The following is a 127,362-nucleotide window of genomic DNA, read 5'->3' as shown; positions in this document are numbered from 1 at the left end:
GGGTGTGGCAAACAAGTTGTTTGTATCTATAATGGCCTGTTGCATCGCGTTAAAGCGTGCATCCAACTGGGCTTCTACTCTTGTCGCTAGTGTAGATATGGCAGCAGTCACCGCCGCAGTAACTGCCGTGGTGATGTCAGCTTCGGCATGAAGGAATGCAGTGGATGTGGCAGCCTTGCGCTTGCCGGCGTTCTGTACTAGTCATGGTGGTGTTTCCGTCATTGACGCCGTATTGCTGGCTGCAGGGGAAGAGTGTACTTCTTGTGTTTGCGTAGGCGTTGGAGGTGTTGGAGGTGTCGGTGGGCATTTCAAACACCAAACCACACTACATAACCTGCGATCGCCAGCCACCGAGGTCATCCAATGCGCAAGTGGTTTTGTGAACATTGTAGCTGGTAAACTAAAAAAAAACGTTTTCTTACTGCACATGCAGAAGGATGAAGTAGAAGCCTTCAGAGAACGGAAGAAACAAGAATGAGAAAGTGTCAGGCGGGTGCAAGGAATTCAGACAGCCCACATGGGGAAGAACCTATAGCTGACCGAGTAGATTCCTTGTATACGTAGTGCGGCGCGCAAACGCAGAATGGAAGAAACTGCAGTGGCGCACAGACGGGGGGGGGGGGGCGTTGTCACCCCTCTGAGGCCGACTTAACCCCCCTTTTGATTAACCCTTTTTCTTTCCTTGCGCCTTTGAGTACTGCAACTAGATGTCAAACGCGCAATCGTCTGCACATTCGCGCAATTGCGCAAAAAGCGCATTTTTTGACAATTACCCGTGAAGAAATTGAAATTAGTGCTGTTTAGATGGTTTGACAAACTAAGGAAAACTGTCAACCCCTCCCTGGCAAAGATCCTGGGTGCGGTACTGAGAAGCTCTGAAACAGACGTTTGCAAATTGCTTGCCCGACTGATTATCACTGGTTATTGTATCCATAATCAGTGATAATCAGTAAATACACTGATTAAAACGAAAATAAACTCTTTCAGAAATTCTAAACCTGAAGCTGTGGTTCTCGCACTTTCACATGACTTCGATCCTCACGTTACGAATGATAAATTAGTCAACCTCTTTTAGCCTCGTGATAGCGTCTAGATAACCAGGTATTAAGATAATGCTCAGACTGCCTGTGCATTATTGCAATCAATTCCAGCCACCGTGAAATCAGTTGCCTTATAAACAAAATCAGGATAAGTGCGCGGTTGACCATGGTAATTTACCTACGCCATTGAACAGTGAAGCGGATCAAAATTTGGAGTCTCCATCGAATACTTTTATTAATAATATAGTAGAGCAACACATCTTTGTGGGCAGTTCATCAAGAGGTGGTCCCCATACTATTTTGTAAGTTGCGTACCACTTAACAAACAAAGAACCCAAAAAAAATTGCAGTTGAGTCCTTAATCCAAGGAGCCCTAAAAAACGTCCAAATATGCCTCTATCTTTTTTGCCTATTGTCGGGCGAAGATTAATTAAATTCAGCTTGTCTTAATTCCGCGTGAGAGGTGATAGATAGCTGTGAACCAAAAAGGCTTAACACAAAGCTGTGTTCTCTATACCACGAGCTTTTATAGGGACACTAAAGATGATGATGATGATGAGAAAAACTTTTATTGAATATAAGAAAGTAAACCTTCGGTTACGGGAAGATATGGTCAGGTCCCTAGTCCGGGACACCGTTGGCAAAAGCCGCTGCCCGTGCTCTTTCGATGAGGGCTCGTTGCTCCTCGAGGTCCGAGCTAGATAGGGCCGCCTCCCAGTCCTCCCACGTTGGCTGATTTATTATGGCAATACTGCTATTTTTCTGACAAGCCCATACCATATGGTATAAGTCTGCCTTTTGGCCACAAAATTTGCACTGCGCCGAAAAAGACTCGGGCTCTATGGCGTGAAGCCTAGAGGGGATTATTAAAAGACATAGTTTGTAGCCGACGGAGGTGACACTCTTCTGATTTATTGAGACCCCTAGCGGGCCCCGGCAGTGTCTGCCTCTCAAGGCGCAGATGCTGTAGTATCTCTGAGTATGTTGTTAACGGAGAGGGGGAGACAAAGTCAGCAAAGGAGGACGTAGAAGGATCCCGGGAAAGAAAAGCTCGGGCTGAAGCATGTGCACGCTCGTTTCCCTCAACCCCCTCGTGACCTGGTACCCATATCAGCTGCTTAGGTGCAGCGCGAGTCCTAGCTTGACTAAGAATTTTGCATGCCAGCGGCGTGATCCTACCACGCATATAGTTTCTATAAGCCGCCTGCGAATCTGCAGTAATGTATTCTGACGCGGAGTGTGTCGCGGCTAGGGCTATCGCCACTTCCTCCACAGCCAAGGTTTCCCTGTCAAGAACAGAAAGACCGTCTACAACCTGCATTTGGTGCACCACTGAGATTGTCGATATCCCCTTTACAGGGCCCGCAGCGTCCACGAAAAAGGCTCCTTCTGTTCTGGAATAGCACTTGTTCATCATCTTGCTCCTTGCCACTCTTCTGGCCTGATGATGCTCCGGGTGCATGTTTTTAGGAAGAGGAAGCGTGAGTAATTTGTTCCGCCACTCCCGAGGAATATCTTGTCGTCCAGCCACTTGTTGCGGAAAGCAGATGTTCAAATTCTCCAAGACCTTGCGGCCCGTCTTGGTTGTGGCTAATCGCATTACCTGGCTTGTAAGATGGGCGCTAATCAATTCATCAGCCGTATTGTGAACTCCAAGTTGTAGCAGACGCTCCGTGGATGTTTTCATGGGCAGACCGAGCGCCTTTTTATAAGCCGTTCGAATGATAACGTCCATGTGGTTTAGATCGCTTTTCCTTATCCGAAGGTACGGGGCCACGTACACTATTCGGCAGAGGATAAATACCTGCACTAGCCTAAGGGTGTCCTTTTCTTGCATACCCCTCTTCTTGGTTGTGATCCGAGATATCGTACGGATGACTTGCTCACACACCGTTCGGAGCTTAGTGATTGCGGCTGCGTTCACACCCTTGTTGTCAATGAGCAGTCCCAAAATACGTAGTGTCTCCACCTCGGGAATAGGTGTGTCGTGGACCGAGATTTCCAGCGATGCAGTATCCCCCTTCCGGCGCAAGACGAGGAGCTCCGACTTGTCCGGGGAACAGCGCAGTCCGCATTCTGCTGCATAGTTTTCAACTGTGGTGGCAGCCTCCTGGAGGGCCCCCTGTCCCAAGCTGCCCTCCGTTGTCCATGTGGTTATATCGTCCGCGTAAAGGGCGTGACGAATTCCCCTTTACGGCATTCAGTTTTTCCGGCAGGTGCATGAGGACAACGTTGAAGAGCAGTGGAGAAAGGACTGCTCCCTGAGGCGTACCCCTGGTGCCCATGAGTATCGGCTCGGACCTCGTGTCACCAATCTTGATGTGGGCTTGCCTATCTTGCAAGAAGTCCTTGATGTAATAAAAGGTACGCTTTCCGCAATGAGTACCCTGTAGATTTTCCAGAATCTTGGAGTGTTTCACGTTGTCGAAAGCCCCCTTAAGATCCAGCGCCAGTATGGCCCTACTGTTGCGCTCGCGCGGGGGATCGATCACTTCCATCTTCAGCTGTAGTAATACGTCCTGGGTTGACAAGTGTGCCCGAAACCCGAACATCGTGTGAGGCAGAAGGTCTTGGTCTTCTAGACACGTCGATAGGCGAAGTTGCGCCGCCTTCTCCATAAGCTTCCCTGCGCACGATGTAAGCGAGATTGGCCTCAGGTTATTGATGTTCACCTCCTTTCCAGGCTTGAGAATGAAGTTTACATCAGCCGTTTTCCACGCCCTGGGTAACTTTCCACTTCTCCAGCACTCGTTGATGTATTGCGTGAGATTTTCGAGCGTCTGCCGATTAAGATTGGCAAGCAATCCCACCGTCACATTGTCGTTCCCTGGTGCCGTGCTCCGCCTCATGGCCATAAGCGCCGCCTGTATTTCCTCGACCTCAAACTCCCGATCCAGGTCCGGATTCTCCATACCTTCATACTCCCGCACTGGCTCGTTGTCTTTCATCGTACAGATATATTTGCTGGTGAGGGCTGCAACCAGCTGCTCGTCCGTGCCCGCGAAGCCATGCAGGGCTCTCTTGAGGTTACGTTGCTGCTCCCCGCGGGACTTGGTGGGCTCTATCAAACATCTAAGACGACGCCACGCCGCCTTGGTGCCGAGGCTGCCTTTCAAGGAGTCACATTTTGCCAACCAATTGTTCTTGGCCAAGGTCCATGCATACTCTTCCGCTTGCGACGTTAATTCCGCGATCTTGATCTTGAGCTTGCGGTTATACTTTTGCCTCTTCCACCGCCGCGCTAGACCTCTTCTCGCCTCCCATATATGTAGCAGGTGGTTGTCGATAGCTGGAACTTCTTCTGAGGTCTGGAGCGTACGCGTAAAGCGATCCCTGACTCCCAGCAATGACTCGGCCCACTCCTCATACTTTTCAATGGGCGCGGTAAGCGTAGCATCTTCCGCCTTTCGGAACAACGACTAGTCCGTGAGCCTGGCCTGCCCTCTCGGTTTGCGATGCTTATTGTAGTCCATAGGGACACTAAAGAGAAAAATAATTTCCTCTCTATCCGTAGATTACCCTTCCACAATACCGAAAATTCCACTCTTACCGCGAGAAGCCGCTTGGTAAGCCAGAAAGAAACGAAAAATACAGGCGAGAGGCGACGCCACCTTGAAGTTCCCGCACCAGCTCACCATGACGTCATGGATTTTGACAGCGTCTTCTAGGTCCCAACTAATTCTTTAGTGGTGAAAAGTGACAAAATTGTGTTCTAAAGGAGCCCAAGAGTGAATATGGCAAGTTTTGGGAACTTTTAAGAGCCAACATAGCCCACATACGAAAAATTGCTTTAGAAGTCGTGACGTAACACGGAAATGCTGACGTAGGGGTTTCCGCGCAAAATTCAAAAAATAAAAAAAGGAATACGGGTATCAAAGTTGATTTATTGTTTTTCTTTAGTGTCCCTTTAAAGTTTTCAACGTCTTGCGACTCGATAACGATATTTTTTGCACCTTGTCTCAGCAACATTTCGTGTGTGTGAAAAAAAAAATCGTGTTGGAAAAGTAGTCGCAGTTCCGCTGTGTGGGAGGATTTTTTATACCGAATATAAACATTTCAGTGAAAATTGGCAGTCACTTAAGTATCCTTACGGGATATTTGAATGCGAAAGCATTATGACTTCTCTAATTAATTTGTTACGTCCATGATACGTGATGGCATACATTGCCACGTGGCCTTCACAACTCGACCTTAATCCACCTTGCTCTAATTTGTACCAACCTTAATCCATTTTAATTCACGCTCATGACGTCACGGATGATGATAATTTTTGGTAGAAATCATTGCCTACAACGCCGGTTTGTCTCCCTCATGGGACATGATTAGAGGCCGGATCTTTAGGCATTAAAAAAGCGCGTTTTAGGTGCCAAAAATAGGCAGGCAAAACTTTCGTTTTAGGCCTCCAACGTCGTAAATATAGGCACAATAAATTTTTACATAAATGCAAATAATTTTAAATAAAGACGTGCGCGGCCTATATCTACGAAAGGAAAACAAGAAATGTTATTGTCTATGATGTCACAAAGGCGCCGACAGTTGAACATAGCCGTGCAATTATTTCAAAAAACTGCTGTACTAATCCCAATCAATTGGCTTCATTCAATAAGCACGCTGCTCATATTCATGTTCAATGGCCACTGTACTCGAGCGTCGCATGTAATGAAACAGGCATGAAAAAGAATACTTGAAAGCTGGGAATACTGTTTAAAAAAAGGTATACTTAATGTCTGCCTGACGTAATTAAATCAAGACACAACAAAAACAGACAAATAACAAATGCAAGAGAGGCTACGATTTATTAAGAAATTAGCATGTTCCTACATGAGGACTGTTAGGTACAACTCTTAGCAATTTTCTCATATACAAAGACATTATCCGAATTGTACAGGCAAGAAGTCCCAACACTGCCAAATACACTTCCACCCATTTGAAGTGCACATGTTTGAAGAAATCCGTTTGGAGAGCACGCGGAACGTAATCTAATCACTGTGAAGATTGTGGAAACAATAGCAAACTACCACCATCTCCAGATTTTTGGATTCAAAATTGTGCCTCTTGTCACTGAGAATGATCTCGTACGCTGAGAAGGAACGCCCGACGGTGGAGAACACCTTAAAAAGTAAATTACAAACAAAACAAAAACCGCGTGCACATCACATTTTTCTTTTTTTGCTCTTCACTCTTCTTTCCCCTGACGGCTCTCCGCGGTTTCGCATTCGCCGACCGCTCGCGCAATGTCAGAGCGGCGGCGTATGCTAACCGGTGCGTCCCATTTCAATGCTGCTAGCAGTTGTTTTCCGGGAGTTGGTTGAACCCCATAAAGTTCCGAACAGTCAATGTTGCCCGGTAACATGAATAACGGTCTCTAACTGCACTCGAAAGTGAAACTTGAGGCTAAATAGTGCTCATATAGGCGCCGATATTGAAAGTATGCATTTATAGGCATTTAGGCACAAACGCCAAAATAGGCATTTATAGGCACTATAAAAACACTATAAAAGTCCTTCTTAGCCTCTAATTCATGCTCATGTATCAAAGTGGGGCAATAGGAGCGCAAGGAACAACAAAATGTCGCAGTTTCGCCCGAAAGGCGAAGCATCGATTGCGATAGCAAATTAGTAGAGAGCTATTCGAAGTAGGGATAGGGGTTTTATCGGCTGCATAAACTTGGACACATTCGCTTACTAACGGAATTAACAATCGTGGTGTCAGCGCGCACAAGCAAAGATGAATAGATCTCACTGAATGACCGCAGACAACGACTGTCAAAACGCCGCAGCGGGCGAAGGCTCGCGCGGTCTATCGCTTCAACGGAAACTGAGTGGCGAATGGACAGGGCAGGGCATACAAAGGTCAGAGCCGTGTGGAGATAAGAGACGGTGCGGGCGACCGCCAACGCAGGGCAAAGTACAGGGGTTGTGCCGAGGAGAAGTTGTTGGCAGAGGAAAAGCTGCCCCCCCTCTCCTTCCCGCACTGCCTTCCCGCTTTCTTGGTTTCGCGTGGGAGATTGAGTGGCAAGATACGCCTTTGGTGCCGGAGCACAGCGCCGCCCCGCCTCCCTCCCATACCCCCACGGCCTTTCGCGCGACGGTCGCGTTTGCTTTCCGCAGTGCGTTCGCTCTCCGTGATAGCGCGCGGGGGAGTTCGCCCTCCGTGATAGCGCACGTCCCCCGCGCGCTTTCGCTCGGGCATACGGCGCGCGGCGACGATTTTATCGCCCTTGGAATCTATACGGAACCTCACGGTGACGACGACGGCAGAAATCCGGTTAAGTGTCCATATAATTGCTACCGCAATAAAAGGCATTTGCCTAAAATCTGGTCTCTAGACATGATATAATGCTTTAGCATTAATCTGAAGAAAAAAAGTCCGAGGACACCTAAGCACTTATGCGTTGTGAATACGAAAGCATTCATGTCCAATTGAACACCGCTGAGCGGTCCTTCGAGTTATGAAGGCCTCGGGGGCAAGCGAGTGCTTTAAGTCGCTTGGCGCGTTTTGATTTGGCCTTACTGATGCGCAGTTAGAACGCCGGCGAGAGCTTGCGTGGACAAGGAACGCGCGGATAACACAAGCAAGCAGAGAACAACGTCTGTCTGCACGCGGCGTCGCGTCGCCGTATCTGCTCCGTCGAAGCACGATGGTTACGTGGCGTCGCGGTGATGCCCTCTTCCATCACGCAACACCTGGCGCGCTATCGGTACAGCAGGTGTTCCGATTTGTCCGCTCTGCTCCGTCGAGGCGCACTTGTCACGTGACGTCACACCTAATGGGAATTTATGTGCCGTTTCGCTGCTACAGACGCCGCCGGCTTTCTCACTCAGTAGTCTATTTGATGCTTTCGCATCAATATTCGGAACCCGTTTTGCGATTGTACTCCTCTGAACATGCCCAGCTTGCTCAACCACTGCAGTGGCGTCATGGCTCTTTCCCGCTAGGCTCGTGCATCATTCATGTGCACAGGGAACATTTCAGATAGTAGATGTAATTAGAGATCAATGCCTGAAATAGGTTCCCGCGACTAGTCTTAAACAGCTCACTGTACGAGCTCTCACGTGCTTGCTACCTCAACGTACCGTAGTAGGAAATAGGATGCAAGAGCCCTGAAAACTCAAGCTCAAATAATTTTATAGCTAAAAAGAGGCAAAAGTGGGACAATCTGATTCACTCACTTTTCATTATACAAAAAAAGGAATGAGTTGAATGTGAGTGTGACTTTATTTTATTATTAGAACGAGACCTGTTTAGATGACCGTGCGTGAGTCAAGATACGCTCAATTTTCTCATTTAAAATAAAATAATGCGACATGTTTTTGCAGTAATAGATTTAACAGTGCTGAATGGGTATTGTATGAAATTTTCATAAAAATCAGCCTTGGTCACTTACTTTAAAAAGTCTGTAAAATGTTTTCGCAATTTTCACTATGTTTGCAATTATGTCATTTTTGGGAGTTTATACCGAAATAAATACGTGGTGTAGTTGCGTACTTAATTTTTTAGTTTGCGAGAAACCTTTTGAAGATTTGTCAGAAATATTGTTCAGCTTAATTGCCTTAGCTAAAATGGCTAAGGAAAGAAACCCTAATTATTTAAGGGCCAGTCAGAGGCAGTTGCTCAAAAACCAAAGTTTGGAAATTTTTGAAAAACATACTTGGGTGACATAAATGTAACTTCTCGTGGGTCAATAATAACAGTAGTTTAGATGGTAAAAAAATATTGGCGGGGTGCAATGCATTAATTTTAGAGGGATAGGCCTTCGAATTTGTAAAACCTGCAAGTCGGTAAAACGCGTCGATTTCCCCCAGCAGGGAAGACATTTTAAAGGATTTTCTTTTTATCATTGAAGGCGGCACGTACTCAATGGCACATAACCAGTGACCCAAGTTGTCGTCAAAGAGGTTCATTTACGAGCGGCACATACCCATGTGCCACATATCCTTGACCCTTGGCGTCAAACAAGTTAATTGAACAGCGATACATACCCAGTGGTAGATACTCAGTGACTCAAGTTGAGAAGCAAGAAGTTAAGTAAAACGGCGGCGTAACCCACAGCGACTCAAGTTGTTCTGACGGATGGTTCCGAACCCGGTTTCCTCAGCACAGCTTCCATAAGCTCTACGCTTTGAAGTCGACCATAGACTTACTTAGGGACCCTAGTTTTCGGGAATTCTAAGAATGCTAATTACATTATTATATGCTTGCCGAAACTAGAGTGTACTAGAACCGAAACAAGCATCAGGTAGTAAGATGAGTGGGCATAAGCCAGCAGCAACTTGCATCTAGCGTAAAGTTATATCATTTCTCTAGAGTGGCTTCAAGCATGCTGAAGGTTCTTAGTGCATTCATCTCTCCACCACAACTGTACGCCGCGCAACGCCCCCCTCTCGGTTCCGTATGTGCGCGTTTGTGTCACGGTCACCGCCGCCGCCGCTTGGGTCGTGTGATCATGAGTGTGTGTCGTCGGTGGGCTCGGCGTTGTTTATCGTGGCGGCGTCGGGCTTTGTGAACGTGCGCGAGCTGGCGACAGCGACGCTCATGGCAGCAGCGACAGTGGCACCAGGAACAACCCGTCGTGGCGGCGAGCCGGCCGGAGACCGCTGAAGATCGCCGAGGCCGCTTCCTTAGGCTTACACTCGCGCACGCTGGGCTGGGCCGACGAGCCTCCTTTCGCCGCGCAGCATGGGGGACAGCGGCAAACCTACGGCGCGCACGCCGAGTGCTCGGCCCGTGCCCATGAAGCTGTTCGCCGCCTGGGAGGTGGACAAGACTACGCCCAACTGCATACCCAGGCATGTCGCTCTGCTTTCTCGACGACCCGCGCGAAGGGACTGGGATTCCCGGGCGCGGGTTTTACGTTGTTCTTGTTCCGCGACTGCACCCCCCCACCCTCGTGCGTGCGTTCATTCAGAGATCACCGGTTGCACAGCGCGCATACCAAAGCCCGTCCTTCGCGCCCGAGGCCTTCCCAATGCTTGCAAAAGCGACGCGTGTTTCAACGCGGGCGTGTTTGTGCAGTTTATGCTCCGCCCCCAGTGATCTCACGAAACTACTGCCCGCTGTTGCTGCTAGAATCCACGCGCGCGACGTCTTTCAGGACGTTTGCTGGTTTCGCGACACCACTGTGACGATTAGGGCCGCTGCCGAAATGTGCCATATCCGTTTGTTGCGCGGTTATCGTCGAGGAGAAGGGCGGTTATCGCGATCGGCCGCAATGCTTGAACAAAATGCATCGGAAGAGGTAGCACTGCGCAAGCACTATTTGCCGGTTGCGCATTCGTCTTCGCAACTTCGAGCACCCGTTTCCCGTGCAGCCATTCGCTGTTTGTTTAGCGACTGACGTGCAGTAGCAAATTGACGTTAATAACGAGCGTCGTGCGTCCGCCGCTGTGAACGTCCGGGCTCCGACGTCCTTCGTCAGACCACTTAGTTTGCTGCCGGGTGGTTGCGATCCTCTGTTATGAAGCGTATCCTCTAGGTTGATTTTGGTCGTTAATACCTTGAATCAGTAATCATGAAAGACATGCAGGCATCAGTGAGATGATTCGAAGTTTAATGTCGATTAGGAAATATCAGTAATCAGTTAGATGGAGAAATTGTTGCTTCTAATCTGAGATGACTACTTTGTGGGCGTGGAGAAGTAAGTCGTACCATTGTGTTACATTGTTTTTTTTGTGTGTGGTGTAGTGTAACGTTTGCATTACTGAGGCATTTTGAAGTATTTAACAATGTGTGCTGGAGATGGCGCCCCTGAGAGTAAATGGTGTTCATTGCACCATTGCGTTTTTGTGGTGAAATTGACTGACTACAGTCCACTGGAATAGCTCCAAATCATGGCACACTGTCTGTACTTTCATTTCAAACTAACTAGATCTTTTGGAGGCTGGCTGGTAGGTTATCGATCAAAGGTGCACATAGTGTTGCATGTTGGGTCTTCCAGTGGGTCCGTGTGATCCATTTATATGTACTGACTTGCATCTTCATTGTATCAACTTTAAGAAAAGTATTTCACATTTCCGCTGCTTTTCGAGTGCTCAAATTTCACAACCAGGTCACATTTTGTGACCTGCATTGTTCAGTGCAGCATTTGGCATTATGATTGCGGAGTTTGCCAATAAAAAGAAATTGGAAACCATGGTCCAACGTGCATCCTACCATCAAGGAAATCAAAACAAGGCAGTGTAGTACACAGTAAATGTGGAAAACAAAGTGACCAGCACCGATCGAACAAAAGATGTCGCTGGAGCCAACGTTTTGACAAGTGAACTTTTTGTCGGGGAGACAGGGTGCCAAGTTGCCTTGTCAACATGTTGGCTTCAGAGATATGGGCCATGTCACACAGTGCACTTTCTGTCGATTGGGATCGTGCTCAATCAGGATCAAATTTCTCACCCGTGATAGGCTCCATTCTGCACATTGCTCAGAGGAACCAATTGGGATAAAAAAATTCAATCTCGATAGGGCTCGATCCCGATTGAAAGAGCTTTGTGTGACACCCGCATTATTTAACCACTGTTGATTTGCATCAGAGAAGAAAGATGCTGCGGAGTTGTAAACTGGTTCCACCTCTTGCCTGCAACTAAAGAAAAAAAAATCATGATCATTTTGCAGCAGCAAATTGACACCATAGTTCTCCACAGTTGATCTGAAAATTTTGTTTTGTCTTCGCAGTTTAATTGAAACCACAAAAATAGTTCACTTAATTGAAACAAAGAAGTGCAACTTTATGTGGCTGTCCTATATATATATATATATATATGTTTGGATAAAATCGCAAGGCACTGGGTGGACTGCGGTTTCTGCACCATAAAAGAAATGCAAACATTTTCATCAAGCAAGTACTTCATTCTGAAGTAAATGTTTCAAAATCCATTGCATCTTTTACTTCATCGGATGATTGTTGTAGTAGACCTTCTGGGCTTTCTCATAGAAATGCCTTTTGTATGCTCTGTGTCGTCTTGAACATGCTGCTCATGGACATTCCTTTGCTCCTGCTGCAGTGGCTCATTGGTTGCGATGTTGTGAAGCTGAACATGGGGGGGGGGGGGGGGAAGGAAGTTGCGGCTTTGATTCTCGGCCACAGCGGCCACATTTAGATGGTGGCATACAAATATACCTGTCTACCAGGCTTTGGATACACGTTAAAGAACCCCAGGCAGTCAGAATTAATGTGCAGTCGTCCACTATGGCATCTGTCATAGCCCACTGTGCACCAGTTCCGAGATGTTTAACTACAAAATTTAATGTCATCATCTTTGCAGAGCTTGAACAACTTCCCCCTGTCTGACATGTCATCACATTCTGTATGTTTCTGTCACATTGCGCGTGAAAATCCCTAAAATAAATGCAGAAAATAACTTTTGTGGATTAGTTCCAGGCTGGTTCGCAAGGGAATATATTCCAGTGATGTATCTACTTCTCGTTTTGTAATATATGGATTTCCAGTAGTTCCTGAGAGAGTTTCAGAGGGCCCCCAAAAAGGTGGTTTAGAAGCAGAAAACTTAAATTTGTGGTGGTCTTAGGAAAGGAGATGAAGGGAAAGAGCAGCAGCAAAACATTTTCTGAACACACCACTTAACTGAAATAAGCCCCAATATTATTTTCTTCTTGACTTCAACCCGCAAACTTAAAAAGTTTGCCTGATGTGCATGGAGCACTGTTCGAATAGGCGTAATGTTCACCATTTTTTACTAGTGTTTCAATTACAGTTAACAGACTGGTCCTCTCTGTTAGCCTATTGTTAATGAATTGGTGTTAGTTTATTACTTGGTTTTTAAGTTCTGTGGGTGTGCAAATCACTATAGCCCCTTCAGGCGTGCATTGTTAAAGACTGTCTCTAAATGTGCCATAGTTGCACAGCTTCAATGCGTGGCGCTCAACCCTGCACTGCAGGAAAGACAAGTTGGTAGGATGGTGCATTTTTCTGATCCATTCGTCATAATTAGAGAGTAAATAATTATCTAATTATTGTGCAGTCAGTTCTGTCTCCGTTCATGCATTAAAAATTTAAGCACAGGGAAACATGCATGATTTCAATATTGACAGCTTATATTACAAGTAAGAAAAATTATTTTTCTGTATTGATGCAGGTACGCTGCATATTGAACGTCTCGTGAAACACTGTAGTACCTTCAGCAAAATGGTAACCTGTAACAGTATGCAGCAACTTGGAAGTGAAATGAAGAAACCTTCGGCATGCAGTGGGTTTGATTCACCTGAAGCTCAGTGTCCGCTGCTTTTTCTTGGCCGCCACTCGATAGAACTGGCAAAAACAAGTTGCGTCCACAAATGGGAACACGTCAGCCGAAGGGGACAAATGTCTTTAGGATTGGCTAGGGAATTTTCCATTAACTCAAGCCATGTTTAAATAATGTGAATTGCTGTTTCTTTTTTTTGTTTTTTCTCGTCAATTTTGATTCAAGCGGTAGTGTTGTTCATAATCGGAATGTTCTTGATTTGCCATTAAGGCCATAAGTATTTCACGAAAATGAATGCATTGATGAGTATCTTGTAGATAAAAAGAGTGAAATTCCTGGCGAGGTATTTTTGGCCGCTTTCTTGCATAAAGCCGCATTATTCCATTGCAGTAAGCAAAGGAACAAAATTGAAATGTGTAATATAAACTACAGGACACATAAAACTCTGAGAGAATGGCTACAAAAGAAAGAAAAGGCAGATATTTTTTTAACATGCTACAAATCGAGTAGGTATTATAGCAGGAAGGGCACAATTGTGAGCAATATACGAACGAATGTACATAATAAACACATTATACGAATTATACAGCTTTGATCTTTGTGTTGTAAGAGTACATATATGAGGAAGAATGAAAAAGAAACTGGCAGGTCATCAATATTACTATTTACAAATGATGAAAATGAAGTCAGAATTCATCATTGAAATGTGCATTAGTGTGCCTCGTACAAGCATGAGGAGGTATCTAACGAAGAATAGCTAGTTTGACCAATTTATTCTGATAAGTCTGTTCAAAATTCTGATCAAACATCGACCGAGTGTCACTAATATATTATGGACACTCGGTCACTTGCCGATCTGACAGGGCATCATCTTTGTAAGCAGTCTTGATCATAGTAACAGTTTCCGCAGTGGTCTTGCCAAGTTTCACGCAAAACTTGATCGCAAATCGTTGTTCTAACGAGTGCTGTATTTTCACTTGCACAAGAATAAAAAACAACTCTCATGAACAGGCCCGTCCTACACTCTCATATGCTCAGAGCACACTGAGCGATGGAGCGCTGCTTAGCTGGGTTCCCCCACTACCAGTTTCAGCCAGTTAGACTGTGCTTTGGTGTACAGTCGCGTCACAATAAATTAACTAACATTACTTTCAGGATAGACCCTGTATGCCACTATACAGGGGGTTCATTTTTAAAGGGTTCCTGAAACGGTTTGGACAAATTTTGTAGACGTGTAGGGTACAGCTACAGTAAAACATTCGCGTCACAATTTAAGAGAAGCGTCTCATATTAAGAGAGCTATGGACGATTACAAGTTGCCCTCCTCCCTAGCCATGCATTTCCTCCTCAACTCGTTCGCCGAATGATCGGGGCTAAGCTCTGCCTTCGCTGGCTCTACGTCATGTTGTGACGTACGATGTCGTCTACTTCCGGTTGTCTTGGAGCCAGCGTGCGAAGGCTCTCCAACCTCTCCGCTAGCCGCCCGGCTATGGTGGCTCATCATAGCCCGGTCGAGAGCGATCAAGCAGCGTGCGTTGCGAGCGTTCTGTCACAGTGCCGAGCGTGTCCGGTATTCCGGTAACCACAGGCGAGCTGGGTGTTTTTACGGATAGCCAGAGGCGTAAACTAAAGCCCCTCCATACCGCTGTGATGAAGGAGCTTCGTAAACGTACGTGAGCGGCCTGATCGGCATGCACGGTCCAGCCATTTAGTGCTGCAGAGCTTAAACAGCCAAATACATATCTAATATTCCTGTAACCAAAGGCGAGCTGGGTGTTTTGACGGATAGCCAGAGGCGTAAACTAAAGCCCCTCCATACCGCTGTGATAAAGGAGCTTTGTAAACGTACGTGAGCGGCCTGATCGGCATGCACGGTCCAGCCATTTAGTGCTGCAGAGCTTAAACAGCCAAATACATATCTAATATTCCTGTAACCAAAGGCGAGCTGGGTGTTTTGACGGATAGCCAGAGGCGTAAACTAAAGCCCCTCCATACCGCTGTGATGAAGGAGCTTCGTAAACGTACGTGAGCGGCCTGATCGGCATGCACGGTCCAGCCATTTAGTGCTGCAGAGCTTAAACAGCCAAATACATATCTAATATTCCTGTAACCAAAGGCGAGCTGGGTGTTTTGACGGATAGCCAGAGGCGTAAACTAAAGCCCCTCCATACCGCTGTGATGAAGGAGCTTCGTAAACGTACGTGAGCGGCCTGATCGGCATGCACGGTCCAGCCATCTATCTAGTGGCGCAGAGCTTAAACAGCCAAATACAGATCTACTATTCCTGTAACCACGCTGCAACCAAGTGTAAAAGATTTTAAACATATAAAAAGACGTGTTCAAGATTACGCTCCTGCCAAAAATTTGAGCCAGCAGCTAAGTAGAAACAACTTTGTTACTGCTATATTAGCTGTGTGTTTGGTTGAGCTTCGTGCCGCCAGGAGGGGCACCGTGCAAGCAGTTCACGTTTGCCCCTCCGTTCATCACGTAAAACGTGGTAAAACGGCCAGTACACTTACGCTTGCGTTCACCTGAATACCGGACAAGCTAAATTCTATCATGGCAATCCTTCGACGTGAAGTGACAGCCACAAACGCATAGATGCTGGTGCCGTTTGGATACTGTCAGTCTGATGCGCTGCAGCCACTCCGCTAGTCTGCTGCTTTGCAGCGGGGCACGATGTCGCAGCCTGACTTGTCGCCGATCGCTACGTTTGCAGCCCACAACGCAAGGGCGAACCATGGTGCTTGCGAAAAGAAAGAACAAGACCAACACTGACCGCGCAGCTCTCGTAAACACGGCACACGTTTTAACACAACTACACGACACTTGCTGTGGGCCCGAAGTGCTTTTAGTGTAGTGATACATGTCCTTGTGCATTCTCTTTCTGTTACATTCTTTTCATATAAACAAATTAACTAACATCTAAACTATTACGAACACCGTTTGTTCACCATAATGTTGGAAAAGTTATCGATGACGCGCCCTGGGCAGCCAATCGGATAGCTGGCCCAGTGACGTGTTATGGGCAGATTGCGTCATTTGGGCACAAAACTTAGCCGCTTGGCGTGCTGTGGTCGGTAACGATGTACCATTTTAAAATCTTATATTAAATCACGCGCTTTACGTGGAGTGCTTAGATGCGTAAATTAATGATTAGAAGGACCTACTCTAACGACTCAGTACGTTTGTACAAAATCATCAAAATTGTTTCAGGGTCCCTTTAAGCTTTATGGAATTTTTAGAAATTGCCTGTGGCAGGTAGCATAATTCTTATCATTGAGCTGGATTATTGATGGGGCAGGCATTAGTAGTACGAGAAATCGAAACACATGTTCAACTAATGAACAAAAATTTACTAAGTAACTTCTTAGTTAATTACTTTACGACACATATTGCAATTTAGGAATTGTAGCCGGTGAGCTTGTCAGGCATATCCACTTGGAATGCATTTCCAGAATGACACCACTTTGGAGATATGCGCCTTCAAACTCGCCCTAAAACAGCACTGTTGTTCGACTTACTTTTTTACCAAAGTGGTTGTTTTATACACTGAAGCACAAAAGTAACTGGAACGCCCATGTATTTGGTCCCACATTTTGGGAAATATCTCGAAACTGGTGTCATCCTGGAAATTCATTTCTAGTGGATGCGTCTTGCAAACTCACTGGCTACACTTCGTAAATTGCAATATGTGCCGTCAGTTAATTAACTAAGCAGTTCATTAGTCAATTTTTGTTAATTAGTTGAATATGTGTTTCGATTTCTCATGCTATTAATGTCCCCCTTATTGAACAAACCAGCTCATCGATAAGAATTCTGCTACCTGCCAGAGGCGATATTTAAAAATTCTGTAAAGCTTAATTTTGAACACCCAGTATAACAGCATTGTGAAAAACAGACGAAGTGAGGATGCTATAAATAGATCAAGCGAAGGTATGAAGTAACAGCGCGTAATGAACAAGGACGAGAAAGGAACGAAGACCACAGGACAAGCGCTGACTGCCAACTGAATGTTTATTGCAAGAAAACCAGCCTTTTTTATACATACTCAAAATACATGCGCACATCAAACACTCGCTAATCACAATGCCAATCTTTCTTTCAAGAAGTTTATTTCTTTCTCCGATAGTAGAAGAGAAGGCGAACTGACACAATTGTCACCTTCGATGCTGATGAAAAAGGCCTCTAAAATTTCTCTTTCCTTCTTAGATTTTCCTTTTCCTATAAATTTCGTTTTATTAAACATCGGAGCGCATGCATGTTTTTTACAATGGTCAGCTAAATGGCTACCATATCCGTTCTTTACATTGTTGCAGTGTTGTCGAGCACGATCATTGAAACATTGTCCGGTTTGACCTATGTAAACTTTTCCACAATTCAAGGGAATCTGATACACTACGTTACTTGTGCAATCAGACAAAAATCGGGTTTTGTGATTGACAGTGCAAGTGGGGGGCCTGTATCTTGGTTTCATGCGTGCACAAATCGAAGACAGCTTGCAAGGGGCGTTGAAAAGCAAGTTGACATTATGCCTGTTTGAAACTTTCTTAAGGTTGTGTGATAGCTTGTGCACGTACGGAACAACGTGCACTGGTCTCCTGTCTTGATTGTTGTCTTTATTGCCTGGTTCTGTTTTTGCTCTCTGCAAGATTGTCTCACACACAGATGTGATGACATGTTGGGGAAAGCCTGCATCTCTTAACCTTGCCAGCTGATTCATCAGGCTACGCTCACATTCGTGCACGCACGACTTATTTAATGCTGCCTTGATACACGTGGTGGCTATGCCCCTCTTAATTAGTTTTGTCTGTGCGCTGTCATATGGCAACAAGGTTTTCTTGGATCTAGGCTGATAGGTCCAGCATATATGCTTACTTGATGAAAAGTATAGGTTAATGTCAAGGAATTGAATTCTGTTATTGATCGGCAACTCGTGCGTGAACTTGAGTCCTCCCGAAGATTTGATGAAAATGTCTAGAATGTTATTAACTTGGTGCAGTGAACGGGTGCAATCGCTGTTCTTCATAACAACTAATTAATCGTCAATGTACCTGAACACTTGTGTTACAGGCGAAGGTGACAATTGTGTCAGTTCGCCTTCTCTTCTACTATCGGAGAAAGAAATAAACTTCTTGAAAGAAAGATTGGCATTGTGATTAGCGAGTGTTTGATGTGCGCATGTATTTTGAGTATGTATAAAAAAGGCTGGTTTTCTTGCAATAAACATTCAGTTGGCAGTCAGCGCTTGTCCTGTGGTCTTCGTTCCTTTCTCGTCCTTGTTCATTACGCGCTGTTACTTCATACCTTCGCTCAACTGTGAACCAACTAGACCTCATCAAGTTGTTACTAATAAATAGATCCTTTTATTTTTTTAAATGATACAGTGAACTTCGTTGTGCATACCCACAAAAGGAGAATTTTGTTAGTTATAGTGATTATTGCAATCGTTAACCATATATCATGTAAGGCTGTCAAAGTTGAAAGGCAGGCTAGCAGGTTGCTAAAGCTTCTGTTCAAATTGACATCGCAAAATTGGAAATAACACGCACACAAGGAAAGGAATAATATATATGGCAATGCAATGAAGCTCAGCTGATATCCGCTGCTGGTCTCGGCCATGTCGTTCCTTTGTTTCTGTATGTGCTTTGTGCTATTTTGCGCTGCCGATATCAAAGCAAGGCGATACAAGACTTTTCAGCCAGCATAAAAGATGAATCTACACTTTTTGTGACGTGTCATTTTGAGCAAGTGTCACTTGGTGTTAGTCATTTGAAAGCTGTCACACGGGAAAGTTTAATGAAACCGCAGTGTACCTGAGAGCGAAGCATGTTCAGTGAACTTGCACCTGCTAAGTGCATAGTCCAAACTATAGCACTGTTAAGAGTTAAAAAAAAAACTGCAAAAAATAAAGTATGATATTTTTGCATAGGTATTACTAAAGCTGTGTTCATTAATTCAAAATGAAGAACTGACCTGCACTTCCGTTGCTCTCTCAGCAGCTGTTGCTACCATGTCTGCCCTGCGGTTGTTCTATTTGTTATGTGTATCACAGTGAATTATAAGATTGCCCAGGACAAGTGCAATTGTGGTCAGGGTGACTTGTCGTGATGCCGTTCGAAATCTGCATTTCAAATACCGGCCAACTCTCCAAACCTTCCTGTAAATTTTACGAACTTCATCCTGTTTTAAAATCTTGTGACAATGGCATCAAGTTTTACGAAAAATAAATTCTGTTTGTGGTAGCATTTCTCTTGTCAGTCTCCGAACCTACCATTGGAAGTCTTCCGAGGCAGAAAGGATAACGATGGGTACTTGGCTTCGGACAAGTTTATACAGACGGGTTATTGGAACAGGCGAACTCCGGTACAGCATATTCGGTGAAAACGTCATTGTGGTCTAAAAACTGTGTTGCTCGTCACTCTATGCTGTTCCAAGTTTGCTGTGTCTTATGTGCTTTGTCTCAAACTATATCACTGTTAACAAAGTACATATGTATTCCACAAAAGGCACATGCTCAGGGCAAGCTCTTAAAAACAATTTGTGCTAGTCCCCTTCCCCCAGCCCCTCTCTCTGCAGTGTCTGCGAGTCTTTTGCTCATTTTAATGTTCATGGGTTGGCAGGCATGTTTTCGCAATCAAAGAGTAACATTAACAGCTCTTCACAAGAGCTAATGCTAATCAGGTGGCTTTTGTATCAGCAATTGTCACAGCCTTCAATTCTTAATGAACCTCTCTTTTGGGGTGTAGTGCTGAGCCGCTGAAATCGTGTTCAGTGAAGTGTGCTCGCTCAAAGTGGCCCTGAATTTGCCCCTCTGACCCACGGTGTTGCACGTGCAAGCACATTGCAAATCTATGTAAGTCAATGTGAGAAATGGGAAGCAGTGGCCCTTTGGTTGTGCTACTTTGCAGACACTTTGCTGCCAAGCGCGAGGTTGCATGTTCGATTGCTAGCCGTGGCGTCTGCATTTTTATGGGAGTGGAATGCAAAAGCGCTCGTGTACTTAGATTTAGGTCCACGTTCAATCTATTCTTATAGGAAGCAATTTATTGATGATTGCGCTTTTTATCGCGAAATAAGTGACAACTGTGGTATCCTGCAGTCAGACCTAAACAATGTCTAACTGGTTTAAGAAGTGGTTAATTACAACAAATACAAATGTAAGGGCATGAATTAGCCTGGTGTAGTAATTCCACATTATTTGCTTACAAGATTGACGGAACATTGCTTGAGCATGTATGTCACTTCCTGCAAATACCTTAGTGTGCTTTATGAACGAGTTGTCTTGGAACATATGCGTTAACTCCATTACTACAATCAAATTTTAGTTCGAGTATGCTTAAGTACTCAAGTATGCCTCAGCAGTCTGGCATCCGGGCCTTCGCTGTCTAGTTGATGCAATAGAATGAGTCCAAGATTGATCAATTCGCTTGATATTTTCAAACTAACCTCTTACTGGCAGTTTTTCAACTGTGGCGACCAACTTTGTACTCCAGAAATTACATAGGCAAGTCTCTTGTCTCTGCCTCTTGCCGAAAATATTCTTCCTTAACTCATCTCTTAAAACGGGAGCTTATTTCAAAGCCATCTTACCTGTCGCTCCGCATTGATCACCAACACAATGTTGCTCTTCCTATTTGTAATACTAATATGGTTATGACTCCCTTATACTTAAATCTTGTTCGGACTGGAACCGCGTTCCCCGCTTCATTGCCACCATGGATGATGCCGCACCATTCAAAGCAGCCATTATTGATAATTTTCTCGTAGTGACCTGCACATATTGTTTTTTTTTTGTGGTATTTGTATTGTCTTTTACATTCTTTTAGTAAACTTGCATTGTATTTCCAATACATTTTTGCATTCTTCTGTACTGTTTTTCTTCTTTTTAAGGAACCTATGTACCCACTCTCCTCCGTCATGACCTATTGGCCCTGAGGGTATTGCAACAAACAAAATAAACTCCACAATTCAATTTAGCAGTGCGAGTCATTGCGCAGCCAGGATCTTGATCGTACCAGCTTTGAGGTGGCATACGAGAATTTTATTGGTTGGTTGCCTGCGTCTGAGCTCATGTATTATGTGACGCCTGTCGTTGACAGTGTGCTCCACATCTGCCACCTGTCTGTGGCGCAGGAAAATTCTTTTAGGCTTAAATTTAGTGTGTGTGCACAAATGACCAAGATATTGAATACAGTGACAGCTGCCATAGTTAAATTAATGGAGCATTGCATTCATCAAGTGGATGTTGTAGCTTTGGCTCCCACCGCCTGCAAGTTGTCTTTCATCTCTTCTCTTTGTCTTTTACTTTCATCTCTCATTTCATTAATATTCTTATATTTGAGTTGCGAAAACACAGTACACTTGCTCTACTCTTTCCGTGGCTTCACTACTGTCTGTTGCCTCTAATTTCGTTTTTACAAACCTGCATGGATTTCAACATGTATTGACACCATTAACGTTTTTCCATGCAGGCAATGCTCATTCACGCTGACCCGCCTGCTGTTACTTCGGCCTCTAGGCGGCGAGGTTTCTGCGATCAGCATAGCTGTAAGGATGCAGGTAGGCCAAGTTAGCATACCATATGTGCAGATAAAAAAATTGCAAGTTTGCAATGTTGTGTCACTTCATTGTCGCCACAATCACCATCGGCTTACTTGGGTTTGTTGCAGGAAAAATGCATCTCCGAGTGATCTCCTGTAACCTCAGTCCAGCGGTGCTGCTTACTTAACGAGAAATTCACCAAATTTAGATTTTACTAACCTTAATGATGCCTTTACGTGTAGTTAACACTGTAGTCCAACATAATTTATGTAACTTGCAATACATTTCTTTTGTTTTCATGATAGTGTGATAGTGCAGTGCACCTTTGTGAACATAGGTGTATTGGAGCTCTTGTCCAATAGCGGGGGAGAATGATGCTTTCAATGTGGAGCATTAGGTAAAAATATTTGCCTCTTGTTTGTGTTTTATCAATGAGGACTAAGCTCTTCTGGTTCGCTTGAGCTGATGGCATCTGATGCTATGAATACTCGAACATGCGCTGCACCTATCACAATCATTCAGTGGCTATGGAATTCTGTTGCTGAGCTGTGGGACCAAATCCCATTGGTCGCATTCCAGCTTAGATTGGGGTGGGATGTGAAAATGCTCATGCACTTAAATGTAAGTGATCATTAAAAAGCCCTTGTCAAAATTGATCCAAAGCCCTCTGCCACGGTGTCCTTCATAGCCAACTATGTACCTTTTCCGTGTTACGTATCAGCAATGAACTCTGAACAGCGTTCAAACAAAGAACTAAGCAGAAGCATCGCTGCTCAATCAGAATGCACAGGGTGTGGCCTGCCATATGTGCTGGAGATTGTGTAGTGCACTTAATATACTGGGATGCTGCTGTAATGCCGGTTGTCTGTTAACGCGACTGGGGATGTTGACAGCAGTTTTTCGTGTGAGGGTGCGAGCTCGCTGGTTCTTGCACGATCGTATTAGCCTTTTCATAGTGTTGGTCGCAGCTATTACTCCTCGTGATTAATGAAGGTGATGGGAGAATGATGCTCATACCTCAATATAGCGACAGTTCATTTCACAACAAATGTGTTAGTGTGATGAGAGGAGCTCGAAAACATTACACACATTTTCCCCCAGTAATGCAACCATGGTAATCTTAAGAAAGAAAAATTAAGTACAAACATGTTGCAAAAGGAAAACAAGACACAAAGAAATAAGGAATAATAGCGACACAAATCAGATATCAATGAAAACGTTACTTGCTGTCACCTATAGTGCATGCCTGCACTCCCCTAAAATTTATAGCAGGAAGTCCTTTTTTGGGGACTGCAGGCATGCTGCAACATAGGCGATAGCAAGTTCATGTTTTTATTGGTATTTGATCTATGCTGCTCTTCTTGGCGTCTTCCTTTGTTGTTTGTTTTCATTTTGCAACATGCTTACATTTATAGTTTGTGAAAGAGGATTCTAATTTGAAAGTCAGCACTTTATCTGGTCTGTGGTGTAAGTCCTTGTCCGAAGTCGTGCTGTTATATTTGGAATCGCATCTCGCACCAAAGTTTCCCACCCTGCCCCTCCGACTGTGCAGAGCTCCAAGCGGACGCTGCGATCCAATGACATCCAGGTGCCGAGTAGTGGACTGCTGGACACGGAGCTCGACCTCTCCTTCTCCCTTCAGGTGGGCAGCACTTCTTGCTCCGCCGCCTCGTAGCTCTTCACTGGAGGGTGCGGTAATGAATGGCGGCGTTCGGTCGGCACTTGCATTTCAGTCATGTCACTATTTATACTGGCCTTTTATACATCTGTTACGGCCCTATTGCATACATGCCAACTCTCCAAATCTTTTGTAAAGTTTACAAATTCCGGCTAATTCTACGATATTAGAAATCTTTAGGCTTGCATGAATATTCAATTTTTTCGAATATTTGGCCGAATATTATGCTGTTTGATATTCGCTTCTGCTCGAATTTCAGTATTCGAAGTTTTGAACGTATTCAATACGAACAAATATATGTTGTTGCTTTTTCTCGCATATAAGCCGCACCCCTAATTACAGCACCCCGAAAAGAAACGAATCTGCGTGTGTAACCTGCAACAATAACTAAAAATTTATATTCGTACAAGCCTCAATCAAATTTTCGGAAAAATAAATTCTGCTTGCACAACATTGAGAGGAATGCATGCGTAAAGAGAATCATTATGGTATCTGTTCGGCCCTTTTGTCGCCACACTCAAGGGGTTCTTGCTTTAAATATGTTTGTTCAGACAAGTTCTTAAAGCAGGCGAAATTCACGACAGCAAAGTCGCTGAAAATGCCGCTGTTATCTGGAAACAATGTGTTGCGTCAGTCTCCGCTGTTCCAAGTTTGGTATTGTTTGCCTGCTGCAGCTGAATGTAAATCATTGCTAATAAAGTGCATATGTATCCCACAACATTTGCGTGCTAGGACTAAACTTTAAAACAATGCATGCTGCCTCCTCCCCCCCCCCCCCCCAATCCTTGTTGTAGCAGGATTTTTACGAACTTTATTTCACATAAACACAAGTGGTCGCATAAAACCACTTGTGTTTTTTGTGTCTCCCTTGTCTCTTTTTTAGCACTTACTGTTGCATTTCTGCTCTTTGTTAGGTGTGCTTGCAGTGTCGTCATGTAACAAAGGATATATAGCTCCTTCACTTCTTGAGCAGCTCTCCGGTTTCATGAGATTGCATGTGATGTCTGTAGTAAATTTTAGAATTCGTATTACTTTTGGTAGAATTAGCGTGCTCGGTAATAATCTATAAACGAGGCCCAGTTGTAAGACATGTCATTCAGTTTGACAGCCACCAACTGTGCTGTCTCTAACATCACTGCTGAGTTTAAAATTTTAATTGGAGGGCATATGTCTGCATAATAAAGAGCTCAAATTTCTTCAGCTCGTAGTCAATCGTCTGCATGTTGCATCTATCACATGTGACAGTAGTGGGTTGACATAAATAAAAGAGTCTGTTCTGCAAAGTTTGCCTATGACATTTTGCATAATTTGATTTGAGTAAGACATTTGCACGTTGTGTCCATCATATCTAAGTGACAGGTGACAGTAGTTGGTTGAATGAAACGCGTTAACACATGTGCGTGACCTCTGATGCATCGACCTTACAGTCCATTATCTTGTCTCAGTGCAGCTGCAAAAGACTGAGAATGTTGTGAAACAAGAACAGGCTTCAAATTGTAGTGGAAATGAAGATCATTGCTTTTTCGTTAGTATTGTAGATATGTGCCCCGCCAAACTGACCATGAGCAACTCTTCGTATAGAGGACACTTATAGTTATCGTCATTGGTGGACGACTCATCTTAGCTAACTGGGGGTGAGAGAGGGTGGAGGAAAATTAAGCACCGAGCATGAGTGAAGGTGGGTAAATTTTTACAACTGGAGGATGAAGGTGAGGGGAGGACAACGGTGAGGGAATTTGCCTACCTTTGATTGAAAGGTGCTCGAGAACAAGTTAAGGACAGCACAAAAAGCAATTTAACGAAAAATGTTAGGCCTAACATTAAGAGACAGGAAGAGAGCGGTGTGGATCAGAGAGCAAACGAGGATAGCCAATATTCTAATTAACATTAAGAGGAAAAAAATGGAACTGGGCTGGCCATGTAATGTGTCGGATGGATAACCGGTGGCCCACTTGTTACAGAATGGATACCGAGAGAAGGGAAGCGCAGTCGAGAACGGCAGAAAACTGGGTGCGGTGATGAAGTTGGGAAATTTGCAGGTGCAAGTTGAAATCAGCGAGTGCAAGACAGGGGTAATTGGAGATTGCAGGGAGAGGACTTCGTCCTGCAGTGGACATAAATATCAGCTGATGAAGATGATGATGATTGGGTAATTTCTTCGTTGGCATCACCTATTCTCCTCGCACGGGCGCGGTATGTCGGGCAGACTTTCTCGCACCTGCGGCGCTCGTGCTGTGTCAGTTATGTCAGACTATACCTTTCTCGCGCCTTACGGCGCTCTACCTTCAAAATAACATCACTGGTTTTCCTGGAGGAGCAGTAGGGGCCGTAGTAGAGGCCGGGCCTGCTCTCCTGGAGCAGTATCTTCACTCATGCCAGTCTTTTTCTTTGGTGCTCTCCGTGATGTTTCCAAAGCATTTTTAATGGTGCCCTTTAAGTTAAAACGTTTCAGGGCATTGTTAGCTTTTTTTCCGTTTTTTTTTTGTCAAGGTTCCTATAAAACCGGTGCAGGGGATAGTTACCGTGCACGCCTTGTTGGTCCGGTGAACACTGCAGATCGACGCAGTTCTAGCTTCACTGTATAGTTGGTCTCCTGGCGTCAGCCAAGAAAGGGTCTCTAGACAAGTAGTTGCTCTATTTCTCAACTTTAAGTGACATGAAGTGCTGTTAATCATCACCACACAAAGCCAGCAGGCAATGAAGTCAAGGAAAGCATAAAGGTAATTTGCTGGGGTTGAAATTGAAGGATAGAAAATAATGAAAAAAAAAGGGGGGGGGGGAATAAAAGTGGACGAAAATATAACTTGTTGGGTACGGACCGAACCCACAACCTTTGCATTACGCGTGCAGTGCACTACCAATGGTGCTATAGCAACGGCCATCAATCCATCTACTATCTTTGGTACTTATGTGTACTAGACATAGCCCTGGCAGGGTTAGGTAGCGCCGCTCATAGCCATGACAGTCAGATGTGGAACACCCGTCTTTTTATGGCCTGATGGCATCGCGTAACATACGAACTTAAGAGAGCAGGCATGTGGCTAATAAACTCTCGTGTGCTACCTAGTGCCATCACGGCTGCCAGATTCGAGACCCTCGCTATGAATGAATGAGAAGGGAAACAGAGGGGTCCATTTCTGTTAATCACTACCATAATCGAGTTGTTATGCCTTTTCACATTCTGGTCTTTGACTTGTTGCCACAAGAGGTACTAATTAAATCTGTGGTTAAAACGGTAATGAGGACATCTAGGAGAAATTTTAACACTAAAGCACAAGATTTTGAGCAATTCGTTATCATCATTAATGGAGTGCTTTGGGCTGCAATGTGGCAGCTTTTCCAAAAAACATTGATAAGAACACTGGCCAATATGTTGTGCTGCCACCAATTTCTTGCTTTTTTGACATTCCGAACTGCTGCTTACAATGCAAGCCGCAGATTTGTTCAATCGAGCAGTGTGATCTTTCGGTCCATCCTAGGTCTCTCGCTTTTCGTCATCACTCATCATAACCCTATGTTGTATTCACTGCTCAGGGAAGACCTTCCTCAGCAATGCCGCATTACCTCTGTCCTGCATCATCCAGTTTCAAGCTACGATGCCTGTGAATTTCTTAAGCTCGTCAATTTCCCTAATCTGCTGTCCTCAACAGCCTTTCCTTTTTCTTAACACCCATATGATTACTCTAATGGACCACTGGTTAGCTTCCCTCTGAATTTCAACATTTTTAGTACTAGCCGCAAACTCTACCTGGCTGTACAGACTGCTAGAAGCTTATGAGGGATGCTTGATTTATGCATACTGCGTTGCACAAGTGGGTATTGATGGATATGCCTATTCATTCTGTGCTAGAAGCACCAAGGAGGTGGCATTGTGTGAAACATTGAATCAACATTGAATCTTCTTCGATGTGATAATGTTGAATTTTTTTGGTACAAAGCTGAAATAGATAAATGTAGTGCATTCTTTGCCATGTAATTTAGCATTACTGTTTTGAGTTTTCGTATGTTCAACTTGTTTCACTGAAACTTTATGTAATTTGTGCTATTTATATCAACTTTTGTTTTTTGTGTCTTCACCCATGCTTGCCCCGCAACAGCCCACAGTATTAGCAAATAAATGAAAGATGACCTACCCAACTTGTCTTCTTCGTCTTAATCTCTGCTAGATTATCAGCTGTAATAACTCGCAGTGCTTCTGCAGCTATACCCGTGTTTGCTCTCTGCTTCTTACTGCCATTTTCCCGTCTCCTTGCATTATCAAATCAAATAGTCATTTTATGTGTTTCTTACCAACAGACTGGCTCTACCAAGAAATCTGTTCTTGGCAGCTTGACAATGCCTGTCATACTCCCTCAGAATCCTTGCAAAACCAGCAGTTCTTAAAATGGCAATTCCTGTACTCCTTTCAATGCAGTACCCACACCTGCTCAAAGGGGGTGGGGGCGGCGCCAACCAGTTGCTGGTGACGCTCCAGCGCCGCAAGCGATACAAGAACCGTGCCATGCTCGGCTACAAGACCATCGCCACAGGTGCCATCAACATGGCCGAGGTAAGGAGAACAGGGATGGAACCAATGCCTGTAATCGCAAAGCTACTCTTCTGTCAGTGCTGACTGCAATTGGCTATCTCCGCAGCAATTGCATTGTCATCGTGCCGGATGTCAACTTTAGTGGCAGGCGCCACAAGACCTGCCCATCAGGTATACTCTGATGTACGATAAGTTTCAAGAACACAGGCCCACTTCCTGGTGCAATTATACATACGGTCAAATTTAGAGCAATGGCAAATGCAAACATTGAATCAAGCATGAAGATAGATTACTTTTTAAAAAACTTCACAACTTCACCTTGTTCCAAGGGATGACTTACTCACAGAAGAAATCATGGCCAAGAGGCTCCACAATCCTTCAAAAATTAAACTCACTTCATCTAGTCCCATGAGCAAATTTTCTGACACTTTGAGCGAAGAACGACAACAAAACAAGTGTGTATGGAAATCGCACAAGCCTGTACGAATAGCAAACCGATTAGCCACCAGAAGGCACACTGAACGTATTGGATATGCATGTTAACGCATGTAGATTAACACATTCACACACACAGTTAGGAGTCTGAACTTCGTGTGTGAATGTGTGAATCGGGGCAGCTTTCTGTCCAGTGTGCACATGCAGTCATACAGACAAACTTGTGGTGAACAGTCGCCTTACATACTGTATTTCATCATGGGGCAACACATACCCCACACATCTGACATCCTTCATTCACTTTCAGAACCGGGTGGTCCGAATAATTACCCATAGTTCATACACCACATCAGCACCACCCATTTTTCGCACTCTTGAAATTCTACCATTAACTTGCGCATTTCAACTCAAACTAGGTCTTCTACTGTGTAGAAGTAGAAACTGTGACATTCCAACTGAGCTACTGCCCCCAATGCTACTTTACAACACAAATAACACACCGTTTTCTGAAGATAATAACCTCTTGCTTCCAAAAGTAAACACTAACTATGGTAAAATGACAACCTTCTTTTCTGCAATTTCTTTTTGAAATTCTCGGCCATCGAATATTAAATTATGCCCTTCGCTACATTGTTTCCGTCGGCTAATACAGTATAGACCACTTATAACGTAACCGCTTATAGTGCAGGACCGGATATAGTGCGGTCTTTTCAAACTCCCGTTAATTTTCCCATAGCACTCCATGTATACATGTATCGCTTATAGTCCAGTTGCGGGAAACGAAATACCGGTTACAGTGCGGCTGCCTGGGAGTACGGAAGTCAACGGAGACGGCGAACGCTCCCCTTAAACGGGCGCCCCAAGGAGTGCTCAAGGAAGAAAGAGAGATGAAGTGGAGGAGAAGGGCACTTGGTGCGAACGAACAGCCAGTGAGGCTGAAACCAGAATCTTGAGTGCGAGTCGTGAAATATCACGGCGCACATAGCAAGCGAGCGCCACGAAACTGCCAACGCCGGCCAACACTCGCTTCACGATAACGGCAGTAAACGAAACTTCAGGGAGCGGGCGGCGCCGGCACAGCGCGGCGAAGGGTGCACGCGGAGATCTTGGAATGTGAGGGAGGAGGGTGACAGGGAAGCGGATTTCGCCTCAGCAACTCCGCCGCTTCGGTGGCTCCCCTCGCCCTCCCTCATAGCTCCCTCACTTTCGTTTTGTCACCGTGCGCGCCCGCCGCCGCTCCAGCCGGCCCGGCGCCAACTCCCCGAAGTTTCGTTTTCTCCCCGAAGTTTCTGCCGCGTTTTTTAATCTTTGTTTCGTTCGCGCGCGACATTGAGGGGTCTCTCCTAAGCTTTTACTCTATGGCGGTGCCGGAGCAATGCCGGTCCGAGGCGCCGCCGCGTGATTTGGTTCGAATTAACAAGATTCGACTGTAAATTGAATGCACAAATTTTGCAGTCGAGGATTGCGGCCGTTCTAGCCGCATTCCTCGACTGTCACATACGTGTGGCGGCTCGGTGTACATGTTTTGCATATGTGCGGGCCTTGAAAATTGTTGCTTTGGTTGTAGTGCGGTACCGCTTACAGTGCGGATATTCGCGACTCCGGCGACTTACGTTATAAGCGGTCTACACTGTACTCCTATTCCATTATTATGTTTATACTTACATGTGTATTTCAATATAGAATTATTCTTACTCATTTCTGTGTAATCTTCAACTACCAGATGTTTGAGTACTCCTAATACGAGGTCTGTTAGAACAGTATTCGACCTTTTTTTTTTTTGCGAACACCTGATGAATATGAAACAAGCGCGCTTGCATCAGCTGACCTTGAACCTTTGTGCTGCCTGCCGATAGCGTCAGTCGCTGGGACGCAGCGTTTGAGTGAATTAGTGCACAGTGCTCTCGTCAGTTTTTTATTGCAAGGAAAATGGCGGAGCGACTGGAGCAGCACTACGGCATCAAATTTTGCCAGAAGCTGGGCGACAGCCAAGTGGAAATCATTTGGAAGATTCAGATTGCTTTCGGTGACGATGCTACGAGCAGCACACAGATTAAGGAGTGGTACAACCGGTTTAAAGACGGCCGCACATCGGTGGAGAGCGAGCCACGGTCCAGTCGGCCATCAACATGCCGAAATAACCAGGTCATTGCCGAAGTGAACGCTGTGGTGATGCGGGACCGTCATGTGACTATCTGAGAAATTGCGGAAGAGGTGAGCATCGGCACTTTTTCTGCACATTCCATTATGACCGAAGATTTGGCCCTGAAGAGAGTTGCGGTGAAATTCGTGCTGAAGCTGCTCACGGTGGAACAAAAGCAACTTCGTGTTGAAGTGTCACAGGACATGCTGGATTCCACAAACAGTGACCCCGACTTCGTGAACACAATAATCACTGGTGACGAGTCTTGGGTGTACGGGTACGACCCGGAAACCAAATCCCAGTTGTCACAGTGGAAGTATTCCACGTCATCGAGACCAAAGAAGGCCCGCCAAGTATGCAGCAACGTCAAAGTGATGCTGACTGCTTTCTTTGACTCCCGCGGTGTGGTACACCAGGAGTACGCACTACAGGGTCAAACAATCACCAAAGAGTACTACAGGGATGTACTCCGTTGCCTACGTGATGCTGTGCGGCGCAAAAGACCAGAGTTGTGGTCAACAAGAAATTGGCGCATCCATAACGACAATGCTCCTGCACATTCCTCGCACTTGATGCAAACTTTTTTGGCGAAAAACAAGACTCCTGTATTTCAACAGGCTCCTTACTCTCCAGATATGGCCCCCTGCGACTTCTGGCTGTTTCCCAAAATCAAGAGGTCATTGAAAGGAGCACGATTTCAGACAAGAGAGGACATTAAGGCTGTAACGACAGCTGAGCTGTCGTTACAGAACTCCATTCCGAAAGAGGGCCTTCTCGGAATGCTTCTACCAATGGCAGCACTGCTGGGAGAAGTGTGTGGAGTCCTAAGGAGACTACTTTGAGGGTGATTCGGTTTCCAACGCTCCAGTTATGCCAGTCTTTTTTTCTTCGGCCAAAGGTCGGATGCTTTTCTAACAGACCTCGTATGTTGATTTGCATTTTTCCATAATCGTAAGCCTTAGGTGATATGATGTCTTGTTTATTTAATTTTGTTATATTGGTTTTTATTTTCCCGCTATGTTTACCTTAGTTGCTAATTGTATGTTCTACATTTTTATGCATGTACTAACAGGAGGTCCCCCTGACAGTTCTTACTTTGGGTCCTCCTCCTGTATTGTAATTGTATTAATGTATAATAATAATAATAAATGAGTGATTGATTGATTGTACCCGGGCTCGTGGTGGTTGCCGGCTGGTGCCCGTGGACCCTAACAGCACTTCTACGGCCGTCAAACCCGTACTCGTAATCTGGGGACCAGTAGCGATAAGCCAACTGTATCAACATATTAGCGGAAAGCTTTCTGTGGTGGCTTGCAGCTTGATATCAAATTTGGCTTGCAGTGAATTTTCTATGTTTAGGCAGATAGGCCTAATCGGCTTTGCTTCATAGGGTGTCAGCAATTGAAGTTCGTTTGGTGCCGAATCAATGTCGATCTATTCACAGCGGTGGCACAGCACTCAAATAGTCGACAAACCACTTCGGAAACAAAAGCGAGTGTACGGAATGGCACCAATGGTGTCCCAAACTTTGCTGGTTTAATCTTTTCTTAATTGCCATAATTGGAGGCATGCTTCCTTTTTCTAGTTAGACCGTTACTGCATGAACCCTCCTTATAATGAAATTGTTTTACTTGAATTATCACTTTTTTTTTCAAAATTTCTCCCAGTCCTGACCCAAACGCATGCATTTTCAACCGGATCACTCGATGCATGCCGATAAACCGCTCTGCATAGAGCAAACTAGCAAGGGGCGTGTGCACACTCATGGCGATGCTTGGCACCTTTCACGCAGTGCGATAGAGCAGTTCTCTGCGTTGCCAGCTATCACCATGGCGGCACTTGTGCGCCCTTTCCTCTAGGCTGCACCTGCATGTTATCAGTGACAAGCGACGGCATCATGCCGCCTTGACAACTTGCAAGGAGCAGTTGCGCCACTCACGGTGGCGCTTGGCGCTTTTCACGCCGAGCGAGCGAGCAACCCTGTCGGTCGCCACCTATCACCATCGCGGTTTCTTTGCATCCTTTTCTCCATGCTGTGCCCGCACGTTATCAGGGGCAAGTGGCGGCACCTTGGCACCATGGCGTGGTGGTACTAGTGTGCAACGGAACAGGCAAACGTTACACCGCACTGCCTACCACGTGCCTGGTGTGCCCAAGGTCACCCAAACCAAGATTCACTACTTCCTCTGGGCTTGTGTGGGATCGATTTTTGTTATTGTCATCGAACCATGTGACACACCCATATCAGTGATTCCACTCCTGCGCCAAAGTGCGCCAATTGGGATTTACTGTGCCATCCTGATACAATCGACGAAAATTGCGCCTAACTGCGCCAAACAGTCTTGGATTTGACGGCGTCTATCGGCGCTATGACGATAGGGCGAGCCTTAGTTGCAACCTTAGCTGCAAACAGGAGACGAGAAAGCTCTAGCGCGTACGTCCCAATTAAGGTCACTGGAACCTGGAAAGTACCGCAGCCCTTTTCTCTTAGCCGCTGCGCCGCCGATTGGTCAGTTGCCGTCAAGCTGATCACTTTCCACTATAGATGGCGGATCTAAGCCGCGCCAAAGGAGATAAGCAGACAGACATCGCTCGCACACGCCGCGCGTACGAGTAATCAACGAGGTCAGATTTTGCATTTTGTATAATTTAGTGTATATGTAACTTTCGTAGACTTAAAACAAAACGAAAGGAAATGCCCGGGTGCTGCACGTTCGGGTGCAGCAACCGCCGGGAGTCCAGGAAAGCGCTTTTCGCGATACCAGTTAAGCGGAAAGAGCAACAGCAAGTGCTGTGCTATCTCTGGCTGCACCGGATAAAGAGCGACAAGTTCACTCCCACTTGGTGAACTTGTTGATATCGCCAAGCTGAGAAGCTCCTTGTGGTATATCGTCGAACTCCCTAAATGCCATAATGTGATGGAAAAGCTTCTTCGCGCATTTGCTTTGAAGACTGCGGTTTGCCTTGAGTAAACAAAGCGAGGAGATGCTCAGAAGTATGCAGAACGGAGCAAAATGTGCCTCGAAGAGCGACGGAATACGGGCGGCTGTGTAACCACTGCAATAAAGATCGATCGAGCTGTCAATGTTGAAAATTAAAATATAGATTTTCTCGTGTGTTGTTTAAAACAACACGAACATGACCTGGTTAATTCTGTTTTAGCATCCCTTTTCTTGTAGTGCAGTCAGAGACCGTTTATTTTCATAGAAATAGATCTGTATGAAAAATTTCGTGCGCAGTTAAATCAGTAGCCACGTTGGAAAGCGATGAAATCCACGCGTATAAACGATTTTGTGGCAGCGCTTGATACCTAGTCATCTGAAAAAAAAATCTTGTGTGACACACGAGCATCGGGATCGCTTTGCATTTAGAACGAGTGGCGCACAGTTGAATGCTTCACTTTCCGAGTGCAGTAGCCGACCGATTTTCCGGACTTCGCGGGGACTGAAAAATCGAGCAGTCCGAAAAACCGAACAGTCCGAAAAACTCGCCCCCCCCCCCCCCCCAGGAGAAAAAAAATTATGAGGCTTATAGCGGCTTAAGAAAAATGTCGCACTTTCGCCCAAAAGGCGGAGCATCGATTGTGATGGCCAATTAATAGACAGCGATACGAAGTAAGGATGTTAGTTTTATTGGCTGTATAAAGTTGTAAATATGCGCTTACTAACTAAATAAGCACGGTTTCACGCGCGCACAGGTTACATGAACACATCTCGCTCGATGACCGCGGGCATATTGACCTTCACACTGTCTATTTTTTCGCTTCGACGCGAACGTCTAAAAAAAAACGGCGCATATGAAGCTAGTGGCACTCGGCGCACGCCCTTTGTACCCATCGCAAATCGCGGGCGCACACTTCGGCCACATAGCAGATCACTTTCAAGATACGGTGCCCGCGCGGCAGCTCCGTCGGCAGCTGCAGAGCAGAATGCAACTCCCCACCGTCTCCGCCGCCTTCTCCCCGTGCCCCGCGAGCGAACGAAGTCCGCGCGCGCCTGGCTGACCCTCGCAAATTGCGGCTGCTGGCTGACCCTCGCAAGCTTTCACCCGCACACAGCATACGGACCGAAAAAAAAAAAGCAAGTGCAGCTTTTTAGAACGTTTTGTCGGCCAAGGAAGAGCGGGCATGGCCTCGGAGATGAGGGGATAGCGTGCGTCTGCTGTACTGATCTTGAAGGCTATACAGGGGGGCACTGGAAGCCAAGTCAGCGGAAAATCCAAAATGGCGGCCTCCAAAATCGGGTAGCTTGGCTCGGAGCGAGCGATTTAGTCCGGAAAATCGAACATTGGCTCCTAGATTCGTCCGAAAAATCGCTGGCGAAAATGCATTAACTCTATGGGAATCCTGCCGGTACATCTATAAAGTCCGGAATATCCAACAAGTCCGAATTTTTGGAGTCCGAAAACTCTGTCGGCTACTTACTTGTAATTTACAACTTATCTAGCTAAACGAAATGCGGTTTTGTTTGTGGATTTCACAGGGCCCACTGCGGCAGCCATCGTGCTGTTCTTCACTGTAGCAAGCTTAGAAAACCTGAGGAAGAGCTGTTCGTCTTTTCCGCGCAGTGTTGCCTGCGCTCGCTCCAGCGGTTGCGGTACTTTCAAAGTTCCAGGTTCCAGTGACTTTAGCAGTGCCACGCACGGCGCCGACGCGGCGTCTGTCTGCCTTGCAAGGCGGCTCGACGGCAAAGTGCGGTTTCTGCCGAGGCTCGCGGCTTCAAGGTTAATTGGCGATTCATCGGCGGACGTTATCTACTCCGGAAACGCAGCTAGTAGCTTGTTTAAAGCGCAGCATGACGTGGTTATAATAACTGCGTGCCGCCAATGTGTCCATCATTTCTGTTTCTGGATATTACCGATGACATCTGGGAAAACTAGCAATATACTAAATGATATCAATTTGTGTCTGTGTGTCGCATGCACACAAGTGCATTTTTTTCTCCACGAGATCTGCAATAGATGGAAATGTTTACGAAGCTTCTCGTGAGAACATAAGAATTATTCAGGTAATTGAATGTAAATTGCAACTTGCTTTTTCGATATACTTCAGGATGTGAAAAATCAGCTGCTCCAAGCTGCTCCAAAATGCCAAATTGCCTGCTCCAAAGTGCTCCAAAATGAAATTTCTGATGCTCCAAAAATTGCTCCAAATCATAAGTCCGCAGTAGCATCACTGATATGCTTCCACGGAGTTGTGCAATTTCAGCTCTAATTAGCTTTCATGGAGTAATCTGAACTCTGAAATATTGAACTTTTTTGCCATCCCGTTCACTGCGTTATAACGAGGGTTTACTGTACCTGCTTTATTTAGGACACTTGAGGACCACTTTAATACAAAAATAACAAATGTAACCTATGGTAGTTGTTCAGTTTCCTCTTAACGGATAGAAATATCCAGTTGCGTGTGGCCGAGCGCTGGATCCAATATTGTGCACAGCATGGTGGCGCCATCTGTCAAAACACATGCCAATCAGCAACCCCAAACAATTTCAAGATAAGAAAAAGAAAGTGTTTATCATGTGATGCTTGCACTTAAAGAAAGTAAAAAAGACTTATTAGTAATTGCAAACAGTCGTCTCGACGTTGGTCATTAAAGAAAGCCCCAAACTATGGTGAGGCTGTGGTGCTGCCATTACCTTTGTTTATCTGTGCCGTAGTGGTGGTTTCTGTGCGCTGCATAACTCGAACCTCGTTATGACTGAAGGGGAGCCGACATTACTTCGTTATATCCATTACTTTGTTACATTCATTATTGCTACCTTTTGATGGTCTTTCGCATACACTTTCTATATGGCTCGTTGTGGTCGAGCAGCACGAGGCACAAAACACAGCGCTCCACTGTGTGATCGAGGAGGCAAGCGAACTTTGCCATGCCAAGCCGGCGCGGCCGGTTTGTGGCCTCCGAGATTTCACCAATGCCAATGCGATCTCGGAGGCCACGTCCATCAGGCTGCCAGCTCGCGCAGCAAGCCAGAGAGAGGGGGAGAAGTGATTGCACAGATTAGGCATGACCCCCAAGATTGCACCGTGGAGATCTCTGAGGCCAGGCCCAGCTGCAGCTGCCTGCGTGGGGTGCTGTACAGAAAGAGAGAAATGAATGTACTAATCTTTCACACCGCCGTGCGTAGCCGCGCTGCATGGCGCGACTTGTACAGGCTTGTGTGTGACTGCCAGATTGCGCCGGGATCTTGGAGGCCACGCCCAGCTGCACCTGCCTATGCGGCGCGCATAGCCGCGCAACGTGGCATGGCTCACACGTCCAGGCACGCGTAAGAGAGAGTGGTCAGTGGAGAGGTGCGATAGTGAGCCACTGCAGTTGCGCAGCTATGCGCGGTGGTGAGGACCACTGTTGCTCGACGGAGTATTCGAAGTGGGGTTTTGAAGTGCTGCTGCGAACGACTGCTGAACCCCACGGAAAGCAATGTACCTAGCAGTGCAATGGTTGGGCAATTTTTGGGTTGCAGAGACAAATGTAGTTCGTTATATCCATTGGCAGGACAATATCACTTCGGCAAAATGACGGTTTAAATACATGGATCTCTGGGGAGATTTCAAGAGGAACTTAATTTACTTCGTTATAACCATTATTTTGTTACATGCCATTTCGTTATAACAAGGTTCGAGTGTAGTTGCTTTTTGAACTGCGCTGCAACGCTTCTTCACAAAGTGTGGCATGAGCGGCGCATGGGAAAATGATACATAACTCTGGCTCCCTACGGGAGCCTAATACAGTAATTCTGATTAATGGGTGTGCACAGGATGGTGTCCACTTAGCTCTAGTGTAGGAAAGTCCAGCAAAGTTGGCCAAACTACACTTTCTTTCATGTAGACGTGCATCGTAATAAAGCGTTAGCTACACTTTACTAGTCACAAATGAGATGCATTACATCATGGGAGCTGGCAGGCAGAGTATTTTCACAGCTGCGGGGCCAATCCTGTCGTATGTTTGCGACATGTTGAACGCAAGGCAGTGTTTTCAGACTCTGGTGCGTGTGTGGTGCAGGTGCTGCAGCGCCCGTTGGATCGGGAGCTGGAGCTGCTCGCCTCGGAGGACACGGGCGGTGGTGGAGGAGGCGGCGCTGCTCCAGCCGCTGTTGGCCGGGTCCAGCTGGACTCCTTGAGCAGCCAGCCGGTGGAGCAAGAGCTCAAGGCCACTGGGCAGCACGGTGAGGACAGGGCTCGGAGTGCCAGTCCGTAGATGACCGTAAAAGTAAACTGTGTGAGCACATGCCGAACTGCATATACACTTCTTCCACCAGCATTGCGGCTGCTGGTTAGAGAAGAGATTGGATGGTGCCCGCTCTGTGTCTTCTCGTGTGGCCCCTCTTTATCTCATTCGCACAGTAATAATTTACTACGATAAGCTGCATCATTTTTTTAATTGTAGGTGTGTGTATCCTTTTGCCACACATTGCAGTTTTGTACTTCAGTTGCCATTATGCAGATTGAACTTTGCTGGCTGGTACAATGCATTTCTGGCTTGGCAGTAGTGTTGGGAGAACAGAGTATTGCCAGTGCGCACTGCATAACGTAATGCAGTACACGCGCAGAACTGTTGTCGACGCCGTCGGTGTTTTGCCCGTGTTTGCACCTAACGCGCAGCAGCTTTGGTGACTGTTGCCGGTGCCTCTGAGGGCGGCTCGGAGGTTTTCGATGAGATCAAAACGAGATACTTCTCGAGCAGCGTCGGAAGTCTTTACCACCTTCTCTCCTTGCAACGTTTTTATATAATTACGCATGTTCCGCAGCTAAACGTCGCCTGCCCTCCCTCCCTCCCATCCCCCCACGGCCTTTCGCGCTACGGAAGAAGTCGCGTTTGCTCTATATATATATAGTGATTATGAAGGAGGAAAGAGACGCTTAATTCTGCAGCCCTTCAGGGAGCACGGCGCAGAACGCGCATTTGCTCTCCGCTGTGCGTTTGCTCCCCGTGAAAGCGCGCGTTTCACTTGCACATACAGCGTGCGGCGACGATTTCATCACCGCTGACGTCATACAGAACCTCACGACAACGCCAACGGCAGAAATCCTTTTTCAGTGTCCGTATAATTGCTATTGCAATAAAAGTGCTGTCCCCTGGAGCATTTTGTCAGCCAAGGAAGAGCAGGCATGGCCTTCGAGACGAGAGGATGGCACGCTCTCTATTGATAGCGTGTGCTCCCAATCTTGGAGGCTATAAAGCAGGCCACATGAAGCCAAATTAGCGGAAAATCCAACATGGTGGCCCCCAGGATCGGGTAGTGTCACTTGGTACGAGCGATTTTGTCTGGAAAATGCAACTTTGAGGCCTAAATTAATCCAAAAAATTGATCGCAAAATTACTTTGAGGCCTAAATTAATCAAAAAAATTGATCGCAAAATTGCATTCCCTCCATGGGAGGTAATGCAAGGATGGGACAGTGCATATATGAAGTCCGGAATATCCATCAAGTCCGAAAAATCCGTTGGCTACTGTAATGGAGGCGCTTGGTGTCGCACACCTTTTTTTTCAACTTCAAGGAGGGGGAAGATGAAGCTCTGCGTCACTTTTGCGCTTTGAAAGACAAACTGATGACCATCACTTTCAGAAAAGCAAAAAGTGATCACAGATTATTTTGGTCAATAAATATTGTGAGTTACAAGTACTTTCTAGCAACCCAGTCTCAATTCTGGCTGTTCTTCAGCGACTTTCGCTAGTTCAAAGTCGCTTTAATTCGAACTTTCTAAGCGTCCCTGTGAAATTTGAATTAATGAGCTTTTACTGTATATTGTTTTTAATGGGTGTGGACTGTAGTTTGGAGGTTACCCTGCAGTTGACATGAATAGGTTGATGACGATCATTGTTGCTTCATCGTAGCGTGGTGTTACTGTGGCAATGACCAAGGGATCAGCAGAGGCCGCTTACAAGGGGATGCGTTTATGACTGCGCAGACGCAGAGCGGTCAGCCACGGACGAGGAGTCGTCGTCGTCGTCCAATGAGGAGGCAAGTGACAGCGAAGCAGCAGGCGACGAGCCGCATAATGAGGAAGCCCTGCTGCGTTGTCGCCGGCGGTCATCCCAGATGCGCAAGGTGGAGAAGGGCTTCGACACTGCTTGTTGTCGGCTCAATTATTTGTTTCCGCTGTTACTTTTTTATCGCGTGCATTTGATAGTACTGCAAATTAGAATGCACCGGCTGTGCTGGCCGAGTTGGTGTAGCATTGTGCTGCTAAACATGAGGCCATTGGTACGATTCCTAACTGTGGCGGCTGCATTCTTGTCTACTGTACTTTAGGTGCACATTTAAGGGACACTAAGTAGGAAAGTAATTTTAGCTGTATTAACAAACTAACCTTCTAAGAAGAAGCCACCTTTGCCGTGGGAAAAGGCTTAGTAAAAGGAGTCTGAACTGGAGCTTGAACTTTGCTTGGCTTCATGATGAAAAAGCAGCGTGACAAACGGGACAGAAACGACAGGATGGGACTAGGCGCTGACTTCAGTGCCTTGTCCTGTTCTCGGAGCCTAGCCCTGTCCTCCCCGTCATGTCTAATTTGTCACGGTGTTTTTCTGTCATGGGGCTCAATAAGCCAGGAATTATGCAAAAAATGGAAAGACCGAGTAGCGACACCACCTTGAAGTTCCTGCACTGAAGTTCCCGCCGTGATGTCGTATGTTTTGCCGGTGTCTGCTTGGTCTAGTTCATTTTTATTGGTTGGGATGGACCGCATTACATTGTAAAAGAGCCATAGACTGAACGTAACAAGAACTAACTCGGCCACAGTGGTCCAAACAATAAAAAATATTTCGAAATCTGTTTACACCTCACTGATGTACGGGCATTGGGGTTGGGATGAGAAATTCAGAAAAGGGTGCTTTGAGCTTGACTCTCCACTCATAGCCCATCTTGTAGCTTTGAGACGTTAAACCTCACAATTTAATTTATAAATGTGAACACAGTGAAGCGTGCCATTTTTGGCAGCACCTTTATGTGTTGTTGGGTGACGTCAACCGCTTGTTAGTTTGGACGGGTTTGGCTGTCTCAATTTGCCCAAGGCCTCGGAAAAGAGTTAGTGTTTGCCTACACTAAATGGGATGCCTACACAGAGGAGAAAAACACACAGAACGACCACACTTGTTCTGTGTGTGTTTGTCTTCTTTGTGTCGCTGTGCCATTTGTGCTACCGTTACAGTGATTTCAGAAGAAAAATTACTGTTTTGAAAGAACACTTTGGGTTACCTCTACGCACGAAAATTGATGCCAGGTGGCCAACAACCAACGTGGAGGCACGACACTGCCTTCTAAGATGCCTAGGTTGACAGCTTTCCTTGTTGCAATAAATTGGAACAACCCCTACCATGTGACATTGGCATGTGTAATTGTAGATGTTCCTGGAGGTGTTATTGCAGGACACAGTGAGGAAGCTTGCGATGGGCTGGCCCATTGCATTGTATGTGCTCGTGTGTTTCTGATGCGAGCTCCTTTGTTTTGCAGAGAAACATCAAGCAGAAGTTCATTGCCCTGCTGAAGAAGTTCCGGGTGCCTGACGCTGAGGTGGGCTACACTGCTCTCGTTGGCCTTCGAATCGCTATATTGGTGCGCTATCGGCTGGTGCAAGTATTTACACGAGAACTTATCACACTTGCACCGTAGAATGTTCACTTCGTAGCGGTAGTCGTTCTCTCGTAACTGTTTCGAACGCACCTTCACTGTGCACCGAGCTGTAAACTCCCGTCAGCATCATTTCCCAGGAAAAATGCAAGTTGTATACAGTGAAACTTCGTTAAAATGTACCTGACGAGAACACTGCATAACTACACACTGAACAGTAGTACGCAATTAACTGTCAAGTACATATTTGTGTCCCTTGACGTACACCGCCGCTACGAACAGAGAAATAAAAAAGGTGATGCCGCAGTAAAAGTGACCTAAAATATGCAATAGGACATTTTTGTAGCGATAGCTACATTACGCCAGGTTTTCGCCTCTTCGCCGTTGCTGCACTTTGAGCCGTGGCCACACTGTGACGTCACACCATGGCCCTCGATTCTCCAGTAACTCGGCTCGTCGCGGTCGCCGCGCGGCCACCGCTCCTGCCTTTGGGCGCTTGCCGCGCCCTCTGTGTGACGTCACACCAAGGGCCTCGATTCTTCAGCAACTGGCCTCATCGCAGTCGCCGTGCAGCCACCGCTCCTGCCATTGGTTTTACCCATTGGTTGACCGCAACCTCTCTCCTTTCTTAGTCTAGTGGGAAACCACTAAGTTTAATAACAACATGCCTAACTACAAGCCAAGCCTGTAACTATCGGGGTCTGTAACTATCGCTACTCGACTAGGTTTAACCAGAGCTAAACCACAGCCAATTTTTTAATTTCTTTTGTCCAAAGCGGGGAAAACCTCTCACACAAACACTGATACAAGCAGTATTTCAAAACTTTGTGGCAGACATAGCAGCAGACGTAGCAGGAGAGTGGACAACTCGTTCGTATAGTGTACTAGAATACTGGGAAATGTTCTGTCTACAAAGTGACCAAACGGGGGCGCGGCAGACGTAGTAGCGATGACAGTCTTAGAATACGCTGTTCGCAACTGGCATGCTACGACATGGTAGCTGTCCCATTCCCAGGATTTTGACTAAGCAGCCTTTTTTTAATCTTTAATCTAATCTTGCAGAACTGCTAGGTGTACTTGGTTTGTTTACATTGCTTTTTAGCATAAGAAAGATCAGTATGTTAAATATGAGTTGGAACAATTTTCACAAACCATAGGAGTACCAATACTTGTATGCTGCGTACACAAGAAAACACAACCTCGCACTCAGTGTTTTAAAGTTCTATGTGCTCATTCATTGTTCTTTATATGTGTGGGTTGCTTGAAGTAAAGGCTGCTTTTGGTTGGCGACTGGCGGAGAGCAAGTACAGTCAACAACCTATATTTGTGGCCGCCCGATAATTCGGACGTCTTCGCGGCACCGCCATGTACCCTATGGAGTCAATATGTAAGAACGTCTGAAACTTCAAACGCAAAAAACCTTCGCTGTCTAGATTTTCCAGACTTTCTGCCATGACCACAGGTCTGAAACAACATTAATCGTAGCCACCACAACCACCACCAATTTGATTATCTCGCCTCCTAGAACCGGTGCTGTCGCATGCAGATTAGCTGGTAGCTGTAGCCACTACCGTGGCAATGCTAGGCCTATTTACTTCGACGTTCGCTACCAAGCTCCTTTCTGTTGGGTGCCACTGTTAGCAATGGCGCCGACTCTGCCTTTTAATTCTTGCCAATGTCTTGACAGAGTGGAAAGAACGACGCGTTGCCCAATATCGGTTCCTGAAAGTCAGCTTCGCCTCAGAGCAGTGTTACGCAGTGAAGCATATGTGAAGTATTGCAGTGAAGCATACCAAGAGTGAGAAGGGAAAATTGTCACGGGACACAGTATGTATTACTTAATTATACACACGTGCACCCACCATCTCCTATCACGGTATGAGCACCGATACACCTAATAAATGTACTGTTATGCCTTCAGGGCTATTTCATACGTGCCTGTGGCGATTTGAGCCCTTGGGGGCAGTAAAAGGCATGTACTCACTTTTTTGGACTGCCCGATCTTTTGGACGTTTTCGTGGCCCCTAGGGAGTCTGAAAAACCGGACATTGACTTTGTGTAACTCGAAACACAATTACTCAACTGACTTGAAAGCTCCTCACTTATATGAACTTTGATAGCATTGTGTGTATTGGCAGAAATAATACTGATTTTCGCTCAGATTTCCTCACCATGTTTATTTCTCATTTGATTTTTGAAGCAAAACAATATTTGCTATTTGATTTTACTGTCTAAGCCTGTATATTTCAATATTCTTACTCACTTCCACTCGAAAATGTTGGCATATTAAGCCTCTTAATAAAACGGTCTACTTCAAAATGGCCAAGGGATGCCACAACACAGTGTATCCTGTAATTACTGCTCCTTGCTTGAAACTCCATAGTATCGCTACTATCCAGGTTGCAACTTTGTTGCAATGCCTATCCATCATGTGGCTGCTCTCGATGAAGAGGTGTGTTTGTGGATGGGGTGCTATTGCTTTATTATATTGAAGACTACATACCACTCGTCACTTTGGCTCATCCATTCTGGGGCATCAGCCAAGATTTGGCACATACCAATATCACATACGCAGTGTGTGCCGAAATTGTCCGGGCACATACACGAGGTACTTACCTAGAAGGCCAGGCAGCACCCAGCAAGTTGTGTGTTTGGGCACATAGCCAGTCTGCTCGGCAAGACGTCGGCCAGCACACACCTATTGGCCCAAGCAAGTAGAGAACTTGGGTCACTATGTGAAAGAGGTCAGATATGTACCGCAAAGTGGGTAAAGCTCTCAAAGAATGGCAATTAGAAGTGTTGTTGTTATTGCATTTAGCTCTTGTGTAATGTCTCTTCCTTTTCTTTACCTTTGCTTGATTTATATGCTCTATATATTTGCCATATCATTGTGCTATCTTTCCTCACACAATACTTCTAATCCATGACTATGTGAACAAAAATAAAATGCCTTTGCCGGGATCGACCTTTAATAATACGGTGAATAGTAGCAGCTCGAACTACACTCTGTGCAATTCAGCTGAGCAGAGCCGTTGCCTGGACTGTTTGCCATCGTGTCTGTTGCCTGTTCAGGCGTTTGGCACGGACCCGGGCCTGGAGCAGGAACTCCTGGAGAAGCCTGGCCTGCAGGAGCTGCTTCTGGACGAACTGGAGCTGTCGGAAGACGACAGCGGCGGCGCCGAGGACGACCTCAGCTTGTGCTCATCGACGCCCAAGCCCAGCCTCAGGCCCTTCTTCTCCTCTGCCACTTTGGTGCCGCTCGCCGATGATGCACCGGTGAGCGAGAGGCCTCACTTAGCCCATCATGACAACATTTATAGTGCAACGAAAAGATGAAAGTAAAAAAAAAACGATGGGACAAGGTGCTTGGCAAGGTCTTCTTAACCCACTTCAGATGGATTAGGCGTATCTCGGATCTGGGTATCTTGTAGCCACTTTTGGAAAGAAACCATCGGTCAGGTGACTTGCAGATGTCATACGAACGTGCGAATGGTATTAAATGATACCTCGTCATGCCAAGAAGACGTCGCAATAGTCAGCAACTGAGGATATAATAAAGAACGGGTGTAACTAGCCTAGAACAGAGTGGGATGTGAGTGCATGTCACTGTCACCCTCTGCCGTGCTGCCGCCAAATGCCATCTAACTTAACTGCCGCACCCTCCGTCAGATGACATGGAGTGCCCCAAGTTTGATAGGGTACTTCACTGTGCACGTTCCACCGTACACGGCGCGAGGGAGGGCACACGCATCGAGGCACGCTATAGTTTGGGAGGGAAGAGAGCTGGGTCGCAGAAGCGCATCTGAGTGTGCATGTGTGCTGTCATCCTTGAGCGTGCGTGGAGGCAAAAGCAGTGCTGACCTCACTGACCTCTACTCAGTGGCCGGCCTCGACGAAGCCCTACTGCGGCATGGTATCTGAAAGTGTGTGAAGGGAAAGTTATACTCCAGTGTAGCGCAGACACACCCCACATGTGGCGCAGTTCTGCTATCTGGCGCAGTCAGCGTAACCGGCGACGTTCGGCGCACTTTGGCACGGCCGGCACAGGAATAGTGCATGTTCTATCTCATTCCAAAGCTGCTAGACCAAAGTGCATCGTGCGCTAGCTTGGCCGGCCATGCAGCAGGCTGGCCCACAGTTCGGTTGCACTGAAGAAAGCGTGCTGAGATTGCGCTTTCGCCAAACGAAAAAGTGCTTGCTTGCTGTGCACTTGTGCGCATGCGCTATGGCAACAGCTGATCACCGCGCTGCTGTGGCCGTTCCTTGCGCCGAGCTATAGAGGGGATAAATCTTCGGTAATTCTGGTGTCTTACAACAATTAAAACAGACATCGACCACGAAAGTTTTAAATGTACAGGCAAACCCACTTATAATGATACCGGTTTTAACAATATATCGGTTATAACAATGAGAAGCTGCTGCACCGTCAACTTTTGTATGTTTTCTATGGTGAAATAACTGGCTTACTACAATGCCCCCATGCTGCATTATCGGTTATAACGATGAAGTCTGGCTTACTACTGGGTGTGCCGAAAGGGACTGGAATGCGAACTCCTTAAAAAGAAAAAAGAAAAAAAAGAAATTTCAGCCGTTGCAAGCAACTGCGCCTTGTTTTCCATCCTTCTCCGCATCGCCAAGCCTCGCGCACCTCTGTCCCATTGCCCTTCCACCCCTCTGAACACGAATGGGCTGCGCCCATAGCTCTGCCCCGTGCCACCCTCCTAAACACGAATGGACCGCACCAACTGCGCCGATAGCGCTGGGCTGGCGGAGCGTCGCAAGTGTGCAATGCCAAGAACAGCGTTACCGTCCACCGAAACGAAGCGACGGAGTTCGCATCGCCATAGTCATCAGTAAAAGTCGTACTGGAAAGACAGCAACGCTGGAACGCTTCGTGCTTATTTTTGCCTTTAAAGCCTTTATTCTCGCATGTACCGCCGCGCATAGCACCGCATTGGCCGCATGCCTTCATGACTGCATAGTCACCATCCATGATCGCGTCGATAGTGGCCGTGATTTCGTCCGCAGCGGTTGAGGCAAACAATAGTTTTGTTTTGACTCGGTACCCGCTTCTGCTGCGTGCCTTCATAACTGAGTAGTCGCCATCCATCATCGTGGCGGTAGTGACCGCAGTTTCGTCCGCAGTTGCAGCAAACCGTAGTTTCGTTTTGACTCAGTGCGTGCGTTGGCCGCGCGCCTTTAGAACCGCAAGGCCACCGTCCATGATCGCGTCGATAGCGGCCGTGGTTGCGGCAAAAAGTTTCGTTTTTACTCGTTGCATAGCTGTCGAGGATGAAAAGCACCGTCTGCAGTTAAACCTGGATATAACGAAATTTACAAATTCCCGAAAAACTTTGTTATAAAGAGGATTTCGTTATATGCAGGTTCGGCACAAAAATTCGAAAAAGAAACGCTTACCATATTTACTCGATTCTAACGCGCCCTCAATTGTAACGCGCACCCGTTTTCCATTTTCGTCGAAGCACTCATCCTTGGAATGTCACACCAGGTACTGGATGCGTGGACGCGTGTCGTTTCGCACAAGCGCGAGGCATCGGAAACGAAGAGAGAGCGTCACGATGGCGTCGTAGTGTCGTATAGTGTTACAGTAGAACCCCGCTGTTACGTTCCCGGGGGCTGAGTTTTCCCGGCTGTTACGTCGTTTTCGGCCGGTCCCGGCACAGCTCCCATAGAACCCAATGCATTGGTAACCCCGCTGTTGCGTCGCAACTGTGGGACCGTTCCCGCATCATACGTTGCGAACTGCCACCCCGCGCCGGCCCGAGCGGCCATTTTGACTTTTCATGTCGCTTGGCTTAGTGGCTTGACGGTGACATTGGCCGCCCAAAGTGCCGGGGGCGACAACTGTGACGTATTTTCGGTTTCCGCCAGGAAAAGTATGGCCCTTGATATTCGTATTTGCAACATAAAGATGGTGTCTATGACGTGTTGTGGCCTAAAATTGGTTTTGGCTCACAGATGTCCCGTATAAACTCCAAGGGTGATTACGCAGTCGTCGCGCGGCTTATGCTGTATATGCGAGTGAAAACGTGCGAGGGGAGCCGACGACCGCGTCTAATCTCGCGCGCGCAAGAAAAGCACGGAGGAAGCGCGCCCTCTTCCGTTGCGCTCGAGGCACCAGCGAGCGAGCGAGGGGGGAGGGATAGTGGGGCGGCGTTGTACTGTACTCTGGCATCAACTGCGTACTGCGCGGCGGCGCGCGGTCGCGCGGACCGTATCTTGGAAGCGATCTGCGTTGGGGCAGAGTCTAGCAGTGTAGGTGCGTCGGCGGCTCGTAGCTTTGTGCGTGCTGTGTGTTCTCGGCGCTCAGTTTGCGTTGAAGCGATAGACAACAGCATGAAAGTCACTTCGCTCGCTTCTCCAGCGGCGCTTCCACACGCCGCCAGCGTATGACAGCGCGCGTCCGCGCTCATCGAGTGTGATGTGCCACAGCGTGTACCAGCGCGTCGGCAACATCAACTGGAAAAGGAGAGAGTGCCGGCTTATCAGGCTAGGCCAGCTGCAGCAAGCGGCAGGATCAGGTTTGAATGAAGGGAGGGGGAAAGGTCATGCCTGCGGCGGCAAGATCGCCGGGTCGAGGGATGCAGGCCCGCCTCGCACACGTGCGCTCGCTTTGCATTCCGTCGCGGCGGACAAGGTGCTTCCGGTTGCCGCTCGCACAAAAATGACAATATTTGGGGCGAAATCTCTAGGTTGTCGGAGGGGGAAATTCGTTATATCGAGGGGGTCTCCTGCTGCCACTTCGTTACGTAGAGGTCTCAAATACATGTGCTTCTATAGAGTAATGGCGGGGAATATAAAAACTTCGTTATATCCAGGAATTCGTTATATGGAGGTTCGTTATAAGCAGGTTTAACTGTATATCCCAATGGGCGGAGACCTGGCAACACAGGTGAAAAAATAATCAGGATGTGCACGCGGTTGTGAAAACTGTTAATCAGTCACGAGATGACGAGAAGTGCAGCATCCGCACTACATTTATGCAAAATAGAAAAAGGGTTCTGCTGATTCATTCAGTAAATAAAAGCGTGTTGAGGTAGAAAGCATTTGTTTATTGTTTTCTTGATACCCTCGATAATTCGTCATTTGGTTAATTCGGACATTTTCTCGGTCCCGTGAAATCTGAATTATCGAGTTCTTGAACGCCGACAACCGTGACTTGTTACACGCTATCGGAGCGTGCAGGAAGCAGAGTTGCAGTTAAACGAGTCAACACAATCAGCAGCCAGATGGAGGAAGGTGTTGGGGAGGGGCACTTGCCTCCCCGCCATTGTAGTCATCTCACAACAACTCTGCCATTTCCCTATCGTGTTTTTTTCAGTGCAACTTGGTTATAACAATTATCGGTTATAACAATGGAATTTTCATGGCACTTGTGTATTGTTATAAGTGGGTTCGATTGTAAATAAGACGTTTCGGCTCCCGCACGGGAGCCTTGTTCACAATGAAGGTGAAGGTGGAAATGGTCTGGTTATGTAGGCTTCAGGATGTGACGTAAGCAACGTGTATACACGTAGGAAAGTTGCCGTCATTGCGATTGAGTGTGTGTTCGGTGCTCTGAATTGTTAGAGATTCAAGCAAAAGCCGAGAAGTCCAGTTCCCTTCTTTTTATATTATCTTTGCATTGTCCCAGTCTATTTCATGACGAGTCGCTTCTGCGAGTTTGGCCAGAGCATTTGAAGTTTAGTGCTTCTTTCTTGCATCATACATGTGCTGCTTGAGTCTTTGCTGGAAATTGCCTGTCCGGCTGACATAACTTCGATCGCAGTCTGCGCATGGGATGCTGTAGGCAACACTTGGAAATTTTTTTTCTTTTGATAGCTTGTCTTTTATGTTTACAAGGGAGTGCCTCAACCTATTTTCTAAGAACATGCACTACTTGTACACTGTAGGGGTGACGCCGGCGTGGCGTATCCGACTTCGCCAGCCACTGCCTGGCATGCTGAAAAATGCCAGACTAGAAATTGCCCATGAGGGATTCGCAGCGGCAACATGCCGCTGCATGGAAAGAGCTGTCGGCGCTGAAGAGAGGAAATGCAGGCGCACCAAGGCTTCATGCATTCGACAAGCCAATGACATTGCTGATGCAGACTAAGCACATGCTAGTCGCGCCATTGAGATGGCTGTGTCTCGCGAGGCCCATCTCGCCCAAATGCGTGATTCATGTTATGCCCGCAAGGAGCCGCAGGACATCGAGCAGCGTTTGGAGGCCCTAGGGAAGAGTCGCCCAACGCAGATGCATGGCTGTCGAGACCTTTAGAGAATACGAGTGTCTCCTATGATGATGGATGGCCAAGGAGACCCGATGGGCATCATTTTAATTGGGCATGAAATATGATACGATTAGGATACAAATTAAGTGAACAATAACCGTAAAAGGAGAGATAGAGACATATAATCAACATTTAATCATCAAATCATTTGAATACCATGTACGTACCTCCACCTTGTCTTATTTAGCGTCTACACTCGGTTGACACTGTTTTTTGGGGGGGAATTATATTAAAGGAAAAGTGCAGGTCTTTGTGCAACAGCCGCACAGTGCCAATAGTAGTACGATTTGTGTAAACTACTGGTACAGTCTGAAATCAGCGGTCTTTCTAGTGTGCTAGACCATTGAAGTGTAGTGCATGTTATAACGGATGCCTTGATTCTCTCACTACCTGCTCTTTCCTTGCGCAGGGTCAGGACTCGGACAGCATACAGGTGAGTGTTGTCCTGGTAGGGGGGTGCACTCTGCAAGGGGGAGGGCCCCTTTCACTGAGCTTATCTTGACCGACAGGACACGGACGAGGAGAGCCCGCCTGCCCAGGAGGCAGCGCTGCCACCGCCGACACCCCGAGAAGATGTGAGAATTGTTTTGTTTTTCTTTCCATGCACGCTTCGCTTGCTGCATTAATTGATATCTATGACAACTACGGCAACATGACTGGTGTGGTTAGGACTCTCTTGCAGCACTGGAGAATTGTCTTTGCATTCTCTGTTGTCGTAAAACCGGCAGTGAACTGGTACGAGCATGTAATGGAGATGAGATGAAACGTACTTACAAATGAAGCTATGACAGATCTTATTTGTAATCATCAGTAAGAAAAGCGAAGGACTGCTCAAGCAATGAATCCATGGAGGAAGGAACACTACAGCGGCTCCAGCCAACCTCGCTGCGTTGGAGGAAGTGTGGCGGAAGTTGCCTGTCTTTTTTACAAAGGAGTACAGGGGCTGGTGGCCCAAACGGCAATATTGCCGTAGCAACTGTGTCTCGGTCCCCTAGTCAGGCGAGTGAATGCGAGTGGCATTGACCGCGTTGTCACGTCCGTGTTTGCACCACGCTTGGAACTGCCGCATGCCAGTCTGACAGTGCGTGTTCGCAGAACCTTTGCTTTCACGCTACATCTTAAAATCCCTACAATTCACAGTTGCACAGTGCACCAGTGCTTCAAGGCGAGCCACGAGCCCTCGGGAAAGGGCATGACAGAAAGAGTAGAAAGGACGGCAAGTGTGGCCCACCAAGGTGGCGCAGCCTTCACATCTGGCCTTAAGAAATAATGTCGGGGCCTCTCCTATTTGGTTTCCTTCCTCCGTGAGTAGAACAGAAAATGAGATAGATAGATAGGATTGATTGATTGATTGCGTGATTCAATGTCCAATTTTCTGTACTACTTAGTGGCCACAAAAACATCAGAAAAATTGCGCAGTCCAAAAAAAGTCACAGGCCTGCGTGGCACACGCAGCACAGTCACAGCGTAAGCTGGTGGAGCGGCTCAAGAGTACCTCCAATTTGGGCACCACGCACAACAGGGTGTTCGCGGCAGTCTGTTCGCCTCGTTTTGACGAGAGCGATTTGAACTGTCCGCCTGGCGTTTGCAGGCACCTTAACTAGATGGCGCCACCACACTGGCGGAGGCTCGGTAGCTCGGGAGCATGTTGATTGCGTGCCTCGTGTGAATCGCATATCGTCGTCTGCGCCTGCGGACACTGCGTTTGCAGGCATCTTACCTAGATGGCACCACCCTACTGGCAGAGGCTCGTGTCTCCTCCTGCGTGCTTGCGTTAAGGGTATTTTCTGTGACCCGATAGCAAGCACTTGCGTGGCTCAGTGGTAGAGTATCCGGCTCCCACGCAGCAGGCGCGGGTGGGATCCCGGCGGGAATCCGGTACTTTTTTTTCGCGTTTCCAGCGATAGCAGTTATGCGGTGGGAGCCGGCGGCGGCGGCATCATTACGACCCGAAACGGCTATTGGAATGAGCCCATAACAGCTTACGCTGTAAAAAAAAATTCACCAACCCTTTCTCTGTCGAGAAAATGGAGGTAAACAAAGCTTGCCGTGTGTGTATTTGGCCTTCATCAAGATAACACATGTCACGGTAATAAAACATAAAACGTTTATTAAATCTATACATGGAGGCAAGGAAACGTACAAAGCAACGGAAGGAAAAGTTGCACGAAAGGGAAACAAAAGTAGAAGGAAAGTCAACGAAAAGTAGTAGGAAAGGGAAGGGAAAGTATTAGGTCAATTACACACACGACAACCTTTGCTTACCCCCATTTTCTTGACAGGAGAAGGGCTGGTGATATACTTTTTTTTTCATTCTCTCTTTCTTTCTATTTTTCTCTCTCTCCTTCTCTCTCCCTTTTTCTTTCTCCCTCTTTCTTTTTTGTTCCTGGTATGTGCCATTTGGCTTGGACCCTTTCTACACTATCATCAGGATCGGCCCACACGACAGGGGTATGTGCCATTGAGCTTCGACCCTCTCTGCACTATCGCCAGGATCGGCCCACTTTTCAGCGGGACACCGCCACGACCACCACCACCACTGACACTTGTGAGCCTATAAAGCTTCGCTTAAAATGAAAGCATGTCTTGTACTGCCCCGAAGTGCTCAAATTTCCGCAAGCACGTTCGAAATAGTCTCAAGGACTGCCACTACACTTATTAGGCATATGGGTGCTCGTACTCTGACGGGAAACTTGAGGTGCACGCGAGTGTAATTAATACATATGTACTGTGTCCCATGACAGTGACCCTGTTCCACAGATGGTATGCTTCCCCGCCTAACACCACTGCACTGTGGCAAAAGCTTTGGGACCTGGCATTGTGCATCGCTTTACCCTTGCTGTGCTTTCCACACTTCGAAGCCATCGGCGAGAATGACAAAGGCGGCGCTGCAGACAGTCGCAAATTTTTTTCAATGAAAAACACGGCACTGAATAGCAGGAAGCTTGGTAGCAGATCTCGAAGCAGCTAGGCCTAGCATTGCTGCAGCGTTGGCAACAGCTGCTAGTGGATCATCATGCAAGATTGCTGGTTTGAGGCTGCGAGTTAATCAAAATGGCGGTGGTGCTGGCTTCAATTAATACCCTTTGGTGGTGCAGTCGCAACAAAAAGCAAGGAACATTGGATGGTGAGGGCTTTCAGCGTCTGAGATTTGAGATTTTCTTGTACATTGACTTTAGGGGGGTACGTTACATTGCCGTGGGCCGTGAAGTCCGAATTGTGGGAGACCCGCCGCGGTGGTTCAGTCACCTAAGGCGTTGCGCTGCTGAGCACGAGGTGGTGGGATCCAATCTCGGCCGCGGCGGCTGCATTTTGATGGAGGCGAAAATGCAAAAATGCTCGTGTGCTTGCGTTGTAGTGCACGTTAAAGAACCCCAGGTGGTCAAAAAGAATCCGGAGCTCTCCACTACAGCGTGCTTCATAATCAGAACTGGTTTTGGCACGTAAAACCCCAGAAAGAAAAAAAAAAGAAAAATTGTGGGGCATGTCCGAAGAATCAGTCGTTGACTAGATTACACGCATGGTTTCAGACGCCATAATGTTTCCTCTGTTGCTAGGTCTCTCAGACAGGTACTATCGGCCAAGAAAGTAAACGGACCACGGCTCCGGCGGCCGGAGCGGCTGCCTGGCCACAACGGGGCGCTGCTGTCTCGCTCCGCGCGCTTGGGTCGAGAGTGCCGTGGGTGACGATAAGCTTCTCCCTCACTCTCGCGCTGTGTCTTGTCACGCTTAACAAAATGTCTAGTGCGTCGTCCAGTTGCTCTGCGGTATTCAACCCATGGCGCTGACGCACAGTAGCCGACGGCCGCAGGGAATCAAACCCCGGCACTGTGAAAAAACGAAGACCTGCTCTGTTTTTCTTTGTTTTGTTTTTGCCTATATTGACCTTACCTTTCATACTAGTGTTTGTCGCCTACGTCCCTTGTTGCTCGAGTTTAGGCAACATTGCGCAAGGCGCCGCAGCGGCGGCTGACACGCGCTCTTTCACGCCTGCGAGATAAAGGCACGTTCGCGTTAGCGGCACGGCGACTCATGCCCGTTGACGTTCTCAGGCTGACGTGCGCGGTCGGTTGTGCTCGCGCCCGTGAAGGTTTCCTTGCCGTGCAGAGAATCCAAGATCCATTTTCACGATGTTCTCCGGCTGCCGCACGTCGACGTGACCAATCAGCGGCGCAGTAATGGTGGCCGTAGCTACGTCGGCTTGCCCCCGGCTTGACTCCCGCGGCGACGGCGCCGTCCGATTTTCGCTCCGTGGCTTTCTCCGTGCGCGCTCGCTACGTCGTTAGGGAGATTCCAATAGAGAGATTACTGAAAACTGTAATCGATTACGCGATTACGGCAAGACTAAGCCAGAATACAAGGACACGGAATTTAAAACCAGCAGAAGGGAAGTGCTGACGACGTGAGATGCGCTCAAAATATTGCCTTCCCAACTTCGTGCAGCGAGTTAGCGAGGTTAGATGGTGTCACGTGTTTTGCGCACCGGCAAAGCTTGCCGTGCACTTTGAATACCTCCGTGCGGCCGTTGGCTACTGCGCGACAGCGCCATGGGTTGAATACCGGCTATGCGCAGTCCCCTTCATCGCGACCGCCAGCAGCAGAGCAACCGGACGACGCACTATACATTTTATCAAGCGTGACAAAACGCCGCGCGAGAGCGAGGGAGAAGCTTAACGTCACCCACGGCACTCTCGACCCAAGCGCGCGGAGCAAGACAGCAGCGCCCCGTTGTGGCCAGGCAGCCGCTCCGGCCACCGGTCCCGTGGTCCGTTTACTTTCTTGGCCGATAGTACATACTTTACAAATTGCTCATTAGACCAAAGCTGGAATCTGCTTCATCGGTACGGGATCAATGACTGTTACGGGCTGAAACCACTAGGCCTGCATCCATTGCCAGCAATCCTGACCATGCTTCATTTAAAACCGCTATCACTACCATTGCATAAGTACAGTCTACGCTCGTTACAACGGATCCGTGTACAATGGATTTTTTGATATACTGGACCATATTTCAACCTTAGTTTGCTCTATTTTAGTAATGCCACGAAGTTTGCTTTTAACGGACTGCGCTACAATGGACTATTGGGTACAGCAGACGAAATTAGCGGCAATTTTTTTTTCAAAATCGGGCATATGAAGCGTACTTTTGCCGTGTTGACACGGGCTGACAACAGACTTGCGAGGGTTAGCCGACAATCGTGGCTCAATCTCGCAAGGGAGCGAGGGCGGGCAAGCTGGGGCAAGGCGGGGCGAGGCGGGGCGAGGCGGGGCGAGGCGGGGCGGAGGCGGGGCGGAGGCGGGGCGGAGGCGGGGCGGAGGCGGGGCGAGGCGGGGCGGGGCGAGGCGGGGCAGGCAGGGTGGAAGCGCGCCGTCTCTTTTGCACACGAGGCACGGGGGCAAGGCGAGGGGAAAAGAGGGAAGGAGGCGGCGTTCACCTCCGGCGGCAGCAGCAGCCACGCGGCACGGGCACCACATCTTGAAAGCGATCTTGATAGGAAAAAGTACGCTCAGTGCCGGTAGCTTCGTGTGCGCTCTGCTTTCGATGTTTAGTTCGCTCGCTGCTGCTGCGGCGCTTCTTGACTGCAGCATTTTGACAGCGACTTTCCGCGGTCATCAAGCGAGATGTGCTCATGTTTACCTGTTTTTGCGAAGTCCGAGCGGCCACGAAGGTTCCATGGATGGTGCCGTGCCAGGTGCTGGGAGAATGAGAAGTCCAGTAAGATCAGAAAATGGGTTTATATACAAATTTACATGTGGTATCGTTTCCCGCAGGGCTCCGCCTCCAATCTTGCCTGATCGCCCCCGCACACAGGCAACGGTTGACACCTTGGGAACCAAACGTTGATGTGGTTCCCACGGGAATGCTTAACGCTGGCCCCTTGCAAGAATTAGTCGCGTCTCCGTGGCGGTCAGTTCGTGGAAGCCACCGTTTCCAGGAGGGCGGTGGAAGTTGTCTCGGAAGGGGGCTCCAGGTTGGCGCTTCACAGTCAGCGCCGGGCCTCGTCGTAGTTCGGGCGGGTGCTGGTGCTTCACGAAACACACCAAGAGCAACGTTGCCGTTTTAGCTACGCACGAGGCCAATGACCCATTGCAGCCTGGGGACTAATTGCTCATCCATCAGTCCCAGGTGACGGTGTCGCTCCCCGGCCGCGAGAAATGACAAGCGTGAAGAGCACTTGATAGCTTCACGTCTGGCGATGAGGCCTCCTTTGTCCTGAAGGACCGCCAGACACAACACTGTGCACGCAGACACCGTGCTTGTTAATTTAGTTAGTAAGCGAATGTTCACAACTTTATACGGCCAAGAAAACTACTATCCTTACTTCGTATAGCTGTCTACTAATCTGCTATTGCAATTGATGCTTCGCCTTTAGGGCGAAACCGACTTTTTTTATAATTTTTTGGACGAATGTCACTCACTCTTTGCAATAACGTTGTTAAACATCGCGACCAAAGTTTTGGAAGTGAGGTGTTTCAGATATTACCATATTTTCGCGCTTATAACCCGCACCAAAAATTCAAAAAAGTTGGCGGTAAAGTTGGGGTGTGGGTTTTACGCAAATTTTACTTGGAGGTGTGGCGTCACGGCAACACAGCGCACGCTGCCGTATAGCCACACATCGAGACAAAGTTCTCCGCCATTTAGTTTCGTTATCTCCTAAGGAATCCTACCCTCTCCCCACCACTGCGTGTTGAAGATCCCTTCTACCCTCCGTCATGGTCGTCCATTCCCCTGATTTTTACAGGTCAGCATTTGGCCACTGATACGATGATGTGGACGAGTTGTGTATCCGTGAATGGACTGTTTTTGCAAAGATTTGAGCGTTGTTGCATGCAGTTATTACCGCGGGTTATATGCGCGGATATTTTTTGTTTTTCTTTCCCGGCTGTTGTAATTGGGGTTCCGGGTTATACGCGGTGCCGGGTTATATGTGGAAAAATACGGTATGGACTTTAGATCAAATAGACATTTTTTGACAGATTATGAGGGTCCGTTGTAACGAGAGTAGACTGCATAGATTGTATCAGATGTACTTTTTTTAAGCATGCATAACTACTCCTCTCTAATGCCAAGAGGTCCGGAGAGTAATTAAATAAATTATATATGCAGCAGAATCTCGTTGATACGATCTTCATGGGAACCGCAAAATAGAGCGTATCATCCAAAAATCATATTATAGAACGTAATATCCAACCAAATCATATTATCGGGAAAATAAAAAGAAACAAATTATCAAAAAAAAGTGTTATGCAGAATCGTATCTCTTGATTCATTTCTCTGCCTATCAATACCATATCTGCTTGTGTAAGAGTCCCCCGCATGTTGTGCCCACTCACCCACATTGGAGTGTGAAAATTTTTTTCAAGTTTCACTAAGTGTTATGTGCATACTCGCGTGCTTATTATTTTTTCCAAGCTGCTACTACAAAGAACTAGCTACTATCCTGCTGATAATGGCATCATTATCACCATCACCGTATCCCACTACATCAAGCAGCATAGATCCAATGCGCTTCAACTTGTAAATGTTCTGTGCTTCAATGATATACACTCTACCGTGACGCGTTTAGCTGAATCGTGCTTTAGGACAGTTTCAACTTGGACATGGGCTTAAACGCGTGTTATTCGAAAATGTCATCAAGAGCTTCAAAGTGATGGGAATCTTAAAACATTATTAACAGAACAAAGAACGACCAACTTTGGGAGGGCATCAATGAGGGCACAGCCGAAGAGATGAGGACTGAGTGAGTGTTTGTTGTCAGGTGCCATGCTTTATTCTGCATTGCAGTCTGAGTGCAAGTCGAGGCTTCAGTAAATAGCCATAAGCCTGCCCCACGCTCCATAAAGAATGCGCCTAAAAAGTGCGGGCCTTACATGAGTAAATGTGGTATGTATACTTAGTACTATATTTACTCATCAGTAAATATGGTGCGGCAGAGAGTGCTAAGAATCTCTGGGTCCGGACAGACCGCCAATGGAAACTGAACCTGGCAACGTTCAACACGCGCACCCTCTCGAGTGAGGCTAGCTTAGCAGGACTATTTGAGGAATTATCACGCATTGCCTGGGATATTATTGACCTTAGTGAGTTTAGAAGAACTGGTGAGGCTTACACAGTGCTGACTAACGGCCACGTCCTCTGCTACAGAGATCTTCCAGGTAAGAGAGAATCCGTGGTAGGATTTCTAGTCCATAACAACATAGCAGGCAACATTGATGAATTCTACAGCATTAATGAGATGGTAGCAGTCATCGTAATAAAGCTGAATAGGAGTTACAAGATGAAGGTAGTACAAGCCTACGCCCCAACCTCCAGTCACGATGATGAAGAAATAGAACAGTTTTATGAAGATGTTGAATTAGCAATGAGAAAGGTGCCAACTCAGTATACTGTAGTCATGGGTGACTTCAATGCAAAAGCGTGGAAAAAGCAGGTTGGTGAGCAAGCAATTGGCAACTACGGCATCAATTCTAGGAATGCAAGAGGAGAGATGATGGTAGAATGCGCGAAAAGAAATAGGCTCCGAATAATGAATATTCTTCAGGAAGTGCAGCAACAGGAAGTGGACCTGGAAAAGCCCTAATGGAAAAACAAGGAACGAAATAGATTTCATACTCTCTGCCGATTCAAGCATAGTGCAGGATGTAGAAGTGTTGGATAAGGTAAAGTGTAGTGACCATAGGTTAGTGAGGTCTAGGATTTCTCTCAATTGGAAGAGAGAAAGCATAAAATTAGTCAAGAAGAAACAGGCCAACCTAGATGCAGTAAGGGTCAAAGCAGACCAATTCAGGCTGGTGCTCACAAATATGCAGCTTTCGAACAGAAAGATGAAGATAACATAGAGGTAATGAATGAAACTGTAACTAGGCTGATCTCAGAAGCAGCAATTGAAGGTGGAGGTAAGGCACCAAGGCAACCAGTAGGTAAGCTCTCCGAAGAAACAAAGGACCTAATAAAGAAACGGCAAAACATGAAAGTGTTCAACTCAAGAGATCATATAGAATTCGCTGAACTGTCAAAACTGATCAACAAGAAGAAAGTAAGGGATATTCGAAATTATAACGTGGGAAAGATTGAGGAAGGCCGTAAAATATGGACGCAGCATGAAATCAGTAAGAAGAAAGCTTGGCATAGGACAAGGCAAGATGTATGCACTGAAAGATAAGCATGGTAATATCATCAGCAATCGGTAAAAGCAGCGGAAGAATTCTATACTGACCTGTACAGTGCCCAAAACAGCCAAGCTACTTTCATTGGAAATAGTGATGAACCAGGTACAGAGGCTCTTTCTATAACTAGCGATGAAGTTAGAAGGGCCTTTAAAGACATGACCAGGGGAAAAGCTGCTGGAGAAGATGGAATAACAGTAGATTTAATCAAAGATGGAAGAGATATCATGCTTGAAGAGCTTGCGGCCCTCTATACGCAATGCCTCACAACTTCAAGTGTACCAGAGAGCTGTAAGAACGCCAACATTATACTTATCCATAAGAAGGGAGACGTTGAAGAATTACAGACCCATTAGCTTGCTTTCAGTATTGTATAAAATATTCACCAAGCTAATTTCCAATAGAATCAGGGCAACACTTGACTTCAGCCAACCAAGAGGACAGGCTGGCTTCAAGAAGGGATATTCTACGATGGATCATATCCATGTCATCAATCAGGCAATCGAGAAATCTGCCGAGTACAATCAACCTCTCTATATGGCTTTCATAGATTATGAAAAGGCATTTGATTCAGTAGAGATACCAGCAGTCATAGAGGCATTGTGTAATCAAGGAGCACAGGAGGCATACGTGAATATCTTAGCAAATATCTACAAGGATTCCACAGCTACCTTCATTCTCCACAAGTAGAAAGTTACCTATCAAGAAATGGGTCAGGCAAGGAGACACAATCTCTCCAATGCTATTCACTGCATGCTTAGAAGTTTTCAAGCTCTTAGACTGGGAAGGCTTAGGAGTGAGGATCAACGGCGAATATCTCAGCAACCTTCGGTTTGCAGATGACATTGTCCTATTCAGCAACAGTAGAGACGAATTACAGCAAATGATTGAGGACCTTAACCGAGAAAGTGTAAGAATTGGGTTGAAGATGAATATGCAGAAGACAAAGTTAATGTTCAATAGCCTGGCAAGGGAACAAGAATTCAGGATCGCCAGTCAGCCTCCAGAGTCTGTAAAGAAGTACGTTTATCTAGATCAATTACTCACAGGGGACGTTGATCATGAGAAAGAAATTTACAGAAGAATAAAATTGGGTTGGAGTGCATACGGCAGGCATTGTCAAATCCTAACTGGGAGCTTACCACTGTCGTTCAAAAGAAAAGTGTTCAATCATTGCATTCTACCGATGCTAACATATTGAGCAGGAACTTGGAGGTTAACAAAGAAGCTCGAGAACAAGTTAAGGACCGCACAAAGAGCGATGGAACGAAAAATGTTAGGCCTAACGTTAAGAGACAGGAAGAGAGCGGTGTGGATCAGAGAATAAACGGGGATAGCTGATATTCTAGTGGACATTAAGCGGAAGAAATGGAGCTGGGCAGGCCATGTAATGCGTAGGATAGATAACCGGTGGACCATTAGGGTTACAGAATGGATACCAAGAGAAGGGAAGCGCAGTCGAGGACGGCAGAAAATTAGGTGGGATGATGAAGTTAGGAAATTCGCAGGTGCAAGTTGGAATACGCTAGCGCAACACAGGGGTAATTGGAGATCGCAGGGAGAGGCCTTCGTACTGCAGTGGACATAAATATAGGCTGATGATGACGATGAAATATGGTGCTTGTGTGTGTGATCTGTATGTGGCTATATTCCTGTCCTCTCCTTTATTCCATGCCATTTGCGTATTGCTTGCTTAGTGGTCTGTTTGGAGTTTGATGCAGACTTTCAGAACTGGCGTAGTTAACTGTTCAAGAGAGGAGCATCTTTTGTGCTGATCGTGCCTGGGGTTGCTTGTGTGCGTCAATCAGGCGGCTGGGGTGCAGCGGGTCCTGGAACAATTGTCGCGCCTCCTGCCACCCGAAGAGTCGGCGCTGCCTGAGAAACTCATCCTGGCTGAGGCACCACTGCCCCGACCACTGCCCTCGCTGCCTGTGCTGATCCTGGGCAGTGCCGACCTGCGCGCTGCGTTCGGCGCCCTCGTCGGGCGGCTGCAGAAGTTCTGCCACTGCAATGCAAGGCCCCCCGGCACCGTGCGCATTGGAGTCCTCGGTTCAGAGGCCTTCCTGTCTGCACTGGCGCGCCTCTATGTCGAGCAGCTATCGGCTAAGCCGCCCGAGTGGCAGGCCTACCTGCGGTTTTTCCCGATGCCGGCAACCTCCTCTGGTCAGTGGTGTCGTCACTTCTCACAGGTCACATTGGCTTTTTGTTATGTTAGCGCTGTCACATCAGTACTGGTCTACATTTATTTATGATTGTGTTCATGTCACATTGTCATTGGAGGGGAGGGGACATCTTCAGCATGTCATGTCACATTAGCTTTCCAGCATATTAGCGTTGTGTCACATCAGTGTTCAGCCACATGGTCATGTCGCACGGCCAGTGGGAGTGTCACCTCCCGCATTGGTTTTCCATCACATCAACCATTTTGTTTGTTGCTTCCTGGCCAAGTAGACATAAGCCCACTACCACACTATCCATTAGGACCTTATTCACTAGTCTTGCCTCTATATTACGCTAAAGCACCATAGCTGGCACCACAGTGCTGTTTCGGCTTTTGGTATTTTCAGGCATAGTGCATGCACCGTTCGTTCAGATCAAGGGATGATGAGCATCGGTGAGTGCGGTGAATGTTTCGTTTAGAAACGCAAACAGCAGCGGCTTTGATAGCACTCGTGAGAGAGCAGTGGACCTGGACCACATTGTTTACAGCTGCACACAAGTACTCTGAGAAACACTGGCTCAGTTATGATAACGTCTGAGGTAGTCTCTGGTTGTGGTGGAACATGTCTACTATGGTGGAGCACCACATGTTTAAGTTGAGCGAGGCATTTCCCGATGGAAACGGGACAACTCCTTTGTTTGCTTTGCTTGAGAATAAGAACAGCATTCGGAGAAGCAGCATTCGGAGAAGTTTTCACCGCATTGCTGCTGAGTCACATGTCCATGTCGGAATGAGTGAATATGATGATGAACAGTAATTCAAGTGTTGGTTCGCTCAGCAGCATTGAAACCAGCACACCATATTGTGTCATGAAGTTTGGGCTATCTTGACCAGGTGGTGCTAAGCGAGCTAGCTAAGACCTGCCTGGCTACGTCATGTGCAGATGTCACATGTACGAGCGAACAAGGTACTGAAGTTTTAACGCAACATGAACCAAATGAAGAGAGTTTCGTTTCGACTGTTGCCTCGGCGGCTGTGGCGCCGTTTGGCTGGCTGAGCATGCCTGTTCGCCGGTAATGCCCCCTGCTCGGCAACACAACACATAGGCAATGGAGCGTTTGAGTTGACTTCTCTCCTGAACTTTGGAGTTCCACGTGACAGTGCTCGACACATGCCAGTGCGTGCGAAACCGACGTGTAACTCTATCTCCTTGCAACTGTAATGCGGTCCAATGGAACACAAACAACCCCTGTTGGCTTGCAGGTGCTACAAGTGGGCCCTTGCTACGGCACCTGTGTGCTGTGGACAACTGCTACGCCTCCCAATTCTCGGAAGGCTGGCTGGACGAAGCTGAGCAACGGGCAGCTGACTACCTGTCCTCGGCACATGCAACACTCCAGCTGCCCATAGCCGAAGCCATGATCAACCACCGGCCACAGAACAGGTGCATACCTGCCAACACTCTTGAACTTTCCGTAGAGCATGAATGTGGGCTCGTTTTATGATTTTACGGATGTTGCATCGAGTTTTCCGAAAAATGAATTCCGTTTGCAAAGACGTTTTTGCTTGTCGGTTTCCGAACCTTTCGTTGGAAGTCTTCTGATAGTGAAAGGATGCCAGACAAGTGTGAGGAGCATTCATAAAGTTCATCCTATTGGTGCCGTAAATTTGTAGCACGTGTACGGGATAGGCAATCAAAATGGCCACACATCTCTGGAGGTTTATCGGAATATAAAAATTGTATTCTATGTTTTGCTTAACACCGCTAGGGCATCGAAACAAAATAGGCAGCGTCCATTGGGAGAGTTCGTTGAAGTACGGGCGACAATCTGCTTACTGCACTTACAGGGACACATGTCCAAAGAGATTCATGCCAAGCTAGTGGGGGTGTATGGTGACTGTCGCCATATACAGGGTGTTTCATTTTAGCTGCACCAAATTTTGAAAAATTGCCTGTGGCAGATAGCACAATTAGAATCCTTGATTTAAACTACTCGATGAGGCGGCCATTACTTCCACGAGAAATCAAAATGCCTAATTGAATAATAACATAATTATGCTAATTAACTTTCTAATTAATTATTTTATGGCTTATCTTTCAATCTACAAATTATAGCCGCTAAGTTGGCAAGGCATATCCACTTTGAATGAATTGTCAGGACTGAACCAGTTTTGAGATATTAATTTTCAAAGTGTCCGTCGAAATCCACGGGCGTTGCAATTAACTTTTTGAGGAAAATGCTGTTTTATGCATTGATGCGCAATGCATAAAACAGCATTAACAGATCAAGGAATGAAGTTGTGCTATCTGCCGTAGGCAATTTAAAAAAATGTAGCTAAAATGAAACACCCTATATAACGAACTACTGATATTAACGACCACTTTCCGGAAACCTATCGAGTTCGTTATAAATGGGTTCCACTGTATTATTAAATATATATGAATGTTTTACTACAACACAAGTTGGTATGTTTTCCGAATCGTATTTATGAGAACTTCTGATAATTCAAAGAAAATCCCAGGATTTGAATTATCAAGAGCCTACTGTATCTCGCCTCGCCAAAATCGTGTACTAGGGGCAAGCATTAAAAAAATGTATGCTATCTCCTCCCTCCTTTTCGGTGTCATGCTCATGTGACTTTAATGAATTTTAACATTCACAGGTGGCAGGTGTCAACATCTTTTCTTCGCAAGTACAATAAAACCTCGATAATTCGAAGGTCGCCTGACGATGAAAATTCTTCGAATTAAGCGGGTTTTCCAATTAACCAAGATGAATAAAAAAAAGAAAAGAACTTGCCGCAAAAAGAAATCACCTTTATTTTCCATGTCCGAGAAAGATTACTCGAAGTAATCACTGATGCGGGATTACTTGGAGCGGTAGTTAGCCGCCCCGAGCGCCATGCTCTCCAGCTGCCTCACAACACGTAGCATATAAATATCACCCGCACTGCTCTCAACAAAGTTGCGGACGATGTTCACGGAATCGATAACTGCCGCTAAAGCGGCCGTGCGGGTGCTTGACTTCAAAAATTTGAACTTGCTGGATATTCCGGACTTCAAAAATGCACCGTCAGTGTTCCCATTGAGTTCATGCATTTTCGCACTCAATTTTTCGAACAAATTGAGATCCCAAAGTCCGATTTTCCGGACTAAATCGCTCGTTCCGAGCCACGCTACCCAATCTCGGAGGACGCCATGTTAGATTTTGCACCGGCTTGGATTCCAGTGACTCGCTCTATAACCTCCAAGATTGGGAGGCGAGCGATATCAAAGCTCGCGCCATCCTCCAGTCTCGGAGGCCATGCCCACTCTTCCTTGGCTGATAAAATGCTCCAGAGTACTGCACTTTTTCTTTTTTTTCTTTCTAGTATATGTGGTCAGCACTAACGTCATTAACATTTATTGTGGGATGTTTTTTTATTGTGATAGCAATTATATCGACACTTCAAGCGGATTTCTGCCGTCGCCGTCGCGAGGTTCCATGTAAAGCCCAGACCACACGTACGCTTGCGGACATGTGTAAGCTCGCGTCTACGTGCCTTGCGCCTCGCGAGGTATGGCGGTTTGCATCCACAAATACGCGCGACGGCGCGCGCTCCATGGTGCGCTCACTGGCCTCGCTCGTTGACGCCTTGGCAGACGCCACTTCGTACTTTGTTGTTGACAGTGTTTCAAAATGCTTCGATATCGATCAACGTAATTGTTATATATTTAGAGCTGTTAGATAAGCACAAAAAGTGAAGAAGAAGCACTTTCTTGCATGGTGTAAATCTGCTTAACAAAGAGTTGAATGTACAGCGCCGTAGCTGCGTAGCCAGGTGCGCCAGCGCGAGGCAGCCCAAGCGCGTAGTATCAGAGAGGAGCTGATCACCAAGATCGCGCCGCGTTTCAATGCGTACGAGCCGTACCGCACCGTCTGCGCATGAGTGGGCGCGCAGACGCGAGCTTGCGCACGTCCACAAGCGTACGTGTGGTCTGAGCTTGAAGTCCACGGGCGATGAAATCGTCACCGCGCGCCGTATGTGCGAGTGAAAGCGCGCGGGGGACGCGCGCGAAAGATTTCACGAAGAGCGACCGCATGGCGGAGCACAAACACGACTTCCCTCGTCACGCCAAAGGCCGTGGGGGTATGGGAGGGAGGGAGGGCGACGCTGTGCTGCGGCACCAAATGTGTATCTTGCAACTGGGCGCAAGGGGAACTGGCGACGCAATCTCCCACGCGAAAGGAGGAAAGCGGGAAGTAAGCGCGGGAGGAAGGGGGGGGAGGGCGACTTCTACTCCAACAACTGCGTACTTAGCGCCGGTATCTTGAAAGCGACCCCCAGACAGCTCTGACCTTTGTATGTGCTGTTCTTTAGCCGCTCAGTTTTCGTTAAAGTTATAGACTGCACGAACCTTTGCTCGCTGCGGCGGCTGCGCTCGTTCGCGCCAGCGTTTTGACAGTGGTTGTCTGCGGTCATCAAGTGTGATCTATTCATGTTTGCTTGTGTGCGATGAGACTACGCTTGTTAATTCAGTTAGTAAGTTTTTTTTCCTCTAAAGTTTCGGTTGCTATTTTGAACGGGGCGTGAACACTGAGCAGGTGTCTCGGAGACCCATGTCTCGGTGATCTGCGCTACCTCCTGTGCCTTCGCGAGAGCTAAAAAGCGGCAAAAACGAAGCTCGTTTCTTCGATCTCCATGGCGAACTCCGTTGGCGGAGGTACGCTCGTGTCGACTGTACACGGAGACGTCACTGCTGCGCAAATCCAAGCAACTCGATCCCCTCCAAGCGTAGTATGAGGCAGTGTATTATCACCGTATTATCACCGTATTAACGGTGATAAGTTACGGCCTTCGAGATTCAAGTGCGAAAGCTTAGGTGTGCTGTCCATGGCTGCCCGTTTTCCTAGTTTGGGTGGCTACAAGCTGCTTGCGGATTTATTGCATAGTTCGCACATTGTCGGTGCGCCCTGTGATGTGCTCTTTGACACTCGGGCATGGGTAGTTGAGGTTCTGTGGATCGAGCGCACTTCGTGTTCGCTGTTTTAGCCATTTGGAGAACGCGGGACCACGGAAAATTTATCAGTGGCTCGCGGAACCCACTTTGAGAACCCATGCCCTATAGAATTAAATAAAGTTGGATATTGACTGCATATCAGTGCGTTCAATGCAAGCAGTGACATATCAAATGCCTTTATGCACGGACAGCAGCTTTGCGATCGCTGATTATTTAAAGTTCAGAATTGGTGAAGCATGGCCGGCGCTCTGAAATGTTGCTCATTTTGAAACTCTGGTTATCTGAATTTTTTTCGTTCTTTTAAGACTCTCAAGGTAATTGGGGTTTAGTTTGTTCACTGTCATTTTGTGTAGTTTATTCACTTGTGCTAACCTATCTGGTGTTGCATGTGCATTAGCCAAGCCTAATCGATCCTTGTTCTTCTTTCAGCTCAGAAGAAGAATCCAGCCAGGTGTTTGTGCCCTTCATAAGCGTAAGTGTACACTTGCCCTGCTTGACTCGTTCTTTATGAAGTTAGAGGAGCCACGACGTGGTCGTCTAACTATTCTCAGTTTATCTTTGTAACTGGGAATAGAGAGCCCAATATAGTTATATGCACACAAAAAGAACCGGCCTCTCAGCACTTGTTTTAACTCGAAATTTCAATTTGAAATCTCTGCCTCAAGCCCCTCACACTTAAAGCGGCCACCGTTTTGGCACTAATTATGTGATGACAGAAATTGTGGGGCTATCTCTGTGCTCTAAAACGTTCCGAAACTACATCAGAACATTTTTTTGCCGGAGCATATCTGGGCCCTCAAATTTTTCACTCGCGCAACAAACAGTACACAGACCAGAGAATGCCTGCAGGATTTATCTCGGGCTGCCTGTTGGGACGCACATGTGAAAACGAAACCATTTGTCCACGCAGAATGCACATAATTTTGTCACCCGTCAGTGTTGCTAGATTGCCTTGCAGTTCGACTGCGATTTTAAAAAATTCAAAGTTAAATCTTTTATCACTGAATGCACTCAAATTTTACTAGCTTGCTGTGGGATGCATAGGTTTAACGTGTAATTGCGAACTTATGCTCGGAAATTGGGAATGAGGGCCTTATAAAAAGTTTATTTATTTATCAACCTATCTTGATAAAGTTTCGCATGCAGGTGGATCATTGAATGCAGATTTCAAATGTGCAAGTACATTTCAAATGCAGTCAACATAAAGTGCCATCATCATCAACCTATTTTTATGTCCACTGGCAAGACGAAGGCCTCACCCTGCAATCTCCAATTACCCCTGTCCTGTGCTAGCCGATTCCAACTTGCGCCTGCAAATTTCCTAATTTCATCACCCGACCTAGTTTTCTGCTGTTCTCTGCTGCGCTTCCCTTCCCTTGGGACCCATTCTGTAACTAATGGTCCACCGGTTATCTACCCTATGCAATGCATGGCCTTCCCAGCCATTTCTCGGACCTACGTGATCAACGCAGGGAGGGCCATAGCCAAACAAGCATAAGATTTCTGCAACAAATTGCTCACTTGTAGGCCCAATAACTCCTGATGAGCAGCAGTTTGCGTTTGATAAAAGATATACCTACTATGCCATAGTGCGCTCTCCCAAACGCGACCGCTCCTAGTTGGAAGGACAAATGTACTGCCAAGCTGTGACTCTCTGAATAGCAAGCGAGAGCCTTATTTAGCTCCGATTACGCCAAGCGTGGCCCGTCAGCAGCACCATCTGTGCACGCGACACATGCCTGACTGATTGATGGCTTCTTTCCTCTACACCATGGGTTCTCAAAGTGGGTTCCGCGGAACCCGGGGGTTCCGCAGGCCCCTGCTCGGGGTTCCGCGAGCCACTGATAAATTTTCCGTGGTCCCGCGCTCGCCAAGTGGCGAAAACGGCGAACACGAGGTGCGCTTGATCCACAGAACCTCAATTACCTATGTCCGAGTGTCAAAAAGCACATCGCAGTGCGTAACGGCAACGCGCGAACTGCGCAATAAATCCGCAAGCAGCTTGTAGCCACCCAATCTTCGAAAACGGGCAGCCATGGGCAGCGCGCCTAAGCTTTCGCACTTGAATCTTGGAGGCTCTAACTTACCACCGTGCGCATTTCTCCCGTTTGTAGATAGGGTAGGTGCCGATAGCGTGCGCACTGATGTTATACTTCGGAGGAATAAAAAAAACTGATGTGCGGAGCACCACAAGTGCGCGCCGCAAAAGAGCTAAAACGGCGTTAGCGTCCAAAAACGAAGCGATGCAGTCCTCATTGGTATGGTCCTCAGCGGCAATCGTACGCTATACGTGACTTACAGCAACGCCGGAACTCTTCGTGCCTAATTGTGTCCTCAAAGCCTTTATTCTTGCGTTAATCGCCGCGCGTAACACCGCGTTGGCGGCTAGCCGCGTGCCTTCATAAGTGCGTAATCGCGATCTATGATCGTGTGGATAACCAGCACAGTTTCGTCCGCAGCAGCGGTTGCCGGAAATAGTAGTTTCGTTTTGACGGTGCGCGCGTCGGCTGCGTGCCTTTCGCAGCGGCGTAGTCGCCATCCATGATCGCGTCGATAGCGACCGCGGTTTCGTGCGCACTTGTTGCAACAAAGGGTAGTTTCGTTTTGACTTGGTGAGTGCGTCGGCTATGGCGTCGGCCGCCTGCCTTCTGAACCGCAAGGTCGCCGACCATGATCTCGTGGATAACGGCCGCGGTTTTCTCCGCAGCGGTTGCGGTAAGCAGTAGTTTCGCTTTGACTCAGTGCAAAGCTGTCGAAGATGAAGAGCACCGGCTACATCGCGATGGGCGGGCAATTTGTTGCCGACCAGCTCACTAGCGAAAAAATAATCGGGATGTGCGCGCGGTAGTGAAAAGCGTGTCTCAGATGAAGACGCGCGCCGCGGCCGCGCTGCGAAAGATGTCGAGAGGCCTTCGCCGCTGCTAGCTCAAATAAGTCATGAGATGACGAGAACTTCAGCTTCCGCACTGCTCTTCTTCTTTGTAGGGTTTTACGTGCCAAAACCAGTTGTGACTGTGAGGTACGCCGTAGTGGAGGGCTCCGGATTAATTTTGACCACCTGCGGTTCTTTAACATGCACTACAACGCAAGCGCGTACACGGGCAAAAGTTTTTGCATTTCGCCTCCATCGAAATGCGGCCGCCGCGGCCGGGATTCGATCCCGTGACCTCGTGCTCAGCCACGAAACGCCTTTGCTAACTGAGCCACCGTGGCGGGTGCCGCACTGCTCTTGTGCAAAATAGAAACAAGATTTGCTAATTCATTCAGTAAATAAAAGCCTGTTGACGTAGTAAGCATTCATTTATTGTTTTCTTGATACCTTGGGTAATTCGACATTCGGTTAATTAGGAAATTTTAATTCGGTTAAATGGGGGGGGCGTTCCTTGGCGCTTCATGGAGCTTAGCAGGGTTCCCTGGAACGAACATGCTTGAGAACCCCTACACGTTACCAAAGTAAGGCACGTGAGTAGTGCGGTTGTAAAGGTAGAAGCGATAATGGTGTCAAATGTTTTTGTTACATGCAGTCTTGGCAAGCGACCTCCTCCGACCTATTTTAAGGACGTTTCGCATCGAAATGAAGAACACTTAATTTCTCTTATGTTTTCCCTGGCCTCGTCTATCGGCTTCATTTGGTTGCAACTAACCAAAAATTGAGCTCTTCGGTTCCTCTCTTTTTTTCTTCCTCATTTTGTCAGTCAGCCAAAGTGAAAGTTGTTCAAAGTTATTTTCTGCATTGTCTTTTTTTTTTCTTTGTCAGCATGACACTTTGAAATTTTGATTGCAGGATGTCAAGATCGGTGTCACCGAAGGAGGTGGAGCATCATCGGGTGAGTGCATTTGACTTTGAGTCATTTGTAACAACTTGAACTTTTTCGGATAGCTTTGGGATGCTTGTTAGGACTAGACCAGGCATCTCCAGACTAAGGCCTGCGGGCCAGATCCGGCCCGCATAGGCTTTTTCACTGGCCTGCGGCAGGTGGTAGTCCATTCGATAATGGCCGGCCCGCAAGTGGGCCGCTTTTCCCTGCAAAGCGTCTGTTTGAGAGCACGGCTTTCCCACAAAACGTTGCACTACAGTAAAAGCTCGATGATACGATCACGGCTAATACGAATTTCCGGATGATACGAATTTTTCTGTGGTCCCGGCCGAGCCCCATTACTTTGCAACGTGCTAGAGAACGGTTGTTACGAATCGATTTTCAGCCTGCGTCGGTTGATACGAATAAACGCCGCCCCACCGACGGCCGCGAAAGAGAACAGCGCGCAGTCACGCGCTTTCTCTTTCTTCTCTTTTGGTGCGGAGACGCGGCGCCGAACAGCGCGGACTCCGCGACTGGGCGCGAAGAGTTTGAAGCGGTGGCGCTTCAAGAAATAAATACTTTTTACGTACACGTGCCTGAGTGAGTTCACCTGACTCTTTAATTTAGCTACAGTCGAATCTCGTTAATTCGAACACGCTTATTTCGAACGTACCGCGCACCGACAATGCTCTTAGCAGTGCGCCAAATAACGCGGCGGCGCCTCCGACCGGCATTGCTCCAACACCGCCATAGAGCAAAAGCTCAGGAGAGACCCCTCAATGCCGCGCGCGAAGGAACGGGAAAAAAAAAAGAAACCGCGGCGGAAATTTCCCCCTCTCTCAAATTGCAAGGTCGCCGTTTCTGCATCGCGCCGGAACAAGCGTGTACGTGCCGACTAGAGTGTTCTAGACAACCGTATTCGAGCACACACTAGTGCCGACGTATCAGCCACGCGGATAAAATGGCAGTGAACCCTTCTCTATTTTCTAGTCACATGTTGACCTTGCACGCTGCGGCAGCAGCGCAGAGGGAAGCAGCGGCGGAGGCACAGTCGGGCCAACGAAACTGCCACGCCCGCAAACGCTCGCTTCCCGATAACGGCAGAAAACGAAACTTCAGGGGGTGGCTAAAATAAGCTGGCGCCAGCACGCCGGCGGGCGCGCACGGAGATGTGCGCACGGAGTCGAAGGTGAGAGAGCTACGAGGGAGTTGAGAGGGAGGGAGGGCGAGGGGAGCCACAGAAGCGGGGGAGTTGACGCGGCCAAATCCGCTTCCCTGGCGCGCCCTCCTCCCTCACCTTCGACGGTCTCCGCGCGCACCCGTGTGCCGGCGCCGCCCGCTCGCTCCCTGAAGCTTCGTTTTCTGTCGTTATCGGGAAGCGACCGTTAGCCGGCGTGGGCAGTTTCGTGGCCCGCGCTTGCTATGCGCTTGCGCGCCGCGATATTTCACGACTCGCACCGTTCGTGCATCGTGCTATGGTGCACGAATACTTCAAAAATACGTCCTTTTAATTCGAACAAATTTTCGGGCCCCTTCGAGTTCGAATTATCGAGATTCGACAGTAGTTTTAATTGTGTTCCGATGATACGAATTTCGGCTAATACGAATATTTTTCGTGACCCCGTGAGATTCGTATCATCGAGCTTTTACTGTATTGCACTTCTTTCTGGGAGCCGGCTTCACTGCACTTACAAGATCATGCACAACGCCACCTCATCCGAGGCAGTGCAGACAAATCAAGAGCCTTATGCGACCATCGCATGAGGAGCGCGTGATGCCCCGATTGGCCAGTCCATGCGTACACGTCGGTAGACATGTCAAAGCGTTCGCGACTGCGCCCTGGCGCGCACGACCACCTACATGGCCCTGGAGAGCTTTTGCCAGATTTTCGCCCTCGAAGCTACAGAATGTAAATAGCTGGATATACAGTTAAACCTGGATATAACGAAATTGACAAATTTCTGAAAAACTTCGTTATAAAGAGGATTTCGTTAGATGCAGGTTCGGCACGAAAATTCGAAAAAGAAACGCTTACCGTATTTACGCGATTCTTACCGCTTACCGATGGCGTCGTAGCATCGTATAAGGCCTGTTTATAGTCCGACAATAGGCCTCTTCGATTATCCATCTCTGACAGTCTCGGACTGTCCGAGAAGCTGCACACGCAACGCTCATTGGCTGAAAGCACTGCTTCGGGCAGTCCAGGACTGTCAGGGACGGATAATCGAAGAGGCCCGTTATAGGTGCGCGGGCCAGCATCGTTTGCGGCCAGTCACGCTACGCCGGTTGCGCTGCGCCAGCCGAAATGCCATGTCCTCTATACACCAACGCGTGCGCCATTGACTGTTATCTTCAGAGCATGCGCAGAACGATCCCATGCCCACGCGCCACTTTGAACGGCTGTCTGCGACCGTCGTGAAGTGGCGTGTGCGCCTTTATTTGTTCGTGCGAAATGGCATTGTGGGTCAGCGCAGTCGGTGTGACCAACGCGCAAATGGGTCAGGAGCCAATTCGGCGCCGGGCCTGTCGGGGCACGTCGGAAGTCGCCGGTGCACTCGACTATAGAGGGGGCCGTTTTCGCCAGCGTGACGTAGCGCGCGCGCTCGCGTTACGTCAGACTAAACGGCCCTATAGTGTCACCTAGTGTTGCTCGCTCTTGCCTCGCAGTCGCCGTGAATTCGAGCGCACCAAGCATGACGCCGCCGCTTCGCATTCCGTCGCGGCGAAGGTGCTTTCAGTTGCTGCTCACGCAAAAGTAACAAAATTTGGGGCGAAATATCTAGGTTGTCGGTGGGGAAAATTCGTTATTTCGAGGGGGTCTCCCGCTGTCACTTCGTTACGTAGAGGTCTCAAATACATGTGCTTCTATAGAGTAACGGCGGGGAATAGAAAGACTTTATTATATCCAGGAATTCGTTATATGGAGGTTCGTTATAAGCAGGTTTAACTGTAGTGCAAAGCTCCTTTCTTCAGTCCACAACATGCATTAAGTTTCAGCTCGCAATATGTATTGTATGTTCACAGAGTAGGACATTAGAAAACACTTTGTCCGCATACTGCTTGCATTGGGGCACACTGAAATCTCTTACAACAGATGGGGGAAAACATATCCGGTGTTAAAAAAGGATTTGTAGGGCCAATAATAAAAGTTGCTGAAGTTGGCACTGCATGATTCATCAACAGATCCTCTGTGGGAAATACGTGGACATGTCCTTTGTTCTGAGACCAGTTTTTTTCCAGCTGTTATTGCTACCAGGTCGCATAAAGTCAATCGCAGCCAGTTAAGTGAATTTTGGAGGGAGACAGAGTCAAAGCTCCCAGACCTGATGTAATACATGGCAGTTTCATGGGTAATCTGCAGAAATGTTCCTTTGGTTTCTTTCCCCTAATTAATTAAATAAAGAGTTCTTTGCACAGAAAGATCACCCCAAGCCAGTGCTGTTCACTTACTAGTGATTGGAAAGTGGCCTTTTGCGTTGGCTTCACAGCCCACATGAATAATCTTAATGCGAAGCTACAAGGAGATTTGCACCTCATTCATGACCTGTACATGAACATACAAGGCTTCAGGGCAAAACTGCAGGTGCAGACCAGTTACAAAATTGAAATTGGGAGTATTTCTATTCTATTTCCAATTCATGTTCAATCGAATTCAATGCAGACACATATATTTATGGCAGGAATATTTCTTTTGATATAATTACCGTATTTACTTGCATAATGAATGCACTCGCATAATGAGTGCACCCCCCACTTTTCTAATCAAGTGTGTTTTTTCTTTTATTCGCATAATGAACTCACACTCTGGACTTGGTGCTATGAAGTGGGAGAGACACAGTATAATTCGGCGTCTCATATGGCTTCCGGTGGGTGCGATTGTATTGAACGCCGTATCAGAAACCGAATCGAACGCTGAATCATACCATGGGGGGGGGGGGGGGGGTGTCTGCTACTTTTATTGCGATAGAAATTATATGGCACTCCCGGCGCATTTTTGCCATTGACGCCGATGATCGCCCCTCAATCTCCCGCGTTGGAGGGAGGAAAGCGGGGAGGAAATGCACCTTATTTCGTCGCGCGCATGGCGCCAGGGGGAGGGAAGGGAGAGGGCGGTGCAGCACCTGCGCATTGCGTGGCTGTGCGTACCCTATCTTGAAAGCGATCTGCATCGGAGGATAAGTCTAGGTGTGACAGCGGCTTATACCTTTGTGCATGCTCCGTTCTCACTGCTCAGTTTGTGTTAAGTGATACACAACACGGTCACTTTGCTCGCTGTTGCTGCCTCGCTTCCTCACGCCAACATTTTGACAGCGAGTGTTCACGGTCTGTCACGGATTTCGGTGGACTAAAGACAAACAGGGACAAGTAGCATGTTCAAAACAAATATTTATAATTGCAAGAGGAAACGGCAAAACAACACAAAGTAAACAATTTACAAAATGAGTTAATTCCAGTAATTCCCCAAAGTCCTCAGCTATCTTGATTTGATGAGTTCAAAATATTTACATTGCGTCCATCGACGTGGCCCCGTCACCTCGTCGTCGCGGCTTCCGATGACACGTCGCTGGGCCCGCCGATTCGTCGTAGACTCGGCGTCGCTGTGTCCGACGTTCGGTCCACTGCTTGGCCTGGTCAGGGGGTCAGGACGGTGGGATGACTGAAGCGCCTGGATCGCCCAGTCAACTCCGCTAGCCTGCGGATCGTAGCCGCAGGGAATCCGGGAAGCGGCGCCGTCAGCCTGTAGCTGCGGCTTCCGGTGGGGCGTTCGCTCAGCTCGCGGGTCGTAGCCGCGGCAGCTGAAGAACAGCTTCCACTGAGTTGCTGCCGTCTCCGCGATCCACCCGTCCTGTCCGGCCTCCAGCTCCTTCTGCCTGCCTTCGTCCCAGAGCGTTGCTGGGCTGCTCTCTTCGGCTGCTGTGTTCCTTCTCCCGTTGGCCACGTAGCTGCGCGTGCACTTTTGCGCTTCTTCTTCTGCTTTCATAATGTATTCTTTTTATTAGTACGCTCTTATTTTATAACTTCTTTCTTCTTTATTTCTTCCACTGACTCCTCGTGTCTTCTTGTTCTGTTTTTATCTTCTGCTTTTTTTTCTTCTTTCTTTCTCCCTTTATTGGCTCATGACACGGTCATCGAGTGTGATGTGTTCGTTTGCCTGTGTGCGCCAACACTATGCTTTGTTAATTTATATAGTTAGTGAATGTTTGCAAGTTTATACGGCTAGTAAAACTATTATCCTTACTTCGTGTAGCTCTCTACGCATTTGCTATCGCAATCGATGGTTTGCCTTTCGGTCGGAACTGCAAATTTTTTTAGAGGTGGCTGTGGAAAAAAAAGTCACTCATAATTTTACCCTGCTTATTCCCCTGCATTACCCCCAAACTTTGTGCATATGTTTCGGGAAAAAAAGTTCCACGTTCATTATGCGAGTAAATATGGCAGATACCATGCTTGTAATGGCTGGGGAAAAAAAAAAGAAGTGCTACCTATCGGGAAGTAGTAAGATCAGTTTCAAACAAGATTACTAGTTGTCATTAAAAACCGCTGCACCAATAGTTTCCTACATCTTTAGAGCCCAATTACAAACAAGCTTTCTAAGAATTAATGTCTGCTGTACGACCAACCTTTTTCTTCAAAAAACGGGAAATAACTCATTGCCTAAAAAAAAGATCAGAAGATGTGGAAAAATGAAAGCAATACCTGCTGAAGGACTTGTGTGCCGTAGACACATGTAATAGGGCCCATTGCATGGAAAACATCACTGGTTGTAGCTTAAAAGGTAAGACTACTACATGACTAGACTGCCAAAAACACTAAATGACTAACTACAAGCAAAAATTGCAGGATATCATGTAAGCTTCTGCCACAATATCGAAAAAACGAAGCTTGATTTTGTCACTGCATTGCACTGCAAACATTTGTTGTTCAACTTGTGATGTTTTGCGATACTTTGTTTAGCCGACAAAGAACGGTAACCAGGTTTAGAGTTGGCATTTGTGAGAGACGGACACTGATTAAGAAGAAAAATGACGGTTCCTAGTATCAGTGAAAATGGCGCTGGTGTATAGCTTCAACAGAAAAGCAGTCTTTATGGCAAAAGCTTGTTATTCAGCTAAGTTCATTTTATAGACAGGCATTGCACCCATGCACGGATCCAGAGGGATGTCTGAATGTCTTGACCCCCGCCTCCCTTAAAATTTATTGCTGTAGCTTCAGCATACGGCACTTGGCAAACTCATGAAGTTCTTCACAGCTGTTAGTGTTCTTTTATTCCGGAGAGCCGACAAAGGTGTAATAATAACAGTAAAATCTCGGTGATACGAATCTCGCGGAGTCGCGTGAAATATTCGTATCACCCGAAATTTGTATCATCAAACATACACAATATCACGAAAAATGAATTTATTTTTACCAGAAAAGGTTTCTAATAGTGGAACCCCATTGATACCTTCCTCGCTGCTGCGTTTTCCCGGCTGCTATGTCGCGTTTTCGCGGTCCCGACCTAAATCCCATTGACTTCCATGTACAGTCCAATCTCAATAAGTCGAACTCGAAGGGGCCAAAATATTTTGTCCAAATTAAAAGGACTTATTTTTAAGGATTCGTGCACCATAGCACGACGTACGAACGGTGCGATTCGTGAAATATCGCGGCGGGCAGGCACATATCGAGCGAGGGCCATGAAACTGCCCACGTCGGCCAACGCTTGCTTCCCGATAACGTCGGCCAACGCTTGCTTCCCGATAACGGCCGGCGCAGGCACGGCGAGAGAGAGAGATTGTGGTTGTGACAAGGAACAGGTGACACGGCGACGGGCGCGTGCGGAGACCGTCGCAGGTGAGGGAGGAGGGCGGCAGGGAAGCAGACTTGGCCTTGGCAACTGTGTCGCTTCGGTGGCTCCCTTCACCCTCTCTCTCAACTCCCTCGTAGCTCCCTCACCTTCGACTGTCTCCGTGCGCACCGGCCCAGCACCAGTTTAACCCACTCTCTGAAGTTTCGTTTTCTGCCGTTGAGGCGAGCGTTGGCCAGACGGGGCTTCCGCCGTTGCTTCCCTCTGCGCCGCAGCATTGGCTGAGACGTCGGCACGTACACGCGTGTTCCGGCGCCACGCAGAAACGGCGACCTTGCCATTTGAGAGTGGCGTCGCGGTTCTTTTTCTTTATTTTTTTTTTTTTCTTTCCGCGCGACGTTGAGGGGTCTCGCCTAAGCTTTTGCTCTATGGTGGTGTCGGAGCAGTGCCGGTCGGAGGCGCCGCCGTGTGATTTGGCACGTTGCTGAGAGCATTGTCGGTTTGCGGTATGTTCGAATTAACCATTGCAAATGCTTTTGCGTTCGAATTACCGGGCGTTCCCCGTGATACGTCGCCAATCTATAATGCTCCTGCATCTTAGTTGCATTAGAATGTGACGGTCACCTAAATTTAGCGGTGCAGCCAGCTTGTACATTGCAATAAACAACCGATGCGTGGCAACAAGCGACCGGCACGTTGTAGATACGACGCACCCGCACGCACAGGTGCCATATCTTGAAAGCGATCTGCAAAGTGCGCCTAGTGCCAGTAGCTTCGTATGCGCTGTGCCTTCGACGTTTAGTTTGCATTGAAGCGAGAGACAGCACAAAGGTCAATTCGCTCGCTGCTGCTGCTGAGTGTCCGTGGTCATCGAGCGAGATGTGTTAATGTTTACCTGTGCGCGCGTGACATCGTGCTTGTTAATTTAGTTAGTAAGCGAATGTTTAAAAGTTTATACGGCTGGTACAACTACTATCCCTGCTTCGTACAGCTGTCTACTAATTTGCTATCGCAATCGTTGCATCACCTTTTGGGCAAAACTGTGGCTTTTTTTTTTTCTTTTTTCGCGGTCCCTTGAAAAACGTATCAACGGGACGTTTTCTTCTTGCCCAAATCATCGATTGCCTTCGGAAAGGCGTATCAGTGCGCCCATCTCGGGAATGTTTTCGCACGCCACTGAACGCCTGAGCACGCCAAGTGCAGGGAGCGTTTTGGCCGTCGGGGCTGCTCCGCGGTCGTCGTTGCAGCATTGGTCCTCGTCTACTTTCTCGCTAAGCATCGGCTAGGCTGTGATGTGGTCCTGTCTGCTCGACGTGGGGACCAATGAGAGATTGCGCAGCCACGTGACGTACTCGGTTGCTTGGCGACTATGGGTCCGGCCCAGATCCCGCGATGCCAGCTTGTCTGTGCCGGTCGCCCTGCTGACTCGGCCGCCGCCGCCATTGCTCATGCGTTCATACGATCCGCAGCGGCATGGCAACACATTCGGAACAGCCGATTTTTTTTGTATTGTGAGCAATGTATTTCGGCCGAAGAATATTACGAATTCGTACCAGCCGGGATCGTATCACCGGGGTTTTACTGTATATAAAAACCTTCCAGCACATAAAAAAACTCATCATCCTCATCAATCACAATCTCGAAGTCAGACTTGAAAAAAACCTGGATCCACACCTGACTGCACCTAACTGATAAGAAGAGCAGGGCCGGTATTTTGTAGTGATGCCTTTCCGATAGTAATGCCGTTTCGCACTTTTTGCGCTTTGTCTGTGTTCAGAGCGACGTCCCGCCCGCATTATCAAAGCGATCAACCGGCCGTTAACGGCAGATAAGAGTGGCATATAATCGAGCGGAAGGCATCGCCTTCAAGATCGCGGCCCAGTACAGTCAACTTCTGTTAATACGACCGTGACTGGATCAACAACGATAAAATCACCAACAAAATTGATAGGATTATCTGGTGGGTCAAATTAAACAAGATGCATAAAAATGTCAACACAGTATTTGCCAGAGTCTAACATGCTCCCGAATCAAACGTGTGGCCATGTTCTATGGTTTCAAAGTAGAAAACTAACGTACAACTTACATTAAAGCTCCTAAACAAAGTAACAATTTAGCGCGTACCTGATTTCTTAGCTAGAAAAATATGCGTGTGGCACAATGGCAGCCGGTTTCCTAAAGCTAGCTTCACTGCACTGGTGTTTAAAGTCAGCTTTGCCTCAGTATATTCTTGTTATGCGGTAAAGCCTAAAAGCACCGCGAAGGCGGGTTTGGTTGCAGATCTGATTGCACTGCGCAGGGAATTTCCGTCCCAATCTTCTTGGGAAAAAAAATGCCTTAGAATTGGGTAAATACTGTTTTCAGACATTATGAGTTATGGTTACTGCTTGGAAATCTTCTCCGGACAGGTGGAAAATATGCATTTTCGACAAGAGATGACCTGTTCAACGCATTCATTCCCTGTACCCTAAGCGCTGCCAAGTTGAATGCTGCCGCTATTGCAGTCACTACTGCAGTCACCATTGGGGTCGGCCCGCGTGTGTGATGACCAGCCAACTTCTAATTATCCGGCGAAGGCCAATTTTAGAATTGAAAAATGAAATTTTGTGCCCATAGAAATGCATGAGCGCTGGCCGAAACCTTCAGTTGGGATCGAATAAACCGAAAAATCTAATTAACCAGTGTGGAATTAACAGAAGTCTACTGTATAGTAAAGTGACTGATATGATGTGTGCCATCATACAGTAGGCTTTTGTTAATTTGACTTTTCGGCTAATTCAAACTCATCCAAAGGCCCCGTCACTGCCCATACATTTCTATGGGGCAAAACATTCGTGATTCCGATCCTGAAATTGGCCCTCACCAGATGGTTCGAACTTCACTGGTCGGCATGGGCGTGCCTGACACCAGTGGTGACCTCAGTCGTGACCCCAATGTCTGCATTGTCTGTCTTGGTGGTGCTTGGGGAAAGTGATTGCGTCGAACACTCTCCATGTCCCGCCGAAAACAGCTATTTTCAGTCTAAAGAGTTTCAAGCAACAACGATGCCTCCGCTCATCCTTGGACAAGCGAAATGTTCTGCACTCAACCTGTAATGAACGGGAAATGTAGTTTGTTATACTGAAGAGAATTTAGAGTTTCAAGGACATAAAATAAACAAGGGCCAACTACAAAGTCTGCATTGCTATTAGACTAAGGGCATTGATAAGAGACAGTATGCATGAGAAGCATTACTGGTGAAACATCACATATATCTTGTGACGTCAACTATATGCAGTATTTCACATGACAAAAAAAACTAAAACACGTTTAGCAATGTTTAAATTATGTGCAAACTTGACCATGTCTGATGACATGCTTTTCATTTTCAGTGGATGTGGAGGAATGCCTGGGCAGTTCTCCGCCAGCTGCCGAGAGCACAACCCCGCCGTCTTCGCCCAGCATAGGGGGAACCGGTGTGGCCACTGCAGCCCAAATGACCAGCTCTGCATCGGGGTCAGTTAGCGTGTCATTATTAGTTCGCCCCTGTTTGCCCCCTTGTAGAATTTATGAATGTATTCAAAATTGCTTATACGAAAGTATGCTTACACTATGGATAGCATGGCCTAGCGAGTTCGTGGGTTCAGTATAATATTTCATCAGCAACATTCCGATGGAGGGGAATGCAAAAAATGGTCTTCCATCGATCATCGGTCAAAGGTATTCAAGAGCCCTCCACCACACCGTCTGTTGCAGTTGTTTAAAGGAATACTGACACATCTTTTGAAAGTCGACTCGTTTTGGGATATGGACAGTGATGGTTGACCGACATAAAATTTCTTTTTTTCTTCCAAATATAGAATGCCTGAACTGTTGCCCTTCGGCATCATCATTAGCCTATATTTATGTCCACTGCAAAACGAAGGCAGAATTCTCCCTGCGATCTCCAATTACCCCTGTCTTGCACTAGCTGATTCCAACTTGCGCCTGCAATGAACGAGCAACTTCCGTGACCTTTACTTTCGTTTAACAGTTGATAGTGAAATGCCCAGTCTTCTGTCCTTGTGTAGTGTAAAAGAATGGCTGCGCAATGTGTGTGCAGGGGTGGCACGTGGAGTCCGTGTGAGGCCATGGAACTCCAGCTGGACTACTGGACTCTGCAGCGGAAAGGAGGCGCCGAACCCTGTCGCTTCTCTCTCAAGGGCGCCTTCCGATCACTACAGGTGAGGAGCCTGCTAACAATAAATTTCTACACAGAACGTTCTCATTCAAGTGCAGCGTGTTTGAACATGCCTTAGCTCACACTGTAGTGGCTAGTTCTGTGCAAGTTTACTTAGCTATGACCATGGTGACTAGCAAGAGTACTTGGCTGGTACTGTGCAAGTTTACTTTAGGGGCACTTGGCTAGTTAAGTAAGGTTGATCATAGAATTAATGCCAGGAATACAGAAATTAAATTTGTGATTTTGCTTCTGTATTTGCCCATCATGTACCAATGCAGTTTTGCAATAGTGAGGGATGTAAATTAGGTTGGTGAAAAGTATTACCTTTGGTAACTGTTAATGATCGGTTTCTGTCCCTTGTTGCATAAATTGTCGCTGTAATTTTCTTCTTGCTGTTTTGATCTTATGCGCAGCTCAAGAAGTTTTAAGCTCAAAGTTCCATAGAGGATTACTTGTAGATTTTGGAAGTTTTACCTTGTGGTTGGCGCATGATAGCCTTAGTTGCTTATGCGCCATTAAACACAACACAACTTGTAGATTTTGCCTTAAGATGGCTTTTCTGCGGCATGGAGTGCACCACAATGCTGCCATGCCTAAAGGCAAATTTCTCTGTACCATGAAGCTGTGCCTGAACGCAGCATCCACATTACCGCAAAGCCTTAGTTGAAGTAAAAATTGCGGAGAAATGGGTTTGGAGAGCAAATACGGGTAGACAAATTGACATTTACAGGAAGTGGAGTTGGGCAGGCTATGTGTTTTGTAGGGCAGTTAACCGATTGCTTTTTAGAGAATGGAATAAGGTGCCAACGGAAAGAAAATGTAGCTGGGGACAGCAAAGTATTAGGTGGCGTGCTGATTAGGAAATTTGCTGGCATAGGGATGACGGTGATTTGAAATTGCTGGAGACGCATTTGTCCTGTAGTCAAATATAAAATAAGAGATGATGACGATGAAACACATTTGGTGCCGTGAAGTTACATCGTACTCTAACAGAGAGCACTAGTGAGAGTGATGGTGGCTGAAACATAAAAAACAATTATCCCAAAGATTATGCGGGGTTACTTTTGTCGACAGTTTGTGTGTTCGTGCATGGTTGTTTGCACTTGCTGTGCATATTTTTTTCTCTAAAGATTGTCATTAGAGGTGCTCTCTTTTATCAGTGTAGCTTATGTGTGCAAAAATGCAGCACATTCCTGCAGCTTCCGTAACATCTTTCATTTGAAAGCAAGATATTTTCAGGGTTGAAGGATTGGCTTGACAGTTCAGAAAAAAAGCCCTCTTTTTGGAGTGTGCGCCTACGTTACTTAGCTGTCATCTCTGTTCTCTGTTTATCAGCTTTGAGTGTTGTGTTGCTGTACGTGCATCTCTGAGGCCATCCTATGGATCCCGCTAAATGCAGGTGTGGCGGCTGGCAGTCTCCGAAATGCTTGGCCCCTGCCTCAGTTTGAGCTATGTCACAAGAGAGAAGAAGCAAAAGAGTGAGTCCTTGCTACTTCCTTTTTGTCCATGTTGCCTGCTGGAAAGTTCTTGCGCGTTTTGAAGGGTGTACAATCGCCGTTATTGTTGTGCACACTTTGTTAATGATGCATGCCTAGATCAAATTGTAATGTGCTCAGCAACACAGATCAAGTGTGTTCTACATACCGTATTTACACGATTGTAAGTCGACTCGAATGTAGGTCGACCCCCCCAAAATTGCATGTCTCAAAAAAAAAAAATTGGGGGGGGGGGGGGGGAGAAAAACCACGCGAGTGCATTTCACACAAGCGATATTTATTGATGGGGTTGCTAAGACTACTCATCGTCACTAGAGTTGACCTCACTGGTACTGCTGCCGTCATAGCTGCTGCGGTCCCACAGCACGTCGTCATCAAAAGTGAGTCCACACTTCGCGAACGACCGCACCACGACATCACGCGGTACAGCCCCCCATGCAGAGAGGACCCACCCTCACACAGTAGCCAGACTTGCGTCCCGCTGCGCAGTTGTTAGTTTCCTCAACATGGAGGATAGCAGCCGTTTGAACGCTGCTGAGAACGAGCGCTGAAGGTTTTGGCACTCATGACAGGCGCAACGATTCAGCATTACAGCAGAAGTGACAGATGCGAGCGGCCGTCGAAAACAATCGTATCTCAAAGAAAAGCTCTTCCGCCAACTACTAATACCCCCCAAACGACGGCTCTTCCGCCAACTACCAATACCCCCCTAACAGCGGCTCTTCCGCCAGCTAGCAATACCCCCCAAACGGCGGCTCTTCCGCCATCTACCAATACCCCCTAAACGGCGGCTCTTCCATGATCGATGCTCCCACAAGAGCCGTGCGCTTGTGGTGCGCGCAATCAAAATGTATGCAATACAGTAAATTATTACGCTACGCTTCTACCATAACCATAAAAACGTAGGTGCAAACTTGTAACCACGCCGTAGCACCCCTGATTTCTCGCTTCTCTTGCCGTTACTAGCGGTACACGGTTCGGTTTCGATTCTAAGTCGACCCCCCAACATTGGATTGCCACGGTACTTTCGGTGTACACTGTACAGTCCTGAGCAATTGAAACTTTGACGAGAAAATTGAAATAAGATAAACAAAATTTGAAGATTCTGCTTGACATAGAGGACACATTTGGTGCACACGACATATGTGACACACTATCCTTTGTAGCCTTAATCAAATGGGACCCTTATATGAAACCCATTACTGAACGTCTGTCATTTTTGTGCTTGTGCCTGAGTTCTCCTGGTTCAAATTTATTTGCACATCATCGTATGCGTGGTGACAAAATGCACTGTACACTTCATGCGAGAGCTATTCGTGGTCACAAACAATTGCCCCACGACTGCCAATTGCCCAATGGCTAGTGTCTATGGGCTGTTTCACGTGCTCTTCGTTAGTTTCCTCAGTGGCACACCCCATAGATAACATTGCAGCAGGTTTAAATATTGAGCAGTAGGAGGCTACATTCTGTGTGCAGAAATTCACAGGCAGGCACTCTTCTGTCACACTGGCCTTGTGGGAGCAAGGAGGCCATTGCTTAGAGGTGGCACCTAATATCCTCATCAACAGAAATCGTCACTGTGGACTCTGTCACCTAAAGCTGCTTCACAGTGGCCATCATAGGCTTTTCAGTCTTCTTACTCATGATGGCCTGGTGGAGAAACTAAACAGTCTGAATGACGTCTTCCCTCTGGCAGCACTTATACTTTTAGAGGAGTTGGCGATCATCGAATTGCTGCGGCCAGCATGTAAGGCAACTAGGACAGTGGATGGCTCCGTTCCCTGTGTCAGACTGTGTTGGAATAAATGTTCCATGTTGGCGACACGAGGTTGTTTGGTTGGCGAAGACAAATCAAAATGTTAATGTCTATGGCAATTGGAAGCCATGTGTTCAAATACCTTGCACACACCTGGTACACGTGTGTACAATGCGTAGAGATTCAAATGCGATAATCGGCTCGCATGGCGGACACCACTTTTAGCACCACCAGTGAGCACTGGGTGACCAAATATGACCGCTGAGGGAGCAAATTCGGTCACTATGGAACGCAAAGGCTTTCTTTGTATACCTCAGTGCATCAGCTCCATGTCTCCAGGGTCCACCAGTGGTGCCAAAAGTGTCAGCGCGCATGTGCTATGAGTGCCACATTTGAATCACTCAGCACTGTGTACATTTGTGACTGTGCAATCTTCTTTCTCCATCTACTGTTTCTCGATTCTTGTGAATCTTCTTGTCTTCCCCATTTCTTTGAGGCAAGGTGGGGCATGGCCATTTTGGACAGGGTTTCCAGCCTGTGTCCAGTTTTGTTCTTTATCTTCGTCACTTTTTAATAATGATAGCAATGATCCTGTGCAGTCATGCGCCTGGGCAAGAAGAAGGAAGGCGAGCGGGAAGCGAGACGCTGCCAGCAAGTCGAAGGCGTGCAGCGACTCATCTGCTCCTGTCGCAACCTGCAACCACCGCTCAGAGGTGAGATAGGGTGGATGGATGCTTGACGTAGGCTGATTCGCATCGGCTGTACAGTTGCATTGAATATGAGCTGCAAAACCGTGCTTGTGATTGAAAGGGCCCCAAGACTGCACACCGGTGCCAACAAATGAAAAATTGAAAAACTTAACATTGTTCAACTTGGTGGTATTTCATGCATGCCAAGTCTCCCGAATTTTTATTGCGATAGCAATTATATGGACACTAAAAAGCAGATTTCTGCCATCGGCGTCGCCGTAGCCGTCGCCGTGAGGTTCCGTATGACGTCAATGGAGATGAAATCGTCGCCGCGCGCCAGGCGCGTAGCCAGGGGGGGGCTGATGGGGCTTCAGCCCTCCCCGAAATTTTTTCGTGCTGCCATGCACCGCCGACCAAAACTACCACCGACGCCGGCAATCATTCTGGATTTTGTCTACAATGTCTTTTTCACACTCGAAAAGACATTTCGGCACGAACATTGCGAACTCGGGCTGGATTTCGTGACAACGCCCTTGCACCTGGAGTCACGTAACGCAAGGAGCCCCATCCAAGCACAATCTTTCAACGACTTTTCGATAGCGAGCGGGCGCGATGCGGCATCTCGCAACGGCCGCGGAATGTACGGAGCGCATGGATTTCAATTACGAAACTTTATGGGTATAATGTTCTCATAAACTTTTGACGCGAAAGGTGCGCAGACATTTCCAAGGGCATGCTTTAAAAGATTTTCAATTCTATAACTTTATGGGGTTAATGATCTTATAAACTTGGGCCAACATGCGCGCACTGGAGCCCTCCCGTCCAAGCCGTTCCAGAAATGGAAGCACGCGCTTGCAATCTTCCACACACACCAAAATACTAAATATCACCGGGACTGTCAGCTAGCAGCTGATACTTTTCTCCAAACATTTTCAGGAAGCGTGCCCAATGTGATTGATCAGCTGGACCAGGGCAGGCAAAGTAAAATATGAGAAAACAGAAGAAAGTAAACGGCTTATTATTGATTTTTTTTTTTTTGCGGGCGACAAGGTCTGGCTCTCCGTGGCCACAGGGACAGGGGCCCTATGGATTTAAGCAATGACCCTGCTGAAAATACAGGCATTTTCTGAGTGCTTCTTCGCATGCGAGCTGATTGTGGAGATACATATCTGAAGAACCATTTGGAAAGTTGCCCCAGTAATGCCTCGTATTTAAGCCCAGACGCACAAAACCAAATTATAGAAATTTGTGGTGACATTATGAAAGAAAGCCTAGATTCAAAAGCAGGCTGCTTCTCCATACTTCCTGACGAAACGACGGACATCGCTGGAATCGAACAGCCTACTGTTTCTGCAATGTACCTAAACAAGTATGACAACGACATCAAGGGAGTGTTTTAGGTTTTAGCACCAGAATCGATTACCATCTCTCATTGCGACAGCAGGTTCTATGTAAATGTGTAATTACTGCTGCAGCTTCTAGTCACCCTTCCAGTGACCACTGCCAGTTCAGAGAGAATATTTTTTTAGCAAGAGTTTACTAAAAACTACTTGCGCTCTACAGTGTCTGTGGAACGCATGGTTATGCTGGCGCTTCTATACACCCACAGAGACGTCAGCATCAACGTGTCCGAAGTCATTGACCGCTTCCCTCAACTTTCCCGCCGAGAGAAGTTTGTCCTTTAGATAGCGAAGTAGCAAAAATCAATGCAAGTAAAAAGCACTGTTCCTTCAAGTTCATAAGTTCTTAAATATTGTTACGCGAAGAACGAGTCAGTAAGACGGGCAACTATTTACAAGTTGTATTTACAACAGCGGTTGCAGCGCTGACCGGTTAGGTTCACAGCGCGAGCCCAGCTCGTTCTTCCTCTTCTTTTCTCGAGTGATGGCGCCCGCGCGCCTCGGTCAAACAATCAAATACCACACGCGTGTAGCAATATGAAAACGTATGACCGTTCATTAGCTTTTAAAACCGCAGAAATTTTTGCCGTTTATTCTAGCAGTTAGCATCATGAGACAAAATTATCATGCGAATACAAAAATTACGAGAATACCAATAACCAATTTTGACCGACCTCGCTCATTGAAAGCCCGGCCCACGCGGCGTTCGCCAAAAATGCACTCGGATATTGGGTAGTTCAACTTACCGCATCATCTGTGGCCTTTGTTTGTCCTTTTCTTTCATTTTCAGCTACCTGCTTTTATTTCTTTTTTGAAACGAAGGAATACCCTCCTTTAATTTTGGGTGCAGAATAATTGTTGGCGTTGTGCAGGCAGTTAAATTACACATTTTCGTACTGATTCATGCATTATTCCTCTATTATTCTACCCACATGGCGATGTCGCGACCGCTGCATGGCCCAAGTACATAACACGATTTCTGCGATCATAGTTATGTTCTTGCCTAGATCATCTGTATTTCTGTGCGCAAAGTTACTGTCTGTGACTGAGCAACATGTTTATTTGTCTTATTTGACGCATTATATACACTGACGTTTGCTTAAATACGTAGATTTATTGGAGACTCATACGTATTTTTAAATACCTTATTGCGAGGTTTTGTGTATACAAGCAGTGAACTTTGTTTCCAGCGACTCTTTTTTTGCCCTTTAGCGAGTTGTATCTTCGCATTTCTATATTCCATTCTATCTTCGCATTTCTAATATATATTTTGCAGAACTCCCACTTTTTATTTGTACTCACTGTTGCGAGTATTATCTCGGTGTAATTACAATACACGACGAGTTACAGCTGCTCCTGCGCAATCGATTGCAACGAGGGATAGCGTCATTGAGGTTTCTTCCTGGCCATTGCATATGTAGAAAAATGTAAACAAGGTTATTGAATGACAAAGATTCATCAAAATATTTGTCCTCAACTTATTTATTTCATGGCCTTTACGTTTTTCATATAAGCTGCATGCACCGCTTTGCTGGTTTCGAACTGATATTGACCCTTTTCGCGGCGATCCCGTGGGCGCTGCCATATTTCATCACGTGGTGACGCGTCCATTGCTTGCCTCAACTGCCTCCGTTGCCTCCTTGTTTACGATGGAAGTGTATGACGCTGGCGCGGCTTAGAAAAACCTCTTTTTTTGGAGATATCGTAGACGGTGACTAGGTGGACGACACGAAGCTTTGATCACAGCTTCAGAGAACATGCAAAAGCGCTTTCGGAGCTGAATAAGCTATGTCCAAACGGCTCAAGCAGTGTATATGGTGCTTCTTCTAAAAGCGGGGCTAAATATGCATTCCAAGCTTTCCGATTATGAATTCAGTCAGGATTAGTGTGTTTTGCTCTTTTTCTTTATTCGGCAAATATTTTGAAGCAGTGGCTTGTCACTTTCTGACTCAGTGAAGTTCCTCGGTGCCGCCACTATCTGATTATTTTCGGCCTAATCACTCGCTGGTGTGCTTAGTTCCGAATCCGATAGATTTGTTCTTGCTGCGCACCAGGCTTGAAACGTAGCTGTTTTGTACATTGTAATACCTTGTAGCAAATATATATTACAGCTAGTAACTTGCTTACTCTTGTGGACCGTCACGAAACATTCAGCTTCGACCATTGGTGCGCCATAGGTGTAGTCCGTCATTTATTGCGTGTATACAGTGCGCATATATTCAACTGTGCGTCCATTCGCTTATTCTTGATACGTCGGCGATAGAGTGGGCGTAAGTTTTCCTGCCATTTGGACAGATGTGTATAGATAACGTGCGTGAAACTTACTATGAAAGGAAGCGGCGCTACTCCCTTTGTCATTGTTTAACGAGTGGTACTCACTCTTGCCGACGTTCTGGGGATGAAGCCCTTTCTTTGAAGGTTAGCAATACAAGGCTGGCGGATGAGCAAATTTATGTATCCTCGAGGAAATCCGTACATCACGAAGTGCCGGTAACACGTTCGGACAGTTGCAGCAGTGGTCCGCGAACTTCGCCACACAGATTCATTCTATTGCTTAACATGCCAGTCACTATTTTTGCAGCCAACTACTGCACGCGTCTTCAATCAACATTATTCAATCTAGCAAGATTGGAGCACAGTGCGATAGCGAAAACTCAGTTGCATTTCCGACAGCTGATAGCACAGAAGCAAGGTAGAAGCGGTAATGGTTTTGTATTCGTGCGCGGTCGCTGAGGAGAGGTATGGCGCGCCACCTTGAGCGCCATCTCGTTTCTCTAAAACAAACTGCTCCACGAAAAGGGTCAGTAGTTCTAAAGTTCATGTGATGTTTTCTTTACTTATTAATTAGACAAAAAAAAAGCGGAAGCATTGATATCAGTTATTTCTGCCACATTTTTGGGGCATACGAATATATTCTTTTACGAAAACATACATATTTTAATGGACAGTGCATAGCGTTCAATAATTCGTTTGCAGCATCTAATATACAATGGAATTGGCAATGCAGTTATTATTCATGCATTTGATCCCTCGACAAATTCTATAAGGAGGAGGCCGCGCTGCAACCTGAGCCCCCCCCTGAACGAAATTTCTGGCTACGCCACTGCCGCGCGCCGAACGCTGTATGTGCGAGTGAAAGGGCGTGAGGGGCGCGCGCTTTCACGGGGAGTGAACGCACGGCGGAGAACAAACGCGCGCTCTGCGCCGTGCTCACTTAAGGGCTGCAGAAGTAAGCGTCTCTTTCCTCCTTTACAATCACCATATATGTAGAGCAAACGCGCCTTCTTCCGACGCGCGAGAGGCCGTGGGGGAGGGGGGAAGGGGGAGGGAAGGGAGGTGACGTTTAGCTGCGGCACCAAGTGCCAATTGATATCAGAGGCTCCGGCAACAGTCACGAACGCCGCACGCATTTTGAGCGAACGCGGGCAAAACGTCGACGGCGTCGACAATAGTTCTGCGTGTTGCCGGTGCTGCTGAATGTCCAAGTTTATACAGCTGATAAAGCTAATATCATTACTCTGTATAGCTCTCTACAAATTTGCTATCGCATTTGATGCTTCGCCTTTCAGGTGAAACTGCGACAACTTTTTTATAAGCTCTTCGTATTTGGGCTTGTTCTAGAGTTTTACGAGTATTGTGTAAAATTTTACGAAAACTTCTGTTCCTGAAAACGTTTAGCTCACTGGTCTCTGATCAAACCCATACAAATGAAAAATTGCAAAACGTAACATCGTTCAACTTGGTCGTATTTCATGCATGCCAAGTCTCCCGAATTTTTTTATAAGCTCTTCGTATTTGGGTTTTCTACGGTTTTACGAGTATTGTGTAAAATTTTACGAAAACTTCTGTTCCTGAAAACGTTTAGCTCACTGGTCTCTGATCAAACCCATACAAGTCTTCTGGTGGTGCACGGACACCAGAGGGCCACTTGCTTCTACCTAGTTTGTTCAGACAAGTACTTATAGCAGGCAGATTCGGCAATGCTGAAGTCGCTGAAAAAGTCACTGTGATGAATAACACTGTGTTGGTTGTCAGTCTCTGCTGTTCAAAGTTTGCTCCCATTTGGTTGGTTTCATCAATCTTGCAGTAGGACGTTGATTACCAGAACAGAAAACGAAGGCAAAACTTCCATTTCTGAAAATTTCATACTGAAACACCAACGATCAGGGGCAGGAACTTGGAGACATCCTCGCCACTCGTCTTTCTTTAGGGGCGAAGCTCCTTAGGGTGTGGGTCATTCCCTCCTCTGTAGTAGTAGTAGTAGTAGTAGTAGTAGTAGTAGTAGTAGTAGTATGTAGCCACCTCTAGTTAATTAATTGCTCAATAGATGGTGTTGTGTGTCCGTCTATGTATGTATATGCATATATACATATATATGCATATGCATAGTATAACCGGAAGCAGACTTCCGTTTCCGGTTCCACTTCCGGTTCCGCTTCCAGTTCCAGAAGCCAGCTTCCAGCTTCTGGAGAACGCTTCTGGCGTTTTTCTCTCGTCCGTAGTTAGGTGTGCTGCAGTGCACAAGGGCGTTCGTTCCCGACGCGCGTTCTCTTTCTCTCGTTCCCGACGCGCGCTCTCTTTCTCGTCCACAGCTAGGGGCGCTGCGGTGTACAAGGGCGTTCGTTCCCGACGCGCGCTCGCTTTCTCGTCCGTAGCTAGGGGCACTGCATTGCACAAGGGCGTTTGTTCCCGACGTGCGCTCTCTTTCTTTCTTGTCCGTAGCTAGGGGCACTGCATTGCACAAGGGTTTCGTTCCCGACGTGCGCTCTCTTTCTTGTCCGTAGCTAGGGGCGCTGCGGTGCACAAGGGTGTTCGTTCCCGACGTGCGCTCTCTTTCTTTCTTGTCCGTAGCTAGGGGCACTGCATTGCACAAGGGCGTTCGTTCCCGACACGCGCTCGCTTTCTCGTCCGTAGCTAGGGGCACTGCATTGCACAAGGGCGTTTGTTCCCGACGTGCGCTCTCTTTCTTTCTTGTCCGTAGCTAGGGGCGCTGCGGTGTACAAGGGCGTTCGTTCCCGACGCGCGCTCGCTTTCTCGTCCGTAGCTAGGGGCACTGCATTGCACAAGGGTGTTCGTTCCCGACGTGCGCTCTCTTTCTTTCTTGTCCGTAGCTAGGGGCGCTGCGGTGCACAAGGGTGTTCGTTCCCGACGTGCGCTCTCTTTCTTTCTTGTCCGTAGCTAGGGGCACTGCATTGCACAAGGGCGTTTGTTCCCGACGTGCGCTCTCTTTCTTTCTTGTCCGTAGCTAGGGGCGCTGCGGTGTACAAGGGCGTTCGTTCCCGACGCGCGCTCGCTTTCTCGTCCGTAGCTAGGGGCACTGCATTGCACAAGGGCGTTTGTTCCCGACGTGCGCTCTCTTTCTTTCTTGTCCGTAGCTAGGGGCACTGCATTGCACAAGGGCGTTTGTTCCCGACGTGCGCTCTCTTTCTTTCTTGTCCGTAGCTAGGGGCACTGCATTGCACAAGGGCGTTTGTTCCCGACGTGCGCTCTCTTTCTTTCTTGTCCGTAGCTAGGGGCGCTGCGGTGTACAAGGGCGTTCGTTCCCGACGCGCGCTCGCTTTCTCGTCCGTAGCTATTGGCACTGCATTGCACAAGGGCGTTCGTTCCCGACGCGCGCTCGCTTTCTTTCTTGTCCGTAGCTAGGGGCACTGCATTGCACAAGGGCGTTTGTTCCCGACGTGCGCTCTCTTTCTTTCTTGTCCGTAGCTAGGGGCGCTGCGGTGTACAAGGGCGTTCGTTCCCGACGCGCGCTCGCTTTCTCGTCCGTAGCTATTGGCACTGCATTGCACAAGGGCGTTCGTTCCCGACGCGCGCTCTCTTTCTTTCTTGTCCGTAGCTAGGGGCACTGCATTGCACAAGGGCGTTTGTTCCCGACGTGCGCTCTCTTTCTTTCTTGTCCGTAGCTAGGGGCGCTGCGGTGCACAAGGGCGTTCGTTCCCGACGCGCGCTCGCTTTCTCGTCCGTAGCTAGGGGCGCTGCATTGCACAAGGTCGTTCGTTCCCGACGCGCGCTCTCTTTCTTTCTTGTCCGTAGCTAGGGCGCTGCGGTGCACAAGGGCGTTTCGTTCCCGATGCGCGCTCTCATTGTCTTGTCCGTAGCTCAGGCAGGCGTGCATTGCACAAGGGCGTTTGTTCCGACCGTGCGCTCTATTCTTTCTTGTCCGTAGCTAGGGGCGCTGCGGTGCACAAGGGCGGTCGTTTCCCGCATGCGCGCTCTCTTTCTTGTCCGTAGCTAGTGGCGGCTGCAATTGCAACAAGGGCGTTTGTTTCCCGACGTGCGCTCTCTTTCTTTATTGTCCCGTATCTAGGGGCACTGCGGTGCACAAGGGCGTTCGTATCCCTGATGACGCTGCAGCTCTTTCTTGATCCGTAGCTAGGGGCGCTGCATTGCACAAGGGCGTGTTCCCGACGTGCGCTCTCTTTCTTTCTCGTCCGTAGCTAGGGGCAGCTGCATTGCACAAGGGCGTTCGTTCCCGACTGCGCGCTCTCTTTCTCGACCGTAGCTAGGGGCGCTGCATTGCACAAGGGCGTTTGTTCCCGACGTGCGCTCTCTTTCTTTCTTGTCCGTAGCTAGGGGCGCTGCGGTGTACAAGGGCGTTCGTTCCCGACGCGCGCTCGCTTTCTCGTCCGTAGCTAGGGGCACTGCATTGCACAAGGGCGTTCGTTCCCGACGCTCGCTCTCTTTCTCGTCCGTAGCTAGGGGCACTGCATTGCACAAGGACGTTTGTTCCCGACGTGCGCTCTCTTTCTTTCTTGTCCGTAGCTAGGGGCACTGCATTGCACAAGGGCGTTTGTTCCCGACGTGCGCTCTCTTTCTTTCTTGTCCGTAGCTAGGGGCACTGCATTGCACAAGGGCGTTCGTTCCCGACGCGCGTTCTCTAACTCTCTCGTTCTCGACGCGTGCTCTCTTTCTTTCTTGTCCGTAGCTAGGGGCGCTGCGGTGTACAAGGGCGTTCGTTCCCGACGCGCGCTCGCTTTCTCGTCCGTAGCTAGGGGCACTGCATTGCACAAGGGCGTTCGTTCCCGACGCTCGCTCTCTTTCTTTCTTGTCCGTAGCTAGGGGCGCTGCAGTGCAACAAGGGGTTCGTTCCCGACGCGCGCTCGCTTTCTCGTCTGTAGCTAGGGGCGCAGCATTGCACAAAGGCGTTCGTTCCCGACGCACGTTCTCTATCTCTCTCGTTCTCGACGCGCGCTCTCTTTTTTTCTTGTCCGTAGCTAGGGGCGCTGCGTTGCACAAGGGCGTTCGTTCCCGACGCGCGCTCGCTTTCTCGTCTGTAGCTAGGGGCGCAGCAGTGCACAAGGGCGTTCGTTCCCGACGCACGTTGTCTATCTCTCTCGTTCTCGACGCGCGCTCTCTTTTTTTCTTGTCCGTAGCTAGGGGCGCTGCGGTGCACAAGGGCGTTCGTTCCCGACGCGCGCTCGCTTTCTCGTCTGTAGCTAGGGGCGCAGCATTGCACAAAGGCGTTCGTTCCCGACGCACGTTCTCTATCTCTCTCGTTCTCGACGCGCGCTCTCTTTTTTTCTGTCCGTAGCTAGGGGCGCTGCGGTGCACAAGGGCGTTCGTTCCCGACGCGCGCTCGCTTTCTCGTCTGTAGCTAGGGGCGCAGCATTGCACAAGGGCGTTCGTTCCCGACGCACGTTCTCTATCTCTCTCGTTCTCGACGCGCGCTCTTTTTTTCTTGTCCGTAGCTAGGGGCGCTGCGGTGCACAAGGGCGTTCGTTCCCGACGCGCGTTCGCTTTTTCGTCCGTAGCTAGGGGCGCAGCATTGCACAAAGGCGTTCGTTCTCGACACGCGCTCTTTCTCTCTCGTTCCCGACGTGCGCTCTCTTTATCTCTCATCCGTAGCTGTGGTTTACCCGAATGATCCCCCGGAGCTTCGCCCCACTCATCATCATTCACCCCATGGATATGCTGTGATTTTTTTTTCCTGTTTTTTGTCTTAGTTGCTTACTATGCCTCCTCTATAGTAAGAGTGACATTTGCATTGTTGTAGAAAGGTAATTCATTAATGCAGCTCAACTTAATGCTTTTTAATGTCTCTTTAACACTGTAATGCCCAAACACAGTTCCACAAATAAAAAATTAGAACAAATTCTTCATACCTATTTTTCGCCATGGAAAGTACATCTGTAGAAAAAAGCTTTATTTAGTTATAACTTTATTACTGTACTAATTAATTAGTAATTTGCTAAACTTATCAACAGCTGAAACTACAGTCCAGCTATCAAAAATGCAATTATGGGCTTTGCATTAAGTTTCCTGAGCTTCAATCAGCATTTTGAGGCGTCAAAGTCGTCATAGCATATATGATACTTTGTGCATTACAAGGTTAAGTAGTAGTATTAGAAAACTATGTTGTGAGAATACTGGATAGGTACTTGGTAAGCCATATAAGACACAAAAATTAGACTGGTGATGACGCTGCATTGAAGTTCCCATACCAGTTCACCATGACGTGAGGCTGGTGACGAGCCGTCATGGAAGCTTACCGTCAATATGTTCGCACTTGTGGACTTTATTGTCGATTGATCGTAAGATGAGACACACAAGCTAGATTGACGGCTGTAGTAGCTGAGTACAGATCCACGTTCAATACCCTGCTTGTCTGAAAAGTCTGCCAGTGGCGAAACTTAGCACTAGCAACTTGCACATGGGTACACTATGCCATTTCATGTTTTGGCCAACGGCTTGGCTGGTTGGACCGCACTCGGCAAGCCAACCTGCTGATTGCATGTGATAACAGTAATCGCACGGTTTCATATTCACGGCGATACATAGTGTGCCTGTGCACATTTATTGTTGCTCCACGGTTCATATCGACACGGTTTGTATGCCTGTGGGCCATGAAAATGTGCAAGAGACCTTTGCTAACCCGTCAGGAGGCACTCCGTGTGAGCATAGACGTGATTACGATTTTCTTCATGCCGATATCTGCGTACATGCCTAAACGAATATTAGATGTAATGAAGGCATTTCATGCCGAATGTGACTACGTTATAATGAGGTTCGAATGTCCTTTAAAATGCATGACTAGGGATGGGCGAATAGTGCATTTGAGGTTCGAAGCGAATAGTGATTTGGTCGAATAATTTCAAATCGAATAGTTCGAATAGTATATATCGCATATTACGGTATAACCTAATTAATTCGAATTTCACGGGACCGAAAAAAATGTCCGAATTAACCGAATGCCGAATTATCAGGGTATCCAGAAAAAAATAAGCAGATGCTTGCTACGTCAGCACGATTTTATTAATGTAATGGATGAGCAAATCCTTTTGCTATTTTGCACAAAAGCAGTGCGGAAGCTGCAATTCTCGTCATCTCGTGACTGATTGGTTCTCGCAGCGGCGATCGAGGCCTCACGACTTCCTTCGCAGCACGGCCGCGGCACACGCCATCTTTTGCAGCAAGCTTTGCACTACTGCGCGTACATCCCGATTATTTTTTTGCCAGTAAGCTGACCGCCAAAAGATCGCACGTCCATCGCGATGTAGCCGGTGCTCTTCATCCTCGACAGCTTTGCACCCAGTTAAACCGAAACAACTGTTTGTCCCAACCGCGGTCGCGATCGACGCGATTAGGAAGGGCGACTTTGCAGTGCTTACGGCACACGGCCGACGCACGCACCGAGTCAGAACGAAACTACCGTTCGCTGCAACAACTGCAGACGAAATCGCGGTCGCTATCTGTGCGATCATGGATGCCCACTACACAGCTTTCTAGGCAGGGCGACGTGCGTACTGAGTCAAAACGAAACTACTTTTTGCCGCAACCGCGGCAGCTGTCGACGCGATTATGGATGGCGACAATGAAATGCCGCTGGCAACGCGTTATGCGCGGCGGCAAACGCAATAAAGGCACAAATAGGCACGAAGCTCTCAGTTGTTGCTGTCATTCACGCTAGCGCCGCTTCTGCTCTTTTGCATCGCACATTTCCGGCTCTTTAATGCAAAAACGTATAGCCTTCGAGATTTACGGTTGATGTATGGCAGCCAGGACGTGAAGCATAGCCTCCGCGATGTGTACCGTCCGTCTGTGGCTTCTAGGTGCCTATTTAGGAGGGCTGAATAATTCGAAAATATTGAATACCTGAATTCGAATCGAAGCGAATAACGAATATACAATTATTCAATCGAATATTCGACAATACCGAATGTTCGCCCATCCCTATGCGTGACTCAGGTTGATGTATTGGCACTGCTGTTTGGGCATGAAATTTAACAGAGTGTTTTTCTGCTGAATCGAATGAAAATAGCCTTGAAATAATATGTCGCCATTGTAAACTCCTTTAGTGTCTCTATTATCCTCAAACAAGTTCTGCTGGTAATATGGTAAGTCAAATCCTGTAAGAGGAGAGCCGTATCCTACTCTGAAATACCTTCATTCTATATTCGATGTTTGCTATAAGCATAAATTCGTTACATGCTGATATCAGCGAGAAGCCTTGTAGGTTTACTTTATTATATCCGATAATTCTTTCTATCCGTGTTCGATATAGAGGTTTGCTGCAAATGCTGTGGCAATGTCTGAAGCGCACAAATTGATTTGCATGTTCGGGCTTCCCCACGTTTGCCGCAGTGTCCATCGACGGTGTGGAGTGGACGGGCGTCAAGTTCTTCCAGCTGAGCGCCCAGTGGCAGACGCACATCAAATACTTTCCCATCGGCCTCTACGTCGCGCCCGAGCCGGCCCACTGACCAACCCACACCCCCCACTCTTCCCTGCACCCGCCTGACCCTGGCCCCTATTTATTGACTAGCCTATTTATTGCCTACTCCTCAGCGCCTGTTAGTGTTGATTGTTTCCCCACCCACGTGATTCTCTTCTTCTATCCCAGTCTGCTGTTGTGTGTTTTGTACAGTGCTCTGGAAGCGTACGATACGTCATCCCTCGACCCCCGTGAGCAGCCGTCCAGTGTGCGATGCTGCGAACGGCGTAGTTCAGTGTGCGCAGCGCCGACTATGGAATCGAACCCTGCGTGTTTGCGCGAGGCTCGATCTGCGCGAGGGCGCTGCCCACGTCCAGCTACGCGCAATAGCGCTTGAATAAAATGATTGTGTACATTATGTGGAAGTTTTGCTGCGTTTTGTTGTGCTGTCACGGTAAGCGATATCCGTAATACTCTTGCATCTACCAGAACTGAGGTTGAACAGCGCGAATGAAACAAGGACACGAAGAAACAAATACGCTTGTCTGTGGTATTTGTTTCTTTGTGTCCTTGTTTTATTTGCACTGTTCAACCTCAGCTTTAGCAGGCTCCTTCACTACTTTTCATCTGGACATGAAACTTCCCCAAAAGTTTCATATGGAGACAGAAGGTGGCACCAGAGGCGCTGGCGTAAGTAGAAGGTGAACAATCTGTCGTGCAAGATGGCCGGGCTGCATAATGATTGAAATATTTCACTGGGATAGGCGCATCACCCACATTTATTTCAGCATGTTTGTAGAGTGAGCATGAAACGAGAACTTTTGGCAAATTGTTTGTGTTTGGCGAACATGTTTGTGTTTAAATTATACACAGCGCCGTTTTATGATTGACGTCGCCCCAAGCCCATAGTAGCCTTCCTTGCACAAATTGTTTTGTTCGGCTCTCTATATTTGCACTTTGTCTAGTTAGTTGGATGAGTCAGTTATGTTTGGTTAGCTAGATCAATGTGTTATTTGTTTGGTTAGCGAGTTAAATATGTTGGCTTAGTTATAGCTAAGTAGGTTATTCGTGAATATATTTTTTTAGTTAGATAAGTTAATCAGTTGGTTAGCTTTGTTACTTTGATTAGTTAATTTCATTATCTTATTTAGTGAGTTTTGTTGGTGTATTACTTAGTTATCATGTAATTAGTTTATTGGTTGAGTTGGTTTTGTTACTGTAGTTTCTTACATATATCGAGTTATGTAATGTAGCTGATAGATTAGTTAATTTAGGTTGGGTATTAGTTTAGTAATTATTTGTTTGGTAGGTAATCGATTGGTTAGCCTTCTTTTGTTTAGGTTCTAGATATGAAACAACTAGCCCTCGTCACGATGTTACTAGTGCATCTACCAGCTTTCTTGCAACTATCAGGAAGGAGCGATGGATTAAATTGCATTAAATCATTCCTTTGGCACAGTGGCTGGACTAATCTTGTTCCAAAAAGGGGCCACTGGAAACTTACCGAAGAGTGCCTATGCCAGGCGGGGCCCTGTCGGCAGTGGCGGAGGCCCGCCTAGCTGTGTGCTTAGAGCAGCTCGCCTGAGAGCTACGAATCCCGCTCGCACTAGTTTGTGCACACCCATTTTGAGTGGTAAGCTTGGCAGAGGACCTGAACAGTAAACGGGTTATAGTTGGACCGTTTGCGGTAGTTTGAACTTTGTGCTCATTTTTCCTATCCGGCAGATATTGACCTTTAACATGGGGCCCCCAATATTTCTGTTTATCCCCAGTAGTGGAGTCATATGGTCACGACAACACACCGCCGTTGCCCAGTAGCTACGACATTGCGCTGCTGAGGCGGGTTTGATCCTGGCCGTCACGTACGCATCGATGGGGGCGAAATGAAGGAACGCTCGTGTACTTGGATTTATGTACACGCATAGAAATTATTCAGGAGTCCCTCTATGTGGTGTGCGTCACAATTGGATCGGGGTTTTGATACGATAAGCCCCAGCTGATTTTTTTTTGTGTGGGCATGACGGCGCCGAGATCACGCATGCCCTTTCCTCGACCTTCCAACTTGTCGTTTCCCTCCACGTCTGGGCCAAGTGACGAAGCACGTGCCAGGCGACATTGTTAGCAATGTCAGTGCCAAGATCTGACATGTGCAGCTCCCAGCATATCTGCTTGTTCCCTCGGTCTACATCGAGATCAGTTGGTCTACATCAAGATCAGTTGGCAACGTCAGCCGTCAGCAAAAAAATGGCTGCGGCTTAGCACAGCTAACCCTGAGTCATCAGCTTATATTTATGTCCACTGCAGGACCCTTGTCTTATTACCCCTGTCTTGCGCCTGTCTTGCGCTAGCTGATTCCAACTTGCGCCTGCAAATTTCCTAACTTGATCACCCCACCTAGTTTTCTGCCATCCTCGACTGCACTTCCCTTCTCTTGGTATCCATTGTGCAACCATAATGGTCCACCAGTTATCCATCCTACGCATTACATGGCCTGCCCAGCTCCATTTTTTCCGCTTTATGTCAACTAGAATATCGGCTATCCACGTTTGCTTTCTGATCCACACCGCTCTCTTCCTGTCTCTTAATGTTAGGCCTAACATTTTTCGTTTCGTCGCTCTTTGTGCGGTCCTTAACTTGTTCTCGAGCTTCTTTGTTAACCTCCAAGTTCCTACCCCATATGTTAGCACTGCTAGAATGCAATGATTGTACACTTTTCTTTTCAACGACAGTGGTAAGCAGTAAGCTCCCACTCGGGATTTGGCAATGCCTGCCGTATGCACTTCAACCCAATTTTATTCTTCTGTAAATCTTTTCCTCATGATCAGGGTCCCCCAGCTGTGAGTAATTGACCTAGATAAACGTATTCCTACAGACTAGAGGATGACTGGCGATCCTGAATTCTTGTTCTCTTGCCAGGCTATTGAACAGGAACTTTGTCGTCTGCATATTAATCTTCAACCCCACTCTTACACTTTCTCGGTTAAGGTCCTCAATCATCATCAGCCTATATTTTATGTCCACTGCAGGACGAAGGCCTCTCCCTGAGATCTCCAATTACCCCTGTCTTGCGCTAGCGTATTCCAGCCTGTGCCGGTCCTCAATCATTAGTTGTAATTCATCCCCTTGTTGCTGAATAGGACAATGTCATCTGCAAACCGAAGGTTGCTGACATAGTCGCCGTTGATCCGCACTCCTCATTCAAGAGCTTGAATACTACTAAGCGCGCAGTGAATAGCATTGGAGAGATTGTGTCTCCTTGCGAGAGATAGTGTCTCCTTGCCTGACCCCTTTCTTGATAGGTAACTTTCTGCTTTTTTTGTGAACCAAGGTAACCCTGGATATGCAAAGCGAAAGTTTGGTTCAGGCAGGTTATGTCTTGTTTTCACTTGGTTAAGCTTTGATTTAGCTGTAATATACTTGGGTATACACTCATTGTTAAGCCAGGTATGACGGCTGTGCCTAGGTCGGTGGCTAGACATGACTGTGATTAGGCTTGGCATTTCGAACCCTCTCCAGTGAAGCAGCTCGCCGGGCGATATCCTTGGGCTGGTCAGACGCTGCTTGCCGACGATGGCTCAAAGCCTCCCGCTCCTGCGCAACGCTTAGAGAAGACGGCCCGCTGTCATCGGTGGCCAAGCTCGCACTGACTAGGCGAGCGCGTCGTAGCCATGCGCGCGGCGAGTCACGTGGTCAGGCGGCGCCCCAGCTGCAGAGAGCGCATGCGCCAAGCCGGCGGCAGCGGAGCTCGGCGAGTCACATGATGCGTTGCCAAGGCCACGGCGCAGCTGTGGTCAAATGAAGGTCCAATTGCTGGCGACGGTGAAACTTGGCTCGACTAGGTTGTAAAGCTTTTGCTTTAACATTAGGAAAAAGCATGCAGGTCCTTTTTTTTTTCAATGGTCGATAGTAGAAATGCTGAAGGCATCTTCTCTTCTCCACCGGGCTGGTGATGTCAGTGAGCTCGCCTTGCGCATAGACGCACTGGTGCCACCGTTCGCGCGTTCGTTGTCGTCTTCCACAGCTGGCTCCGATGCCACTCATCATGCCTAAAAAAGGCAGAGTTATTTAAAAAAGAGGTAATTCAGGCACTCGAACCCATGACCTTCAGTGGCAGTCGCACCCTCGACCTTTGGTGGGAGTCGGACCCACGACCTTTGCTGTTAATTAGGGTGAAGTTAAATAAAGCACACTGAATTAAGGTAGTGTCAATTAAGGCACTCTAACCCACGACCTCTGATGGCAGAAACGTAATATGTAGTACCAACGTATTCGAATGAGAATGTCAAGTAATTTAATGAATGTTTCTCGAGCGCGCAGAGTTTCGCTTTCACCCTCTTTGGCGTATGCTAAAATGATTCAGCCTCTTTTCCACAGCTGGAAACATGGTCTATCTAAAATGGAGAAAGTAGCCAATGAAAGCTATTGCTTTAAAAATATTTACCTTGTTCGGTGGCGCATGGAGGTTTCTTGCATGGAGCAAAAAAAAGTTCATGATATTTATTTGCAGATTTGCTCCCAATCTACAGAATCACTTTAATGGAAGTGCCCTCAAGCGGTTGTATATGAAAAATAAGAAATATGACGTTATATGTTACAATGTAAGCAGTAGTCACCCCATCGTGAAAATAGAAATTTTGGTTCCACGTAGCCTATATCCTGGGTTTGCGTAACAATATACCGTACACATTTTATTGCGATAGCAATTATATGGACACTCCAAGCGCATTTCTTCCGTCGTCGTCGCTGTGAGGTTCCGTATAAAGTCCAATGGGGATAAAATCGTCGCCGCGCGCCGTACGCTGTGTTTGCGAGTGAACGCGTACGCGGGTGAGCCGGCAATCGCGGCTCAATGTAGCGCACGCAAGAGAGGAAGGCAGGCCGGAAGCGCGCGGTGTTCTCTTGCGCGCGAGGCATGGGGGTGAGGCGACGGAGAAGGAGGGGAAGGGTTGCGTTCTGCTCCGTCGGCTGCTGCTCACAGCGCGGCCGCTCGGGCGCCTTATCTTGAAAGCGATCTGCGATGCGGGCGAAGTGGTGGCCCGCACGGGCGTCATCTTCAAAGCGATCAGCGATGGGGACAAAGTACATGCGCCGATTGCCGGTAGCTTCGTATGCGCTCTGCTTTCGACGTTTAGTTCGCGTTGAAGCGAGGCGAGAGACAGCGCGAAGGTCAATTTGCCCGCTGCTTCTGGCGCGGTTTCTCACTCCGGCATTTTCACAGCGATTTTCCGCGGTCAACGAGCGAGATAAGTTCATGTTTACCTGTGCGCGCGTGACACCGTGCTTGCCTATTTAGTTAGTAAGCCAATGTTTACAACTTTATACAGCCAATTAGACTGCTATCTTTGCTTCGTATAGCTCCCTACTTATTTTCTATCGCAATCCGATGCTTCGCCTTTCGTGCGAAACTGCGACTTTTAACAGCGAAGCTGTTTAAGCCAGCTGTAATTTGTGGTGCGTAGCCGAGGTAGCCATGACAACCCGGAGGAGGAGGAGACCGCGTGCATGCGCATGCGGTTTCCTCCTCGCCAGCTTCCTGCCTTCCCGATCCCTGCCTCTCTTCTCTCCGCGGCGAGCGGAGCCAGGATAAAAAAAAAGAAGGCGAAAGCTTGCACTAGGCCGCGCAAAGCTCAAGACACAGCGAAGCTGGCCGATTGATATCGAGCGGCTAGCCTCGAACACGTCGGCGTCGCAAGCAGCAGCGTTCTTGGCACTGTGTCAACCTTGCTTAGCCTGCCTGCGTTTGTGGCATGCCAAGAACGCTGTCGCTCCCCAAGCAAAAAATAAAAATAAAAAATAGCTCGGCAGGAAATCGGGCGGCCGCCCATGGCCAGTTAAAGAGACGAAGGCCCGATCTCGGCCTTCTGGGCCGGGCCGGGCTCGGTTGTTGCACGTGGCCAATCTGTTTGCCGACCATGGCCGCCGTACTGTCATGGCCGCCGGTTACTTCATTGTGGTCGTGGTTGGCCGCCGTACGGGCCAACGACTTCCGCACGACGGTCACAACGTGGCTTGTCCACGGCCAGCATTATATTTCCGGCATTTATATGCAGGCTTTATTTATTTATTTTTTTTTGCTCACATGCACCGAGTCTTTTTTTTTTTATGTCGATTTTGTAAGGCCCCTGCTGCAGATACCAAATATTCCGCTTGTTCAGCAGAGTTACCTTAACTGCAGACATTACAATCTGGATAACTTGCAAGTGCAGCAGCATTTAATTGAAAGAGTCTCGCTAAACACATTTTTAATTATTCGCTTTAGGGTACATGACGCAATGGCGGAATTAGAGGCCATAGGCCCACAATACCTATTCAATCACAACAAATTTTGTAACTATAGCACCAATTTCGAGATTTATGAAGTCAAAGTCAGCAAAATGAGTTGGTGTCCTGAATACTACCCTCGAGCATTGCATATATTCACAGTGCAGAAAGAAAATACAGATGACACCAAGGCATTTTTGCCCCATAGTTTGACGTATACCTTGAAACTGGTACTAGTTACAAAATTGGTTCCAACTGAATAGACCCTGTATGTTAATGGGCTCATTTCCACCATTGTAACATGTGCACTAAAGTTAATAATTACAAAATAATTGGCACGATTTTGTGAATTAGCTACTGATGCACTATACCACTCATTTAGAAAGTAATGTCCACCTCTTAAATGCAACCCAGATGAAAAAAACGGATTGCTGGTATCTGCAACAAGAATAAAAAAAATATAGTTTGACATAAGAAAGGACACGTATAATTCGCTATTTAATTCATGCACACGTTTGTGTCCTTAGTCGCGCTATATAAAGAAGGCGAGCGCTTTGTAGACGAATTAACACTACAGATGATTTTTGTCGACTTTTATTGAACTATTCAGATACAAACACAACAGAAACTGGAATACTTTGTTGTGAGATGCTGTACTAGTAGGTATACGTGGTTGTGACAGACATAAAATGGGAATTAATCAATGACAGTCTTGTATGGGTACTCGAAAATGTCCTTCCTTGAATTGCGTAAGCCCATTTAGCAGAGCACTGTGCAACCAGGTCACTTGACTGATTGTGCTATGGTTCCACTCTGGTATCTGAAATACAGACATGTACTACGTAAGTTTCAGAAATGGGACATGTATAACTATAATATTGGACCAGATGCTTCGTGGCCTCTCAATAACTCTTGAAGCATTGTACTTAGTTATAAACAAGTTCTGACAAATCTGAACGGCGGCGGTGCTCCGCAGGACCTTAATAAAGTTCATTGTCTGTATGTCTGTCTGACAAATCCATGATTTTTCATGACAAACCCTAAATACGCATCGCACATGCAAACGCAGTCTCACGTTATTTAGCCTCAAAACAAGCGTCGCGAAAATCTCAAGCTAGCGGAGCGAAATTCGCCTTTCTTCAAATTACCTTAACCACAACTGCAACGTTAGCACATACATCGTGCGCACGGCATATACTAGTATAGGGTGTCCCAACTATCATGCACCAAGATTTAAAAATATGCAAATACCACGTAGCTGGACAGAACCAAGGTAATATTGTTTGCCATCGCTTGGAGATACTCAGATTATTTTTTTTTGCATTCCGCCTGATTACATATTTAGTCCTAATTAATTAATCAACTTCTCAAATATTATAGTTAGACGAAAAGTGTCAACGAGAAAATTGTAGAGCAACATGGCAAACTCCCGATACAGTTTTCTGTTGCTCAATACGTGTTACATAAAAGTGTTTTTCCGAGCGTGAAAGAAGCCCGCGAATACATACAAAATTGCAGCGCAACTCGCCGCTCGAGGTACTTTGCGTGTATTCGCAGGCTTCTTTCACGCTCGGAAAACACTTTTATGCTGCACGTATTAATTTGCAACAGAAAGCTGTATCGGGTTTTTCATCTCTCTATAATTTTCTGATTGACACTTTTATAATATTTGATAAGTTTAATCACTAATTAGGACTAATTAGGTAGTAAGACAGAATGCAAAAAATAATCTGAGTATCTTCAAGCGACGATTAACCACATTACCTTGGTCCTGTCCAACTATGTGGTATTTGCATATTTTAAAATCTTGGTGCATGATAGTTGCGACCCCCTGTACAGTATACGTTACGGGCGCTGCATGCACATATCGGTGCTTCATGCATATCACGACGCACCCAGTCTCTTAATTCGCTTGCACGAGAAGCTTTGGCATGCTTTGACAAGCTCTTGCACATTGCTCCATAAACCACGAGACATGACATTTTGGCCGCGCTATTACAATGTCGCTTTCAACAGATCGAAAAGCGCAGACGAGCTCTCGAAACAAAGAAACGCAGCCCCCTTACGCTCTGTCCTTCCAGATTAACGCTACAAAAGATAGCCTCTAATAGCATAAATAATACGTGCAACTTACGAGTAAATGTGGACGTCCGTAGGAGGTGAAAACCCGCAGGCTCGAAATGTCCATTTTTCGCGAACAAGAAGCGCAGCGCCATAGAAACCGTGCGAAGCTGCGCCGACCAAGCAGCCATGCACTGAACGTCTTTTCCCGCCAAAAGCTCCCCCGAACAGCCACCATCTACGCGCCTGCCTCTTGCCGGTTCCTCCCCGTGAATGCTGCCGGAACCGACTACCACAGACGGTTGAGGCGACCTCCTTCTCTATTCTTTCGCTCCCCAATCCCGTCCCGAAGTCGGGGCGCCGACTAGGCGGCGGGCGGGGGCATCCTATATGATCGGCCAGCAAAGTCAGGCCAGCGTGAAGCCGACGTCTCTGGCCAGTCAAAACTTTCGTGCTCGGCATTATGCAGCCCTACGCATCCGGGCCAGCATCCGTGACCAAGCCAGCGCCGACGGGGTCGGCAACATACGGCCTTTTTACGGCCCAAGCTCCTCAAGCCGACATGATCGGCTCCCAGCAATCTGCCGAGCACCACCCGATGGTCGGCCCTCGGCCAATTTTGCTTGGATCGTAGGCGCCGACGCGTCCAGCGCTAGTCACGCGAAATGTCGCCAACGCGTTCGGCGTCGGCAAGCGACAGCGTTCTTGGCACTGTACCAAACTTCGTTAGCCCGTCTGCGTTTGTGGCATGTCAGGAGCACTGTCGCTCGTAGGCGCCCACGCGTCCAGCGCTAGTCATGCGAAATGGCGCGAAAGGGAAGGTACCTCCGAAAACGATCGAATACCTTCCAACATGCATAGTTAAGTTAAACCACGTTAAGACCAGGCAGCAACCAAGTTCATACCATAGCCGTAGCAGCCAGTAAGCTTCGCTGTGCCTAAGCTTTGCGCGACCGAGTGCAAACTTGCCTGATTTTTTTAAATTTTCGGATTACTTCGCTGGGAAATTCTGAACTCGGCACTTTGCCACGGTCGGTCCCACTACCGCACAAAGGTTTGAAAACCTAGTAGAATAGAGAGAAATGCTGTGCGCAATATGCATTTTTTTTTAATTTTTGGTATCCTTGACCCCAGCTTTACCAACCAAGTTACAAAATTATTTTTGGTCATCCGTTTTACTTTCTACACGAAGGCACTCAACAAAGAGAGAGTCTTCCCGTGAAAAAAGAAGCACCTGAAGCTCAGTCACAAAGGACGTCTGCTTTCGTTAGTATGGGTACAGTGGTATGTGATCTCGTTCGACGTCTTTAGCGTAGGCAAGAGAAGCGGGGGTCGGGAAGTTAGCTAGGAGCTGGCGAGGAGCAGACCGCGTGCGCATGCGCCTCGCCTCCCTCCTCCGCCCTCCTGGTTGCTATGGCTACGGCGCGGCCAACGTCGGCCTTGAGCACCGACAACGTAGACGGATGGACAAGCCTCGACCCTCAGGTGCGTCGCCCCTAAAATAACCTGTCTCCAAGCAGCGGCAAACAAGATTACCTTGGTTCTGTCTAGCTACGTAGGATTTGCATATTTTTAATGTTTGGCACAAGTGAAGCACCCTGTATATGCCTTGGTCTTATATATATAGTGAGCGCATAACCATATATATATATATATATATATATATATATATATATATATATATATGGTTATTTTATATATATATATATATATATATATATATATATATATATATATATATAGGCCGGTCCCGCGGCCGGCAAATCAGTTAAATCCCGTTATTTTTTTCCTACGTGCTTCTATGCATTGAACTATATACAGTGTATACTATATAAATATATATGTATATATATATATATACATATATATATAATGAACGAGAAAAAAGGGAACCGAGGGGCCCAATTTTTAATAATCATATCATAAGAAGCCAATAAACAATGATACCAAAGACAACATAGGGGAAGTTACTTGTACTTACTAAGTGAAATAAAGCAATCATAAACTAATGAAAATTAAAGTGGATGAAAAAACAACTTGCCGCAGGTGGGGAACGATCCCACGTCCTCGCATTACGCGTGCGAGGCTCTTACCATTGAGCTACCGCGGCGCCGTTTTCGCATAAACTTTCTGGGGTGTTATTGCGATAGCAATTATATGGACACTTCAACCAGATTTCTGGAGTCGTCGTCGCCGTCACCGTGAGGTTCCGTATAAAGTCCAAGGGGGGTAAAATCGTCGCCGCGCGCCGTATGCGCGAGTGAAAGCGCGCGGGGGACGCGCGCTATCACGGAGAGCGAACGCACGGCGGAAAGCAAACGCGATCGTCGCGCGAAAGGCCGTGGGGGTATGGGAGGAAGGGAGGCGGGGCGACGCTGTGCTGCGGCACCAAATGCATATCTTGCAACCGGGCGCAAGAGGAATTGGCCACTCAATCTCCCACGCGAACGGAGGAGAGCGGGAAGGCAGCGTGGGAGGGGGGGGGGGCAGCTTCTAGACTGCCAACAGCGCTTGTACTTTGCCCGGCTACGGCGGTCGTCCACACCGTCTCTCAAAAGCGATTTCCACACGGCTCTGACCTTAGTATGTGCTGTGCATTCGCCGCTCAGTTTCTGTTGCAGCGATAGACCGCACGAACCTGCGCCCGATGCGGCGGCTGCGCTTGCTGCCAGCGTTTTGACAGTCGTTGTCTGCGGTCATTCAGTGTGATCTATTCAAGTTTGCTTGTGCGTGCTGATACCACGCGTGTTAATTCAGTTAGTAAGCGAACGTGTCCAAGTTTATGCAGCCGATAAAACTACTATCCCTACTCCGAATAGCTCTCTACTAATTTGCTATCGCAATTGGAAGACGAAGACGAAGTGCCTTTCAGGCAGAACGCCGAGTCTTCGAGCTCTACTTCTTTTGTGAATTCTCTTGGACTTTGCCGGTGAACTGCTGTTTCCTGCTTAGTTGCGGTGGAGATGGACTCTCACGCGCGTCCGCCGGACTCGGTAGTGCCCGCGGCGGCTGCCTCCAGGAAGCGCAACGGCACCGAGAGCGACACTGACAGCGACGACACCATGCAGTACTATGTCAGCAGTGAAGAATCTGGTGACGACACCTTCGAGCTGGTGCAGAGCCGTAAAGCAAAGAGAAGGTTTGTCAGCACATCATCGAATTAGAGTGCGTCCACCATGAGGTCATCACGGATTACCGAGGTACTCACCAACCTTTTCACGCCAGTTCTCGCCACGGATAACCTGAGATGCCTCAACAGGCAAGCCGTGTCTACACATCTAGAGGCACTGGTCCCGAATGAAATCAAGGACATCAGAGTAAACACCCGTAAGAACGTCGTAGCAATCGACGTAGAACATGCGGCTGCGTTAGATTCGTTGCGCAAGGTCACGGAACTTGACGGGATTAAAGTCCACCCTCATATTCCGCTGGGAAAAGAAAGCAGTACTGGCGTAATTTATGATGTCGACGAAACCATTGCCGACACCGATTTGTCGATCTTAATCAAGCCGGCTACAGAAAACACCGTCATCGCAAACGTTTTTCGTCTCGGCACGTCACGGTGTGTGAAGATCATATTTAAGGGCGAATCCCTACCAACACACGTAAAAGTGGGCCACTTCCGACACGCAGTTCGGCCTTTTGTACCAAAACCACTACAGTGCTGGAAGTGCATGAAGTTAGGCCGTGTGAGTAGTGTGTGCAAAAAAAAAAAAAAACACTTCCGTGTGTTCTCGATGCACGGGGCCGCACACCACTGACACGTGCGAGGCCAGTGTGCTGAAGTGCACAAACTGCAGCGGCCCTCATGATGCATCCTCAAAGGAGTGCCCCTTAATTCGAAAGGAAATGGCAATTTTAAAGAAAATGGTTAGAGACAACTCGTCTCACCGAGAAGCGGCAGCATCTATTAAGCGACGAAGATCACGTCGCCGACGCCGTTCAAGAACCTCCAAAGCCTCTGTACCGCGCGAGCCACGTACATCACCACCCCCTCTCCCGCCCAGGCCAAACGCAGTCAGCTCTAAGGACAAAGGAGCTTCGAACAACACGGCAGCTGACGCTTGGCCTGAACTCCCGAGGCTACATGCACCTACGGAGCGGGAACAGACATCTACAGCAAGGGACACCTCGTCTGTTCCTGATAAATTGACAGACCAGGATCAACAAATTGTTGTTATGCTCAGCTCTCTGGTGAGTGCTCTTCGTGTTCTTCTGGACAAGCTGCAGACACCAACAGCTAGAAGTGCATTGCAAGTGCTGGATGTCATCAATCTGGTTCTCGCAAGCCTTCAGAAGTCCAGTGCTTGAAAACTTATATAGCGGAACCATGGCTCGTCGACAGCAGCAGCGATCGTTCCGGGATGATGTCAGAAGCGCCTCCATATTTCAGTGGAATGCGAGAGGCCTGAGGTCACGTATTTCGGATTTCCGGCAGTTTGTGTTTGAAAACCGCTTTCCTGTGCTGGTCATCTGTGAACCGAATTTATCAACTACCTTGAGACTATCAGGATATGAACCTTTCGTTTCAACCACTTGTGCCCGAAGTAGTAAGGTTCTGGTTTACATTCGCAAGGACCTTACGTGTTTCGCCCAGCCCGTACCTCCACACGACGATAACCAACATGTCTGTGTTACTGTGAAAAAGAAGAGGCTGTCTTTTACACTTATTGGCGTTTACCTTTCCCCAGCAAGTCAATTCGATAGCAAAAGACTAAAAGATCTTATGGCTGCGACTCACGGTCCTTGGATAATAACAGGAGACTTCAACGCTCACCACCAGATATGGGGAAGCTCCAGGATAAATTCAAGAGGCAGGTCACTCATATCCTTTGCATCAGGCCACAACCTGCGTCTTCTAAATGACGGAAGCCCGACATTTCTGCGAGGAACAACGTACAGCAGCTGCCTAGACTTAACACTGGTGTCACGTTGCCTAGCTTCGAGAGTGCAGTGGTTCACTGATATCGAAACCCATGGAAGTGATCATATTCCGACCTATGTGAGAATCGATGGACTAGAAGCTACATTACCCAATATATCTCGCCAAATTGACTGGTCAGTGTTTGAAGATCTTGTGGAAGACGCATGCAAGAAACCAATCGCACGCAGGCTAGAAGACATCATTGCAGACGCAATGCACGATTGTACGCGTAGCTTCACACATTCATCAAAGCGTACAGAGTATGACATTGAATTGGAAAGACTTCGTGCACTACGTCGTCGAGCTGAAAGGAGGTACAGGCGCACGAAGTCAATTCTTGACCTCAGAGTAGCTCGGCGAATGCAAAAGAAGATACAGCGCCGGATGGATAAGCTAGAAGATCAAAGATGGAAATGCTTGTGTGAGTCACTGGACCCCCGAAAGCCACTGTCCCGTGTGTGGCGTACCCTAAGGGGTCTTCGCTCATGTCCCCAGCAACGACACCCATTTAACGCCCTTGCTCTTTATCAAAGTCGCCGTGAGATAGACGTTGCAGAAGAGTTTTGTGCGAAAGTCGCCGGCGGAACAGTTCTACTCCCTGACATGGTTTTAGGCGACATTCCTGGTCCACGAGATACAAGTATGGATGCTCCTTTTTCTATGGAAGAGTTAGAGGCTGCTATGGCGCTATGTCGGTGTTCGTCCTCGCCAGGGCCCGACGGAATCACATATAATGCTATGCGCCACCTACGTCGAGAAGCGCGACGAGAACTGCTCAACCTTTTTAATAGGTCATGGCATGATGGCGTCGTTCCACTGGAATGGAAACGCAGCCGCTTGGTACCGTTGCTAAAAGCAGGAAAGTCACCGCTAGAACTGTCATCATATCGGCCTATAGCACTCGCCAGCTGCGTCGGAAAACTCATGGAGCGCATGATCCTCATGCGTCTCGAATGATATCTTGAACACCACAATATTTACCCCGAGTCTATGGCGGGATTTCGACGAGGCCGTTCATCGATTGACAATGTCATCGATCTAGTGTCATCTGTTGAGCAGCAAAAGTCTTGGAAACGCTTATCAGTAGCACTCTTTCTTGACATGAAAGGCGCCTACGACAACGTTTCCCATCAAGCCATCCTAGACGCACTTTTGACATTGGAACTAGGAGGGCGAGTATTTCGATGGATCCAAAGCTACTTGACATAAAGGTCCTTGTTTGTACGCACAGAAGATGGTCCGACTACTGACCACTACACATGCCGTGGCGTTCCTCAAGGCGGTGTTCTAATCCCTATTCTTTTTAACCTCACACTTCTTGGGCTGGCCGATTCCCTACCGGAAACAGTCAGTGTCTCCATCTACGCCGACGACATCTGCATCTGGGCATCAGCGGTGACTCGCCCGCAGGTTCGGGCAAGGTTACAGAAGGCAGCAACACAGGCAACTGGCTATCTTTGCACACAAGGCCTAACCATCTCGACAGAAAAATGTGCGTTAGTCGCTTTTACGCGAAAAGCGATGTCTGGTTATCCAGTGTGCATCAATGGCCAGCGTATCTCCTACAAGAGAAATCATCGGTTTTTGGGTGTCTTTGTTGACCGAGACCTCTCCTGGAGCCCTCAGGTTGCCCACTTGAAGAAGAAGCTCACATCTATGGTTCACGTTTTCAAATTCATCGCCGGTAAAGCGTGGGGATCATCAGTGAGCTCTATGCTACAGTTGTACCGAGCACTTTTTATCGGCTTCCTACGCTATAGCTCTCCCGTGCTTGCTAAAACATGCAAATCAAATCTTCGAGCCCTTCAGAGCGTGCAAGCACAGGCATTACGTGTTTGCCTCGGCCTTACGCGGAGCGCCTCAACAGCAGGAACAGTTATCACGGCTCAAGACCATCCGATCACGACTTACACGACCATCGACACGCTTAGGGCCCATATTCGCCACGTTTCACGGATGCAATCAAGCTCTCTTGCCTCCCTGCCAGAACGACGACCACAGGCGTCATTCTCCAACGTGGTCAGCATTCATAGTGCCTCCCTACCATCGGGGTTCACACCCTCGACACGTTCACCGTCAGCGTTGCGGTGTTTAAAACAACCTGTAAGTGCGCCTTTACGTTCCAGGAATAAGAAAAAAGACGGACATGCCCACTTTGGCCTTGAAGCAAGCAGCTCTCGATTGCTTGCAGTCTTTCTACTCTGACCGAATCCACATATATACGGATGGCTCTTCCACTCAGACCAGCTCCACCGGCGCAGTGGTTATACCATCACGATCAATGAGCATCACATACAAGACTTCTCACGTGACATCATCGACCGCTTCGGAGCTTGTTGCCCTCCGAGGTGCCATTGATTATATTAACAACCAACCGGCTAATCGGTGGGTAATATTATGTGATTCAAAGGCGGCCCTACAATGTCTTTTGTCAGCTCTCCGTCGCGGGTCCTGCGAACAACTCGTCTCGGAGATACGAGAAATGCACCACCATACGATCGCAAAAGGACACGACGTCGTGTTTCAGTGGCTGCCGAGTCATTGCGGTATCACCGGCAACGACATCGCCGACGAAGCTGCTAGGAAAGCACACGAAGGAGCAAATATTGTTTCTGTACCTTTATCGAGGACTGACGCAGCCCAACACCTAAGCAAGCTAGCGCAAACTATGACATTGGAGAAGTGGCATACAACTGAATTCGCCCAACATTGGTTGCATTCTCTCGACCCATCTATGCAGCTGCGGCTGTTGCCTGGATTTCCGCGAAATGAGGAAACAATGCTGTGCCGCTTACGCTTGGGTGTTGCATTCACCAATGCTTACACGTGTTTGATTGGAATGGCTGATAGCGCCGAGTGTAATGCCTGCGGTGTCGATGAGACTATAGAACACCTACTATGCTACTGTCCATCTTTTCAAAACGAAAGACATGACCTCTGCAACGTTCTCAATAGGCTAGATAGAAGACCGTTCACTTTGAGCAAGATCTTGGGACCATGGCCTCGAATATGACAGCTGCAAAAGGCCACAAAAGCGCTGCTGCGATTTTTAAAAACTACAGGACTGAGTGACCGTCTATGACCCGGACTGATTGATAATCAGTGATAGAACAGAGATCTGTTGCTACGTCGGCGATATCAAGAGTGGACTTTCTATTCTTCTCTTAATCTCTCTCTCCCCTTTTTCCTTCCCCCAGTGTAGGGTAGCCAACCGGGCTCAGTCCTGGTTAACCTCCCTGCCTTTCATTAAATCAGTTTCTCTCTCTCTCTTGCTATCGCAATTGATGCTTCGCTTTTCGGGCGAAGCTGCGACATTTTTATATGTTACTACTACTACTACTAAGCCTGGGATATATATATATATATATATATACATGATAACACGCAAGGACGTATGTCCTCTTGCACGCATTGATACGCCCTCGACTGCCTTCACGGAGCCAGATACTTCTCCCCTGAAGATCGTGGCTCTGGGTACTGGCAGAGAGAGAGAGTGAGCAAGCGAGAGAGAAAAGGCAGGGAGGTTAACCAGAAGTCAGTTTTCGGTTTGCTACCTGACACTGGGGTGGGGGATAAAGGGGTTGGAGAGAGTGCAAAGAGAGAGAGAGAGAGAGAGCGAAAAAAAAAAGACACAGGCATAGGTAACAAAGGAGGCGTTTCAATCACAGACGTTCACACAGGCCAGTGGACTTCAGGAACCACAGGAGCGCTTGCACGGCCTTCTGATGCGATGTTGAGTCGCGTCGATGTTTCAGAATTCTTTCTTCCGATAACGGCTGGTCGTCCAACTGGTTCAGCACGACGGAGAGCGATTGGCGTGGTGTGGTACTGGCAGATTTCTGTTTCCGACATGGACCGTAAAAGAGACAGCGTTTATTACATCTGACGGGCTCTATACATACAAGGTTATGCCTTTTGGACTCTGTAATGCTCCAGCCACATTCGAACGGATGACGAACTCTTTACATAGAGGCTATAAATGGTCACGCTGCCTTTGTAACCTTGACGACGTCATTTTGTTTTCTCCAACGTTTGTGAGTCACCTTACCTGCCTATTAACTACTTTAGCTGTCTTTCGTCGAAATGGCTTTCATCTCAACTCCGCCAAGTGTATTTCGGCAGACGACAAATAACAGTACTTGGCCATCTTATAAGTGCTACCAGCGTTCGGGCTGACCCTGAGAAGTTTTGTGCTGTCAAGAACTTCTCAGGGCTGGGTTCTGCTACAGATGTTCGGTGTTTCGTTGGATTATTTTCCTACTTTCGGTGTATTGCACGAAAATTTGCAAACGTCCCTCATCCCCTTACGGATCTTCTAAAGAAGGACGTGCCTTTCTCATGGGGCCACTCAGAAGCCGCACACTATACGAGTACTGGCCTACTTCGACCCATCTGCGCCCATTGAAGCTCGCACCGATGCCAGTGGACATAACGTAGGCGCTGTCCTCACTCATCATGAGCATGGCCAGAAACGAGTCAATGCGCACGCCAGCCGACCTTCTTTCTACTCTGGAATTAAACTTTTCGATCACAGAGCACGATCGTGCCTAGCCATGGTACGGACGGTCACGAAATTCCGTCGGTATTTGTATGGCCGTCCATTCTCAGTCATTACCGACAACCACACCATTTGCTGACTGTCTTCTCTCAAGGACCCGCGTGGCCGCCTTGGTGGTTGGGCAACAAACGAAGAGTATTCGCTTGTTGTAATTTGAAGTTTGGCTGATTGCACAAGAACGCAGACTGCCACTCGCGCCACCCGGTGGGCAGTGCTGACTCGCCTGACCGTGATACCGACGCTTGTGTGTTGTCTGTCTCCGACTTGGGTAATATTGGTACTGAACAGAAATATGATGATTAAGTGCGATTCATCAACAAGCGTCTTCGCTCTGGCCATTCCGACCCTTCTCTCCGCCGCTTTGTGCTTCACGGTGACATTCTGTACCACGGTAACCTTCTGCCAGATGGCCCCGAATTCTTTGCCAGTTCTTCACAGGCACTCGCGTGCTACAGTTATGCAGTATTTCATGAGGCACCGACAGCTAGGCACCTCGGCGTCTCAAGCACCTACGGCCGCGTGCGGCGGTGGTTCTTCGGGACTGGCCTTTAAGGCTTAGGGATCGTGTTTACGGTTTACGGATCGTGGCCGCTCGATCCTATCCAAAGTTGCCGAAGACATTCTTCGCTGTTCCTGCGCAACGAATGAACTGGCGATTGAGTACCTTCCACAAACGGCCTTACCGAGCGTTTCAACAGAACACTGACAGATATGCTGTTCATGTATGTTTGTTTTGACCACTGCGATTGGGATACCTGCCTACGTTAAATTTGCGCACAATTCGTCCCGTCATGACACCGCCGGCAATTCGCCATTCTTTGTAGTCGCTACCCGCCGTTACTATGCGACACACGTTCCGTTCCTTGCGCTCCCACTACATATGCCCGCGACGTCGTTGCGCGAGCCCAAATGGCTGGTCAGGTCGCCCAAGTGCGGCTATGTGCTTCGCAAGTGTCTAAGTGTCTAAAAAGAACGCTACGACAACCGGTGTTGTGGCATTGCCGAGTGGGGGGGGGGGGGGGGAGCTTTGCCCTCCTACGTAAAACTGCGGAGAGGGCTGCTTGAGCCACCGAGCGCCCCCCTCGTCCTCTGTAATCGACGCCTATGGGCCCTGGAATTTCTGTCCAGGGGTTATACCTGGACATTGCGGGATAAGTGGAAATGATCACGCAATGCTGCTCGCTCGCCAGAAGAACAAAGACCACAACATTCCCATTATACTCTCCAGGACAGACACTACAAGGCAGCTTCGAAATTGGGCACGCGCTGTCTCCTTGGCTGACTGGAACGCCCGAAATATTATACAAAGCGTACGAGACTACACGCTTCGCTGCAACTCCGACTTTGACCTGAACTTCATCGACGTGCGTGAAGATTCGCTTGTCTGGCTATGCAATTTAGGAGTTGTCTTCACTAATCGGAATGACTGACAGTGTTGCCGGCGATGTCTGCACCTGCGAATGAGGGAACATCGATAATTTATTGTGCCACTGCTCTAGATTTCTATAACACTGACAGACACTCGATGTACGCGTAGAACGCATTGCGGCGGCTTGACGATCGGCCGCTGTCCGCACAGGCCCTGCGCTACTCGAACACCATCCCCATCGCTCGCAGGCCCACAAGGCATATGTGGAGGCCCTTTGGCGCTTCTTGAGGGCGACTGGCCTATATGGACGCCTTTGACTGCGTGTCGCCGTCGGCGAGTGTGCTCAAGTTCACCGCAACTTTGCCTCCCCGTCTCTCTTTATTTTTTTAGATTTCCCTTTTCGCATCTTAGGGTAGCCAACCAGATGCTTGAGTGAGTGAGTGAAATAACATTATTGGAGGTCCGGCGAGGACGCGAACTCGTCGCGCCCCCGGCTTGTCCCACGTCGGTACCGGCAGGTCTAGCCCACCGGCCCGGTCGCGGGCACGCCGGACAGCCAGGATTTGCTTGTCTAAAGCGGGGCTATGCAGAAGCCAGTCACACTCCTCCTTGCTGAACTTGGGGTATCTCGACCCGCACTCCCAGACCATGCGTGCTAGAGTGGAGGTTCTTCTTGTTGGTTGGTGGGTTGGCTGGCTTTGCTTTATGAGTGGCTCATACCGACTAGAACCATTTATACGCGTATTATTTCTCAAGGACAAAGCGTTTTCCCTGACATTCAATGTATACTGCAACTAAGACGTAGCGGTTGCACTGGTTAGTTACATACACAACTTGTTGCAGGTGAGTCGGAATACAAATATTTGATTGTTCCGTGTTGACAGTTGGACACGTCTTTTACATTGTTCATCATAACTTTTGGTCCTTACAGTGGAGTTTGTCCAGTTGTCATGATCAGAAGCGTGCGAATTGCATAATGGCTCCTTAAATATTTTTTGTGCGTTACATATGAAGGTGTAAGCTATGATGTAAATTAGCTGCTATCATTACGCCGGCACGTTCAACTCCGGTTAATTGATTCTCGCTTTTAACAAGTGTCTCTTATATAGCGCCACTTAACCTGGTACTCTTAAGTCATAGAATTCGCAAGCAAAAAAGAAAGGAAAAGAAGCCGCTGCAGTTGTGTTGTGTTATCTTTTTTGGCCGATTTCAAGTACGCAACCGAACCAATTAACCCAGCTGTCTACCTTACGGCAGTCGTAAATTACGCAACGTTCATACGTGTATTTCCAAAACTGCGGCACTTTATTTTCACCTCGAAGCTTTTTTGAAAGCTCATGACATTAAGCGTCGCAGAGTATTCCGCAAAATGCTAACTCTGTGCGCAGGCAACGATGTCGTTTCCGTTATTAGACAGTTTTAGCTATAAGTGAGCGCCGCTTACGGTCCGCTCCGCTTATATTTCACACGCTGAGTCAATCACTGCAGGAACTGCGTAGATTTCGCTATTTGATGAGTGCTTCCTAGCGAGACGTGAGCGACGTGCTATCTGTTGGGCTGCAAAATGACCGTGAAGCCAAGTAAGTAGCCGCGCTCTCACGCTCCGCTCCATCGATCGCCTTTGTAAGCGAAGCGAAGGAGGCGATCTTCGTTAGGCTGTCGGCATGAGCGATGTGTGCAAGCGCACTGGCGTTCCCGCTAAGCAGTTGTGGAAATTACTAGAAATTACTAGCATATGCCCGTCTGAGTGGAGCGGGCCGTAAACGCTCAGCTAAAACACTCTACTAGCATATGCCGGTCTGAGTGGAGAGGACTGCAAACGGTCAGATAAAACACTTTAGTAGCATATGCCGATCTGAGCGGAGCGGACCGTAAACGCTCAGCTAAAACACTCTACTAGCATATGCCGGTCTGAGTGGAGAGGACTGCAAACGGTCAGATAAAACACTTTAGTAGCATATGCCGATCTGAGCGGAGCGGACCGTAAACGCTCAGCTAAAACACTCTACTAGCATATGCCGGTCTGAGTGGAGAGGACTGCAAACGGTCAGATAAAACACTTTAGTAGCATATGCCGATCTGAGCGGAGCGGACCGTAAACGCTCAGCTAAAACACTCTACTAGCATATGCCGGTCTGAGTGGAGAGGACTGCAAACAGTCAGATAAAACACTTTAGTAGCATATGCCGATCTGAGCGGAGCGGACCGTAAACGCTCAGCTAAAGCACTCTACTAGCATATGCCGGTCTGAGTGGAGAGGACTGCAAACGGTCAGATAAAACACTTTAGTAGCATATGCCGATCTGAGCGGAGCGGGCCGTAAACGCTCAGCTAAAACACTCTACTAGCATATGCCGGTCTGAGTGGAGAGGAGTGCAAACGGTCAGATAAAACACTTTAGTAGCATATGCCGATCTGAGCGGAGCGGACCGTAAACGCTCAGCCAACGCGCTCAATTATCTTGTTGGAATTTTTCCATCGATGGTGCCAAGCATTTGTTCGTGAAGGAAATCCGCGGCTTGGTGGCCCAGCACGAAGTCGAGATGACGGAAGTCTTTTGGCGGCACAATGTGGTGGAACAGTAACGTTGGATCGAGTGCTTGGGCGAGGGCAGCAACGTCATCCGGGTCGGCTACCGTGTCGCCCTCTGACGAGAATAGCGCCACGGGAGCTGTGATCTGCTCCACGGGATAGTCGGGAGGCACCATCTGTGGTAAGGTATAACGTGAGTAGTATAAAGGCGTATTCGCTGTTAATTTAAAACTGAAACCGTTTGAGAGGGAAATGGCACATTTGAGAACTAAGGTACGAAAAGATCCTGAGGATTTTTCACGTTGTTTTGTGCAGACTGCAAGTGATGCGTTGCGCTCTCAAACTTCGAGCCTAGCAAAATAATAGTCTTGTGAAAGTTTTGTGAAGTTCTACGTGAATGGTAATGCCCTTACAAAATCTAAGAACTATGTTCGTTCATTTATTGTTGCATTTTATGAAAAACAATTGTGCACCCAAACCCAAAAGGGTTTGGGTGCTACGGAAGTTTAGTTTGAGAGCGAATCAGACGTGATAGCAGTAGCCGAGGAAACACATGTTGACTCTCATAGTGCGTTTGTACAAACACTTCACAAAGCGGTCACGACAGTAACGACATGTGGACGCTAGGCTATGCAGTGACAATCATCATCATCATCATCAGCCTATATTTATGTCCACTTCAGGACGAAGGCCTCTCCCTGAGATCTCCAATTAGCCCTGTCTGGCGCTAGCGTATTCTAACTTGCGCCTGCAAATTTACTAACTTCATCACCCAACCTGGTTTTCTGCCGTCCTCGACTGCGCTTCTCTTCTCTTGGTATCCATTCTGTAACTCAAATGGTCCAGCGGTTATCCATCCTACGCATTACATGGCCTGCCCAGCTCCATTTCTTCCGCTTAATGTCAACTAGAATATCGGCTATCCCCGCTTGTTCTTTGATCCACGCTGCTCTCTTCCTGTCTCTTAACGCTAGTCCTAAGATTTTTCGTTCCATCGCTCTTTGTGCGGTCCTTAACTTGAGCGAAGGTATGAAGTAACAGCGCGTAATGAACAAGTCCTTAACTTGTTCTCGAGCTTCTTCGTTAACCACAAAGTTTCTGCCCCATATGCTAGCACCGGTACAATGCAATGATTGTACACTTTTCTTTTCCACGACAGTGGTATGCTCCGAGTCAGGATTCGGAAATGCCTGCCGTATGCACTCCAACCCAATTTTATTCTTCTGTAAATTTCTTTCTCATGATCAGGGTCCTCTATGAGTAATTGATCTAGTTAAACGTACTCCTTTACAGACTCTAGAGGCTGACTGGCGATCCTGAATTCTTGTTTCCTTGCCAGGCTATTGAACATTATCTTTGTCTTCTGCATATTCATCTTCAACCCAATTCTTACACTTTCTCGATTAAGGTCCTCAATCAATTGTTGCAATTCGTCTCCATTGTTGCGGTTTGCAGATGACATTGTCCAGAGGACAATGTCATCTGCAAACCGAAGGTTACCGAGATATTCACCGTTGATCCTCACTCCTATAAGCACTCCCAGTCTAAGAGCTTCAATACTTCTAAGCATGCAGTGAACAGCATTGGAGAGATTGTGTCCCCTTGCCTGACCCCTTTCTTGATAGGTAACTTTCTACTTTTCTTGTGGAGAACCAAGGTAGCTGTGAATTTCTTGTAGATATTTGCTAAGATATTCACGTATGCCTTCTATATTCCGTGTTTACGCAATGCCTCTATGACTGCTAGTATCTCTACTGAATCAAATGCAGTTTCATAATCTACGAAATCCATATAGAGAGGATGATTGTACTCCGCAGATTTCTCGATTACCTGATTGATGACATGGATATGATCCATCGTAGAATATCCGTTCCTGAAGCCAGCCTGTTCTGGGTGAAGTCAAGCGTTGCCCTGATTCTATTGGAAATTATCTTGCTGAGTATTTTATACAATACTGAAAGCAAGCTAATGGGTCTGTAATTCTTCACTTCTTTAACGTCTCCCTTCTTATGGATAAGTATAATGTTGGCGTTCTTCTAGCTCTCTGGTACACTTGAAGTTGTGAGGCATTGAGTGTAAAGGGCCGCAAGCTTTTCGAACATGATATCTCCGTCATCTTTGATTAAATCTACTGTTATTCCATTTTATCCAGCAGCTTTTCCCCTGGTCATGTCTTTCAAGGCCCTTTTAACTCCATCGCTAGTTATAGATGGAACCTCTGTATCCGGTTCATCACTATTTCGAATGAAAGTAGCGTAGCCACTCTGGGCGCTGCACAGGTTAGTATAGAATTCTTCCGCTGCTTTTACTATGTCATCGAAATTGCTGATGATATTACCCTGCTTATATTTCAGTGCATACATCTTGCCTTGTCCTATTCCACGTTTTCTTCTCACTGATTTCATGCTCCGTCCATATTTTACGGCTTCCTCTATTTTGTCCACGTTATAATTTCTGATATCCCTTACTTTCTTCTTGTTAATCAGTTTTGACAGTTGACCAAGTTCTGTTTGATCTCTTGTGTTTGACAGTTTCATGTTTTGCCGTTTCTTTCTTAGGTCCTTTGTTACTTACCTACTTGTTACTTACCTACCTAGCTTACCTACTGGTTGCCTTGGTGCCTTACCTCCAACTTCAACTGCTGCTTCTGAGATCAGCCTAGTTACAATTTCATTCAATTCCTCTAAGTTGTCTTCATCTTCCTATTCTAAACCTGCATACTTGTTTGCGAGCACCAGCCTGAATTGGTCTGCTTTTACCCTTACTGCATCTAGGTTGGCCTGTTTCTTCTTGACTAATTTTATTGTTTCTGTCTTCAAGTTTAGAGAAATCCTAGACCTCAATAACCTATGGTCACTGCACTATACCTTACCTAACACTTCTACATCCTGCACTATGCTGGGATCGCCAGAGAGTATGAAATCTATTTCATTCCTTGTTTCTCCATTAGGGATTTTCCAGGTAAACTTCCTGTTGCTGCGCTTCCTGAAGAAGGTATTCATTATGCAGTGATAGAGACTGCAAATTCACTGATGTTCCATGTGACAAGTATTTCAGGTTTTAATATTCTCAACACGAGTTATGCGACTGAACAAACAAATAAAAAGTGTTCAGTATCTGTCTATATACACTAACAGCTCTTAAGCGCATACCACGCGTACACGCCGGTGTCAGTGTCGGCGTCAGCTCAGGTCTGATTGTGGAAAGAGTGAATATTATTGCTGGAGAAAAAGCTTCTCGAACCGAACAATTTTGTACAATAAAAGTTTTGCCTTCTTTCGTTTGGCGACATGTCTGGCGAGGGGATTCACACAGAGGTGCCAATGTCTGTTCCTTTCAGATATCAGTGTACGCGGCGGGGTGGTAGGGGAAGGCGATGCCAAGCTGTACACAGACCCTTAAACAAAAGGGGGCACCCTTCAAGTTTCTAGAGTCTTACTCTATCCAAAATGGCTCGCGTACCCTCTTTACTTTTTCTCCCTGTAAAACTTACATTCCCTCAGAAGTGTTTGGGTGCGGATCATGAGGCCTTTGAGGCCTTTTCAATGCATCAGTTAGAAGCCACTTGTGTAAGTGGCCCTTCTATAGTGGACACAGTTTGGCCTGTGTCTACCATCTGTATATATTGTTACATTTGTATAGTTTTGCTTTTTACGCATGCGCAGCAAGAGTTGATAGGGGATGACTCGTCTTCCCTCTCTTTTTTCATCTTTAAGCCCTTTGCGAATAGTATATATTTGCGAAGGCATCAATAAACATGTTGTTGGCAGTCAGCGCTCGTCCCGTGTTCTCCCCTGTCCGTGTTTTTTAGGGCTATTTTAAAATGAAATATATTCCCTATCAGGCACCCCCCCCCCCCCCCCCCTACTGACCTTTCACCTGTCAGCCGTCGTGGATGCGGCCACCAAAATGAGCCCCCTTCCGACTGACGCGAACGGATGCCGACGCCGATGCCAGCACGTACGTGTGGTTAGCGCTCTAGTGTTTCAACCGAAGATTTTGACTGTGCTGCGACTGACGCATGGTGGCCAGTATCGCACGTCTCCAGAGAACGAACGCGCTAGAGCACGTGATCACATGTACGAGCAAGCACCTGCGCGAGTGTGCGAGTCAGCCCGAACATTGGCTGCATCGTTTTGAAACGGCACTGTGTCGTGAAAGCAGCAATGCCTGGTAATGCGGATAGCAAATGATGCTGCGAATATAGGAACCTCAAGCATCCCCAACGCTTTACATATGACAAAATCACTTTTCCGAGTGGTGTGATACCGCTTTCCGTGGGTGCAAGTGTCATGAGGCTCATCTCTACAACACTACATTGTTACGTCATCACCATCGTGATCCGCCGATGTTGCGTCCACTGCAGGACGAAGACCTCTCCCAGCGATCTTTAATTACACCTGTCCTGTGCCAGTGGACCCCGTCCAATACCTTCAAGTGTTCCTATTTCATCACACCGCATAGTTATCAGCTGTCCTTAAGGTGGCGGTCCCACTCCGGCGGTACGAGCCCCCCCCCCGTTTTCAGTACTGTTGGAGCAATCGTGGCGGCTCTTGTACTTAAGGTATAAAGTTTTCGTATATACCATAACAAAGCTTAATTTTTCGATATTCCAACTATATATATATATATATATATATATATATATATATATATATATATATAAAGAAATTTATTAATGGGATTTAGAAATAAATGTTCAAGAACAAGCATGAGATACATGGTTTTTGCGAACTGTGTCTCAGTTGTGACCATATTTAGAAGAAACTGCTGCATTTACTGCATTGCGGCTTGCTCTGTACCTTTGGGACATATTTATCTATTTCCTAGACGCAGCAAAATAATGTTGAATTTTTATTTTTTGGATAACTTGCTTTTGAAAATTGCCAAATATCGCAATCTTCTGTTGTTAAAAGCCCGATAAGTACATACTTAAGGAAGCTAAATCTTGGATAAAGTAGAGGTAAAGGAATTTCCATTTAGGACGCAAAATTTCATTTGCAGTACCTCTGACGCCTACAGGACTGCATTCAGTAACTGCTCGCCATCCCGCCTTGATCATCGGACCACAGCATCTTTGTGTATCCGGACCTTGCCTCTTCGACCCATAGTTTTCCTCAGACAATGCGCTGTAAAAGCACCTCTTACACCATCCTACCATAGGCCGTACTGTGTCCTCCACGAGACGTCGAAGTCCGCCACCATCTTATTGAATGGAGGCGAAGAAGTCGTTTCGTTCGACCACCTCAAACTTGCCTACTTCTAGACGCTTCCCAAAGAGCTCCCCGCGGATGTAACAGGCGCATCCGCCGATCTGCATGTCAGTATCACAGCCTCATGCCTACCTCGTTGACGAGTCAATTTCGCCGTTCGGTCTGGGCGGGTGGCCATGTGGCTCCCATCAACGCTGCTAAGCGGGGATGCCAAGGTAGGCGCTCTCGGGCGGCGCCTTTGGGCCGGCTGCGAGTGATGACGAGGATAAAGGTGGGCAGCGCGTACTGAGGCGCAAGCACGGCATGCGTCAGTCCGTTCCGAAAGCCTGCTGAGCTGGTCCTCCTGTTCTGGTGCTCCGCTGGGACCACTCGGTTGCCGACAAATCTGTTATGAGTGTGGTGAAAGAGATCACGCATATGAAAAGTGCTATAACCAGAGACTTCGCCTGTAGTGCCCTTGCTGCCTTCGCCTAAGTACAGGCTCGTCATAACCGGTCACCATTCCTACTAAGATCCTATTTTAGTAGGGGAATCATAATATTGATGAAGGAAGGATAATTACAGAACACGCGCTGGACCGTGGTGACATCATTGAAAGTGGACTTGGTAAACCTCTCCAATCAACTGCACGAAGTTTGGTATGATATTTTTAAACGCCAGTGCGGTAATAAATAAACACTATACTGTACCCATCGGCGGTCCAAAATTTAGAGCCATAGGTCGACTCGGCCGCTGATTACTACATTAGCAGCGGTGTGTTGGTCAGATCTCTCAAGAAGCTTATTCTGGTTTCCGCATGGACGCAAGCTAGAACACCTAGTGGAGACGTGGCCGCACCCGGTTGCATGTGTACTGAGTGCTAAGTCGCCGTTGCACGTTTCTCGCTGTCTTGATTTTTGTGCATGAAAAGGGGAGGGAAAGGGAAGGAAAGTGGGTTAGCGCACGCACCGCCGGGCTTCCGTCGCCTCAAGTCAGTGTTCGTGCCGCATGGGAGGGGTCGCGCGTGGTGCGTTCAGCCGAGGAGCAGGCTGCGCTGGCGCTATGGCGCCGCAATATCACTCGGTAAATTGCTCGTCGTCCAGGTGCCGATTCTAGCATGAGGGTTTCCGAAGCCACGCGAAACGTCAGCGAAGAGCAGCTGACCCCGAGCTGCAAAAGCGCGATGCTGAGGCCAAATGTCACCGAAGAGCTGCGTACCGCAAGTTTAGAGCAAACCAAGCGGAACGACAGCGACAGCATCGTCTTGTCACCCAACCTCCGCTTACCCCCATTTTCTCGACAGGGGAAGGGCTATAATTTTTTATCGGTTATCGGGCCATTTTGTATACGCGCAAACCATGGTTTTGTTGCTTTCATTTATTGCTTGATCATCGGCAACCGAAGCGTGTTTGTAAATTTGCGCAAATACGGCGATGAATTCAGATTTTATTATCGCAAGTATTCTTTTTATTGCGATAGCAATTATATGGACACTCAATAGCAGATTTCTGCCGTCGGCGTCGCCGTCGCCGTGAGGTTCCGTATGACGTCAATGGAGATGAAATCGTCACCGTGCGCCGAACGCTGTATGTGCGAGTGAAAGGGTGCGAGGGACGCGCGCTTTCACGGGGAATGAACGCACGGCGGAGAACAAACGCGCGTTCTGCTCTGTGCTCCCTTAAGGGCTGCAGAAGTAGGCGTCTCTTTCCTCCTCTACAATCACCATATATGTAGAGCAAACGTGCCTTCTTCCGACGCACGAAAGGCCGTGGGGGGAGGGGGAGGGAAGGGAGGCGACGTTTAGCTGCGGCACCAAGTGCCTATTTATATCAGAGGCTCCGGCAACAGTCACCAACGCCGCACGCATTTTGAGCGAACGCGGGCAAAACGCCGACGGCGTCGACAACAGTTCTGCGTGTTGCCGGTGCTGCTGCATGTCCAAGCTTATACAGCTGATAAAGCTGCTATCATTACTCCGTATAGCTCTCTTCAAATTTGCTATCGCAATTGATGCTTCACCTTTCAGGTGAAACTGCGATTTTCATTATTTTGTATAATATGTGAGGTCACTCTTTGGCCATCACATCCTGATGAATATTTCTGAGGCTTCCTTTCATATATGGTGATAAGATAAAGAATCTTGGGGGGATAACGTACCTGTCAGTCCGTCCCACTGTGGTGGAAAAATTTCGTCCAATAAAAATGTAGTTTTCTTTTGCTTCGCCGTTGTACTACGGTCTCATTATTCACTAACATGGCAACGGGACAACACGTCTATACTAACCAGGTGCGTCTTCTCCGTTCCGATCTCCATTTTGACGGCTTTGACTCAGTTGTACGTGCACCAGACAGTTTCAAATTGTCCAGTTTACGAGGTGAAAGTAGTTAGGTACCCAAATTCCACGACCAGTAAATTAGCAGCCGCTACTTGAGCCCCTGCGGTGAGCACTGAGTGTAACGACTTAAGTGGCTAAAGATGTAGAAGCAGTGCACTAATCATTTTCGGTTATCCATTCTGCCTGCACTGCACTGAATGGTTCTGTCGCAATTCTTGCAGTTAAGGACATAGTCCGTCGTCCTTCTGCTCATCCACATTTTAAATTAATAGTACTAAGCTATTCCCGGCCTCTCGGTGGAAAATTTCTGGAGCGGTAGGCGGTGGCTGATGCCCCCTTGCCTTCGGTTCAGAAGGCGTTCAATGTCGGCGGGTCCGTAGCAGCCCATGGTGCACGGTGCGCAGACTTCTCACTGTAAAATATATATACGGCAACTAAGGTGCTGTGGAGAAATAGATAACGATAAGTTGTTGAATTAAGTTAAGTTTTACGTGCTATAAGTATATGTCAGCGGCCAAGTAAGGCACCCAGGACTGCCGTCATGCTACTCGTAATTTGACATCTTTCTGCCTAAGACTCGCATGGGTGTGTTTACTCTTATGTAATCCAAACTCACTTGAACTAACACGGTGACTAGTTGGTACACTCTTTCCGTTAAGTGTGTAGCAACTTAAGCGATTTACTTGCGGCTTTACAGCGCGATTATCTATGCGCTTATTACAAGATTTTGATAAAAACAGAGCTCGGGCTCCGGGTACGTCGCTCCACGAGTACGGATGCCAATGGAAGTCTGACGCAGTCGCCTATATAGCGAGTATGCAGTCGTATTGCCGATATTCGTATATATAATCTGATGTGTTTTGACATAGGCTATTGGATTTGTAACGCAGCATAGGTTGTTGAAAAACGTCACGAGCAGTACTGATGATTTGATTGTTTTGGCTTACTTGAGCACAAACAACAATTATAGGTTTTAAATGCAGCAAGCTTTATCCTACAATAAAAAATGAATGTGGCAGCCTAGCACTCGAAACACACAAGCAGCAACCAAGTAAGTCAACATAAATGTACAAGACAGTTCACGGCAAAGGTTTCATATACCACCAAAATCAAAACTAACACGTAAACCACAAAAGCCATTTGACTTTCGCGGGTGGTTTTTGCTGCAAACAAAATGTTTTAGCTACGTTAGTTTTATTCGAAAGTTTCTTAAATAAACAATATGACAACCTGATCACTTGTCTCTGCTAGGATAACAGGGTAGCCATTCTGTGAAAAATATTTTAAAGAAACTACTTGAAATGTGGGCGTGATTTATTGATGCTGTCGAAAAATGCCATCCTCCATCATACTGGGGCACAAAACAAACAAAACTGGTCACTCTACAGCGCAGCTGCCTGTCCCCTGAGATTTATTCACTCGTGCCTATCCACCGATTGACAAGTACCCTGTGCTAATCATTCCAGCACTGTTGAAACTCCTTAGTATCCCTGGCACTATGGATGCAACTTCGTTGCAATAACTCTCCGTCATGCGGCTGCACTTGGCATGGAGACAACTTGGGTCACTGCGTATGTTAAAGAAGGTAATA

General features: G+C 47.4%; 1 protein-coding gene across 4 annotated transcripts; it reads left to right on the top strand.

Moving 5' to 3' along the window:
- The first annotated feature begins 9,421 nt into the window (after positions 1 to 9,421).
- Positions 9,422 to 96,956, top strand: LOC119465192 (phosphofurin acidic cluster sorting protein 2-like). Of its 4 annotated transcripts, none has more exons than XM_049656452.1 (20): positions 9,422 to 9,829; positions 21,709 to 21,796; positions 23,331 to 23,420; positions 27,871 to 28,005; positions 37,566 to 37,728; positions 39,473 to 39,525; positions 41,014 to 41,073; positions 44,203 to 44,406; positions 49,834 to 49,857; positions 49,934 to 49,999; positions 51,856 to 51,972; positions 60,404 to 60,758; positions 62,020 to 62,200; positions 66,188 to 66,230; positions 69,543 to 69,585; positions 79,717 to 79,840; positions 80,427 to 80,547; positions 81,946 to 82,024; positions 84,398 to 84,511; positions 96,469 to 96,956. In XM_049656452.1, the coding sequence occupies exons 1-20, from the start codon at positions 9,720 to 9,722 to the stop codon at positions 96,585 to 96,587; spliced, it is 2,289 nt and encodes a 762-aa protein (XP_049512409.1). In that variant the 5' UTR covers positions 9,422 to 9,719; the 3' UTR covers positions 96,588 to 96,956. The 4 variants fall into 4 exon arrangements, with proteins under 4 accessions (XP_049512409.1, XP_049512408.1, XP_037581917.1 ...); XM_049656451.1 differs by having other exon boundaries at positions 9,423 to 9,829; positions 39,473 to 39,612; XM_037725989.2 differs by lacking the exon at positions 51,856 to 51,972 and having other exon boundaries at positions 9,423 to 9,829; positions 39,473 to 39,612; positions 60,419 to 60,758.
- The last annotated feature ends 30,406 nt before the right edge of the window (positions 96,957 to 127,362 follow it).

This window comes from Dermacentor silvarum, chromosome 9 (assembly GCF_013339745.2).
Source record: "Dermacentor silvarum isolate Dsil-2018 chromosome 9, BIME_Dsil_1.4, whole genome shotgun sequence".
Classification (NCBI taxonomy): Eukaryota; Metazoa; Arthropoda; class Arachnida; order Ixodida; family Ixodidae; genus Dermacentor; species Dermacentor silvarum.
The sequence above is the reverse complement of the archived record's forward strand: the minus strand, read 5'-3'. Positions and strand labels throughout refer to the sequence as shown.

Coding starts and splice junctions, on each gene's coding strand:
- LOC119465192 (XM_049656451.1), top strand. CDS start 9,720: ATGGGGGACAGCGGCAAACCTACGGCGCGCACGCCGAGTGCTCGGCCC. Junction 66,231..69,542: donor TGTTTGTGCCCTTCATAAGC/GTAAGTGTACAC, acceptor TTTTGATTGCAG/GATGTCAAGATCGGTGTCAC. Junction 80,548..81,945: donor GCGCCTTCCGATCACTACAG/GTGAGGAGCCTG, acceptor CGCTAAATGCAG/GTGTGGCGGCTGGCAGTCTC.